The sequence below is a fragment of the Pygocentrus nattereri genome, chromosome 12 (genome assembly GCF_015220715.1).
Source record: "Pygocentrus nattereri isolate fPygNat1 chromosome 12, fPygNat1.pri, whole genome shotgun sequence".
Taxonomy (NCBI): Eukaryota; Metazoa; Chordata; class Actinopteri; order Characiformes; family Serrasalmidae; genus Pygocentrus; species Pygocentrus nattereri.
Window position 1 is genome coordinate 27,628,300 of NC_051222.1, and position 144,179 is coordinate 27,772,478.

Here is a 144,179-nt window from a genome sequence, read left to right on the forward strand (position 1 = left end):
ACAACACTTTGTTTCATGCAACAGAGTAAAGAAACTATATGCTGTTTCCTGATAAATACAATTACAGAAATTCCTGAAATCTGAGCTGGGACACTGCTCTGTCTTGAACTTTACTCCTGGAATGGGGTTTCTGGTGCTTTTCCACTCCCGAGCACCTGCATAAAAGGCACGTGTAGGGTGTTATAAGGCCCTGAAAATAGTCCTTTTTAAGATGGATCATATTGATATTGACACATTTATATATCTTATCAATATCAATATAAACATTAACCGTTCAGAATGACTCTTTACATCTTATCTTCTTATTGCCTTGTAAGATGTTTATTTATTGAATAATTGTTGGCAAGACCAACTTCCTCCAGGATGAATCAGCCTTTAGCTTATCTTATCTTGCCTTCTCAGCGTATACTGGTGACGGATAATTAGTCAGTGCCTCTGATGGAGACTGCAGTAAGATTGCTGCTCTTGAGGAAAGATTTTCTTCTCTTTGATTAGCGTTATGTTGTGGAATCCTGTCTGTGATCTTTCTCTCTCTAATGAGTGTTTAATAAAGACTTCGTATAGATTCTACACTGATAGTTAGTGCTAGTTCCTTAACATACGGTGGAGGCTGAGGTCTGTGTTGATTTGCTTTTATTCAGTTACCCCTACTTCAACCCTGGAGCCGGTTTTTGCAGCTCTGAGTTTAACAGCCATTGTTGACTGTTAAAAGCCGTGTCCCCAGGGCTGAGGACACGGGGACATAGTCCACAAAACAAGCAATACCTCTGCCATTGTTTTTCTACTGTTGGCACATTTATCACTCATGAACTCTTAGAAGTTGCAGTTATCAGCCTCAATAATAATATTTCTCAGTCATCGCTCATTGAAACATGATTTTATCATGGATTGAAGTTGATGTTATTGTTGTATATAGTCTTGTTTTGCCATGGTTGTACATTTGCTGATATACTTAACTTTGAATGTAAGTCAAGGGAACCAGAATTGTATCCAGATAATTTTGGTCCTTTTCTTTTCTTTACATACACTGTAAAGGCCAAAAGACATTTGACAAATAAAAAATATCTTTTATTTATATAAGATAAGATAAGATAAGATAAGATAGTTCTTTATTAGTCCCACAACAGGGTAATTCTCATTGTTATGGCAGCAAAGGAACAGCAATGAAAAAAGAGTAGAATTCACAAGAAAATAACGAACAAGCAAGTAATTAACTTTGTTAAGTACTTAACAAGTTTTTTTTTTACAATTTGTTACTTGTTACTCTATAGACAATATATGTTAAAACTAAACATAAAAATAAGAAAAAAAGATCAACTCTATTCTTCACAAAGAATAACAAAATAAAGAATTATAAATAAATAAAAAAGCTAAGAAATTTACATTGTAAGGATATTTTGCCTGAAATTCACATGGCACATGAGGTACTGTTTTATATCACGCATGGAAATGTGAAAATGAGTCACACATCCTCTACAGAAAACACACCTCTGCATATTTTAATACACACAAAAAAATTGGCACTAAAACTTGTTCACTGTAGAAGATGTTTTAACTTTCAACTAAACATGAACTTTGAAGGGGGGACGGTGGGGGTGGGGAAACTTTTGCATTGGGCTGAGAGCTTCCTGTTGAGGACACGACCGAGCCTGGCTAAATTTGGGTCCCGATTAACCCGTGTAGATAGAAACTAAAATGTGTTGTAAAAAAGTGTAGACCTTTTTCTGATTCTTCTTGCAACAGTAGTGCTCACTAGGGTTATATGGTGGTAATAATAAATAATTCCAGGTAATCTTCAGGAATCGTATATAGACCCTAATCACCTATGATGATGTCAGAGATGAAGAAGCTGAAGAGGTCCTGTGAAGAACGTTCCCAGGATCTCTAAAGGTGACCAGACCTTAGCATAGTTTGTTTTATTGTTTCACATTCTTGTTGGCTTGTGATTCAATCCAGTGGTTTGGATGCAGCATTCCTGGCAGAAACTGTGTCTATTTGGGTGTTTTTTTTTTTTGGGTGGGAGGTGTTTGAGAGAGCTCCCTCAGTTTATCGGCCGCGACTTTGGCATAAACAGCTCCTTTATAGCTGTTTAAGCAATACAGCAGCAGCTGAGCGGTGAGAGTTACAAGGGAGTGAAAATAAGTGAGAGATTGAAAGCAGGTGTGAGTCAACAGACTGCACACAGAGAGAGAGTGGATTCATGCTGCCTTCACGCGCTCATCAGACAGTCTTACTCAACACTTGTGAAATCATAAATATAAAGGCTTTGCATTCAATTAGCGGGCATGACTGCTTGAGCAAGCTTAATAAAGCACATATGCAATACTTAACAGTTGCTAAATGTCTGATAAATCAATGCAAACGCATTTAGTTCAATGGAATGTTATGTTGTCAGATGAGCTTTCAGACCCAAATACTTAAAATACTTCATGAAGTACACCTCCTTGTCTCTACACTCATTTTCTCAGCTCCACTGACCATATAGGTGCACTACAATTACAGACTATAGTCCATCTGTTTCTCTGTATACTAACTCTGTATGTTAGCCCCCCTTTCACCCTGTTCTTCAGTGATCATGACCCCCACAGGACCACCACACAGCAGGCATTACTTGTGGGTGGTGGCTCATTCTCAGCATCGGAGTGACACTGATGTGCTGGTGGTGTGTTACTGTGTGTTGCACTGGTCTGAGCAGATCAGACACAGCAGTGCTGCTGAAGGTTTATAACACTGCTGCACTGAGAATAGTCCACCAACCAAAAATGTCCAGCCAACAGCGTCCTGTGACCACTGATCAGGCATCTCAAACTAGTGACCTTCAAGGCCAAAGTGCTACAGAGATTAGTATTAACATTCACCCTCATCTAATGCTCAGAACTCTGTTCTTGAAGGCCATGCTAATTCGTTGATGAGCTGAATCTGGTGTGTTTAGTGAGGCAGTGTGCTGGAGTCTGCAGTGTTTTGGCCTGCAAGGACTGGAGCCTGACACATGTGGACTAGAAGATGACCAGCTCAAGCTGTGCAGCCACAGGTGAGCTACTGTCTCTGACTTTACATCTGTAAGGTACCAATAAAGTAGGTGAGTCTAATAGAGTGGACAGTGAGTGGACAGAGTGTTTAAAAATTCAGCAGCACTGCTGTGCCTGATCCAGTCATAACAGCACAGCACACACTAAAACACACCACCACCACGTAGGTGTCACTGCAGTGCTGAGAACGATCCACCATGCAAATAATGAACCCAAATAGAAAAACCGTCTGAAAGGGGTACACAGAAAAACAAATTGGCTACTTAGATATGACATTTTTTCTGCCCTTTTTACTGAAGAAATTGTATTTATTCACTGAATTTAAATATAGAATTTGCCATAAATTTGCACAGGCCATATTTTATTTTCCTATTTTCCTCAATAGAGTGTGATCTCTGTTCACCAGATGCCCAAAATTTGAAGGACCCAAGAAATAGTGCAAAAGAAATAGCCCACTTTTTATTGTATTTGACATATTTTAAATATATATATATATATACATTTTGCTTCAATCCTGCCTCCCTTGTTGCCTTGGAAAACTGTGAACCTGGCAACTTGTGCTTGAGTACTAATATCACCCCCTTGTGGACAATTTCCAGCCTGTTAAACAAGACTGAGTGAGTGTGTGAGTGACTGTACCTGTAATACAACTGTTACATCTATGTATTTGTTTTATTGTCAAGTCCCACAGGAATGATGGTAGGTTTGCAGCTGGCTGTGTGAAATTGTCACTGTGTAAAGCCAGACTTACAGAAGATCATCCTACCACAACACTGATCCTTCACTCAGAGATGGACTACATCTCATCACTACAGACTAAATTAGATAACCAACAAAAAAAAAGAACTCTGGAGGATATCCAACGTGCTGTGGTCCAGAAAGACATTGATTTAATTAACGAAGCTCTGTGTAGAGTCGACACAGTGAAATTGGATTTTGTATGTGCGTCAGAGGTTTGCGTGTGTATGAAATTAAAGCCTGAACTTGACACATGCTTATTGTACCTGGCAGAGAACAGCATCCATCCTCCTCTGATCACCTGTTGCCCCGCTGCGCTGAAGTTCCACTGCTTATAAAGAAATTCTTATAGGTGAATTCCACAGATTTTTCAACATTTTTGCAGAATTGAGTTGTGGTTTGATGTAGATAAAGTCATTAAGAGAGTTTAGATGTGAAAAGCTTCGTTCCAGAGAAACAGAATTATTCACAGTGGTGGTGATAGGAACCAGATGTCTGAAGCATGTAATACCTGCAGTGTGTTGTAAGACAAAATATTCCCCAAACAAAAGTTAGATTTTATCTATTTTATTATTATCAACATCACACATACAAACTCAGAAGACACGTGTACACAGGTCGCCAGGCTTGGATTACTCCATGGGTTTTATGGGCACGTGCCCAGGGGCCCAAGCCACTAGATACTAAATTGAAAGCCACTAGATACTAAATTGAAACTTTCTTTGCCACCACTGAAACGCATATTTTCTGCAATTAATTAATGAAAAATATTATGACTGTAATTAGACAGAACTGGCCAGATGCTTGCAGATAAATTCAGGAAAAGAGGCTTTACTAGTGAGAACATGATCAAAACTTGTAGTCAGTCAACAGGCGTAGGTCATATTCAAAGCACAGCAAATACACAAAGGGACAAAGAGAACAAAAATGATCAAAATGACAAGGCAAAAAGTCAGAAGTCCAAAAACACAGTTCAATACGCAAGAAGGCAATAAACACAATAGGAAACGTTCAGCAGCTCAAATGAAAGAAGCAGCACTTCACAAATAACTGAACTGAAGCCTGGGCTTAAATACTAACGACCACAAGCCATATGGCAAACAAGACAGGTGTATCAGATTAGTGCTCAGTCAAAGGCGGGGTATGACTGTGGCATGATGTGTCAGTCACATGTTCTCCAAGGGGTTTCTGGGAAGTAGAGCTCTCCAAAGAGTCGGATCCAGAGGGATGCATGATTAATGTGTGTCAAACTGTTTAAAGCTGTGTTTCCTACTCATGTAGTAGCTAACATTTTTGAGTTATGCTCAAAATAAGCTAAAATTGTGAATACTGAAACCATCACCACTGAACCATTTGGTAACGTTTCTGAAGTGTAATGGTTGCTATGATGGGGACAAAATGGCATGTCAATAAAATAAGCATAATTAAGGTTTACAGTAACTCAAAACAAAAAGATTTAGTCTAAAGTCCAAGTCAGTTAAAAGTCGAGTTAAAATGTATTTTTAACTCGACAGATTTGCTAAAGGTTTATTTAATGACTCATGTCTAACAGCTTTTTTGCACCTTTTTGCACTTTTTCCAACCACCATTCCACAACCTGATTCCACGATTTTCAAAAAGTGGAGGGGGGGGTGGTGTGTTCTGCCCATCCCCCCACAGCCTAAAAAACTTGTCGGACCGTGTCAGGCTTGGGCTGCTGGGTTGAAGGTGCAACTCTTGCAGGTTGAAGTGCTTTTGCATCTACATGCCCTAACAGAGCTGAGACTGCTGGCATGCGCAGCCCGAGGGGGCATCTACTGAGCGAGCAGGCGAATGAGTAAGTGAGTAAGTGATTTCTTTGTTGTCTTGCGAGGTGGGGAAAACCGGTTTGACGATGAAGGAACTTTCAGACATGGGTGGGCCACTTTTCCCCTTAATGCCAAATAACAGGGACAGAGAGAGGAAATCTGGGTGAGTTTACACATGAAAAACACAAAGAAACATAAAAAGAACAATTAGGCTCACATTGTCTCTCCAATCCAGTCTCAGGAAGACTCTACAGCAGGGGTGGAAATGGCCCAGATTCACTGGGGCAGCGCTACTTTTTATTTTATTCGAATTTGGTGGGAAAATTGCTTCATTGAAAAACTCATTATACCAATAAATGCAGGAATGTAGAATGAAAGTGAAATAATATAGGGCAGGATTACTTTTCTAGCTGAACGTTTGATCGCTTTTTCTTAAAATCTTGACTTTTCTTTACATCAGGGATTGTGAATTTTTGCTAAAGCTGAAAGAACAAGAAACGCTTCTGCATGTTGCCTGTTGACAGTGAAATAAATCAGTTTAATTGCGACTCAAATTCCGTGGAAAGCAACAAAAATGGAGGTACAAGCTTTTGTTCAGAAAGCATTTGCAAGCTAAAAGCTAAAGCCATGTTCTAGAGCAGCACCATTGAAAACATCTCCTGAATATTAATTTAACTTTTATTGCAGCTACAAAACAAACCCACCAAACAAGCATGAAGACACAGTAAAAATGTGAAATGCTTATCCAAACAACCACTATTTCCACAAAAACACTGAACTATTGTTCTCATAGATGCTGTGATCTACTTGGCTAGAAGGTCAAATGCTTTTAGTTTTCATATGTATTTACATAACTAACACATGAGCGTCTGACATTAGGAGGCTTGTTAGCTCAGCATCCATCATTCTTTCCCTGTCAGGTTAGGTTGGCTAATATGATAATTTAGTGCGATTTTAAAATTAGATGACAAATTTTTCAACACACATATGATTATCATGTTATATTAACTAATGTGAAAAACTGTGAATAGATTTGAGGAGAGTAGAAAGCAAACATCCATGTTTACTAATGATTATGGAGATTCTTACTTGGTTTTACCACACCTCCTGCTCTGCGTGGCGACTGGATGAGTGGACCCTGCTGTACCGTGACTTTCCATTGGCTGAACTAGTTGTAGGCCGGACTTGACATGTGTCCAGCACCATTTCGATTCGGTCACATGCTTCAGAAACAGGGTAAAACAACTAAATGTGTTTTTTTCCTATAAAAACAATTGCCTAGATTTAGAAATCTGTTCCAGCCCATTTCCATCCCAATGATTTTATTTACTACACATGAATGAAGGTTTATTGGTTATTATTGTCATTCTGATGCGGATCCAGCATCAAGGGGTCATTTCGTGGGGCAACTCCCCACCAACACATTATTTTGTACAGTCACTGCTGAAACATAAAGTTTAGGTAGTGTTATTATTTCTTTGTCAGTGACAAAATGGAATGTTGAATCATTTGTTTTATTAAAATAAACATCAAGTCAAGTAAAAGTTGATTGACAAACAAAGCAACTTTACAGAAAAATCCAGGCCCAAGCCCTCATGAGCGTCGCCAATGACAACAGTGAATAAGGTTTGACTGAACACCAGAGAAGCAATGTCTGTGATTAAATTGTCGGAGTCTGTGCAGCAGCCATGCCATCCGGAGGGTCAGTGGCATGCAGGTGAGGTTTGCACAGCAAACATAATTAAGGATAACTCAAAACGAAAAAAGTGGCAAACATGGCATCCTTAGGGCAGTTTTAGGGGTCTTCTGATCCTGGTGCACCATGCCCCCAAACCCCTCTGTGTGAAGGTTTAGTCACCCCATTCAAAAATCTGTAAGCATGCTGTTTACCATCCACACCCAGTATAAACGGCCACGTCAAATAACCCGGGATGGGATGGATCGCTTTGGCTGCATTTTAGGGATGTGCTGTGTGTTGTGGGGAAGATAAATGAGCAGATGGATTTTCTGAAAGGGTAGAAGAGGGTGTGAGCTCTGGTGCTGGGCCTGTACTGATGTACTATTTAAATGTAATTACATACTAAGTTATGTAGCTAATTATATTTATTCACAAGTTACATTCTGTATGGGGAGGTTTGAGTCTAGGTTTAAGCTTACATTTTAATGCAGCCTGGTTACATGCAATGTTTTTTACAGCATGTATTAAAAACGTTTCTAAAAATGTACATTATTTTTTCCTTTCACAAAACAAGCCAGTTCACAGAACAGTAACATCTCGTCAGACTCAAATTATAATAAATGTTAAATAATAATAATATTAGGACTGAAAGTTTGGGACCTGCACTTTCAGCTGAATTTCATGGCTTGTTTTGAGCTAGAAATTATGCATATAAAATTACAGCATGATTTTATTACCGTCGGCAAGAACTGCAATCTGACCACATAAACTTCTCCCTCTCTCTGTCTCTGTATTTGTCTCTCTCAATCCGTCTCACTGTCTGTCTCTATGTCTCTCTCTCTCTGTCTCTGTATTTGTCTCTCTCAATCCGTCTCACTGTCTGTCTCTATGTCTCTCTCTCTCTGTCTCTGTATTTGTCTCTCTCAATCCGTCTCACTGTCTGTCTCTCTGTTTCTCCCTCTGTCTCTGTATTTGTCTCTCTCAATCCGTCTCACTGTCTGTCTCTATGTCTCTCTCTCTCTGTCTCTGTATTTGTCTCTCTCAATCCGTCTCACTGTCTGTCTCTATGTCTCTCTCTCTCTGTCTCTGTATTTGTCTCTCTCAATCCGTCTCACTGTCTGTCTCTCTGTTTCTCCCTCTGTCTCTCTTTATTTGTCTCTCTCAATCTGTCTCACTGTCTGTCTCTCTATGCCTCTCTCTTTCTCTCTCTCTCTGTATTTGTCTCTTTCAATCTGTCTCACTGTCTGTCTCTCTATGCCTCTCTCTTTCTCTCTCTCTCTGTATTTGTCTCTTTCAATCTGTCTCACTGTCTGTCTCTCTATGCCTCTCTCTTTCTCTCTCTCTCTGTATTTGTTTCTCTCAATCTGTCTCACTGTCTGTCTCTCTATGCCTCTCTCTTTCTCTCTCTCTCTGTATTTGTCTCTCTCAATCTGTCTCACTGTCTGTCTCTCTATGCCTCTCTCTTTCTCTCTCTCTGTATTTGTTTCTCTCAATCTGTCTCACTGTCTGTCTCTCTATGCCTCTCTCTGTCTCTCTCTCTGTATTTGTCTCTTTCAATCTGTCTCACTGTCTGTCTCTCTATGCCTCTCTCTTTCTCTCTCTCTCTGTATTTCTCTCTCTCAATCTGTCTCACTGTCTGTCTCTCTATGCCTCTCTCTTTCTCTCTCTCTTTGTATTTGTCTCTTTCACTCTGTCTCACTGTCTGTCTCTCTATGCCTCTCTCTGTCTCTCTCTCTCTGTATTTGTCTCTTTCAATCTGTCTCACTGTCTCTCTCTATGTCTCTCCCTCTCTCTGTCTCTGAATTTGTCTCTCTCAATCTGTCTCACTGTCTGTCGCTCTATGTTTTTCCCTCTTTATCTTTCTCTCTGTCTGTCTCTCTATTTGTCTCTCTCAATCTGTCTCTCTATGTATCTTCCTCTCTCTGTCTTTGTCTCTTCTTCTGTGTCTGCTTCTCTGTCTGTCTCTCAGTCTCTCTCTCTCTTTCTCTCTCTCTCTCTCTGTCTGTCACACTGTCTATCTCGATCTCTATCTCTCTATTTCTCTCTCTCTTTCTCTCTCTCTGTCAGTGACACGGTCTATCTCACTCTCTATTTTTCTCTCTCTCTCTTTCTCTCTGTCTCTCTCTCTCTGTCAGTGACACTGTCTATCTCGCTCTCTATCTATTTCTCTTTCTCTTTGTCAGTAACACTGTCTATCTCGCTCTCTATCTCTATTTCTCTTTCTCTTTGTCAGTAACACTGTCCATTCTTGCTCTCTGTCTCTATTTCTCTCTCTCTCTGTCTTTCTCTCTCTCTGTCTCAGGTAGGTGTTAAATTGTATGCAGTGTTTGTCTGGAATCAGAAGAGTCAAACAGGATTTATGCTTCTGAGCAGGGAAAGGAAATCAGCTCAGTTTATCATCAACAGAGCAGGTAGAAAGTGCTGATATGATCCCACTTATGATATTGCAGTATCTGTGTCACATGTTTGTGCGTCACCTGGGTGACCATTTGTTTGAAATGAGTCAAACAGGATTTATGACTGAATGATTGAATCATTCATAGAATATAATTATAAAAGGTAAATTATAAAGAAACTACACACACACACACACCCCCATCCATCCATTTTCTAAGCTGCTTCTCCATCAGGGTCGTGGGGGGGTGCTGGAGCCTATCCCAGCAGCCTTCGGGCGGAAGGCAGGATACACCCTGGACAGGTCGCCAGTCCATCGCAGGGCAGACAGGCAGACAGACAGACAGACACAGACAGTCACTCACACCTAGGGGCAATGTAGCATGTCCAATTGGCCTGACTGCATGTCTTTGGACTGTGGGAGGAAACTGGAGGAAACCCACACAGACACAGGGAGAACATGCAAACTCCACACAGAGAGGACCTCAGTCACCCGGCCGGGGAATCGAACCCAGGCCCTCCTTGCTGCGAGGCGACAGCGCTACCCACCACGCCACCGTGCCGCCCCACACACACACACATATATATATACCACCATTTCAACATTATCAACATCATATAAAGACAAAAGAAGTAAACACAAAATGCAGCTTTTAAAAGATCATCATTCCATAAACAATTCCATTCCATTCCACAAACCTATCTGGTTGTGCCACCCTTGGCAGTAACAACTGCAATTAAACATTTCAAATAACTTGCAATGACTCTTTTACTTCACTGTGGAGGAATTTTGGCCCCCTGTTCTTTGAAGAATTATTTTAATTTGGCTACATTGGAGGGTTTTTGTGCATGAACCTTTAACCTAAACCAATTCCTAATTTTGTTTTTCCTTTTTTGTGCTTCAGATTGTCATGATTGGCCCCTCCCAGTCCTGTCCATGTGTTCATGTTGTGTTTTGGTCTAGTCCATGTGCTTTTTCTTTTTCCGTCTAGTCCGGTTTCATGACTCCGCCCCTGATTGTTTCCACCTGTCCCGCATCGTCCCTGTTGTATTTAAGCCCTGTGTTTGCCCCTTGTCTTTGCTGGTCATTGTTGTTTGGGATGTTGTTTGTTGTTCGAGGTTTGATGTATGTTGTTTTTCTTCCGGCCCTGTTGTTTGTGTACCTGTTTATTTACATTATGTCTGTCCCTCCTGCTCTACGTATTGGTCACTTGAACCTGGACTGTCTCGACCATGACCCTGGATTTGCCCTTAATAAAAGTTGCTTATCTCCACATATGCGTCCCCCTCCTCACCCCGTGTTACACAGATCATTTACCTGCTGTATAACCCAATTGTGCTTGAAGTCTAGGTCACAAATTGACAGGCGGACATTGTCCTTCAGGATTTTTTGATTCAGCATTTATGGTTTCATCAGTTATGACAAGTCGTCTGGGTCCTGCAGAAGAAAAGCAGCCCCAGGTCATCACACTACCACCACCATGTTTTACTGTTGGTATGATATTTCTAATGGAGGAAAGTGGTTTTAGCTTTACATCAGATGTAACAGAACCCATGTCTTGGACTCATCAGTCCACAGAATTTAATCCCTAAAGTCTTGGAGGTCATCCTTTGCTGCTGTTTGAGACCTTCTAGCCTGCTTCAGATTGCCAGACAGGTTCTATTTAAGTGTTGTTTAGATTCAGGTCTAGTAGTAATCATATATCAGTGTGGCTAGTGAAATTGGACCCAATAGTCAACAGAATTTGGTTAACTGATTGATTTAGTAGCTAAGGGGGCAATTACTTTTCCACATAGGGTCAGGCAGGGCTGAATAGCATTTTTCCTTTAATAAATGAAATCATCACTTGTTTTTGTTCTTTCTTCAACATTAAAAGAAGTGTGTGTGTGTGTGTGTGTGTGTGTGTGTGTGTGTGTGTGTGTGTGTGTGTGTGTGTACATATACAAAAGTTTAGTGACCATTTTGGACAGTAAATGAAATGGCTGTATTTGTGTTGTGACCCCTGGTTCCTATCACCACCAATGTAAAAGAAACCTGAGTCAGTAAGTTTCTCTATAATAAACCATTTCACATTAACCCACTCGGACTGACTTTAACTGGTGTCACTGCTGAAGGTCTGTCTGTATCTGCCCCGGTGACTAATGCTGCTTCCTTTTTTTTTCAGAGTGACTTTTCGTTATTATTATTTTATTTTTAAACAACAATGGCTCGCTGGCCATTTGCCTCAGACCAAAACAAGTGGAAGGAAGTCTTGTGCTCTGTGTGAAGTAGGGAACATCTGGGAAAGCCTACACAGATACACAAATACTCCATAGGCATGATGGGAGATTCCCTGTTAAGGCCTTTGACAGACAAAGCTGAACTTCTTGTGCAAGTGGGCCAAACAGAACAATCTCGTTTCACATGACCCTGTGATCCACTCTGAAGCAGGATGAAATTTATTTTTCTCTTTGCACATCTTCCACTGTGCTCCCCTGAATCTCACCCACAAAGGCGTTATTTGTCAAGGTTCAGAAGACCTTGGCAAAAAAAAAAATATTGGCAAAAATAACATTTAAGTCAAGTTTGTTTATGAAGTGCTTTTCACAACCAGCGTTGTCACAAAGTCACACAGCTTTACAGAAAATGAAGCCCCAGTGAGCAAACCCCGCACAAGGGCGGCTCGAAATGCTCCCTAAGAGCAAGAGGAAGAAATTTTGAGAGGAAGCAAGACTCAAAAAGGAAACCCATCTTCCTCTGGTCGACAGACAGCAAAGCGATAACACCGTTAAGAGCAACATAAATAGAGGATAAGATTTTACAATTAATTTACAGTACTGAACACTGGGATTGGAGTTTCATGAGAGCTTTCACCTACAGTTTGGATGTCGATAGGGACTTTATTACTGTGCAACAACACCGAATTATTAAATACCTTAATATGTAGATTACTGTCATTATAACACTGCATCAGTAACTGAAACAGTAACCAGTAGCAGATCAGCATTTCTAGACGTTTTTAGCTTTATGTATGTTTAGATCAAGAAAATTCTTTAGTTTTAGTATATAGTATATATATATAGTGTATAGTATATTTAGTATAGTATATATATATATATATATATATATATATATATATATTTAAAAAAAATAAATATATATATTTGTATATATATATATATATATATATATATATATATATATGAGACATAGTATCTTAACAGTATCTTAGAAGTATGATTTGCCATCTTATAATTATGATATCTCATAATATTGAGATCTCATATTGAGGTTTCTCGTGATGTTGACTCATAGTTATTAATTACTATTTCATAATTATGACTTACATCACAATTATGACTTAGCATCCCACTGTCACCCAAAATCTTCTCATTATTATGAGATATTAAGTCAGAATTATTAGAAACCTTCTCATTATTATGACATACTACATGACTTCAACAGGCCTTCATGGTACATTTTCAGACTGTAACAGACTTCATTCTGCTCAAGAGGAGCTGATGAGCAGTTTAGATTTTGAACAAAGCGTGTTGATTGGCTCAGTGACGCCTGTACGACTGACTCATTAGGTACCAGAATTTGGTATTGAATGTCATTTTCGATACCCATAGTATTAAAGTCATTTGGTCAGTACTGTACAATTTCTATGAGTTGCGATACCCAGTCCTGATAGAGTTGATTTCAGACTGTATTTATTTTAGTTGTGAGTAAAATGTTACACATTTACTATCGATCAGGTGTCGCTTTTTCTTCCTTAATTTTACCCAAGTTAGCATAAGTCTGATGATACCTAACAATTCATATGTCAACATTAAGACACAAGAACAAACAGTAATATTACCAGGAGTTACACACACGGACACTTAGATAGATGATAATCACATAATGTTGATTAAAGTAAAAGGTAGTGAAGTTCTCATGTAATTTCAACAAGTAGACAGGACAGGCCCCCCACCCTCTTCCTCCCTGGACTTGCCCCAGATGTGCTGTCTATCTATTTTAAATGCTACATTTGCGAATTGGACTGTAGTGCTTGCTGTAGTGAATCAAATTTAGGCAGGTTAGAAAATGACAATTAATACTTCACCGTGTTAACGTTAGCTCGATACGCAAGACAAAAACCCCGTCTACACCCCATCTATCCTGCAATCATTTGAAACTGAGCTGTGTGCTGCAACTTCTCAATAGGTCTAATTGGATTTTTGCCATCGTTTAGTAAATACTGTTCAAACAGCAGATCAGAAAGAGACACTTACATTTGACATTATTTATACATTTACATTATTTAGATCTGAGGTAAAACCTTTGCGCTTGTCCTTTAGGCAGTCGTGGGCTGGAGGTTAGGGATCCAGCCTTGTGACCGGAAGGTCGCCGGTTCGATCCCCAGAGCCGACAGCACATGACTGAGGTGTCTTTGAGCAAGACACCTAACCCCCAACTGCTCCCCGGGCGCTGCAGATCGGGCTGCCCACCGCTCTGGGCAAGTGTGCTCACTGCCCCCTAGTGTGTGTGTGCTCACTAGAGTGTATGTGGTGTTTCACTTCACAGATGGGTTAAATGCGGAGGTGAAATTTCCCCATTGTGGGAAATACTGTGTACTCATACTCCCTTGATGTGAAAATATTCATATCAGTTAAGTTTTAGGGAGTTTGCTTTGAGGCTATGTGAAAAATGCATCCCACCCACAAAATTATTTTTCTAAACTTCACTTAGAATTCCCTCCACCTTTTTCGATACTGCAACACAGGCGTCCAGATAACAAGCCTGCACCTCCTGACATTTACACTGTTTATGCTCAAGCTCACTGTTAGTAAACTCAAATGTAGTTGGAGAAACGCTGCAGTGCAGTTTCAACAACTCCGACTGGGGCTTTGATTTTGTTCCAGTGCTGTTCTCGATATGGCCTTGCTTTAGTGTCAAAATCAAGAGGTAGAAGAAAAACAGCATATCCCAGAAACCTTTGCACTGGAGCTTGAGTGAAGACTGAAAGGTCTGGTACATCCTATTCTCTCTCTCTCTCTCTCTCTCTCTCTCACCCACAGACGTGAGAATATTATATGTTTATTGTTCCCTTCCTTCAAATGGCCTATGTTCTACTTTTTTGCACCTTTATTTCCTCACCTGAGGTCCACTTGGATGTTTGTTGGTGTTTATGTACATAATTCATTCTACATGATCATATTCCAACATATCCATTAAAATGAAACAGGCATGATTTTATAGTAGCTTTAAGATTGATGTATTAAAACTATACATAGATAGATTCATACAACTCTAAGCATTTTCAGTGACGTCAGTATTACTGTAGCTAAATCTAATGATGCAAGAAGAAATTGTTGCATGCTGTGTCAAATAAATAAATAAATGAATGACCACCATATTGTCCTCATGGGGTCAGACTGTTCTTAATTTCCTTTCATTGTGGGATCTTGTTAAAAAAAGAGAGAGAAACAGCAAACACACATTTCCTTATATCCTGTGTTAGATTAATGTCCCTCTCAGACAGACTGTCCCTTTTTCCATGATTATATGTTAAGTTTCTCACTTTCTCCTATTCACCCTTCTTGATGGTGAAGAAGAACAGTGTGGAAATTTTCACTGACTGGTGAAAGTTTATAAACTTTCATGAAGAAGCCGGTCTTGAACACACTTGAGCGAATGCTCTGCCAAGCGTGCATTCTGGCTGCACATTCTTGCAGTATTGTTTCTTGTTGCCATGGCACTGGCCTTCCGTGTTTCTGACTCTCTCTCACAGTGTGGGTGTGCGTGTGTGTGAGTGTGTGTGTGTTGGTGTGTGTGTGGGTGTGTGTGTGTGTATGGGTGTGTGTGTGGGTGGGTGTGTGTGTGGGTGTGTGTGTGGGTGTGTGTTGAAGATTCAACTTGCTTTTGTTTGCACTCAGCTCTCTCCCTCTCTCTCTCTCTGTCTCTCTCTCCCTCTCTCTCTCTCTCTCTGTCTGTCTCTCTCTCTCTCTCTCTCTCTCTCTCTCTCTCTCACACACACACACACACACACACACACGCACACTTTGCATGTTTTCAAGTAATGTCAGGATGTAGGTTCATGCTTTTGTACATGTGAAATCTGTATGTCATAGTATTATGCCATATAAATGTACATGACACAATTCTGTAGTGGAAATTATGGTTTATTGCTACATCCACAAATTTACAAATTAAATCCCCACCATGCAAAGAAGAAACTGCAGTTAAACAGGAAAGAGAAACACCACCACCTTCTTTGGGCCTGAGCTCCCTTGTCAGAAAATCAAATTTTAAGCCACTGAAAACATTTGCCACGTTATGCAATTAAAAATTTGACAAGGAGACCCCAAATTGTTAAGCAACTGAAATCTCATATCAAGCAAAAATGAAAAAAAAAAATTTATTATATAAACACATATTTTTTCTAATATGTTAAACCCAGCAAATAAATAGAAATTGTGCATTAAAATGTGCAGAAAATCTAAGTTTGTTCCCTGAAAAAGAGGAGAATTTAACAGATTTTTCAAATGTATGCATAATTATATTAAACAAAGCCATTCAGAGTGGTTTGATGAAAATTCTCTGCTCTAGAGAAACTTACTGAGTCAGGATTGTTCACGGTAGTGGTGATAAAAACCCGACATCTGAATAGTTCTGCCTCTAAAAGCTCCATCATATGAATTGGCAATAATAAGCAGCCTGATGGTGAAGCCATTTTTTATCTTATCTTTGAGAAGCTTTTGGCCTAAAAATTATTTTTTATTTAATTTATGGCATCGAGGCAGCGACCCAAATAAAACTCCTTTTTTCTGATTTAACACTATTTCATTATTATTAGCATATGAAAGATCACGTAGGCACATGGTGAGCGTGTGTGTGTGTTTGGGAGGAGCTTGGATGGGATCATTGGAGATGTTCTTCAGATGTGTCTCTGTGTGTGAATGTTGACACCTAATACTGTTGATTTGTGCTGAAAGAGACCCGTCAATAAATCAACAGGAGGACAAGAGGAAAAAATCAATAGGCCTGCTCTCTCTTTAAACACAGGGGAACATGCCTTCACACACACACACACACACACACACACACACACACACACACACACTCGCACACATACAGCACTCCAGTGATTTACCTCAGCTCTAAATAAAACATATAATCAGTAAATTGAACTTCAAATTGAGCTGAGATTAACTGTAATTTGGGGTTGCCTACTTTATGTGCTCACTTCACCACTGAACACTGTAAACTGAATTTTACATCCTCAGGTCATACACTGGAATTGCTTTGGTTTCCATAGCGACAGTGGATCTAATCCTTATGCATTAGTCATACCTGTTTACTGCCTACTGGCTGGATCAATCCTGTCAATACTAACCTCTCTGAGGACAACAGGATAGGACTTTTAACTAGGACTGCCCTGTTTCTTCACTGTTTACAAGTAAGGTAACAGAAGGGGGCAGTGGGGTGAATGACGGTGGGGCTCATGAGGGAGTAAACATGATTGCTGGCTCTGACTGACTGGTCCACACCCAGCCTCACTGTACTGAACAGTCATAGCCTGCAGCACAGAATTTCAACACCTGAGAGAGAGAGAGAGAAAGAGAGAGACGAAGAGAAAGAGAGAGAGAGAGAGAGAGAGAGAGAGAGAGAGAGAGAAAGAGAGAGACGAAGAGAAAGAGAGAGAGAGAGAGAGAGAGAAAGAGAGAGACGAAGAGAAAGAGAGAGAGAGGAAGAGAAAGAGAGAGAGAGAGAGAGAGAGAGAGAGAGAGAGAGAGAGAGAGAGAGAGAGAGAGAGAAAGAGAGAGACGAAGAGAAAGAGAGAGAGAGAGAGAGAGAGAAAGAGAGAGACGAAGAGAAAGAGAGAGAGAGGAAGAGAAAGAGAGAGAAAGAGAGAGAGAGATATATCTCAAACATAAGTTGATATATATATAAGTTTATAAAGAAGTGATGTCAGGTTTACAGGTATGTTTGTGTGTGTGTGTATATATATATATATATTATTTATTACATGTAAATTTTTGTCTGATACTGTGCACTGTGAGCTCTAGTAAGCAAAACCAAATAATAAAAATCAATAAAGCCTGATTCTGATTCTGCAGTAAAATAAACTAATTAAAAACAGGTTTTCAGACCTTTACAGCCGTTTAAAAATATTATGTTATAATCGATTTAAATCTATGGCATTAATTGAGATAGTAAAAGCTAAATATATAAAAACTCATAGATTATACGGTAATTATTTATTGTTTTTAGTTGTATTTTTAAATAAAAAAGCTTTATTCAAAAATGCTGCCCCACATTTTCATGTGACTACCAGAACACAACATTTTAGTCCATAGGTGGAGCCTCATTTTAGCCACACCCCTAAATGTTAGAGCAGGAAGTGAGTCTGCATCCCTCTCCCTCATGGCCACAGAGTGAGCAGTTAGAACCCAGTATTAGGTGCACCTTGCTAGTAAAAGGTTGGACCCCCTTTTGCCTTCAGAACTGCCTTAATTCTTCGTGGCAGACTTTCAACAAGGTGTTGGAAACGTTCCTCAGAGATTCTGGTTGGTTATTTGAGTTCCTGTCGCCTTTCTATCATCTGGAACCAGTCTGCCCATTCTCCTCTGACCTCTCACATCAACAAGGCATTTTCATCCACACAACTGACCGCTCACTGGATATTTCCTCTTTTTTGGACCATTCTCTGTAAACTCTAGAGATGGTTGTGTGTGAAAATCCCAGTAGATCAGCAGTTTCTGAAATACTCAGACCAGCCCGTCCAGCACCAACAACCATGTCACATTCAAAGTCACTTAAATCCCCTTTCTTCCCCCGTTCTGATGCTCGGTCTGCACTTCAGCAAGTTGCCTTGACCACCTCTACATGCCTAAATGCATTGAGTTGCCGCCATGTGATTGGCTGATTAGCTATTTGTGTTAACAAGCAACTGAGCTGTACCTAATAAAGTGGCAGGTGTGTGTGTGTGTGTGTGTGTGTTTGTGTGTGTGTATGTATACACACACATACATACACATATGTGTATATTTACAATGTACACATACATTCTGTAAACACATGATGAGACTAACTGCTAAAATAGAGCTCTTGCCATATCCATATCCTCAAGTTCAAAAACAGGACTATTAATCTACAACATTTTTGGTGATGGCCTATAAAGATGGAGAATAAAAGGAATTATCTGAGTGACCTCTCGCAGGCCAGTGTCATTTCTGTTGTGCTGAGTGGTATTTGTTAAGTTAAATGAGTCTACTTTACTAGCGTAATGCATTCTTTCTGGATTTAATGGGAAGGTAATTTTTTGTTGTTTAATTGTTTGTTTAATCTTAACACTGAAGTGAATGGCTATGATATTTTGATGCAGACTATCTGAGGTGATTCGGGAAAATTCTACACATACTTTATCCTGTACAAATCGGCCACTCGAATGCCAGACACAATAAACTTCTGGATTACTCTCCTCTGGTAAAACTAATCCAGCTCAAATAGGGCTTTAGTTATAACACTGTTAAAACTACCTCTGCCCTGTGGAGGCTGTACTTAAGTCTGTATATCGGTCTGAATTCAGTGACTTCTACATGTGAAATGACTTTGGTAAGGGAATACAGGAAAGTGACCAAAAGCATGCTCTACTTGAAGCTGTTTGACTACCTTAAAAATGTTTATCCCATGTTAGGTTGTGGCCCACTCTCCATTAAACCTCATATTCAATAATGCACTAGTAATGTTATTAGGCCTATATCAGCTTCAATAACACATCAGTTATATTATTACATACCAACTACAAATGACACCATATACTTGCCAAGGTCTTATTATGCAGGCACTGCAATGGTCAAAGGAGATTACATGAATAAAGCTTTAAAATATCTGTTCTGGATGAAGTGCATGTGACCATGTCCACATGCTCTGTTGTATTTCTGCTGATTGAGTTACTATGCAAAAAAAATCCTCCCCAGACATGCAGGCAAAACAGCCTACTGCACTAACTGTCTGTATATGTTAGCTTTAGCTGATACAAGATCCTTTGGCCTTTTCCTTGTTGGACGTGTTAGGTCAGCCATAGCGGCTACAAACAATCTAGGGTTCAGTATGGTCTCCAAAATGGACAATTCCTCAGCCTTTCCTCAGTGCAGATTTTTGTTTTGCTCTTGTGCCAATTTTGAAGGTGCCAACTAAGGGTTCTTCAGAGTGATGAGGCAGAAGAACCATTTTTGGTTCCCTAAAAAACCTTTCAGTTGAAAAGTTTCAGATGAATTCTTTGAAAAAACATCAACTGAGAGTTTCTTTAGGGAACCAAACCAAAAGTTCTTCTATGGGGTCACTCCAAAGAAGCTTTTCAGGCACATTTCTGTTGCTGTGGTGCTATATACTGTAAATGCTCCCCAAACGTCTACTTCTCTTTCTTTCTGTCCCTCATCCCTTTCTCTTTCCCTTTCTCTCTGCATTGCTAGGCTAAAAGGAGTACAGATTTATTCTTGTAGGTGGCCACAAAGCTCTCATTGTTTCACTGCCCCACTTGTTTAAAGCCTTGGACGCTTGAAGCCCACTTTGCTCCAACCCAACGAGCTGCTGTTGCGTTTGAAAAAAAAAAACCTTATTGACGTCTTAATTGAAAAGACGTGCAAACATACAGGCTCACGAGGAGCTAAAGCACGTTGGAGGTTCATGTTTCATTTCATTATGTTCTATATTTGGTTTCAGAGTTATCTAACTGTTAATAATCTTTTAGTCAATAAACAAGCTTTAGCATGTCATGTTGATTGGTAGCTAATACTAGCAATGCCCCACCAATGATTAAATTGCTGTATTTTCTTAATATTGAGACTTTAAAGGAATATTTTAGCACAAAAAAAATCATATTTTAACATATTTCCTCCCCAGATAGTCAAATAGCATGTTTGTTGTTAAGACTAACATTGCTTTAGACCCAGAGTATTCAGCTACACAGTGAGGTTTTATTCATTTTTATAGTTCACAGTAACTCATGCTGTGTCTTAAACCACATCAACAAGTCTGCACTACCTTAATGGAGACCAGGACATGCTTTGAGAGAAGTTTTAAGATGTATTTCACGCTAAACATTTGGGTGTCTATTAATTACAGAAGCTAATTTTGGACACCAAATGTGTCTTAGATAATCAGCCACATCTGGTTTAAGTAGAAAACTGTGTAAATGTGATTTTTCACTACCTTAAATAAAAGATCTGCTTAATATTAACCATTTTATTAAGTGTTTACAAACTTTATGATCCATATCTTCTTTTTCTGGATGTTTATCTGGACAGTTCTTCACCTTAATGACTACATTTTTAAGGGAATTTGCTTATTTCTGATCGAACCCCATTGTGAAGACTGAGGTCCCTGCCCAACAGTTAGATTTCTCTTAAATCTAACAGCAAATTGTTCCTCATGGTGCAAATTTGGCCTTGCCAATCCATGTTTCCAGTGTTGTTATGGTATGAAAGGCTTCTGTTATTACAGTGGAATACCTAGAATCAGGCCTGCCAGTTGCTGAATTCCTGTTTATGTCATTTCTTGTATCCAGTAAAAATGTTTCCTGTTAGTGGGCTAAGCTGATTGTTGTCCTCAGTCAGACTGCAGGCTACAAGTGTCCAGCATACTTTTGCTTATTAACTAAAGGCAAAGCAGTAACTCACTAAAATATACATCAGAACAATTGTTTATCTAACCATTTATTTCATTAGCAATTTGTGAAATTAACTACACAGGTGGTCCCCAGTCCTGTTCGTGTAGGCACTTCCATTTGACACGAGAACCAACGGATGCTGCTACCAAAGCACATCATACAGCACCGAATCTGAGTATAAAAGAGTATAAAAGAAGCAAACCTTGAGTATTAGTGATTAAGAAGAAAGCAAGGGAGTGTTGTTTAAGCTTTTAATTAAAACTAATACTGAATTTAATTGAACTTAAAATATTTGACATTATGGCCATAAAATTCAGTCACCTATATTAAACATGCCTACAAAGCAAAATCAAGCTCTTTCTGCACCAACTGAGACTGAAATGATGTATAATCTGTTTATTTGAATAATATATTTAGGACCTTGCAGCTTATCTAAGAGAGAGGAGTCGGACCTCAGTGCCCTTGCTCGATCTACGCATGTTGTAAGCGGATAGACATAGTGTTTAAGCCATACCAGCTATGTGTTTAATAAAAACTACAAAATTGACATTTTCATGTGTGATGATGCTAATCATGTGTGGGATGAACAGACATTTTGGGCCCATTAAAACACTCTCCTGAGGGACTATGCACGCAGATTCTCGTAGTTGGTGTAGTGGTTAACACCTCTGCCTTCTACACTGTAGACTAGGGTTCAACCCCCCACCTGGGTAAGCACCCTACACTATACCAATAAGAGTCCTTGGGCAAGACTCCTAACACCACCTTCGCCTACTTGTGTATAATGATCAAATTGTAAGTCGCTCTGGATAAGAGCATCAGCCAAATGCCGCAAATGTAAATGTACTTAGCCTTTCTGTCTGTTAAATGGGGAATTTTTCAATGTCTAGTTAAATGGTTAAGATGTAAACAAAGTCATGCAGAGTAGTTTGTGAAGAGTTTAATGCCTCTAAAAGCTCCTTCACTGAAAGTTTTTACATGGTTACGAATACATTTCCTGATGTCGGACGGTCTTACAATAGTTTTGTGTGATACGCTTTTTAGTTGAGAACGTATTTTAATCAGTTTATTTTAATCCGTCCATAGAGGAAGGTTACAAAAAAGGGTGTTCCAAGTTAAATATAGTCCCCAAAGAAAGCTCTTTTCAGATTTACGACTATTTTACCACCATTACTACACATAACAACTCAGACGGCACAGGTAGGTTGACTGGTGGTTTTGGACAGTAAATAAAATAGCTAAGTGTTGCAGACGTGGAGGCCCTGGCTCCTATCACCACCACTGTGAAGAAGCCAGGATTGGTAAGTGTCCCTTCAAATGAGCCATTTCACATTAACCCACTCTCAATGACTTTGTTTACATCCCAACCACTGAATTATGGAGAAACTTGTGGGATATTGGAGGAGTTCCCCATTAACCTCTGACTCCCCCAAATCTCAAAACTATCATAAAACGATGTCTTTGGTCACCAGACAACGCATTAATAACCATTTATATGATACAGCTTTCTGTGAAGGAGCTCTGTGACCCTTGAAACTCTTCAGACGTCTGGTTCCCATCACCACCGCTGTGAACAAGTCTGGCTCTATAGAGGAGCATTTAAACCAACCTGAATGACTTCGTTGACATCTTAACGGTGTAATTACTCAGAAGTGTTGGAAAATGAGCGAAATTCCCCTTTAACACACGCTCGTTTCACGAAAGCGAATAACCCGCCCCAAGACCCAACAGGTAGGCTGAGAGGCGCGGCTAGCCCAGCTGCCGGCTGCGGGGTGGAGTCACTCAGGCGGGTCTTCTCACCAGCAAAAACGTCCAGCCACATCTCAGCCTGCGAGGTCTATCAGCACCACAGATAAGGGACGAAACGGGGGCAAAAAGACCAAAGACGAAGCCGAGCTAGACCGGAGCAGAGCTGCCATGGCGTTTCACTGGACTCTTACCTTACCGCTGCTGTGTCTGATGGACTTCAGTCTAATTTGGGCTTTCAACCTGGACACGGCGAATGTCATCATGAAAAGAGGGGATGCGGACAGCCTGTTCGGCTTCTCCCTCGCCATGCACCGGCAGCTGGTCCCGGCGGATAAGAGAATGTAAGCTTGTGTTTTTTGGCTCAGTTTTCTCCTTGTTTGACCCCATAAATCGCCAAGACACAGGCTGCATCTGCAGGACTGGAAGGAGGGCGACCTTTGGGGCATGCCTTAAAGTTTGTGTGTTAATGTTTAGACCTATTTTGACTCTTTTTCTGATATGCAGTCATTCAGCTTATCCTGTTTTGTAGTGAGCTGACAGGTTAGCCCACAGCAGGAGAGAGAAAAACAAAACACAACATGTGGAGGTGCAGCCAAGTAGGGCCACACTGTTTATGGCTCTATTTAGGGCTGGACAGTAGTCCTAAAATTCAGTATCACAGTATTTTCTGGCTATATGACCGTGTTAGATGGTATTTCGATTTGCCTTAGTAAAGTTAAAAGGCCCATTATTCTTGAAGGTGGTTGTTGTATGCTGAAAAGATGCCTTACACACCGGACAGGACATTGTATGCTAAAAAGCAGATCATATTCATTGTTTTTCGTCAAAGTCTGGTACCACATATGTCTAATTTTGCTGGACAAAGTGCAGCATCACATGTGGGAATGAACCTCTGCTCATTCCATGCAGTTCCATGTCCAATTTTGATTGATTTGTGCTTTTCTGAGCATTTGGGGGAAATATCTAATTGTGATTTTCCTGACTAATGTTGCATCTAAGATTTAAATTGTGATTACTTTCTATAAAATGAGACCTTTTTTGCCAGGAAGACGAGAATAACCGCCTTTTCTGCCTTGAGGCTTGACCCGTGTAATGTAACGGGCCAGACTGCCAGTGAGTTATGGTTGTGATGTCACAAGTCATGGAGGTTTGGTGGCCTCTGATTGGTCTAATGTGTCTACAGGCAGTTCACAAGCAGTGTGTTATTAGGTTAAATTTTCCCACTTAAAACCTAAGATGTTATTTAATCATTGTAAGCTACCATTTTTTAAAAAAGTGCAGCTCTTGCACGCCTTTAAATTGTGATTTCGATATAAACATGATTAATCGTTCAGGCCCACTTTCAAATGATAGCGTGTAACTATGAAGAAAGTCTTCTCTGGTCCACTTTAGGCTTTTGGATTCTCTTTTTGGGGTTAAATTTCATTCTTTTCTGTCGGTTCAGCTCCTGAACTGCTTTGCTGCCGCTCACACTGCTAACGTTGGAGCTTTATTATTTTCTTTTAGACTGAAAGTGAAGAATAGTGCACGACAAGTCTGTGCTGATAGATGCTGGATGTACTAAAGGGTTCCACTGCAGTTCCCAGCACTAGAGGAGATGCTGGCGACTCTTACCTCATTACTTGCAGTCATTATTTCATTGGAAGTAGCAGCCCTGTAACTGCAGGATAGTTTGATGTGTAGCTCTTGCGCTACAGCCTCAGACCTTTATCACTTTAATCAGCATTGCATCACTGAAATCAGTTCATCTGCCTTCACTGTTGAACCCCACCCTGATCAAGTGCATGCACGCCTTCACATGACCATACAGCCTCCTCATTATTCCTGTTATTTCTAGGATTTACTCTTAATTCTTATTATTTAGTATCTACTGTGAAACAAATATTTAAAGGAAAAGTTTATCGAAAAGTCACATTTATACATTTTACCACTCATCTTAGATTTAATCAATCAGCCAAGACACGTTTGGTGTCCAGATCTCTATCTGTTCTTTATTAGTTAAGAACTGGAGCTCTGAGGCTAAAGTTGCCAACAAACACTAGAGCTGAATAGTCACCCAATTAGCCCAAATCATTTCTGTAAAAATGCATCACCAAACCATCTCTTAACCCACTCAAACTGCAGCCAGGTCTTCATTATCATGCATAGACTTCCTGATGTGGTTTAGAGCCCAGCTGACATACTTTGGACTTTAAAAATGAACAAAACTTCACTGCTTCCGCCATTTCAGACAACATCAGGGCTGGTATTCAGAAAGCAGATTCATTCTTAATTTTGACAAATACTGACTGTAGACCAGCACTCCTACTCCTGAGGTGGTTTGTGAATACAGACCCTCTTGTCTAAAATGGGTGCCCACCATGTTATTAATTTTAATAGTTCACTCTAAGTTTTACTGTGTTTTAAACCACAAAGACCGGTTTGCACAGTCTTAATAAAGAACTGGACGCAGTTTATCTGGGTTGAAAGAAAATTCTGTGATGTATTTTCACAGAAATGATCCAGGCTATTTGGGTGGCAATTGAATTCTAGTGTTTGTTAGCACCGTTAGCCTTGCCACTCCAGTTCTAAAGTAAAAAAAATCTAAATTTGGACTCTACGCATATCTTAGCTGAGCAACTACATTTGGGGTAAGTGGAGAAATATGTACATTTTGGGTTTTTTTGCTGAACCACTCCTTTAAGTTGGGTAATTTGAGGTACTGAAACATACAGATCCTTAGGGGTGAAGGTTTAAAGGGTAGTCCAGTTTTATTTCCAGCGATGACAATAGGTTAGGTTTTTAACGGTCTAATGGTTTCAAATGGTGGAATAAACTCAAATAGCCCTGTTTGAGGCACTAGCACCAGGCGCAGTGAAGGAATGTGTGCGCAAGGCTGTGATTCATTCCTGAAGCCTACAAACGGGCAACAGGATAGAGAAGCTGCCAGAGCCAACCTGCTGTTTTCCTGAGAGAAAGAAAGAGAGGGATAGAGAGAAAAACACTGTGTCATGACTAGAGGTGTGCAAAGGAGCTTGAAGGCACACTAAAGTAAACGTGCTGTTATTTCAGTAAAAGAATGAATGCAAGAGGCGTATTTACATCAAAAGAAGTAGCGTTAGTGAGTCCTGGAGTGAGTCGAACTGTAAAACCTAAAATAATCATTTAAAAGTATTTTTAAGGTGAGGTATGGCGGAAGGTTTTCTCACCACGTCATAAATATTTATGCATGAACGTCACACGCACAGGCCCAAAAGACCTGCCCAGCTCGATGTTTAGGTCTGAAATGCAAAAAATTGGATATGATGACAATAGTAGATAGTTCACTTACATCCTCGGATTCACCAAGTTTTGACTTCTTTAAATACTCAAATACTCCTCATGTTATTACAACATTCCACCAGAGAGGTCACCAGATGTGCAAAGTGCAACTTTAAGTAAAGATCACAAGGTCCAAAAAGCACCGAGTTCTCCTTAGAACTTCTTAGTTGGTCCATCGTCTATCAGTATAGGAGCTTAAGTTTGTCAAGCTTTATTCTTTGCATTTTGAGCTCCTTTTGGTCTAAAATAAAATGCTAAAAGTCCAACATGAGATGTGTGAGCTATCACAGTGCAGTACAGGAATAGAACCAGGAGTATTATATGAAATTAAACCCTCTAAAAGCTTTACTTTCCTCACAGCTATGCTCAAAAAGAAGTAAAAGTTTCTCCCTGTTGCCACCACCTCTTGCATGACCTCTTGTGTGTACACAAAGTATTGACGCTTGCTTATCCTTCAAACAGTGTTGTGCCTAAAGTTCATGAGTGTTATTTGAGAACAAGGTGCCCTGTGGCAGAGAGTGTTGTGCTGAAGCTTTTACTGCATGCTGTAAAAAACCTATAATAGAGCTTCTCCTTCTAGACATGAGCTTTGGGTACAAAGCATGGAGACATCAAGCACTTAAGTATGCCTCATTTGTGGGGGATGAATAAGTAAATTGGCTGAAGTTGCATTTCTTAACTCTTAAAAAACAAATGCAGCGTTCATCAACCCGATCTGCATCCATTACTGTACTGTCAGCTTCAACAGACAACAGTTTTGATCCTGTTTTCCTGAAAACAGCAGAAAACCTACCAGAAATAATGGGCAGTTGCATCAACACCTCAGAATACCTTGGTAATAGAGCTCAGTGCTTCAGGAATCCATCAAGAGTTCAGTTATAGTCAGTTAATTAACATAAGATGAGTTCATGTGTGATTAAAAGCTGTACAATTCATGCTGGACTGAAGATTAATTTGCATATATTTCTATAGAAATGTGTTAGAAAAATGTTGAAAGGTATAAAAGTCTGTGCAAAAGTCTGTCACTTAACCACACCATTTATCTTGACAGTGTGTTTGGGCCTGTACAAACACCATATAACATCAGAATAGATGCAAATAAACATAAGTAGAGTAAAGGTGTGGTTCCAGGTTTCTCCTCAGTAGCTCCAGCCATCACATGGGTTTGTTAAATTCCATCACCAGCACTCCTGCTTTAACCGAAGGAAGGACTGTAACATGCATAATATCACTACTTACTGTATTAATGTGTTATTTTATTCTGATATTAGGCTTTTTTCTCAGCACATTGATGCTTATTGACCTGATAAATAACTTTTTTTTAATTCTAATTTACTCAGGTTGCTAAAATTCAAATTCAAATGATTGTTTTCAAGGTATTGAGTGCTCTCAGAATGCATTGCTTTTTGTTGCTACTGTAATTTTTTATGTCACCAAATTCCACCAGTCCTGAACAAGCATTAATGAAACAGGTGCTGTCATCAAAGCAAGGGGACACGTAACCACGCGTTGCAAAAAAACGTGTGCATGCAAGTAATCTTTTGTCCAGAGAGATTATGTAGTAGTTAGCAGTTACTTCATAATAAGCATTAAGTTGAAAAATCGAACAATAAGTCTGCGGTTTAAGGGGTTAATAGCGATGTTAGTGTGTGTAGACTCTTGACTCATATCCTCGACTGCCTCATAAGGGCGAGGCTGAGCTGGCTGGCTGGAGGGCTTACTGAAATGCCCGTCAGTTGCAAAGGTGTGCCCTCCAGGTAAGTAAGTATGTGCGCTGAAGAGAGTGAGTCTTATACCTGCAGGCCAGGGCAGGGCACTCTGGGGTGTGTACGTGTTGCAGGGAGGGGTGGTGTGTGTGTGTGAGCTGGGTGCAGCATTCCTGATCCTGTCACAGCTAGTGAGAGAAAATAGAGAGACTGTCTGTCAGTGAGCAGGAACATATTTGTGTTATTGTGAGTCAGTGTGGAGACAGAGATTCCAACATGTCCACTACAGCATGGGTGTCTCTTTAATAAGCCCATAAACACGGCTAAGGCGCACGGAATTAAAGCCCTCCAGCAGCCACTGTGAGTGCGCACACACCGCCGCGCACTCAGCTGCAGGGCACTGTCACCAAATACCTCTCTTTGATTTTCTCTGCTGCTCTTTAGAGCGAGTGACAAACAAAGCAGCACGAACACTGAAAACCTGTAGCTGCGGGCTTTCTAGGCGTTGACGCGCTCTTAAAGGGCCCATATCCTACATTTTTCTTGTATTTTTATCTTTTTCCCAGAGGGCCACATTTGTGTGGACCAAAAACATTCACAGTTCATTTTACATGACTGTTTTCCAACCATAGCTTTATTCCTTATAATTAAACAGGCTTTTTTATTAGTGTGACTTCAAGACAGTAAGGTGATCAGATGATGTATCATCACAGGAAAACAAGTATCTCCAAAATGGTAATTTTACAGGAGAAGGCAAAAACACTCTTTACTTTTAATGCAAGTCAGTGTAAAAAGAAATAGTTCCAAGCAATTTTGTAGCATTTTTGTTGGTCCATTTATCATAAAACTCTCATGTAATGTAAAAAGCAGCTGTTGTGCTCAAAAATATAGAAAAATAATAAAAAAAAAAATCAGATTGTTCTGATTGGATGCTCTATGTTGTACCTCGAAACAGTCCTTGTAACTTCACTATGAATGGGCGGTGCTACATCACTGTATGCTGAATAGAGGGATATATCACTGCTGTCGGAAGAAAACCTCATCTTTCCATTTTTTGATGTTTTTCAGATTTTGATGTAATGTGGAAACACCCGTTACCCTTTACATGATATGCAAATGTGTTCATCACATTTGTGACATCACAAAAACAATGAATTCAAAACATACTGTTTATGCAGTTTAGTGTCCATATGTGGAGCGAGGAGTGATTGGCATGTTTTAAAACTTTGACATTGTGTTACATCAAACATACTACATCAAACTTCCTTTAAAAAGAAAGGTTCCTAAATGGTTATTGAACCTTATGTGGAGGTTCTTTCTTAAACCCGCACGTTTCACTGGCTCCTTTAGAAGCATCCACTGCAAGGTTCTTTAGCAGGGATGTATGACAAACTTTTTGAGTATGTGGATGCTGTATTTAACCCCTTTTTATATACTAAAGCTTATTATTCAGTAACTCGGGGACTTCGATGCAAACTGGTTGAGCTGTTCGTAGGTTATAGAAGTGTGTAATAGAAGTTTGGGCCTGGCCATTTAAGGGGTTAACAATATGTGACTCACATTGGGGCGTGCCACGACTGGAAATTGACTGTAATTACCTGCAATTGCTTTTGCAGATACCGAAAAAAGAGTTATCAGTATCGACCAATAATATCTGATAACCAAAATATCAGTCAGGCTCTAGTTCAGAGTGTTTTGTTTGCCTTTCATTTGCTTGAGAGTCAGTAATATATGTTTTTGTCTAGGGTGTGTGCTTTACTTTTTTTGGGATTTCCATATGTTATAACCGTACATGACTCAAGAAACAGAGAGAGACTGAACGAGAGCATGGGTCAGACTCAGGAAATGGAAGAGTGAAAGGAAAGGCAGGTGTTATTGCTAGAGGTCATCTATTTCCGTACATATAGGCCTACTGTTTCTGTTCTGTTATTTCCCTTCTACGTTTTTCCTTTGTGCAAGTCGTGCGGCATGCATTGGCACATGTTTATTGAAAGTCAGGGTTGGGTTAAGCACGGCCCGTGCCTGAGAGCTGGAGTGCTGGGCTTTCCCTGGAGCCCCGTTCACTGCAGACTGTTGCCACAGGCCACAAAGTTTGTGTAACGTTTGCTGAAAGTTGTGGCTACATCCAGTCCCGAAAGCTGAAGCAACACGAAAACGGATGACAGGGAAATCTCAGGCATGAAGAATGTTGAGGCTGTAAATCAGGATCAAAACTTGGCACAGAGTTCCCCAGAGAGAAGAGCTTTCATAAGCTTTCATAAAAGCAGATTTTGGCCTCCGTAATCGATTGGTTTTGACTTGCCTGTGCCCTGGCCAGTCTTGGCACAGCTTGTAAGGCGATTATTTTGGGCTGGTGCTTGTCATAATGGGAACTGTCAGAAACGTTTAGCATTGTTGATTCAGCTACACCACAGCAACGGAAATGTAGCTTTTGTTGCTAAGGATCTGGTTTGAATGTGGCTTAAAAAATGTTATGTGAAAAGTCTACCAAGCACAATTTGGGCAGTCTTCTCACAGAAGCCATAGAATGTAATTTTCACCTGTTTTGGAGGAGGTCCATAACGTTAATGGAAGGTATGTGGTACTTTTTTTTAATCCCACAAACGGGGAAATTCCACCTCCACATTTAACCCATCCGTGAAGTGAAACACCACATACACACGCACACACACACACACACACACACACACACACACACACACACTAGGGGGCAGTGAGCACACTTGCCCAGAACGGTGGGCAGCCCTAACCCATACAGCGCCCAGGGAGCAATTGGGGGTTAGGTGTCTTGCTCAAGGACACCTCAGTCATGGACTGTCGACACTGGGGATTGAACCGGTCGCAGGGCCAGTTCCCTAACCTCCAGCCCACGACTGCCCCTACCCACAAAAAACACAGTCGCTACTGAAGAAACGCCCAGTCCGAGGTTCAAACCATTGCTGTTATGGACGACGGTCCGCGGCGTTACCACTGCTCCATGTGAGTGAGGTGGAAGTAAATTGGACTTTTGCCTTTGTAGGTGAGCAAGCATGTAAACATTTACAGAAGTGAATTGTATTTACACCCCTCCCCTTTTACTCTGCATTGCTCACTAGCAGCTCAACACAAACACCAATATTACTGTTATTAATCTCATAACAATGTTACGGGGGGGAAATGTTTATTTGATTATATTGATTAAAAGTGCTCAAGTTAATTTCCATTCAGCCAGTGAGAAAACATATATATATATATATATATATATATATATATATATTTTTTTTTTTTTTTTTTAATTAGAATAAAAAAAACGTGTATTGGTCATTTTTGATAGCAGAGAAGATCATGTGTTATATTGTAAAGTAAAATATGTTGTAAAAAATCTGCATACAGAAAGTTTCTACAGTGCACCATTTCACATCAGACCACTGTGAATGACTTGAGGCTGTAGAACCTTTCAGTGTGTCAGCATAGTGCCTTAACCTCTTCAAGTCCTTGAGACCACCGGTGGTTCCAAAATGCACTTCGGCGTATTCTTCATAACTTTCATATTTCATAAGCTACATTCAGAAGGTGGCTATAAACTTTTGATTTTTCTAAAATGATACAAAGAGCATCTAAGACTTTGGGCTTTCAGCAGTAAATTGCGAGCATATAGCAATATGTGTATAATCATAAAACACATTTTCTGTTCATTTGAGGGGAACTTTTAAAATAAATAAATAAAATAAAAATGTACATTTATTTCATGCAGTTACTGAATAATTTGTCTTATGACTTGGTTATGTAAACTCAAAATATACCCTGGAGGATAAGAGGTTAAAAGACCCATTTACTAAAATGTCCTTAAAGGCCAGAGTGCAACGATGGGACAAACACAGACAGACACGAACATTATAATGTTTGCAGTTGTCGTTAGATAGTTCAGAAAGAGAACGTGCAAGTAAATGAATGAGCGGGATTTGGAAGAGAACTTTCTAGAGACTTTTAGCAATCAAACAGTGGTATAGCACACCAACCAAATGTTTGAATCTGTTCATGTTTGTCGTACCTGTGTACCCAGAAGTACTTCTTTTTGTGGTCTCTCTAAAAAGATCATATAGAAATCATCATATAAGATCATAAAGATCATATAGCTATTATCTTTCATATAGAATACACAGTATGATTGTGTGTGCTTGTGTACGTTTGGCGTATCCACTGGTGTTTCCTTCTCATGTGCTCAAACAATAATAAACAGCCATCATAATCTGCTTTAGCTGTGAACAACAAAGGAACAATACAGTCATAGCAACAAATTCCACCCCAAAACCTCAGCCTCAGCGTGGCCATATGTACACTGGCCCATATCCCAGGGTGCAGTGGGGGCTAGTCAGTGTGGAAACGGGCTCCTCTTCCTTCCTCTGATTCACTCAGCTTCCTGTCCGTCGGCTTCTTTGTAGACTTAAGATATACTCGACTAGTGTGAGGGATAGTAGAACATTCAGTTTTGTGCTGCCGCATTACAGTGGAGATGGTAAGAGGTCCCTCTGGAGAGCCGCTGCTACTGTAACTAGGCTCTAATATATGGCTGCTAAGCTAATGCTAAAGCATTCCAGCATTCCACAGCAAACACAAGCATTCACATGTTGGCTCCTGCCTGAAGGACATTGAGAAAGGTTACTGTTGTATCAAATGAAGCAGACTGAATTAGGAACATTCTCAGTTTTTCCAGCTGTTGTGAGCAGGAAAGTGGTACACGCCCAGTCTTTGGCATTTGCTGGGGGTTTTACATTATTATTTGATTCTGTATGTTAGACTTTAAGTCTAGCTGAGCGATGGTGGAGTTGAACGATACTGTGAAAAGGCACTAATCTAATATTTTATATTTTTGCACTAAATCAAACATTTCAAAGACCTCTTTCCAAATAGGGCTAATTATCACCCTGGAAATAGAAATGATGTGTAGAGGGGGAAGGAAGACAGGAAGATCCTGGTTTAGGCGGCACGACATGGACTAAATACCACATCACTAAGTATAACTTAAAACACTGTCAAACACATTCTCATGTAATTATGGTACAGATAAAGGTTCAACTAAATAAAACGCTGTGGCGATGCTTCCCAGTCGCTGTTCTGCACATTGAGTGCTGCTACCAGTTACCAGGGGCGGAGCTGCTCTATCGTTCAGTTACTAGAGTGCTCAGGTTTAAGTTTAATAGCCTACGGTGGCCCAAGATATATAAAGCTAAAGTGTAAAGTTTTGAGCTTGTTTATACTGATCTTTTACAGGTTGTCCATTGCAAGAAAACTGAAATTCTGACTGCTCTCAGCTTTTCCTACATAACTCTTAGGAGCAGTTCTGGTTCGCTGCTTGTGCCGCGGCACTTGTGTGGCTTAGTGCTGGAGGAGAAGATTAAAACATGTACGCATTTCAAACTGTCATAAAACTGTAAATACATTTGACTCAGAGTTGGTGGCAGGCATGGAGACAGAGAAAATAAATGTTGATAGTAGTCATGCCAGCAATGTGAATTCATTAGCTTAGAGATTTTCCAGGCTGTTCTAGAGTATGCTGTAGGTAAAGACAGGACCATCCTGTCATGTCAAGTGTTGTAATTTGTGTGCAAAAACCAGAATGTGAACAGAATTTGACATATTTCCTACCAGTAACTCTGCATTCAGTATATAGTAAACAAAACAGTAAAAAATGAGTAAACTCTTAATATAGTTAAATATTTCTGAACTGATTTTTAACCAAAATTAGGTTCTTCAAGAGCTCTTTATTAAAGAAAATGGTTCTAAATGGAACCATGAACACTTAAAGAACCCTTTGTATGATTAAAGGATTCTTTGCATTGTGAAAGGGTTCTTCAGGTTGATGGTGTATCTGTTGTATGTGGTTCTGTGTAGAACCTTTTTTGAAAAGGGTTGAAAAGATGAAAGAAACTTTTAATCATGCAAAGGGTTTTTTGAGTGTTCATGGTTTTATACAGAGCTGTTTTCTTTACCAAAGAACCGTCTAGTTTAAGTGTGTACGATACAACAAAAACACATTTGTGACTGTAATCTGAATGCATGTGATTTCTTGGAATGTCACCATCCATCACCCCACATGTACCGGAGAACTAAGGTCAGCAAGGACCTCAGTTCAGTAATCTGATTTATTGAAATGCCTTTTTTGTTAAACATGATTTAATGAAATGCATACTGCAGCCAGTGTTGAAGTCTAACGTAGTAGGAGAAGGAAGCTGAGGGTTTATTGCTTGATTTGAGGTGAAGGCGTTAATAATTCATGCTTGAAACAATTCAGTTTCTCATTGGAGACTGAATTGAAACAGATTTTTTTTAGGTTTTAAAATGTACTGTTCACTCCCAAGTTCGCATATGGAAACTAAGCTGGCAAAACAGCCGTTTTTAAGTGTTGAAATTCAATAATTGTTGTTCTGATGTCATGAAAACCAGCGCGTTAACATAAATCCCCCTACAGAGGTACAGCAGTTTAGCCCCCACCCATTCACATTGAAGTTATAAGGTGTGTTTCACTAACAAAAGTGGACTTTAATGCAAAGTTTGGCGCATGAAATTTATTCGCTTCCAAAGTCTGCGATGCTTATCGCTGCAAATTCCATCAGAATTGCTGTGTTTTCACCTACAATTTGATGACAAAAGTTAGTAGGCCCAAACTAGACTAGGCCATTATTGTAATCTTACTGAGAAGCAGTGTTTAGGTCCCTGTGATATTAAGGTGATAGAGACAGCAGTGTTGCTTTTCATGTTGTAGTGCCTACCTCCATTCCTTCTCAGAGGGTCAGTATGTCCTTCACATTTCTGAATATTTTTCAAAGGGTGGGGGGTTGAGATATCTGAAACTAGGCGGGCGTTACTCTTTGAGTGCTACCTTTACAAGGTTAGCGGACAACAGACCTTAAGATCAGGATATTTTCTCCATTGGCCCTGTGAATCCATTACTACCATTCTGTGTGATATAGTGTTTCCATTGCTTATGGCTATGACTCAAACCGCCATTGTTTAAGGCCTGTGGTTGGGTTATGTTAGCATTCTAGCTAGTACGTTAGCCCTTTATGTCTGTGTGTCTGTGTGTGTGTTTAAGCCTGGAGCTTTTGAAAGGAATGAAGCACATCTGGAGCCGTAAGTCATCCACAGTCAGTCAGTAATGTGAACCATGACACGCTTTCACCTCTCAAAGACCCAGTGCTAGGCTGCTAGTAGCGCCTTAGCGACTGCTGTCTTGGCCGGTTTGCTAGGATGCATCAGTGCTATAGTATTCTGTGGTGCGCGGGTAAGATGCATGCTGTGTGGCAATCATAAATTACTTCTGCATATTTCAAGATAAAAAATAAAATGAATGCTAAGTAGGACCATTCACCATGATTTAGAGATCACTGTGGCCTAATGCTGACTGATGTTGTTTAAAATCAATCATTGTCATTTCATAGGACTTAGATCTGCATCTGTTTGCAACAGCTGCAAGCACTGTGTGAAATGTGTAAGATTATTTTAATGTATTTATTAAACATTTTGTGTTAATATAGCATTTTGTCCATATCGTGCAGTCCTACCTCAACTACTGTACTACACACTTTGAAAAGATGGTTCTTCAAGGGTTCTTTAGTAAAGAAAATGGTTCTGTATAGAACCATGAACTCTTAAAAAATCATTTGCATGATAAAAGACCCAGTTCTAGGCTGCTAGTAGCGCCTTAGTGGCTGCTGTCTTGGCCAGTTTGCTGGGATGCGTCAGTGCTATAGTATTCTGTGGTGCACTAAGATACATGCTGTGTGGCAGTTATAATTTACTCTTCCATGCACCTTCAACAGGCCGCAATTTCAAGACATATAAATAAAATGAATGCTAACTAGGACCCTGTGACCATGATTTAGAGATCACTGTGGCTGATGTTCTTTAAAATCAATCAAGTTTCGACACTTTCAAGAAATCTTTTTCTAAAGCAAGACACAGCATAGAAATGATTTCCCAAAGACTTTCGTAGGACATAAACTGCATCTATTTGCAACAGCTGCGAGGAATGAGTGAAGTCCATCCATATTCCAAGCTGCTTTTCCGTCAGGGTTGCAGGGGGGTGCTGGAGCCTATCCCAGCAGTTATCGGCGGAAGGCAGGATACACCCTGCACAGGTCGCCAGTCCATCGCAGGGCAGACAGACAGACAGACACTCACACCCAGGGGCAATTTAGCACATCCAATTGGCCTGACCACATGTCTTTGGACTGTGGGAGCAAACCGGAGAACCTGGAGGAAACCCATGAAGACACGGGGAGAACATGCAAACTCCACACAGAGAGAACCCCTGTCACCCGGCCGGGGAATCGAACCCAGGCCCTCCTCGCTATGAGGCGACAGCGCTACCCACCACGCCACTGTGTCCTAAGACAAAAATATTCAATAAATATATTCAAATAAATTTTCACACTGCAATGTAGTGAAAAGTACCAACAGATTGAATTTTAATGATCCTTTAACTAACAACGAACTAAATTTCCCTTCATACCAAGCATGATTCATGTTTCATGATTCATAGCAAAATTCATGTTTGATCAGTATTTTATCACTTTTGCCCAACACTAAAACAATACTACCAATCACGTTTCTACCAAAGTTGAACTTATGAAGTTTACAATTTAAATTTATTTACTCTGTGACGTGAAACTGCTGATTGTGGCAAATTACTTTGGAATGAATGCATTTTCACTCAGAATTTGCTGACAGAAGGCCTTTATTATATTTGGGCTGGGAGGCTGTGCAGCATGTTAAGGTGACAGAGCAGTATTGATTTCAGACATTTTTGTGCCCACCCCCCATTCCCTCCCAGAGGGTCAAAGCTGTCCTTCACATTTCCAAACGTTTTAGAAAGTTGAGGAGCCAACTTGGGTTGAAGCGACCCCTCCTGTCACTATGTTTCATTCAGAAATGTGTTATGGTCCAGAGGAAAAATGCTGTATGATTTCTAGAAATGCACCAAAATGAAAATTCTTGGCTGAAACGGAAATTCTGAACAATTCAACTGAAAAACCAAAGCCAAAAATAAAAAAAAGATGATAATTAATAAAACAACATCTTACAAAAGGTTACTAATTATTAATGGGTGTAGTATGTAGGCTACATTATGTGCAAATGAAATCAAATGTCCTTGATAACTGAGAATGTCTGCTCATCCAAGGCAAGGAATTCTTTTTTTGTTTAGTTATACTTCACTCTTCAGCTTCGTTGACATCAGTCATTTTAAATACTGAAGCTACAGATGCCCTTAGTGTTGTTTCAGGGACTTTCCTTTCTGCTTCTGGTGTTATTCTATGAATTGAATGGGATGTCATGTTTTCAACCGGGGTCGGGGTGATAGGATGTTCCTTGGAATTTTAATCACTCTTTGTACTTGCAGGAATAGTGATCACAAATGCCTGAAGTCCCTTGTAGATGAATCCATGAATCAGTTCCACACTTCCAGACATTTTCACTGACCAGTGTGGAAAAGTGAAGCAAACAAACAGAATTTTTTATAACTAATTTTCATATGATGCATTTTCTTATTTCTTATTATTACTTATTTTCTTATTTCTTGTTAATACTTATTACATTTTTGTTGGTTCTCTGTGACTGTTGAGCTGCTAGCGAGCAACGAGGGGTGGGAACCAGCTGCTACGAGAACAATTCACATCTCTCCAGATAGCTGGAGACGGCTGTGCTGAGATGAAATGGACATAACAACTGAAGCTTTTTTCATAATTTCAGCCACAACAGCCACAACAAAAAGGCAGTTTTGCCAAAGATTTTCACCATTTTTGGATGAAAGTTTTTGGTAACTGAGATTTTGGTGCCTCTGTAATGATTTCTAGCTCATGTTAACTTTATAACTGCATAGAAATACATCTCAACTCGCAGTGTTCAAACTGTGGAGCTCTAAAATACACTGAAGTTATGAGATTGTTAAGTTTTTAGCTGGAAACAACTGCAGAACTGCAGGTCTGCCTTAGCAATACAGTAGAGTTTCTTAAAGTAATTTAGAACAGTGTTCTGTACCAGTTGTAAGCCATTTTTGTGCCATTTTTTGTGAAGAAAAAAGTTTGATTGTATAAGTTTGATATAAGTTTTACACCACATTGCTTAACAAACGCAAACATCTTACTTAAAGTGAAATTGTTTACAACCAAAAAGTCAAATGGAACAGCACAGTTGAATGACTTGATGTTTGAGATCAAGCTTGATCCTTTAGGGGCGAAATGGAGCAAGTGTTGCACAGATTTGGCATTGGTCCAGCCTCATTGTGTTTGTCAAGTAGCAGGTGCTTAGACACATGAAAGAGAGAAGATCTTATCGATGTTATGCGATAACATAAAAGATACAAAAACATGGTGGTTAATGCAAGACTGCAATTCCACATGTCCCTGCTGGAATAACTGCTTTGGTGGGATGTAAAAGTGATCCATTAATCTGAAGGTGATTGAGCTGCATGTATTTTGAAATGATAGAATTGATTATAGTCGATGATAATAATAATATTCAGTACAGTGTGTTCCTCTTTTTAAATCAAATTCTCTGGCAATTATCAGATCTAAGAATGCCTTCAGAAAGCTTGGTGGGTCATGTAAATAGTTCCTCTAGTTACGTTTCTGTATTCAGTGCATGGCCATTTTTCACACCAGCCATAAAATGCAGTCTCTGCCTGTTCCGGAGGCTGTGCATGTTTGTACTTCAGTAATGTTGGTGGAGTGTATTTGCATGAAGTGAACGGGATTTTTGTCTTGTCAGATGAGCAAGAAGGTCAACATATAGTGTTTTTAAGTGCCTTTTTGTTGTGGCAGCTATTTTGAAATGATGAAAAAGCTGCAGTTGTTATGTCTGTTTTACTTTGGCACAGCCATCTTTATGGAGAGGTGTGAATTGTTCTCATAGCAGCTGTAACAGCGAATGTAAATATAAAAGTGCCGTTTGTTACTTTCTGATTATTGTTAATGGCTCAGAAATGACATATCAGTGTATATACCGCCCAAATCCACCGCCTTTTTCTCCTTCTCTTCAGCATTATTACCTCTTTCAACTTCTGCTCTTTTATCACTTTATCCTGTCCTCCTTTCCTTTGATCCTCTCTCTGCATTGATCACTCGAAGTGTACTGTACTGTACAGCTTAATCAGCGTCTCGTGATTCTCCGGTCTCAGTGAATACAGCTAAACATAGACACTGAACAGTAGGTGCTTGTTTTGGTCAGATGCCTCCGTGATTGTCTGGACACAGGGTGAATCTGTGGATGAGCTTGAATCTCTTTCTTTGAAAGTAGGCCTGTCTATCAGAACCCCCTGGTCAGCGCACAGAAGCTGCTTCTCAGCTGTCAAAAAGTCCAGCTTCTCTGGGTGAAGCTGTAGATGTTCTCAGTGGTCTGTCCAGTTGTGTGTGACTCAGTTTCCACTCAGAATCAGGGACGTTAGTTGTTGTGCTGGTTCATTTGGAGGCTCTGCATGGTTCACTGATGAGGCAGATTGTTCAGAGTGTCGGGCTGTAATGTGCGTGTGTCTCTGTGGGTGATGGATGACTACTGTCTCCAGCCGCCTCAGGCCCAGCCTTCCACTGAAGAGCACCCTTCTTCTCTTCCTGTCTTCCTGCATTTCTTTCTTTCTTTCTTTTTTTGTTACAATTATTTGTTTTGATTTTAGCAACGGTTACTATTAATTTCATGTTTTTCTAACTTCACAATTTAAGCAATTTCTTTCTTTCTTTCTTTCTTTCTTTCTTTCTTTCTTTCTTTCTTTCTTTCTTTCTTTCTTTCTATCTTTCTTACTTTCTTTCTTTCTTTCTTTCTTTCTTGCAATTTATGTTTATTTCCTTTAGCATCAGATAGTTGTAGCACAATTATTTTCTTTTTCTTTCTACTTTCCCTCACTTTTATTCTTTTTACTTTTAATTAATTTATTCAATTTAATTAATAATTAATCATTTAAATTAGTAAATAATTAATTTTATTTCCTTAACATCAGTTACTTCTAATTTTCATTTCTGACTCCTTTGTTGAAGAGCACACTTATTTTCTTTCTTTCTTTCTTTCTTTCTTTCTTGTACTGATCTGTTTTATGTCCTGTAGTGTAAACGTCTGCCATGTACGTCAGGAAGTGCTTAATAAAAAATGCAATGGACCCACATTATGAAAATGAAATTAGCTTATTTGGTAAAATCCTTTTGTTCGAAACATTGTTAATGTTTTCCAGAGACAAATACATCTCAAACGTCCTTATTTTGGCATGTCACCTGCTACTAAGTGACACATGATCTCTAAGGTCTTTCCTTGTAAATTAGGTTGTCAGAAAAAAGACAGCTAATCCTGCCTCGGGCCTTAACCTGAACAGCAGATCTCTGTGAAATCCTCTGAATCCTCTTGCCTGCGGTGCAGTTAGTAATAGATATGCATAAACTATTAGCTAGAATTCATTATCAGGGTCGTAGCACAGCCTTCTGGGAGAAACATGAAAGACATGGAATGATGCCTTCGGCTGTTGATCAGATCAGTCAGTTTTATGAAATGTCATGAGGAGCAGAAGAGGAAGATTTTAAGGAGACCTAAAGTGACCCCAGATCTGTCATTTGATAGAGGATTATGTCATCAATAGCCAACTGTTATCAGCATTGCATGTGAAGGAGTTGTTTATTGCGAGTATTAATCATAGATATATTAAACTTTGGAGTATTTTATCCTAGTTTAATCAAAGTAATAAGCCACATGTGATATACGCATTGAAGGTGGAGTCAATTGTGGAGTGTTAGAATTGATTATAATCATATTCACTTCTTTTAAACTTAACAGCACTGCCGCTGTTGTGAAGCACATATGAAGCGTCTAAAGCTAATTAAGACCTAATGGCGACCCCTTGTGGATAATCTTCAGCCTGCTAAACATGAGTGAGTTACAAGTAGGCCCATGAGTTGAGTGCATTTTAAAAAATGTTGCAGAAAAAAACTTGATGCATTTATTTTGTTATCTACATTTCACTACTGTGTAAATAGTCATAATCATGATTATTTACTCTGACATTGGAAACATCAAAAAACTTTCAAAGATTGAATTTCAGGTGAGTAAACAAATTTGTCTTAGTGCCTTGTGGTGCAGACACCACCGTGTAACAAATTTGCACAGTATTTGTTGTTGTTGCTCATCGGGCTTCTTGAAACCAAAGTGTTTCCAAACATCGAAATTGGTTTTACCTTTCTTGTTGACCGAAGGCTCTCTTTCCATCATCTTGGCTCGAGCTGACCTAAACATGCCACAGCCTGGCTGAGAGTGAGTTTGGGCTTTTAAGGAGGGGTGAAAGCGCACTGCTGTAAAGGAACAGGATGTGTTGGATTTATAACAGAAGACAAAGCGAGAGCAGTGTTTCGAATCGGGATGCAGCACAATCATCATTTTATCTCGATTGTCATGTTTATCATAATCGATGGAAGTCTAAATCATAATCGTATGTTAGGTTAGAAATGCACCAATGGCTTTGAAGAGAAATAATGCTGCATTCATGAAAACTGGGCACTTAGACTTTTCAATAATGGCACGTCCTACTTCCTGCCTCTAAGCATTCACATCGCTTCACCTGTTTGAGATAAGAACATTTAGCAGTATTAAGATCACATTAAGTAGCACATGTAAGCTCACAGTTTGATCAAAAATTGCACAAAACAACATAAGCTTGCAGTTTTCCAAGAATCCCTGTGTTTAGCTACATCTTACAAACACACAATATCATACACAAACACAAAGGTCTGGCTAAAGAGCTTAAAACATACTATTACTTTTTGGTCTGTGTTGAAATCATGTCATGGAAACAGCAACTCACAACTCATATGAAATTCCAGCTTTCAGAGTGGGAATTATGAGCTGGATGACCATTCAAATGAATTTTTTTTCCTGTTTGGAAGTCAAAACTTTTCCAGGTCTGACTTGGTCCTGAAGGCAGCATAATGCCACATATCACATGAAGTAATGCAAATGATCTTAGCTGTCCTTTTTCCAAGTGGAAAACTCAGAAGTCCAGGTGATACTTGAAGAGTGACGTATAGTGGGACCTTTCACTATTTTCACTTTTTCTGCCTGGTGAAAAAACCTACATTTTGCAGTGAAAGTGGAAAAGATATATGTGATGTGCTTCTCTGTGATCCGTGAGCTTTTTCATGTAGAAAAGAAATAACATCTTACATGTTCTTCAGACCTCTTGGCTCCCTTTTTATTATGTGGTGCTCTTTCAAGAAGCACCCAAAAAAATATGTCCAACATTCCAATGAGCGCGCAAAGGAGAAAATATGACCATGGAAACACCAGGTTACATTGGGATTAATAGTAATGTTGTCATTTACTACCTTGCTCTCAAATTACGTAAGCTTGTCCTACAAAATGAATCATACAAATAGAAATATGTCGTGCTTTTCCTGTACACTTAAATAAATTGCAGTTAAAAGTTCTATGGGTGTCATTACATTTGGTATAAAGCTTCTGAAGTGAAGTGACATTGTAAGTCAGAGGAAGCTCATCGTAGGAAACTGTCGGTGCAAATTGGACCGAAGCAAATGCCAAGTATGTGTTTAACAATACAAAGACATGCTTGTCTCTCTCACTGGGACACATACGGCTTTCTTCACTGTGTATTTTGGAAAATGTGACCAGCAAACATTTCCCTCTGTATTTCTCTCTGAAAGAGAGCGGCCTGCTGAATGTTTCCCCAAAGTGTGGTAGAGATTAGGTTTGTTGCAGATTAAAAGAAAAAATAGTTTATTGTGAACTGGACACAGTAGTTTATAACCTGTGGACCCAGCGCTGATGACCTTTGACCATGTAGTAACATAATGGGCTCTAGTTTAAAGGCAAGTAAAAGAGTTAACTGCCATTAGAAACTGAGACATAAACAGTCTGATTGTTGTTGTTGTTTTTTTTGGTGGACAAAAAATACTGAAAAAATGTGTAATTATATTCCAGTAGTCACTAATGACCATGTATCGGGGACATATACGCATGTTTATTACATGGAATTATTAGGGATCAGCATTATTAACACAAAAAATGTTGTTAAAAGCTGTTAACTGAAGAAAGGCATTGTACTATTAGACATGACGGTGTGACTTATCCTCAGTGACCACACATCTCAAAAACCAAAACCAGTGTAGCCCCATATTTGGATCCTATCAAAGGTCAGTGGAGTCAAAGGGAGCATTGACTTCATATTTGACTTCATGCTCAGGAGTATGGCTGTTTACTGTACATATGTTTATACATAAACAAATGGTGGTCTCTGACTTTTGCACAGTACTGCATGTGAAAATATGTGGTGGAACTCGTCTGTAAAGTTAGTTATTAAGTCATTTTATCCCATAATCACTGCCTCTGTAGCCACACCATTGTGCTTGAGTACCCATCTGTCTGGAATGTATCAATTTCAGAGACTCTAAAACTACAGAGCACTGAAACTGACATGTTTTGTTGCTAATCTCTTTGATGCTGCCCTGAGGCCTCCTGTCTGCTGCATTTTGGGTAATGTAGTCTTCTCCAGTGAGAGCACTTTTTGTTTTTGGCCACAAAGAGAACTTGTGAAGCCAACTCTGAAGTGTTTTGGATGAATGTTATCACCGTAGCAGCCAATCCAAAAAGAAGAAAAGGGCCTTTCAGTCAGACAAATGCGCTGAAACCAGAGCTATGGCCTCTGCCCGGTTTGTGTCTGGGGTCGTCTCTGTCCTACTGCCTTTCTTTTCAGAGCAGAGCTAAAAGGAAGGCTCTGTTGCTTCTCCTCTGAAAAGCATGAGAGAATGGGATGAGTGATGTGTGGCATACTGTAGCTGCAGCTTGCAAGCTGGGCAGCCATGTTATGAGCTTGGGGGCTTTTGGTGGTGTAAACAAAACGTCTGTGACTTGTTTCAGTCGGTGCCTCTTTTAGAAGTATTCCTCTGCAGTCTGTACATCCCAGTTAATCCTAAAGGTGGGGTTGAGGTCAGGACTCTGTGCAGGCCACTGGAGTTTGTCTACACCAAACTCCTCAATCCATGTTTCTGTGGAGCTCGCTTTGTGCACGGGGTGCAGTCATGCTGGAACGGAAAAAGCCTCCCCAAACTGTTGCCACAAAGTTGGAAGCACATAATTATCCAAGTGTCTTCATTAACATTATCCTTCACTGGAGCTAAGGGCTTGAGCTTGTTTCAGTCGGTGCCTCTTTTAGAAGGATTCCTCATGTCCTGCCATCTACCAAACACAGATTGGTTCATCAGACTGCCAGATAGTTAAGCCTGATTCATCACGCTAGAGAACATGTTTACACTGCTCCAGAGTCCAGTGGTGACATGCTTTACAGCATTCCAAACGTTTGGCATTGTGCATAGTGAACTTCGGCTGATGGACAGCTGTTCAGTAATAGGAACCCATTTCACGAAGCTCCCGACACACAGTACTTGTGCTGATGTTGCTTCGAGAGGCAGGTTTGATCTCTGTAGTGAGTGATGCTACAAAAGGATAGTCGATCGCTCTGTGTGCTTGTAAGGTCTACCACTTCGTGGCTGAGCTGCTGTTGCTCCTTGATGCTCCATTTCGCAAAAGTAGCACTTTGAGTTGACAGAGCACGGCAGAAATTTCACAAACTGGCATCCTATGACAGTAGCACATTGTCACTGAGCTCTTCAGTCTGACCCATTCCACTGCCAGTGTTTGTCTGTAGAGATTACATGGCTGTGCGCTTTAATTTAAACACCTGTTAGCAATGAGTGTGACTGAAACACCTGAACTCACTAAGGGGTGTCCGCATACAGTTGTGGCTAACATGGAGCAAGTGAAACAGGATTACAGTGCACCATTGTTGAATGAGTTAGCATTGTGTAGAAGTAGTTTAGTGCAGCATTTAAAGTTACTGATTTCATTAGCTAACAAGTAATGGAAGCTTACACTGCCCTAATTATTTCATCACACTTGCCTCAAACTCTGTTGAGCTGCTCTGTCATCTCAAGTAGACTTTGTTATGTGGTTTCTGACACTGTATGAGGTACTGTTATCTATTTAACAGACTGGCAGTATGTTGCATAGATGAAGAACAGAAGTAGCTTCCATTGTAGTCGTTGTTTTGTCTGTGCCTTTAAGTAACAAATATAGTGTAGATTTAAATCTTTACTAGTAAGCTGTATTTTTGCCCTCAGGCCCACCACAAACATCGTGATTTGGACACTCCAGGCAAAAGTTAGGGTGCCTCTGAATCCAGTCTGTGGGCCAGATTCACGAAAGTGTCTTAACAAAGAAAGTGTGTGTTTTTTTTCTTCACTTAATTAGGAGAAATTGTTATTCTTCAAATAACTTTTTAAGAATGGTTTAATTTTCCTTTCTTAACTATTTTCTTAAGAATAATTGTAAGAAGAGGTGGCATTCTTGAAAACATAATGTTCTTAAATGGTTTCCTAACCTTACAACAGGCTCACACTCGTTGAAAGTTGACAAGGTGAGCATCTAAATTTATCTGCTGCTCCTGCCCTTCCTCGTCTGTCGCCCCACAATTATCGTGTTTTCCAAGGATTTTTTGTCCTGTTGGCTGTTTCTTCCACCATCACCTCCAGTTCTTGTTTTCTAAAATTTAAACCAGATTACCAGTTAATAATACTAATACAAATCTCGCATCATTTATTGTACAGGGTGAAATTCTGCTGCCTACATATGAAAACAATGAAGATCCTAAGCTAATTTTTTCTTGAGAAATCTTTCATGAATCCAGCCCTGATTATTATCCTTAATTGATTTAGGTTCTAGATGTCCTACATTGATTGTTTTCCATTTCTTCTTCCTACACCTTTTGCTTTCAGGCTGTTGGTTGGTGCTCCCAAAGCGAAGAAATTGTCCAGACAGCAGTCTCAGACAACAGGGGGGCTGTACACCTGTGACTTAAACTCTCCCAGCATTGACTGCCAGCGAGTCGACTTCGACAATGACGGTAACGTTCCTGAAATGTTACTGCCTTGAAGTTTGAGCTCCTTTGAAATATATGAAACCTGTTAAAATGGATTAGAATCAGTGCTTATTCTTGCACTGGCATATACAGCGTATTGAGGAGAATCACAAGGAGCTGAACTAATGAAGAATCAGTCACACAACATCACTGCTATAGTAAAAAAGACTGTTTTTAATAAAATATTACAGAATATTTTTGTGAAAATGTCATTTTTCCAAAGTTAGTGTTGCTTCCATACTTTCCTGCTTTGGAACGTATATTTTGCGTATTTGACATTTCTGCTGTTTGTGTGTGTAGAGAACCTGTCGGAGGAGAACAAGCTGAACCAGTGGATGGGAGTGACTGTGCGGAGTCAAGGACCTGGAGGAAAGATTGTGGTCAGTGTTTTAAAAGTGTGAACCCGATTCATACGTTACTCAGATAAACAGCCGCACTGTTAGTCTTTCAGTTTACTTTAGGAAATAATTTGAGTGTTTGACAAACAGTTTACTTTCTTTTTCTCTCTTCGTTCTTTCTTTCTATTTGTTCATTCTTTTTCTTCCTTTGTCTTCTGTTCTTCCTTCTTTTTTCTATTTTTCTCTTTATTTATTTTTGTTCTTTCCACGCTTCTTTCTTTCCTTTCCTTTTTCCTTTCTTTTCCTGTTTCCTCTCTTCATTTCATTCTTTCTTTCTTTCTTGCTTTTTTGCTGTTTTACTACGTCTGAATTCTACTCATTGCTCAGAAATATCGTTTTATGACATTTTCTTGTCTTTCTCTGTTTTTTCTTAAGGAAATGCAAATCTAGTTTTGTTGATTTGATTCATGCAGTGTGTGTAAAACACACTCATTGTGCGTGTTCAAAAAATAGTTTTGTCGTCGTACGTCAATCTGTTTGTAAACACTGGTTGGGGTGTACCATCTACAGACATGCGCTCACCGTTACCAGCGACGCCACTTCGTCAACTCCCCTCAGGAGTCCCGTGACATCACGGGCCGCTGCTATGTGCTGAGTCAGGACCTGAAAATTGACAAAACCACTATGGATGAAGGCGGAGACTGGAAGTTCTGCCAGGGCCGACTTCGAGGCCATGAGCGTTTCGGCTCCTGCCAGCAGGGCATGTCCGTCACCTTCACCAAAGACTACCATTACCTGGTATTTGGAGCACCTGGAGCCTTTAACTGGAAGGGTAAGAGGAGAGGTGTGAGTGAGCTGGTACCAAAGATTTGATGTGGTAAAGTGTTTTAGCGTGGGTCAGTGCTTAAATATAAACTCATGGTCACTCAAGTAAATGCACTACATCATATCTCATTGTTTCACAGGCGAACTTTGTAGCTCTAGCAGGTAGTATTTGCACTGATGTGGTGGCGTCCAGGAGAGATCTGGGGCCAAACTTTGTTTTGCAAGCTATCTCACAAGAGATCAACAGTTTTTTGTGACAAAATACATGCGACGTTCTACTGTATTTATTCCTATTTATTCTAATAATATATGACATTTTTCAAGTGCAAACACACAAGAAAAATGATTTGAAATAATATGCATAGGCACCTGTACCTGGAAAATGAAACAATGAGTGTGGATACATAATAAATGAAATACTAAAGTGGTTGGTGAGTGTATACTTGTTATGAAATTTTAAGTTGCATTAGTCAGTTCCACAGTCACCATTCCAACGCAATGTACCACATCTAGGTTTCATTACCCTGTGGAACAGCCATTAAACAGATAGTGAAAACCCAAATCTACACACTTTTCCATGCCCAGCTCAAGATGTCTTGAAATGTCTTTAGTTTTTCCTTGAAGCTACAAGGCTAAAGTACCTAACAATACAGAAAGTCTTAAAAATCAGCCCCTATCACCCTAATTCTGTCGGTTACACTGGTTACCTGTCCTGCTTCACCTTTTTAAACTCCTCCTGCTAACATACAAATCTCCACATGGCCTAGCACAAGCCTGTTTAAGCTCCTGACCCCTTACTGCTCTACCTGAACACTTCGGTCTTCTATCTAATTTAGACTGGTCACCACTGATCTTTCAGAGTCATGGAGTTTATTTTGATTTAACAGTTCGAGGCAAGTATGTGGTGATTTAGACATGAACGCAGTTTAAACAGAGCTATTCTGATAGACATAAGCTCCTGTTACTTGTTAGCTACATTTGCCTTGTAGCTCCTGCGCGAAACTAGAGAAGACATACTGCAGACACCAAGCATGTTTTGACTGATGGACTACATGTGGGGAAAGGGCGGAGGAACTGTGTAGATTAGGTTTTTTTACCAAACTATCACGGTAAAACTGTTTTTTAATTTGTTTATTTATTTAATTAACGTGTGATTTTCATTTTGGCACATCTGATGTTTTTGTTTATTTTGCCCTTTCTCCACCCTTTCACCTCCGCACTTGCTCCATCCCTCCGTCCATGCATCCTTTTTTTTGCTCACTGCCATGATCCCTTTGCGGGGGCTTGGCCTCAGGCGTGGTAAGGGTGGAGCAGAGGAACAGTACGCTGTTGGAGATGAATATATTTGACGACGGGCCGTATGAAGTCACATACAAAACTGCTGAAGAACTGGACGAAGTTGCCGTCCCAGCCAACAGCTATTTAGGTGGGTCCAGCATTCATCACATCTCGTTCATTTTCGTCAACCCAGCCCCCAAACAAACAAACCCCAGTGTTCTCTTTTGGTTTATTGAAATCCATGGAAAAGCTGACGTTAATGAGCAGGGTGTTCGAGCAGTTCAGTATGTGCGTGTTATGTGGTTTTTTTTTGTTTATTTATTTGTTTATTTATTTATTTTTCAGTTAAAGCAGACCTGGGTTTGGGTTTGAGGTGCTGTTAATATTTACTTCATCCTTTATCATTTGTGTATATATGATTCTAGGTGTACTGTTTATGACTAGCGTGTCTAGCAACGACCTTGATCAGTTCCTCTATGAGTCTCATCCTGTGAGTCTCAGGTCGATGCTGCCGTGGAGGAAGATGTGACGGGCGATAGCTACTTAGGTTTGTGGGACGTTCTGGATGATGACATCATTCATGCCAGTCATATCCCACAGAATCATATACAGTCCCTTCCCCAAATATTGACACTCCTGGTGAACACAAGCACACCATTCTTACCAAAAACAAACTTTAGTTAAAGTTACAATAATTGAAAATATGAAATATGAAAAAAATGACCATGAAATCATGAAATAAATTTCATTTCTACTATCAGGGCAGCAATTTCAGGCCTGTTTTGCGCATTTTTACCAGTAGTACCAATATTTCTGGGGTACTGTACAATATATACAGTGCATAATTTGAGTTATACTGTTTGAACATCTAAGTTCATGTGTGATTATTTTGTGTATTGTTCTAGGCAAGCATTTCATTTAGTGCATGCTGGAAAAATGTATGCAAGCAAAAGTTTGTAAACCCCCAACCACCTCTCTCGCCCTATTTTTACTGTGTCAATTTTGCATGAATCGTCTAATCCCTTCCATCCCATATTTATGTGTTTTATCAGTAGGTGAAGACAGTTTAAATACAGTTATATGCTGTAGAACCAAAAATATATCTACAGGGACTGTACCTAAATGTGTCTTAGTATATAAGTATAGTATAAGAATAGTATATTCTCTGTGTTAACATACTTTCACTTGGAAAACAGACAAAATGTGGTTTGACCAGGAGTGCCTAAGCATTTGATTAAGAAACTCTTATTAGTCCCACAACGGGGAAAATTCACCTCTGCATTTAACCCATCCATGAAGTGAAACACCACATACACTCTAGTGAGCACACAAACACACTAGGGGGGAGTGAACGGTGGGCAGCCCAATCCGCAGCGCCCGGGGAGCAGTTGGGGGTTAGGTGTCTTGCTCAAGGACACCTCAGTCATGGGCTGTCGGCTCTGGGGATCAAACCGGCAACCTTCCGGTCACAAGGCTTGTTCCCTAACCTCCAGCCCACGACTGTAACAGTATTATTAACTTTTACATTTTATTTCTGTTGAGTGCCGGATGTAGACCAGTTGCTGCTGTTGCTACTACTATAATGCTAATTCAGTAATGCTAACACTCCATAGCATTTATGTTAGTGTCAGACCAGCAGTTCTACCTTAAATATGATGAAGATTGTAACATGCTTTCAAGTATGTTTTTACTTCATATCTTTCAGTTTATGATAATGATTTCCTGCTAGCAGTCACTGGTTAGCATTATGGAAATGCTAATTACTAGCATTCGGTCATAGCGTGTTTGATCAAACAAGCATTCTTATATTAGTTTATACACTAGTTGATACAATTTCTGACTAACTTCTGAATGATTCTCTTCAGGATTCTCTCTTGATTCTGGAAAGATGTTAACTAAGAAGGGGCAGCTAACTGTGGTTGCTGGAGCCCCTAGAGCCAATCACAGTGGAGCCGTAGTCTTGCTGAAGAAAGATGCTGAGTTGCCCCAGCTGATCACTGAATATATCCTGGAAGGAGAAGGTCTAGCTTCCTCATTTGGCTACGACCTTGCAGTGCTTGATTTAAACGGAGACGGGTAAGTCCAGTTTTAAAAGATTGTGTGGATGTATTTCGTTTTATAACCAGCGCTTACATTTTGGCCTTGGGTACCAAACTAAACCCCATTAAACGAACTCAGGCTATACTAGCTAGCTTTCTTTTATATCACGAGAACCACATTCAACAATATTCATCCTAAAATAATTACGAGTGTTTGGCTAACAGCGTTAGTCTAGTTTGGATATCGTCAGTAAATCCTGAACACTTAACAACGGCCTGTTTTTTATTAATTTTACAAAATGTGAGATACATTTTATTGTACTTGTTTTCTTCTGTTCCAACTTATTTGCAAACATCAGGAAACTTCAGAAATGTGTTGTAAATACCATGTATTGTGAAAATGTCTTTAAAAGTATTATAAAATGTAAATTTTGGCCCACCCTTAAGGTTGAGTTAGAAAGCTGCTGACTTTATAAGTGAAACAGCCGCAACCTTACCAAGTGCATTCTTACAAGCTGATCTAAAGATAGATAAAAAAATCTAGTTGAGTAGTTTGTTTACTTTCTAATCTGAAGAGGCTGTGGCTGTGCCAGATGTTGGCTGTTGTGATCTAACATTTGTGTCAAATAAAGAACTATATATGTATCTAAGGTCCCATAGCCTTATATAAAGTACCACACATCACGTAATGTAGCTAGAGTTCTGCTTTTGCATTTAATTCAGAGGAATGTTTGAGCAAAAATACAATGTATAATTTTCCACATTTGGCATCCAAATTTTCTTCTTTTGTTCAGTCTTGGATCTGCCAGGCTAATGCTGTTAGCATAGAAGTCAATGATTACCCAGATCTTTTCTGTGAACACATCCCCAAAACTTCTCTCAGCTCACTCAAACCACGTCCAGGGCTTCCTCTAGGTCACACAGATTTGTTGATGTGGTTTCGGACACAGTATACCTCACTGTGAACTATAAAAATGAACAATTTATTTATTAGTTGTAATTTGTTTCTAATTATAAATATATCTCTTCAGTTTGAAAGTTTAAGATTCACAGTTATGTATAATAAGTAAAAACTGAAATCGAGGCTACATCTAGAGTAAGTGATAAATTGCATGCATTTTTTTTTTGTCGGATCATTCCTTTAAGCAAGAGGGCATTCTTGTATTAATTAATACTTGGCAAATTTCTAGTGGTCATCGTGGTCAAATAGTTAAGCACTGGCCCTATGATCACAATGAAATGTCTAGCCTGGTTTTTATTATTGTGACATATTGGGAAGTGTTAACTGCTTTGCTGTACAGCGAAAATGAAGAAGTGAAAATAAATGATCATGTTATGATCGGATTTTTAAGCCACTCTCTCTCTCACTCGTCTATAGATGGCAGGACCTTGTAGTTGGAGCTCCTCAATACTTTGAGAAAAACGGCGACATTGGCGGAGCTGTCTATGTCTACATCAATCAGAACGGAGACTGGAACAAGGCCACACGGACCAGAATAAATGGAGCCAAAGATTCCATGTTTGGGCTGGCTGTAGAAAACCCGGGAGATATCAACCTGGATGGCTTTAACGGTTAGGAAGTCTGACATTTCATTAGGAGCTATAATGATGAATGAATGACTTTCTGTTTAAAAGTTCAGCCTAGTTCTTCGGCTTAAAGGGGCATCCCAGCCAGAGTGAAAAAAATTGTATCCATTACAATATCTGTTCTAAACATGCCTACTCATCTACAGCAGTGCAACAATAGTCCCAAGAGTGAGATTTTCCGATTTAAAGACTAGAAAACTCCTCTTCTGATGATGTATCCTGAAGGTGGAAGGGAATTAATGAATTCTGTCAAATCAAGAGGTTGAAGGGTACAGTGCTGCGCTACAGAATATTACATAATACAACTAGTTTCAGGCCAGGATGCTCCTTTAAAGCTGCACAGTGTAAAGGAAACATGGAAGCTTGTAAAAACTATTTTGTAGTGTTGTGCTGTAGCTGTTGTTGCATGTAACTGCTGTCAGAATAAAACCGTGTCTGACATAGAGACTTCACAGGAGAAGGAACAGTCTTTAATGTACGTTAATGGACTGTGATTTGGAAAAACTTCAGACCATTTCTGTCGTTGCAAGAAAAATGTAAAATGTAAATGTACACAGTGTAAAAAGCCATTGTTAGAATAAAGAAAGGAAAAGATAAAATAGTCATAAATGTTTGATACAACAGCAGTGAAAGGCATGATGGTGATCATAGTGACTGGAGCTGAAATGACTACTGATGGTAACAGAGATGACGGAGTGGTGCTTTTCTATGTGTCTCTATTGCAGACGTTGCTATCGGGGCACCACATGATGAAAATGGAGCCGGAAGCGTGTACATCTATCACGGCTCAGCCAGCGGCCTCATTGACAAACCCGTTCAGGTTACAAGTCTTCTCCCACCTCATCAGTCCAGCACTTATCTCTGTCACTGCATTTGCAAAGTCTGATAGTTGTCTGACAGTTGTATAAACAGACAGCATGGTTTCTGTTGACCTTGTGCATATTCTGCATAAGGTAAAATGCAAATATTTTAAATCAAATTGTGTTGCAGAGATGAAAAGCCTTTTTGTACTGACACCGTTTTTCTTTCTAAAGTTTTCCTTTAGCAGATTTGATGCATAATTACATTATTTTTCCTGTCAAAATATTATACCATTATAGTTTTTCTGAACTTTTCAGATATCAAAAGTATATGTAGTAAATTCAAATGAAAGTTTTGTTAATATTAGTGAGTTACAGGATTGGCAAATTATATCATAATCAAATCAGCAATAGCAGATATTTGATTGACAATATTGTCGGCATTGGACTGATGTTTAGATTTGACCATTAGTATTTACAAGTTGATATTTGCTGATTTATTTACTTATTGTACTATAGAGGAACAGGATGTTTAGATGATGCTGGCTTACTGTGCTAAGATGTCTGTATTTTATCAATTAGTTGTAGCACTCCGGAGAAAAAGGTGTATTTTTCCATAATTCTTATCCAGTCAAATTTTTCTGCCTTTTATAAATGTTTATGTATCTGTATCAGCATCAGCAGATATGAAGAATACCCGATAGTAGCCCACAACCCATAATGGTGCAAATATTACCGATAACTACTGTTTCCTTCACCCATTTTGGCAACTATTAAAAGCATTAGAACATTTTTTCGATAAAATGTTCAACTTTCAATAAAAGTTTAATTGAATTGAATTGAAAGTTCATTAGAAAATGTATTTAGAATAACTTTTAGTCAGTGAAGTGCATGATGTGATGAAATTGTTGAAAACTTTCTAAATTTTACTTGTACTATACTTATTTGCAAATGAAAGAAACAAGTATTGCTATTTTTATTATTATTGAAGCAATATTTCTAATATTTACTTCATACTAAAGTAAAACTGCATCCTCTGCCTTATTTTGCTGACACTTATCTTTGATGTTTTTTGTATTTGTTTAAGGTGCTGAGAGGAAAAGATGTGAACATTAAGCTTTTTGGGTACTCTTTAGCCGGAAACATGGATTTAGATGGTAATCAGTATCCAGACCTGGCTATTGGATCTCTGTCCGACACTGTAGCCGTGTTCAGGTGAGATCTGAAAAGGTGTATGAGTCAAACATTTAAGATACATGAACCACAACACTACATGACATAGAGGAACTTTTTCTTACTCTTTTGGTTTACCTCCTGGTCTTACACATCAGACATGAAGCATGCCCCTAGAACTGACTGTGCCCAATGGCAAAGTATGGATTTATTCTACTGGGTAAATTATGATGACATACGTTTACATTTCACTTATCCAGGGAGGCTTTTGTCTAATCAGCTGTTTAAAAAGCCTATAAACTAATAGCAATACAGTTGAAGTTGGCCTCCTGATTTTCAGCCTGTAATTGAAATTTCCTGTTCCACCTTAAATGCTACAGTAGTTAGCTTTTGGCGCCTGGAGAATAAGAAGTTAACTTCGTCTTTGTCAAGATTCATTTTCTTGATTCATTGTGTAAAGTTGGCCATTCAAACAGTTCAGCCCAGTGTACGCATCCAAATTACATACCTGTCCAGGAGAAATGTTGCTAATTCGGCATCTTTATCCCCTTCGCATGTAATAATTTGCAATGTTGGGAGTTGACTGGACCATGAGTACAATGTTTCGTTCCACCTCATGTACCACATGTGATGTGAATGACAATAAAGCCCTATCTTATCTAATTGTCATTGCAAAGCGCCTCCAATTTCCATTCTAGTTTTAGTAGTTTTGCTGATTTCACCACTAAAATAGATGTTTAGAAGCACATGGTCTAGAACGGTTGAGTATTTAATGTTGATTCATGAGATTCCTTTCTTTGCTTCTTTTGGAGGAATAATTTGCGAGGAGAAGTCACAAATCCCAATAAAATGCAATATATCATTTTACAATATCAACATCACAAATCTTTAAATATCACAGTAGGGCTTGAGTAATGTTGTCATAATACTGTGTGGTGGGATCTAGTTGCCATGGTTCTAGACACAATAATTTTTTAGAGAACTCTTAAGCTGTCACTGTCTGTGGAGGGCAAAACAAAATATGTAGAGGGCCATTTTCACAGGGCGGGACCGACATGCATAAATTAAGCCCGACGGGTTGTGAAAACACAGAAGGGGTGTAACTGGATTGTCTTCTCAGGACACCATTATTCCACTATGCCACTGTATTAATGTTTCAAATGTCTTTAGCCTTATTTTAACCCTGTTCTCCTAACTTTTCCACATATTTCAGGGCCAGGCCTGTTATCAACATAGAAAAGTCTGTAACCATGACACCAAAGGAGTTAGACCTTACTAAGAAGAACTGCGGTGACAGCATATGGTGAGTAAGGCCTATTTAGCTCTACACTGCATTGTTCATATGTGTTTGTACATATTTCTAAATGACAGGAATGTGTTTTTTCTAGTCTTCAGGTACAGGCCTGTTTCAAATTTACATCCAACTCCAAAGATTACAGTCCCATTGTCAGTGAGTACATCAGCTGCTTTTGTTCTGATGCGCTTGCACTCAAAAACTGAAAATGAAGTTGTTTGACTGAAAATAACTGCTTTTGCAATGTTATGTTGTGGTAAGAAAGTCTAACGGATTTAATTGAATGGAAGTGGCTAAATTAAAATTAGGTTCATACAGTTATTTGTTTTTCTAAAGTGGTTCTAAATGGTTCTAAACAAACTTTGTTTTGTTTGTTGTTTCTTCAATTTACTCCTTTCTCTCACTTAGGAATGAAATACTCCATCCAGGTTGAGTCTAAAAGGAAGTCACTGGGTCTTCCCTCTCGAGTCATTTTCAACCCACCCTCCCCGACAGATTCAGATTATGAAAGCACAGGAGTGCTGGAGCTCCGAAAGCCCAACGAGCGACAGTGCATTACAAAAAACCTCAAACTGCAGGTACGGCTCCTCCAGCACTGACCACTGATCAATTTAACCCCGCAGTTGAAGTGCTAGGTAAACTGATTAAATGAAAACAATGTGTTAAAAATGTGACATGACATTTAGCAGTGCATCTCCTTTAGATAACTATTAGAAAATCCCATAATTTACACTGTTATTGGTCAATGACAATAATAGAGAATATAACATAAATATTGTTTCTGATGGTTTGGCAAGCCGATTAAAAATTAAGCCATCTATAAGTTGTCTTGTTTTCCAAACATGCGACAATGATCGTCTTTCACATGTCACGTCAGGATCATTTATCACTGACGATTATTATCCTACTCTTAGAGTCTGAATGTGGCCAGCAACTCCTTCTTCTAGTGTCCCGTGACCTCATTCCCCCATCTCCTGTTTCTTAGACAAAGGACATAAAATACAAAAATATAACAGCTTGTACAGATCTGTGCTTGTTTGTAGATCGAGAATCAGTTTCTTTGTCAATAATGTTTTTTTTTTATTTTTTTTATAAGCTTTCCATTGTAAAGGGAATCTAAGTCATATAAGGCCAGATGTCTAATGTAGAGAAGACAGGTTGAATGCAGCTATATGTAGCTTATATTTACTAGCTGTATAATGAATTAATGCCCTAATGGTGGACCTTTTTTTTCAAACTCAAGTGACCCTGAAGTACCCCATTTTAATATTTCTCTGCTTTAACCCACCTCAGTAGCTTATTATTACTTTCTTGAGCTACAATTAAGATAAACACCAAACTGTGCTGTGCAGTGGACTTTTAGGGTTATAGATAGACGATGTTGTACTAAAGCAAGAACTGGTACATTAACCATGTTCTCTGTAAGTCAGAGCTGCCCCCCCCCCCCTTTACCAATTCATGACTGACTGTTTACAGTATGCTGCCATCTGGTGGCCATACAAAAAAAGAAGAATTTTTGAAAACACATTATGATATATTCTGTTTGTGTTTTGAAATACATTAACAACATGTAACAATGCACTTCATTTTTATAGGTGCCTGGAATTACAGTGCAAATTCCACTAGGGTTATATAGAATTACATTCAGCGAGAAAACTGGCATTTCTCTGTTGAATAACGATGCTTTTCTCAATCCTCTGTTAAGGATAATTTAAAGGATAAGTTGAGAGGCATTCCCATAGAGGTGTCAGTGGAGATGCAGAACCAAGGAGGACGCAGGAAGAGGCAAAGCTCCCTCGGCGAACTCCCCCCCGTGCTTGGCTCCAGTCAGCCAACTGCCAGTGAGGTAACCACCCATGACCAATCAGAAAACCTCTCTTTCATTAGTTTTCTTGTTTTGGTAGTAATAGTCCTCCAAAGGCATGTCATCATTTTGTAATTCATAAGTAGCATTTAGACAAGCTGTGGTCGAAGCTGTGGGGAAAAATGAGCTGTGTTCTAAAACAAATAACTCTAATTGGTAAGCCAAAGTGGTCAAAAGCTTATATAACATTTTTCTTTTATATGGTTCTGCATTCACTGAATTACAAGGTCATTAAGGAGTCGAAATATGAATATTGCTACATGCGAGCTAAGACTGCTGCGCACTGACAGTAGTCTAATTTGAGTGGCTGGTATTTTTATTTACAGTCCTATGCAAATGTTTGTGCACTCCTGGAAAAATTACGTGTTTTTGTTGATTTTCTAAGTGAAAATCAGTAAAGAAAATACGTCCTCTACACACTTTGTGCACATTTTAATACACAGTTACTGTTTGTTGGCTAAAAATATGGCCTGTGCAAAAGTTATTGCACATTTAATAGGTTAGGTTTTATTTTTTTCCTAAAACGTTATCTGTATGATGTGTTAACTTTTAAAACAAGTCATTTGCCCAGGGCTGTTCAAACTTCTGCATATGACCATAATAGTGTTGAAGCTGAATAGAAGCCTTACTTCTGTGCAATGTCAATTCAGTGTTCAAGAGGAGACCGCATGTAGCAATACTTGTATTTTGACTCAATGACGTTGAAATTCAAAGTATCCAGTTTCTTTCAGGGAACAAATGTTTTCATGACAAAGTGTATCAGCTTTGGGCCTATTTAGAAAAATGGCTTATACCAGAAATGTATTATTTGAGCACATCACCGACGACAAACTGGCGCATGACCTCAGAGGTCCTCAGAGGCAAGAAGATGATGGCCTTACAAAACAGTTGAATTGTTATTTAATCAAAGTTTTTTTTTTATCTACTGCTGCAGGTCAGTTTTCTGAAGGAAGGATGTGGCAGTGATAACGTGTGTGACAGTAACCTGATGATGGAGTACAAGTTCTGCTCTCGAGAGCCCGGCGACATCTTTAAACCTCTACCAATGTGAGTTCAGCGAGAGAGGGCAATTACGGCTTTATGTCTTCTCTCACCTTGCTTCATTTCAGCTTACATCATCAGGCGTGATAGAGGCAGCAATTTAGATAATACTGCTACTCAGACTGACTTAGCAGTAGTGCAAATATAGCACATAAAGCCAAGACATGTTTACATGTTGTTAAGTCTCAAATAGACTTGCTTATATGGTTTCTGACACTGCATGACATACGGTTAGCAGTAAGAATGGACAATAGTACGTTGCATAGCTTTAAACAGTAGGACTATCCATCTTGAAGCCTGAAATTTGTCTGTACGTTTATCCATGTTTATAGAACATGTCATACTGTGTCAGAAACCATGTAAGCAAGTCTGTTGGAGATTACAGAACAGCTTAACATGGTTTGATTCAAATATAAAATGATTTAACGTCATTTGTTTGCACAGTGCTAATGTAGTGACTAATGTTAGCTGATTGGCCTCGTAGCTCTAGTGAAGTAATAAAGATTCAAACTTCTCGCTTGGCTGTTCGGCTACATCTGTGGAAAACTGAATGTTCAGGAGTTTCATGCCACCTTATCTCTTTCTCTGTTGTTCTCTTAGTCAAAACGGAGTTCCACTCATTTCACTCACTGGCCAGAAGGAAATCGCCCTGGAGGTCAAAGTGAGAAATAAGGATGGAGATGATGCGTATGAGACGGTTCTGACCGGATCTTTCCCTAGATCCCTCTCGTACTCTGCCATCCGCAGCAAGGACCCTGTGAGTCCTCAACTTAAGTTCATTGTAGGGGTGGGCGCTGTTGTAATATTGTGTCTAGCAAGTTAGAACAGACAAAATGTACCAGCCAAACAGTATTGCCTTGTTTAAAAAAAGGCTATCAAATTCTGAGTACAGTCAGAGAACTTGGAGAGAGAAGAAATTATCACTCTGTAATGTCTTCTGGGTATCTCAAACCCTAGAGGGCGCTTCTGAGCAAGTGCAAAATGAATGGGTTATTATAGAACCTTTGAGCAAAGTCATAGATTATGAATGCTTAAACATTTTCAATGTTAACAAAATCATTTTAGCATAGCTGTTTTTAAGTGCTAAATATTTTTAAGTGCTTTTTAACTCAAGTTCTAGAAGTTTTAAACAGCGCCTCATCTACGTTCACAACATCTGTGAGCACAAACAGTCAAGAAGCTGCTCTGCTCGCCGCCAACCTATTTGCTGTAGGAAACATACTGATGAGTTTTCTTTGCTTCTTTAGTGAAATATGTCCTTCTGCTTTTTAGTGAAATATGTCTCTTAACTTTTTGTTTTCAGCCACTGAGCTCCGTTTACTCCCCTCTATTGAGGACTCGCCTGCAGGCGCTTTCTGGCTGTGTCCAGTTATTTTTTTTTTATAATGGGTGAAATAGGAAGTGGCCAGGCTCTTCAAAAACTGGCTTTGGTACAGTCCAGTTTTTGCAAAAAGTAATTTGTTGAAGAAAGGAAGAATCAAGCAATGAATTGATATAAAAATTATACAATTAATTACGTACGTTACGATCATGTCATAATGGGCTGGTAGCCAGTCATTTACTTGGTAGTATGCAGTGCATACACTGGTTGTTGTTGTTGTTTACAGGCTCTCTGTAATTGTTTGGGCTATTAATTGGTAACATAGATAATTGTAAAGTATTCAATGCATGCCTCACAACAGTTGAATTCTGTATTATTAAAGTGTGTTCTGAATAACTCTGAACATTGCAAAAAACTGGAGGGTAAAAATTGCTTATAAATCAGACGTTTCTGCATTAAATAGTTGTATGTAGTGATGTTCATTATTATATAATAAATCGTTCATGAAAAGGCCGCTGTATGCAATGGTAGGGTGACTGGACATTCTTATCCACTTTCAGCAGTCCTCTGCCGCTTGGTAACAATAACATACTCTAAAGAACTACATCTCTTGGCAGAATAGTTATCTGCTTATTATTAACCAAACGTCTTTACTGAATTTTTGTGTATCTTTCATATTTTGTTTATTGTATGTATCGTCATATTTTATGTTGTCTGCCGTTTCTTAAAAGTAATAAGGCCCTCGGGGCCGCACATTTCAGTGATTTTATCACAATTAAGGCAGTTTTTACTCTTTCACATCATGCCTGAATCACAGGATGATAAAATCAGTAACGCACATCCTCTTGTGCTTTATTGTTTGAAATTGCTGTTCTCGGAAGAAAACCTTGTATCTCCAAAATGGTAACTTTACAGGAGAAGGAAACACCTACTTCACTTTTAATGTAAGTCAGTGGAACCAGACTCTCCCCTCCGAAGTCATTTTGGGTAATTTCTTTTAGTCCATTCATCATGAAATGTACGTACAATGTAAAGGTCGACAGGTATTATCTAATTACCGTATTTTCCGGATTATACGTCGCTCCGGAGTATAAGTCGCACCAGCCAAAAAAATGCACAGTAAAGAAAAAAAACATATATACGTCGCACCGGAGTATAAGTCGCATTTTTGGGGGGTGGATTTAATAAAATCCAAGTTAACGTAACATGAACAGTTATTCAGATAACAATGACAAACTATAACAAAGAACATGCTAACAAGTTTATCAAACCATTTTTATCAAAGTTTATATCACTCCAAATCATCAAATCCATTGAACTCATCCTCAGTGTCACTTATGAACAACTCCGCTAACTCTGGAGGTGGACGAAGCGCCGCTTCCTCTTCTTCGTCGCTTTTGTCAGACTCGTCGTCAGTTACATTTGCAATTATTCCAGCCTTTCTGAATCCCAGCAGGATGCTTTCGGTTTTCACGGAAGCCCATGCTTTGCTGATCCATTCAATGACTTCCGAGAACGTAGCGTGGCGCATTCTCCCGGTTGCCGTGAAGTCCGTATTTTCCGGACTATAAGTCGCTCCGGAGTATAAGTCGCACCCCTGGCCAAACTATGAAAAAAAGTGCGATTTATAATCCGGAAAATACGGTATGTCAAAAACTGAAAAACGTCAAAAATTGAGATACAAGGTTTTCTTGTGACAGCAGCGATGTAGTGTTTCTATACTTTGTTTGCAGTTATCATATGTATTATCTGTCTGCACTGTTTTCTACTGCTGTTCTATGTTAAATGAAGCACTATGTCTTGAGAAACTAACATGTCGTCATGTTGGCCTCCCCTAGTTACTCCTATGCAGGAATACACCCTTTTTGTCCTCTGTAAACATTTGATTGAATGTCTTTCTGTGTGTACAGAGCAAACCGATCATCTGTGTGGCCAATCAGAATGGTTCTAAAGCTGACTGTGAGCTGGGGAATCCGTTCAAGAGAGACTCAGAGGTAAGTCAAGAAGACTGAAAGAAACGAAAATGTTTTTGCAGTTTTGCAGTGGTCACTGTGCAGACATGTCCTGACACTCTGTTCCTAATACTACAGGTAACGTTCTACATCATTTTGGGCACTGGTGGGATTTCATTAGATGTGACCGAAGTGGAAGTTACGCTTCAACTCAAAACGTGAGCGCTTGGTGTCCATGTTTTATTTTAGCACACATTTAATGGAAATCCACATTTACTAGCTTTTTTTGAAAGGGGCCAATACATAACGGCTTTAAAGGAGAGTATCAGAACGCGTTGGTTCTGAGAGATAAAAAGAGGCTGGAAAATGGTCATAAATGAATACAGTTTTTGACACATATAGTTGTATGATAAGGTTTGGGCACACCTAGTCAAATTAACTGTGAAAATGAATTAGTTACTGTTTATTTGGTGAATTTAACATGTTGGAAAAATATAAAATATGAAATGTGGCCTGTGCAACAGTAATGGTACATTTTATAAGCTTGTTTTCCTCCAATATGTCTTTGAGTTGTGCAAAAAAAAAGTGTTCTCAGTAGAGAATTGTTTAGTTTATGTTTCCTTAGAGCATCAGTAACACTTGACAGTGTGCAGTAACTTTGTGCAACTGTGTGTGTGTGTCTGTGTGTGTGTGTGTGTGTGTGTGTGTCTGTGTGTGTGTGTGTGTGTGTGTGTCTGTGTGTGTGTGTGTGTGTCTGTGTGTGTGTGTGTGTGTGTGTGTCTATGCTGCAGGACGAGTAATCAGAAAGCACTGACTATTACAAAAAAGGCTGAAGTTCAAATTGAGCTGCTGTTGTCCCTCTCGGGGTGAGTTACTTGTGTCTTGCATGCCTCAGAAATATTCCTGGATATTACATCATCTCACTGCTTGTAATAGACTGTAAGAGTAGACACTTATCAATGGTAGACGAAGTAGTAAGCAGTTAATAATTTGAACTGCTATTGAATTTGAAGGAAAAGCTGGGTGTCAGAAAGTTAGGCCTGTCAAAATTACTGAACAATGTGAGATGATTACCGTCACATGAGCTGACTGCAGCGATTTTTCACAGTGCTTTGAATGTACAGTCATGTTGTGCAAACCGACAAAATGTGAAGTGGGTGTGTTTGGTTTAGACAAATAAACGTAAGTAAAAGAAAGCAGTAAATGCATTCCTGTAGACGTCATGAGGGTTTATGAGAAGAAAGAAGGTTCTAACTTGGTGCTTTAATGTTTAGAGGGCGGTGTTGAGCGATTTTTGTTAGCTATGTAGCTAATTCTCATGTTTTTAGCACGTATGCTAGAGAGTTTTTTTTTGCTTATATTTTCTCTCTGGTAATGAACATGTAGCTCTGCTCAACTCCACACATAATTCTGTGTAACTGTAGACATTTGTGTGAGTGTATTGAGTCGACAGTACAACCAGTCCTAGCTACTGTGTCAGTAAAGATAGCTAACAAGTAAGGTGGCTACTCAGGCAGTTTGGCCTCTTTAGGCTTGTATTCTAATAGTTGTAAACAGTGAACAAGAAAAGACAAAATCATTAATAAAAATGATTTAAATGACAATCAGTATCTAAAATGTCATGACTGTGACAGCCCTAGCTACAGGCTACCCTCTAGTCTGGCAGGTCATGTGATCACTGGCCCATTTTTGCTGTTTTTAATAAAAATGTACTTAATGAATAAAATGCTGACTGTGGATCTGTTTTCTCACCTCATCCTCAGGGTGGCGAAGCCGTCTCAGCTGGAATTCACTGGTGAGGTCAGAGGAGAGAGTGCCATGGAAACAGAGTCTGATGTGGGCAGCCAGATTGACTACGAGTTTAGGGTGATTACTAATATTATTATGTCCACACAGTTGTATATTTCTTAATATTGTGAGGAAATTAAAGGGGGGGGGGGCTCCCCCCTTCTTTCAAAATGTCTGGTTAGTGGTTAAAATGTAATTCAAAGTCAATCGGGTTGGAGTGATCTAGAGAAACTAGAGGGTCATAATTGTTCACAGTAGTGATGATTGTAGTAGTGAGCCATTGATTTGTCATGGACTCCTGACACAGTGTAAACACAGGCTAAATAAATACTAAATAAATAAAAAAGTAAAAAGAAAAACCGCATAGTTTTGGCCTTCTTGGGTCACATCCTTTATATATGAAAAAATAGACGGTGTTAAGACAATATTATTAACGATACAGGGTTGTTTGTGTTTGGACATGCTACATTGCCCCTAGGTGTGAGTGTGTGGGTGATTGTCTGTGTCTGTCTGTCTGTCTGCCCTGTGATGGACTGGCGACCTGTCCAGGGTGTATCCTGCCTTCCGCCCGAAGACTGCTGGGATAGGCTCCAGCACCCCCCGCGACCCTGATGGAGAAGCGGTTTAGAAAATGGATGGATGGATGGATGGATGGAGGGTTGTTTGTGTTGACCTCTGAATGTTTGATGATATGTTTACCCACTGCACTCTAGTAAACTGCTTTTCAGCAAAACCTTGTTCAGTAACTGACTCTGGTTCTTTTTGTAAAGATTATAAACCTGGGCAAGCCTCTGAAGTCGTTTGGCACGGCATCTCTGAATATCGAGTGGCCCAGGAACACAGTCTCGGATAAATGGCTCCTGTATCTTATGAAGATCACCACTACAGGTGTGGAGAGGATCGGCTGTAGCAGACCGAACGAAGTCAACTTCCTGAAGCTCACTGAGGTATGCAAACATTCAACAGACACACAGATTTCAAATTTATTCTGAGCCTTTTTATTTAAAAAAGCAATGTGTTTTACGTCAAATACCTGAAAGTTAGCATTTGTCGTAATTCTGATTATTAAAACAAATGATTGAACATTCCAGTCTGTCGCTACCAAAACAGTCATGATCCTACCAGCACTACTGTTCCAACTGTTGAGCCAGTGCATGACTAGCAAACACAGCTTTGAATAGTTGGACCCATAAAATCAGAAAATTTTTATTAAAACACAAAAACATTTACAAAAGTGCAGAAAACATGTACATACAGATATTTGGACACATTTACCTCAAAGCAATGGGATTTAGCTGCTCACCGTGTGGCCATGAGGGACAGGGATGCAGTCTTACTCCCTGCTCTTAAATACAGGGACGTGGCTGGAATAAGATTCCACCAGTGGACTGAAACTCTTTGTTTTGGTAGTGAGTTTGAATTTTGAAGTTTTTTTATTATTTAAAAAATAAATTTAATCAAAATTTTCCGACTTTAAGTCAAGATGTTTCTGTTTTTGTTTTTTAAACTCTGAAAAATAAATGCAAAAATAAAGGTGAAAGTTTGTGACAGACGCCTCCCAACAGAAAGCACCTTATAAATGATGATTTTGTATATATTTAACTTTGTTTGTATATATTTAACTTAAATAATAATAGCTTTGGTTTAAATAGATCATAACATGATCCTTGTAAATATCAACGGTCTGATTTTTTTTTTCTTTTTTTACTTATTTGAAATGAAGTATTACACTTTACAGACTAAGAGAATGCAAGAGATGCAGATTATTGACAAGACATTTATCATGTGCTGCTGTAACTCAGTACTCTTTGCCTTATTCTTATGTCAGGAGAAATCACCACTAAGAGCCAAACGTGAAGTCGGGGGAGATAAAAGCTCAGAGGAACCCAAATTCTCCCTTTTTAAAGACCAGAGGAAATTCAAAGTCTTGGTAAAACCTTTCAAAAAATTATTTATTATTTTCAAGTAATACTAGTAAAAGATACAATTCATGGTTTATCACAGGATCAGATGTCATTTGCCTTCATAACAGTAATAAAACCACACTTAAGTTCTGCTACTCTGTGGTAAAAGAGTGTCATAGCTCACTTTACTTGGACCAGTTTGTTGTGTTTTCTTCTCAAAAAAACTGTTATTTATGAATATTTTGATTTTTTTCTCTTTTATTGTGGTTCCTTTGTTTTTAAAAAGTTGTTTATCATGTTGTTTGTAGTCGTGCGACAGTGGAGCAAAGTGTGTGCAGTTTAAGTGTCCTCTTCAGGGACTGGACAGTAACGCTGTTATTTCACTAAAGGCCCGAATCTGGAATGGCACCTTCCTGGAGGTGGGTCTGAGTTTTCAGTGATCGTTTCATTTCATTGAGCTTGAGTTAAAAAAGTCTACAAAAGTTACAAATAGAATTGTGCTTTGTATGACTTTTTTCATTTGTTGTAAGATACTGTATTGCGATTACACCTGAAGGGAGAGAGCAGTTAAGTGTATTATGTGCAAAAAACGTAAAACGTATAAAACATGTGATTGTTCCTTACAGGAGTTCTCCGACCAGAATTACGTTGACATCATCACAAAAGCGCGGCTCAGGCTGGACTCTGCACTTAAAAACATTGTGCTGAAAAACGAAGATGCACAGGTGAGCTGGTGTCGGGATTGGGAGGTATACGTGTAGAAAAGTGAATGATGTGATGATGTTCTGTGATACAGATTTGACCAAATCATGGACACTGACTCAAACAGCTTCAGTAATAATAATAAAAAAAAACATTATAAATGTATAAATTATATATTAATTATCTATAATACACATTATAAACATTTGTAAACTCAACAGAAAGTGTTACACACCATTTTAGCTGTAAAACAACCATGAACCAATAAACGGGATCACTTGAGACAGGATAGGAACAGTACACGACCACATGACACTGATCAATGTGACCACGTGACCACGTGTGGATGTAATTACATGTAACACAAACAGTGTGAATGTGATTACGTGAAACGTGGCATGTGAATTTGGTCACATGTGAAGTGCAAATAATATGATCATGAGAAAATGTGAATAACACGATCAGTCATGACGACATGGATTATGTGTGATTACATATGGCATGAATATTGCATAACGTAATCACGTGTGACTAAATAAAAGGTGATCATGTGAAAAGTGTAAATTAATGAAACGATTTGGGAAAATTACAAAGTCCAAAAACAGGAAAACTTGTGAAAATAAAAAGGGATGTATTAATAATGAAATACTCCTAGTTGGAGTGGCTTTTATAATATATGCATCAATGTATTTCCCCCTTTAATTAACTGTGTTCTGTTGCTGGTATGTGTGCGCACGTGTTTGTTAGGTGCGAGTGACTGTGTTTCCAGGACGCAAGGCAGCTCAGTATGGAGGCTTACCGTGGTGGATCATCCTGGTGGCTATATTACTGGGGCTGCTCCTGCTGGGATTGCTCATCTTCCTGCTCTGGAAGGTAAAAGAAATCAATCTTCAAACACAACAGTGATCCATCTCAGTCTTATCAGCTACCATTCTATCATGACTGCCCTGTTTATGCAAAAAAATTAACCATCACAAATGTAATATGCAAGAAAACCAAACAACTCTACTTCTTCTAGTGTGGTTTCTTCGGCAAAAACGACAAAGACTCCAAAAACGAACCCGAGAAAGAGCGACTGACTTCCAATGCATAGAGAAAGAGTGAGACACAAAGAAAACGAAAGCTGGGTAATAGCCGTTATGGTGCTCAGAGCTAGCATGGGGGAGTAGGTTTAGCCTTGGCTAACTCTCTTACAGCCTGGGACGTCACGCTGTGTTGCATTGCCTAGATCTGAGGGGAAATATGGTGGCAGCTTCCAGTGCACAGTGATGAGCTATTATGCTATTAAGATACGCAAACTGTTCATGTATGGTGTCGCTGCAGGGGTTTAAACGGTTTACATACATGAATATGTAATACTTGCTTATATAAGGCTTTCAGGTATGAGTACATAACTATGTGATCATAAACCAATCAGCTTGATTGGGGGAAATTGCATCTTTTTTTGGCTAGCTTGGACTTTTAAAGGCTTTCTGAGCATGCTACACTTTTTAGTCTTTCTCTGGGGCTGTAGGTTTCTGCCTCGCTGCTCATCCCACTTTTGCTTGGTCAAGCATGCTGTACACATGTTGCTGTGCTGTTCCTACATCTTCAGTTTGTATTGGTCTTGTACAGTGTTTCCGAGTCCAGTCCTGGGGGTTTCCCAAATTATCCAAATTTATTACATAGTACTAAGAATGTTTGGTACTAAGGATGCACCAATACAGAATTTATGGGTCAATATTTGAACCATTGATTAATAACTAGTGCTGCATTTACATTATAACAGTAGACAACAGCAAAAATGATGGCTGTGCTTTAAAGGAAAATTCTGGCAGTATAACATTACACTTAGAGTTCCCATTTCCCAGCATTTGCCATTGACCGCAGATAGGGAGTCCAGGTGAACCTAGTATTATACAGCAAAATATTAAAAGTGTACACAGCGTCCTCGTGACTTTTTCCACCTTAAATAAACAATCGAGACTGCCGAACTCTCCTATGATAATCATCCGGATTAGGCTTGTTTTTTGAGGAAATAGTTTCCGATGGCACCTTTTAAAGACATTAATTTAATGATTATTTTAAGTTTAGTGTAGTGAGCGTTAATGTTTAAACTGTAAAAATGTTTAATGGATACATTTATTATAGCCATGATGACGAGGCTAATTCAGACGCTACGATTGATCTACCTACCCAGCAAACACACAACGTTGTCATAACATTGTCTGCTTTCTTACAACATTGCTACAACATTGTCAAAAGGTGGTGCCGTTTACGTTGTTGGAACAAGGTTCATTGTCACAACCTCATTATTCAGTAGCATTGCCCTACAATATTATGACTGCCTGCAACTTAGCAAAATTACATGTTCCATTCATAATGTAACGGTACGAGAATTCCAGGAGGTTTTGATATCGTACTGACAACGTTGTCACTGTGTTGTCAGGGAATGTTGTCACAACTTTCTGAGGAATTACATTTCACCTTTGTGACAATGTTGTGGGCACCAAAACAATAGGTTGTCACAACGTAACTGTGTTTGCTGGGTAGGTTCAACAAGCTTTGCAGAATGTTAGCAAAAATCGCATTCAGCTGAATTAGAAACGCAGTTACCGCGTTTGTTTAGAGTTGTTAGATAATGCGTCTGTTTAGGGATAAATGCTTTTAGGGATGTGCAAAGTGACTAATTTTGTTAATCGAATAAGCAACAACAAAAAGTAGAAAAACTGACTTCAGCTTAGGGCTGTAGATTTACATTTTAGATGACAGCACTGGTGGATAAAAATGTAGTTTTTTAAAAGTAGCCAAGAGAAGTTTTTAGTTTTTAGTAGCTTTTGTGTTTGAGGGGCGTATGAGCCAACTCTACCCAAAACAGCGTTGTCAAAGAAATATATAGCCACTGTTTATGGATCTATCTAACATTAACTACAGTGGTTAGCCTAGCACTGTCTCTGCCTTCCCTAACAGCTCATTGTAGTCGTTGAAAATTAATTTTTTAAAAAGCTTTACCATCCTAATACCGCTAATGTTAGCTTGATTACACGACATGAACCACACTTGATCTCTTTTAAGAGTGTTACATTTCACACACTTGCTATGAACACACAAATTGCCCAGAAAGTGTCTTTTAGGTTAAATGGGATTTTTGCCAGCTTGACCATCATAGCAACAGTTACTACAAAAGAACATGGGGTGAAGCCCAATTATTATAAAGATTTCTGCTATTTTATTAGTTGTAATTTTGAGATACAATTGCAGTATCACTGGAATTGAAAAAAGCAGTAAAAATTCCTATAAATCCGCAAATAACATCTGGGCTGCAGCTGTATTGTGTACCCTTAATCGAGGCAGTCGTTCTGGGTGCTTGAGTAGACGACCGTTATGAACCGAATTGGTACTGGTTTGGGAAACACTGCTCTAGTAAGAAGTGCCAGTCCTGTTAATGTTAATGGTAATCTTTGTCATTTTTGCCTTCAGTGTGGATTTTTTAAACGTACCAAATATGATGACAGCGTGCCGAGTTACAGTGCCGTGCGGATAAAGAGGGAGGAGCGAGCGTACCCACCTGGCAAAGAGCAGCCATTGGAGAAGAAGCAGTGGATGACTTCCTGGAATGAGAACGAGAGCTACTCCTAGCCTTTTGCTGCGGTGGCTGTTAGCACGCGTTATTAATCTCCTTTAAAGGAAAACAAAACATAAAAACCAGGCCAAAGACATCTTTCCCCAAACCCTGAGTGCTTCATGTTTGCACACCCTGAACTGAGTGTACATATCACAATGACAGAATGAAAGGAACTGTAAAACAAATGTACAAATAGAATTTCTTACACCTTCTCCACTGAGGGACTGGTTTAAAATAGTGAAAGAAATTGAAAAGGAAAAAAAAAACAAATTACTGAATGGAAAAGGGGGAGGAGCATATTTGCCCTAAAAGGGAATTCCACAGATTTTTCCAAGTCATATAGTCAGTAAGAAGTTAACAACGTCATACAGAGTGGAATTGTCCACAGTGGTGGTGATAAGAACCAGATGTCTAGTAAGTAGACAATATTTTATTATAGATTTGTTGTAATATTTTTTATTGCGGAGACGTGCTGCATGTGTTGTGAGGAAAAACAGTTCCCAAAGAAAACTTAATCATCATAAACATTACATATAAAAACTCAGGAGGCACGCGCAGGTGGACTGGTCATTTTAGATAGCAACTAGCATGGCTGTAACTTTGTTTTAGAGATAATGACCCCTGGTTCCTATCACCACCACTGTAAAGACATCAGGTAGTGTCTCTATAATGAACCAGTTCACATCAAACCACTCTGGATGATCCTGTTTACATCTCAACAAAAACAGAAATTATGCAGAAATTCTAACAGAAAAAACGGTGGAATTCCCCTTTAACCCCACATCTATGCTTCAGTGGTCCCACATTCATGAATAGGACATTACATGTGTTCCTATATGTTGTATATATACTTGATCATGCATCAGAAGAATATCTATTTATTCTGAGACTGTTCTGTGGTCACACAAACAGGCCAAAGACTATATGTCGCTGCCTGTCGGAAGAAAACCTTGTGTCTCCGTTTTTGTCGCTTTTCAGTTTTTGACAATTTGAAAATGTCTGATGTCCTTTATATTGTCTGTAAATTTCATGAAGAATGGACCAAAAAAAATTGACCCAAAACTACTTGGAAAAAACTCTGGTTCTATTGACTTACATTAAAAGTAACGTATGTTTTTTCCTTCTCCTGTAAAGTCACTATTTTGAAGATATGAGATTTTCTTCCGACAGTGGAGAGATGCTTTTTTATGCCTACAATGAGGGTCTATGCAAGGAATCTAAAACTCGTCTCCATCCTTTCGACTTTTTTAACTTTTTGAATTTTACTTAAAACTGCTTGGATGAATGTAAATATTTGTGTTTTTTGAATTCTTCCTTGTGTCTAAGTTCTTTGTTTTGTAAGTTAGGTTTTTATTGAATTGTGAAGATTGGTACAGATTCACATTAACTACTGCAATTGGACTTCATTTGTTCTGACGGGATTCCTGGAGGTCATCGTTCATCTACACAGGACATTCTTTGTAGGTTTACTGTAAAAATGACTAGGCTTAAATTTGAAGCAAGTTAGCACCTTTCTATAATGAGTATTATGTATGTATAGTTTCTTATTTTTTACATACATGGATATGATGAGAAGTGGGGGAAAAGGAATTTCAGCCATATTTGCCTACAAACGTGATGAGAGAAATGTTACAGAACATTAGTTTCATTAAAAAATAACTGCTGTGGATTTGGGGGGCAGTGGGAGTGGGATGTATGCACTGCAGAACTCACCAATGCTTTCAAATGAAATAATTTCCATATCTGATGTGCTCTAGCAAACAAACTCGACTGTTCACTAAAAACAATAAAGTGGAGATTTTTTATGTTTGATTTTGTGGGGATCATTCTGAATTTATTATTTTTGGGCATGTGTAGTATTGTGCAAAATTCACTGACCACTCTTCAGTACAGATCATTTTTCAGCATCAAGAAAAGAACAAAACTATTCTGGATATGAGAATAACAGCTGATGTCTAGTAAAACATGTTTTATTCTCTGTTGAAGGTGGTATTAATCATAGCACAGATATTTCTTGTGTTTGTAAAGTCCACTCCTGACAATGTCTATCAGGAGAAAAAAAGAAAAGTCCTTCATATATTTAGCAAAAAATGACCAAATAACCAAATATAACATTTTTTTTTCAGTACTTAGTTCATCTCAGTTCAGTGAGTTCATGCTTTGCCTTTCTTAAAGCTTCCATTCTTTTCAGTTCGCTTGCTTTCAGGTTTTCAAAAAAATCTGCAGGACTGTTTTTCCACAGCTCTAAAGTTCAGTCTTAGAAGTCGGTTGCATTTTCTGCTTTTCACAATCCGAGTATCCTCAATTATACATTTCAGTACCGATAGATTTGATAATGTTTGTGTTGGCAGCTTTTGTGTAACTTTGCTGTAAAAGTTTGGAAAAAAAAAAAAATTTACTTGCCCTTAATGGCAGTTTTGACTGGAAATAAAACAAAATGATGGTCTCGGACTTTTACATGACAAGAATCCCCACTAAAATAGTCAATTTTAGACGTGTACATAATCTACATTCATGACCACACACTACAAATGTTCAAAAAATATATAACAGACATGGTTTTGTTTGTTAAGCCATGTTTATTCACATTCCCTACAGACAAAAGTCCAACATATTCTCAGTCATAAACACTATGTTAGTCATGAATTTAATTACTTGCCAGGTCCAGCTTATCAAAACTCTCAGTGGTGGTTGTGACAGACAAATGGAAGACTACAAAAATCAGAATGTATTTGCTATAAAAAAGAACCAGATTTTGCTGAAGTGTTAAGACATTCATTCATTATATATAATCAATGCACCCTCTTCTTTACGCCCACTGTGTTCGTATTTCCCTTTAACGTAAATCAGAAGCAACACACACACATTGCACAATCTTCTCTGATTAAATGAAAAAAAAAATAGGCAGTTAATGTAAAATACTTTTATTTATTATTACACAAGTAAAACGGTCACTCGTTGCCATTTGCGGCTACAAAAGACAACGAAGACCTCTCTTCCCGTCACATTTACAGCACTCATTTATGAAAGTTATGTACAGCAGGCGATAAAAATACTTTAAAAATTACAGTAGGGGAGGTGAAGTGCACTCTTAAGTGCACACTCCATTTACATAGTGTGCTCGTGTGCTTTATAATGCACTGTATAGATTAAAAGTGATAGACTGTGGTTAGTAGGAGTGTCTAGGCTAAAGTGCAGAGCACTAGCAGCAACGTCAGGTTTAGAAGAGTAGCTCAACAAACACGTTAAGATGGCTAACTACAAATGGAAGCCAACAGCTCGATCAATCGTGCTAACATTGGTAACAATGAATGGGAGATGGTGGCTTCTAATTAGCTTGACCAAACGATCTAACATGGCCAGTAGTGAGTGTAAACTAGTGGCTAGTAATTAGCATGTCCAATCATGCTAACACAGCTAACAGTGAGTGGAAACTAGTAACTGCCTCTTAGCTTGGCCAGTCATGCCAGGCTATTTTTAAAAAACTCAAGGACGTAGCTACAAATATTGGCACGACTGTGTTTGCATAATGCAAAACTGTGGGTATTCAAGTTTATTCATTGTTAGCAACATTAGCTTTTTGACTGATGTATTCCTTTAAAACAGGACTGACAGTTGCAGTGCATCTCTGAATAACACTGCTGATCTAGGATCAGGTGACATCCCCGTTTATGGTCACAAGAGTGGATCCCAGATCTGCATTCTTGCTCTAAATTACTGCCTGAACACCCGCTCTGATGAAAAACAACTGGACAGGGATACACAAGTCAGCTTATTTGCCCTGCTGCCCTCTAGTGTGTACAACTGGTAAGTGCTACTGGTGAGTGCTGAGGGCCTGAGCAAATGCACTGGGTCACTGGAAAAGTTCATTTGCATGGAAACTCAAACTAAAGACTGTCCATTGTAAAACAGCAGGGTGACTGATCTATCCAGGCTCCACCCATAGAGGTGGTCTTTTGTGGTGCAAGATTAGACGAGCTGTACAGAACCTCATTCCTTCTAATCAGACTGATGACACAGGTGACACATGAGATGTCGTTTTTGTTGTTAGTGATGCAAATGTGGTCACATGTTTTTGCCCCTCAGAATGTGGCAAATTTTTATAAAGCCTGTCAGGCATAACAACAGTGACTAAGGATGAACTAACTATGTCCTGAAATATAAAACTAAGGGCAAGCTCATTAAAAAACATCAATAATAATAATAATAATAATAATAATAATAATACCAGAGGCCTTTACAGCAGGTGCCTGATTGTGAGGAACTGCGGGAGCACACCAGAAGAATCCATGTGAAGTGACTTCAAGTGATGGTCAGTCTGTGTATTCTTCCAGTCAACTCCACTCATCTACAACCCACACAGCTTCACCAATGACCACAAATCATGCACTGCTGGAACTGCTCAAATGGTCAGTGTTGTATCCCTGTGTGCACGGCCATCTCCTGAATAGTTGGGTTGTGGGGTACTGAGATGTCTGCTGCCATGGCAACTTCAGCAGGCCGATTCAGGTTTTCCAGGCCTCCCGCCGCTCCGCGCGGCCTCCTTCTCTTTTTTTACTTGCTGTTTCTCCAGCTTTTCCTGAGCCTTCTTCATGTCTCGCAGCTTCCTCTTGATGGTGGAGCGATCTCTGTGACTAGACACTCCAAGCTCCTACAAAGGGAAGCAATACAGAGCTCAATATTTAAAGCAACAGTTCAGTAAAAAGATCCAATTTTCAAACTTTTCAAGAGGCACCAGTGTCCTATGGAGGTGGACAATCAGAGTGAAATCTTAATTCCAGTCATTTTCCAGTGTTTGTTCCTATAATATCACACAAAAGTTGCAATGAATGAAGTTGTAAACATGACTGTGATTCATATATTACAGCTACACTATGTATGTTTTTAGAGACCTCGCTGGTGAAAACGTGTGGAAGAACTTTTTGTACGGTGACTTTCGGACCCCTTTTCTGAGTGAATGAATCTGATGATTGTGCCGGTGTTGAAAGAATACTCAAGACTACTCAAAGAAATCTTCTGAGGATGCAAGTTAGTGGTCTGTCTTCATATTTTCATGATTTTACATTTGAGATCTAAACATCGATCCAGACCTTCTTTTTGATCCTGTACGTACGATGTTAACATTTAACTGATCTGAAGAACTAAACCAACACCTCTGAATTTTAATGTATTATTTCAGGCTTTGCAGAGTCACAAAAACAAATCACACCATATTTTAGCACGATTCTTCTCCTGACTCAGTAATACTACTCCTTTCAATCTGAAAAAAACAAACCTTACACAGTGATGCTTTAAAATGTTGCCACTGCTAACGTACCTTAAGCCTTCTACTGTCCAACTCCATGAGCTTTTTGCCATCCACGCTCTTTGCTGTGAACTCGGCTATGTACTGGTCCATGTTCATGCCCATCAACCAGTGACACACCTGCTGGTTGGTCCACTCTGATAGGGGCCGGTTTTGCCATATGTGTTGCTTCACAACAGGAACAGGCTCATCATCCAGTGTCTGAATAAGAACAGAACCATGAGAACACAAAAACAGATAGCAGGGAAATCTGTATCAGGTAACTGATACCACAACATGTATCCCGCCCAGCTTAATCTAACTGTGAAAGGCTTTAAAGCTATTAATGATTCTCAATAATTCTAACCTCAACTGTTTATCACATAACTCCAAACCTAGTTTAAAAACCCTAAACCCTAGACACATATCCCCTAGACATGAACCTTAAACCCTAGATCAGGACCCTAAGCCTGCCTTCAAGAAACCTAAACCCTCGATGTATATGCCCTAGATCAAGCAACCTAAATCCCAGATGAGGAATCCTAAATCTGAGATAAGGACCCGAACACTGAGATCAAGAACCCTAAATCCAGGATCAAAAACCATACACCTAAAATCAATAACCCTAAAGCCTAGATCAAGAACCCTAAACCCTAGGCCTATAACCCCTTGAACAAAAACTCAACTCTAGACCAGGTCTAAATCAAGAATCCTGAATGCTAGAGGAATCCTAACACCTAAATCAAAAGTCCTTAATCCTAGACCAACAATCCTATATCCTTGATCAATTCCGCTATGGTATGTTGGCAGTTGATTGTTGGCAGTCTGATTTTCTGGATCTCATCAAAAGACAACCTATTCCTGGTTTAATGACTAACCGTATGTGTGATTAACACTTAATATTAATCTTATTTATTATTAATATTAAACATGAGAACACCAGCAAAGGTCTGAAGAATACTTTGAAATGCAAAAGGTGCTCAGAAACGTAAGTCATTCAGAAGACATCTAATATTTTTATAAAAGACAGCAACAAATCAACTACATGACACTCGCATAAATACTGCAATCATGTCACTGAAGTTCCACAAAAATCTTCAGTACAGTTTGAATCTAGATTATATTCAGAAATGAGGCCAGAGAGAGAGAGAGAGAGAGAGAGAGAGAGAGAGAGAGAGAGAGAGAGAGAGAGAGAGAGAGAGAGAGAGAGAGAGAGAGAGAGAGAGAGAGAGAGAGAGAGAGAGAGAGAGAGAGAGAGAGAGAGAGAGACAGACAGACAGACAGACACAGAGAGAGAGAGAGAGAGAGAGAGAGAGAGAGAGAGAGAGAGAGAGAGAGAGAGAGAGAGAGAGAGAGAGACACTCATACAGGGACAGAGAGAGAGACACAGACACACAGAGACACAGAGAGAGAGAGCGCGAGAGAGACACACACAAACACACAGAGAGACAGACACACAGAGAGAGCGCGAGAGAGAGCGCGAGAGAGAGCGCGAGAGAGAGCGCGAGAGAGATAACATTTTCTGTACTTTTCACACCTTTTGTCTTGCTGTCATTGGAATCTTATATAATTTCCTATGTATTTAACTCTATACTGTATGTCTTATATTGTATATAAAATAATACTAATTGCTAATATGGCAATAGATTCCAGACTTCCGTAGAGTAGGTAGTGAAAGAGACACAATAATTCCCTTTCTTTCACACACACACACACACACACACACACACACACACACACACACACACACACACACACACACACACACACACACACACACACACACACACACACACACACACACACACACACACACACACACACCCCTTCAGGTTATAAAACTTTACCAGAAGATCTCGATGCAAATCTCTGACATCTACTTTCAACACTCCAGTGCAGATTCTCAACCCAGTCAAATTTCAAAACAGCAGAACGCTGGAACTGAATCTAAAGTTACCATGAAACTTATTTCATTCTTAATTCTGGATATTATTTTCTTTAGAAATTCATTCTGGATAATCATTTCGTTGCAGCTTCATTTTGGAGGGAAAATTTTACTGGAGCTTCATTCTTGATGTTCTACAGCGTTCATTACAGAATAACCCACAGTTCTGTTCATCATTCGTAATTTTTCTCTCATTTTTACAGCATCCTAAAAAACAGTTGAAAGCTATGAATCCATACAGCACTAGCATCATAATTATTACAAGCATTTTAATCTTTAACTGTAACCAATTTGATTGTATATGATTGAAAACTGATTCCAAGCTTAAACCGTAGTGCACAAGTGGACTGGCTAAAAGGCTGGGACAGCTGGGTGGAGAGTCTATTCTCTACAAAGCAAATGGGCAGATTTTCCACAACTAGTGACCTAAGGTCAAAAGGGTCATGCAGCATCTGACCACTGTGGTAACTCACCTCGCAGGAGGAGAAGGTGAGGTTGCGCGAGCGCCCTCGAACACGAGGGTCACTCAGTAAAGCCGCCAGCGCAGAGCGAGGGCTACTGGTGATCAACTCGTCCGTCACAGATAAACTCTGCAGCGGGCACATATACACAAACACACACCATCTTACAGGATGGCTAGAATCAGAACCAAAGCTGCCCTGACTTCAGATCAGCACCTGATCTTTAGACTCCGCTGTTAAACGAAAAATCACCAAATTTCACAAACCCTGTTCTTAACTCCAGTGCATGTAACTGAATGAGGTCAAGTTCATTACTGTGCTTTGCCACATTTCAACAACCTGAGGTTGGTCTCATCTTGGTATTTGGCTCAAGTATATACAGTACATACTGAGCAAAAGCCAGAACCTGCCTTCATTTCTTTAATTTACAATTAAAACAGGCATGAGGCACAAGCTATTCATTTTTCACCGTCAGGAAAAAAGAAGAAAAGCTTTATTTAGAAAGAAAATATAAAAAAGTAAATATACTAATCATTTTTTTCAGTATGTGGTGTGTCCACTCTGTCGTTATTGTAGCTTCCATTCTTTTCAGGGGACTTTCAGTATTTCAAAGAAATCTGCAGGGATTTTTTTCCCCACACATTCAAAGCTCAGTCTTTTGTTGAATGTTCTGCTTCTTACATTCTGAATAATCCCAAATAATGCTCAGTTCATTATTCAGTGAACAGCAGCAGCTTTTTTTGTCTATTTCCTTTTCTCAGTAAGAGCTTCTTGACAGCTTCACATCCTTTCTGACTCATAGTGCTGAGTGTCTCTCAGTGGAAGGATGGACAGAAACTCCTGTGGATGTTTTCAGATCTGAATCAAGAGCAGAGCTTGATTTTCTCCTCTCTCTCAAAGATGAAACCTTTAAGTGCTGTTTTTATCTGATGGGGACAGTTTTGGTGGTCTATCAGGTCTTGCAGGTGGTTGTTAGGAGTCCCATTTTCTCTGTATATTTTTAATCATTATTTGAACTCCAGTTGTGGAAATTCCTTTGTCACTTGTTCATCTTTGATTTTGATTCTTCATTATTTAAGTGGATTGTCTATCTAATCTGCTCAGATGCATCTCCTCAAAAGTAATAACTTGAACTTAACGTTTATGCTGAAAATAAAAAAAAAGTGAATTCACTTATTAGAATAACTGAATACTTTTGGACATGCAGTGTACTTACGGTATCTCCAAATATGTTTCTGCAATCACGTGAAATATATCCTACAACATTTCTAATTGATGTTAAGTAGAGCTAAACTAAGAAATAATGCTACAGTAAGACATACAAAAAACACATGAATCGAATGGAAATGGTAATGATGAATGAAAGCTGGTGGCTTCTACTTTACTTGTCTATACTTGTCTAAGTGTTCATTCATAATTAGCAACCATAGAATCTGTGCATGAGGTGCTCCTCTAGAATAGTTTACAACAGTGATGGTTGCCACTACATTAGATCTAGAACTGCAATGCATGCACACAGTTCAGACCTCTGTTAGTCGGCCACGTCTGACGATTGTAGTTCTCAAAGTTTGCACTGACACTGAGGGTCAGTCTCCCAGACAGAGATCAAGCTAGAGAATGTACAGTCACAATGCAGTGGACTACACAGCATTTCTATAGAAGATTTTCCATAGAAAGCAACCAGGCATAATAACATTACAGGAAGCAAACCCTACATATGATTACCAACTCATGCTATTGAGAAAAAAAACAAAAAAAAAAAAAAAAAACAGAACCATTACAGAGCACATCAACAAAAATATCTAGTAGAACATCCAGTAGCTACTAAATGGCATGTATGTTAGTTAACTACCATCTACTAAAGCTGAATATTCTACACAGAGAACACGTGCCATACTGTACCAAATCTAAGGAATGTGAGAGCCGAGAAGGCCAGGACAGGTTGGTCTGTTTCAAAGAAGAGTTTTAGGCATAGATCAATCAAACTGATACAGAGGAAATACAGAGGAAATGCCACATCCTGCAGAAGCCATTAGCATGACAAGTTTGCTTGAACTGAACAAATGAATGAACCAATTGTCATTTACTGACAATGCTCTTAAACAAAAGCTGTCCAGTCTGAACAAAGGGACAAAGTTAAAGGACATTTCCAGACGTGTCATGCACCCAGGACCAACTGTTAGCTCATTTTGGGGGGGACAGTCTCATTATCACAAGGTTGTTTTCACACAGGAGAACTTCTTTCAGAGCTGCATAATTACATATGCCACCTTCATTTATGGAGGACCAGAGATTGGTTCTATGGACTGCTCCTTGACTCGAAAACTCTCATGACAAGCGGTCCCAGGCCCGGAAAAAGAAGCTCAAGTGTGAAAACACCCCAAATTAACAGTGCAAGAGGGAATGCCTGAGCAGCTCTGCAAATTCATAGCAAACTCTTTTTCTTTGCAAGAAACTTTCCAGCATCTTTAGGAATCACTTGGAAAGGTTTAAACGTAGCGTAACGTAGATTGAAGACTCCTCTCTTTACACAGCACTTAAATGAGCATTGAATTATAAGCTGCACTTATATTTTATTGTACTGCACTCTGTATTGTAGTTTATTGTATTGTATCTTATTGTTATTGTATTGCATTGAATGGCACAGAGTTCTGCGTTCAACTCTGTTCCTTTTTCTCTTGGTGTCTGCAGTGACATATTTGTTTCTAGCAGTATCTGAGCTCAGGACTGTCTTTTTCTCTAAGCTATTGGTAACTAGCAAAGATACTTTCTCTAGATTGACAAAGCACTTCTTGTAAGTCGCTCTGGATAAGAGTGTCTGCTAAATGCTGTAAATGTAAATGTAAAGGAGACTCCAAATCATCTATACAAGTGCAAAGCAATAATAAATGCTTGACAACTGTCTGAAAATCAGCATCTCTCTCATTCTGAGGGTGGGCAATACGGTAAAAATATGACATCACAACACTTAACAAACAAAAATTTGTGATATTTTTCAAGATGGACAATGCCATGTGACAACGCGATTCCAAAAGTTCATATTTTGCAAAAATAAAGTATTTAAGAAGAACAAAAAGGACTAAAAAAAAAAAATATATTATTACCAATACATGAATGAAATATGATGATGTCATAACCAGCTGACATCCAATCAGCTATTTGTTATTATACAGATACTACAGATACTATGATACTAACAGATACTATTATGCAGATACTACAGATACTATGATACTAACAGATACTATTATGCAGATACTACAGATTGTTACTGTTTACATTACTATAATTGGTCTTAATCTGCCCATCTTATGGTGCATTCAGTAGTTCAGATCTACACTCTTAAACATGATGACTCTTCAAGGGTTCTTCAGTAAAGACAAACAACCCTTAAGGAACCCTATTTTTAGAGAGTGTTCTAGAAGTACTGATCATACCCATGAAAAGTGCACTGTGGCATAATTCTTCGCAATAACAAGATCACATTGTCCACCCATACTCACACTTCTCTCTCTCTTCTCACCTTATTTTGTCGTTCTCCGTCCTCCCTGTGTCCCTCTGAAGGAGTGTGTGGCAGGCTGTAGCTGGACAGCGACTGCTCCTTCTCTCGCTCCCTCTCTCTGTCTCCAAACCAGGAGAAGGGCATGCAGGAGGGAATGGAGGAGACAGAGTCCGAGGGAGAAGCAGTTCTGCTGGATTCGTCCACTAGCTCTGCAGAACCCCTGCACATTACAGGAAAGAAGTGCAAATGAATTTAAAAATGATCCCGTTCACAAAATTCTCCAAATGTACAGAAATATTTAATCCATGGATGCTATCATTGCTACAAACAGTAACAATATATTTGGATAGTACACTTTGACAGTACACTTTATAGATACTTTAACCTCTTAAACTCCTTCACCGGTGGTTCCAAAATGCACTGTGTCATTTTGCGGTGCGGTGCCACTTGCTTTGGGAGTACGGGGTACATGGCTCTTTGCTACGAGCCATCCAGGCCCTGTACAAACAAGGCAGGAGTTTGGTTCACATGGCTGGCAGTAAGTCAGACTCGTTCCCAGTGAGAGTTGGACTCCGTCAGGGCTGCCCTTTGTCACCGATTCTATTCATAATTTTTATGGATAGAATTTTTAGGTGCAGTCAGGGGATGGAGGGTGTCCGGTTTGGTGACCTCAAGGTCACATCGCTGCTGTTTGCAGATGATGTGGTCCTATTGGGGACATCAGGCCGTGAACTTTAGCTTTCACTGGATCGATTTGCAGCAGAGTGTGAAGCGGCCGGGATGAAAATCAGCACCTCCAAATCTGAGACCATGGTTCTCAGGCAGAAAAGACTAGAGCTCTCTCTGGGTCGGGGATAAGCTCTTGCCTCAAGTGGAGGAGTTTAAGTATCTCGGGGTCTTGTTCATGAGTGATGGTACAAGGGAGCGGGAGATTGACAGGCGGATTGGTGCTGGGTCAGCAGTGATGCGGGCTCTTTACCGGTCTGTTGTGGTAAAGAAAGAGCTGAGCCATAAGGCAAAGCTCTCGATTTACCGGTCGATCTACGTTCCCACCCTCACCAATGGTCATGAGCTTCAGGTAATGACCGAAAGAATGAGATCGTGAATGCAAGCGGCCGAAAAGATCTAGCTAGACTAGCATCATGACTGTTAGAAATGTTATTAACTGGCAAGTTAGATTCCATTTGTGGTGAATAACACCAGCATTCTGGGGTTAAAATACTCAGAGTGAGTTTACATGCATTTAATAATTCGACAACTGCAGAAAACCAGATTGGGTCAGTAATCTGATCAACGCATTTATATGCACTTGAGTAATCAGATAATGGGAAACTCCGGGTTTACATGAGTCAGACAGTAATCAGATTTCTGCTTTGCAACAAGCCAATAAACTCACAGAAGACGTGATGTCAACGTAATGTAAAACTCAAACTTCATGCTGCGCCTTTTTAAAACAAACAAAAAAAACCAAACAAACAAAACACAACATTGCGCCACTTTACCTGAAAGTATGAACATGCAGCATCTAGAATATGAAGAATATTTAAATCCTTCATTTTATCAGGCATGAAGTTGGTTTCAGCGTCGCTCCAAAAGCATTTTGTTGCCATTTCGCAGCAATGCTGCTTGTTTATTTCCAGTACAGTAGTCTGTTTCGCACATGCACAGACTGAGAAATCCGAAAGAAATCAGAGTTTACATGCACTGAGAAAACTGAGAACGGAGCTAAAATCCAGCTCTTTTTATCAGATTTCTTAATCGGACTTCTAGACTTTACTCAGATTTAAGAAATCGGAGTATGCTGTTCACATGTGTACAACTTTACCATTTGAATAAGCAGATAACTGTAGAAATCCGTAGATAATGTAGATTATGATCTGATTTTGAGTAAATATAAATGCACTTATACCGTAAAAACAATAGTCATTGTAACCCAACTATTCAGTGCCTCAGCCACAAACTATTTGTGCCCTCCGGTGTTTATCTTGGCATTGAATTCAAGAAAATTTAATTTTGCTTTGCATAGCCTGTTATACAATGTCATATGATAACAATGTAGCTTTATGGAGAAGTGCTAGATATTAATTAGATCCAAAAAGATACTACAGAAAGATCAAAAACTCACAGGACTGTCAATAGCAATAAAAAAAATTAATCTGAAAGCTGTTTAATCACCTGCTCCCGACAGAGCCCCGCAGGGTGTCTTTCTCCTGTTTCCGGCCTTTCCCACCCGACCTGCGCAGACCACTACACAACAACAACAAAGAGAGTGTGCAAATAAATACCACTGAAATGACACAGACATACAGGAGGAGGTGGGACTCACCCAAAATCTGGAAATCTTCTCTTGGATCTTCTTGTGGTTGAACCATCACTCTCCTCATCTGAGAGAAAATATTTGTATTTACATATAAAAAAAAGGTTGAATAAAATACATGAAAAAAACTTCTGGGGCCATATTACAAAAAATATTTAGTCCCAAGTTAAGACCTGAGAAGGTCAAGACAAGCAAGTGTTATGTTAATTTAGGGATTATATCTAGTCTTACATGATCGGTCTCATGATGAAGTCAATAATCAGTTGTTATGTCTGTTCTCAAACAGTGCAACATGTGCAAAGCTGATAAATTAAAACAATCAGGACAACATAAAAAGAAACAAAGTACTAAAAAGAAGTGTAAGTAGTTAAAATGGATCCCACAGTATAAACACAACAATACTGCACCTTTGAGCTTCCTGCTCTGGCTGCTCTCCTTCTTCTTGTACCTCCTGTTGCGGAGGTTGTGAAGCAGGCTGGACGAGGAGTGGCTGGAGGAGGGCGAGTGAGGTGTAGAGGAATCTTTAGGAGGGGAGAGGCTGGACCTGGTGCTGCCTCCTCCTTGAGGGGTGTGGCTCTGAAGTGAAGGAGAGCTGGACACATCACCTCCTCCTCCAGGCCTTTTCTGGCCCTCGGTCTGTGCTGAGGGTACAGGTATAGAGAGGCTCTCCAGGTAGGAGTGTCTTCGGTTACTTTCAATACTGTTATCACTAATACCCTCTTGTTCCTATGGATGAAAAAGTGTCCAAAATTCATACAAATTACTTTATATATTAAAAGACAATGTACATTAATCATCCAAGAAATCACACAGGAATGTATAATGAAATGTACAAACTAATTATAACTGCAAAAGCATGACTATTAATACCGTTAAGCTGTGATGACAGTGTTGTATTTTGCCATTACAGATCCTTTATTTGAAGCACATCTACATAGCATCACTTCTTGTCTCTGAAATGCAGCCACTCGACTCCTCTCCATGTTTTATTTGTAATTTGGCGTAAACATCATACGTTAATGTGAATGTGAATACACTTTTAGTATTCAAGCCCGAGTCAACAGAGAAAGTTGTTAGCCACTGTCATGAAACAAGCTAACCGCAGCTGCATTTGCTAGGCTTCATCAAACTAGACAAAGAATGACTCATGAGACAGATCCCTGATGCCAGAAACAATTCAAATTAATAATACAAAACAATTTTCATATATAAAAAATAAATAAATAAATAAAATAAAATAAAAATTCAACCAAATTCAGAACAAATGAAATCTGGGTAATGCTTAATATACACCCCTGAGGCACACCAAAGTAAACACAAGAAGCACTAAGTGAACAAAAGAAAAAGAAAGTAAAATTATTGTATTTCTTTTAAAATACAATGGGTGCAATCAGATCGTCAGTGCCAGTCCTGGTCCTCACCTGTGGTTGAATGGAGGACTGGGTGCTTTTGGCAGACTCTCTAAGTTTGTTTCGAGATGGTCTCTTGCGCTGGACTCCCTGGGTGAGCCTGGCTTTGGCTCTGTAAGCACTGCAGTCTAGACGATCAGTCTGTGGTACTGCCTCCCCTAAATCTGCATCTGAAGAGTGACACACTAAAGTTACTCCAACATCAAATGAGTCATTACTTTCAGCACAACCACAAAGCTCTCTGGATCAGTTGTGCTTCTCAGCACTGTAAAGAATAAAGACTCTTTCTAAATGGCTAAAAAAGCACATCAGAATCTCCACCTCCTTTCAGTGCTCATGCTGTAGCTCATGCCATAGGAAGAAATGTGATGCAGTCACAATCTAGAACAATACTGGGACATTAAGAGCTCTAAAGCTACATATTACAGGGCAAAGTGGCACACATTTGTTTTTTTTGTTTGTTTGTTTGTTTTTGCATAATTGTAATAGCAATTTAGCAATAAAGAGGTAAAAGAGTAGAGCCAACAATACAGATAGGAAGATGAATATCTTCTTGTAGCTGCTAAATAGCAGTGGGATTGGAGGACACCACAGGGATTCCCAATGGCTGTACTTGCAGCATGCATGCCGGCTATTGTACAAAACACTGATGAATAATGAATGATGAATGACCTGATGAGACAGAGGAATATAATTCTGCACTATGTAACAGCATGTGAAATACTAGTTTTATACTAGAATGTTTGTTTAACTTGATAATAAAATGTACACACTTCAGAACTGAATAAAAATACTGAGAGCAAGATCTCATCTGACCAACAAACAGGAACTGCGCAATGTGAATGAAGCCAAACCATGCCGAGCAGCAAGGCCCCACAGTTATAAAAGACAGTGCAGTCCATCATCAAAACAGCATTCACAGGACTTTCAGATGAATCTTTGGACAAGACAGTGTAACAGGCGCTTGATAATGGTACCATCGTGATGGTCATCTGAAGTCTGACCGTTCCTGTCTGAGGATCCTGAGGGGCTACTGTGCTGGCTTTCTCCTGCAGGGCTGCAGGAGTCCTCGGGGTGGCCTAAACTTGCTCGACCCTCTAGACAAGCAATCTGAGAAGACACAGACAGAGGCAAAGTCATTTAAGAGCAAGTTCAGTGCAAATTCCTTCTCAGGCTCCACAAAATACAAGAGACAAACAACCTCAAATCATTACATTGTTATTGGTGGTCCCTTAGTTCAACCTTGAATTTTAATATTTTTAAAATAAATCTGATTTTTGAAAGTATCTTAACTGCATTTTAATTCAATTTGAACTAAACCATTTTATTTGATTATTTTAATCAAATATGTAACAAGTTGACTGCCATTCTACCAGTTAATTGGCCACTAAGAAGCCTGCAGGAAGGGGTTAATATTCTGCAGTGAAATCATTTTTGATTGCTGTTACAAGTGAAAAGGAGCAGGTTAAAGACTAAGCCTATAGCATTTACCCCAAATTACACTGTCAAGTGAGTATTCTCATATGAAATGTCCCAATTTGTCCCTGTAACTCTGTACCACAACTGCGGTTCATGATTATCCATCAGCATTATCCCCAACACTTCAGCTTACCATCTCCACACTGTAATCCCAGATTTACCTGTTCCTGTAGCTTCCTCACACTCTTCCTGTAATCTCTCTCCCTCTCCTCCAGTCGTCTCTTCAAATCCTCCTCTCTCTTCGCAAACTCTGCCTCCCTAAAAAGAGAGCATTGTTAAATACAGCACTCTCAAATCCACCACTCAATTCCAATCAATTATTCAAACCTTGCACTCTGTTTTAGATTTACATTACCCACAGGCCTCTTTGGATCAAAGAGCATATGAGGTAAAATGAGAATAAGCAGTTTAATAGTAAGCATAGGGGTGAGGGAAGGGCTTTAGAGCTGCAGACCACTGTGATTTTTCACAGTTCTGCCAGACAAATTTCAAAAATATTATTCATCACATCAGGATTTTACAACCGATGAAAGGATAAAGCTAAAAAACACAAAACATGACAACAATGAATGAATGTGAATAAACCACCTGTGTGCATTACACAACAACCATGCATTTCCAAGTGGGCAGCAATTAGCATTTAGTTCTACAATGGGAAATGTGATTTTTTTGATTAATAGACTAATCTTAATAGCAGGATGATGTGCAACACGTTTGCTCTGGTTTTAGAGCAGGACAGTACTGCGATATTTATTTAAGACTGGTCTTGACTGGATGGTGATATTTTCAGCCACTCCTACCTGATTGTTCATACCTCGCTGATGAGCTGAGGGGGAGAGAAAGAAAGAAAAAAAAAAAAAAAAAAACACCTCTCTGCTTTGCATATGCAGTTTTTATTCTGAATAAGAAGCAATTTCTTCTATCATGGTGTGGTAAAACAACAGACGCACTGCAATTACTGCAGCATACGGCAGCAGATTCAGATCACAAGAACAGAATGGATCTGATTATTGATATAGCAGTGTATATGACATGTGACAGAGGCAAGCTGGGTTGTGCCGAATGAACAGCGTCTGAACTGTAGAGTTCTAGTGTCTAAATTACTCACAAAATGTCCAGGTCCTTAAAGAAACAAAGTCAAACTGCAATACTAATCTGTGTTGTTTCATTGAAACATGATGTTCAACAATTGGTAATAAAAGATCTATGAGTAATACTAGAAAGAGCTCCCCCTTCTTCTGGAAGTCTGCCGACATAAGAAAATGTGGCATTCCTCAAGCTCTAATCATCAAATGTAGATCTTTTTGGACTTTCTTTCAGACTTGGCAGTACAAACAGTATTTAGCACTGGTTTAAAGAGCTATTAGCACAACTGTTTTGTCCCTGTGAGAACTGTAAAGAGTCAATCACAACTGCAGTACTAAAAAAAAAAAAAAAAAAAAAAAAAAAAGTAAATAGAATGTAAAACAATTTGTGAATTCACTGTACAAAAATAATTCTGTGTTTATACTTCACTACACTTGCATTAAAACACTTGTAGTAGGACCAGGCAACATAATATTTATCAGGATAAATTATGTCACAACATGACACAATATGATTATGCTTATTCTAAGCATATCCTGTATAACGTCAGTACTTCCTTCAACTGCATGTTTAGTTATAAAGCACTTTTTTTTAGTTTTTTTAATAGATTTAGTGCAGTAAAGTGTGTAAAATCATTGTATTTATAGTACTTTGAATGAATCTGTTCAAATTTGTCAGATGTCATAAAAAAGCATATATTTTTTATGTACTGTGAAAATTACCTTAATTCCTGTTATTCTGAATTTTTGCCAACTTGCCCACCCCTACCTGGGGGCTTTATAGGGTCTATCACTCAGACTGGAAAAATCTAAGTAAAATACTTGCTTCTTGATGTAAACATTAATGAAGACATTATTTCATAACCAACAGCATAATCAATCAACTGGATTGAGTCTTGCCCACTTCCAGTGCCATTACACTCACTATGTAACAGCGTGAAGCCCTCAGTGGTCCTACCTCTGCTTGTGTTCCTGCAGTAGCGCATTAGTCTTGTCGTATTTGACCTGTAGCGCCTCGTGCTGGCTCTGAGCTTCATTCAGCCGTTGGTTGATGGCCTTGCAGAGTGCCTGAGCGTCCAGCCAGTACTTCTCCAGCTTTTCCACTCTGTCTCTGCTTTCGTCCACACTCTTCTCCAGAGCGGCTCCTCGAGCCTCCCAGGCCAAACGGTCCGCCTCACACACTCGCAGCTTAGAAAACACAGACAGATGCATCGTCTTGATCTTGCACACACTAACAGTGATCATGACCGTAAACATGGGGAGGTTTTGGAGTCTACCTTTTCCTTCATCAGCTTCACCTCAGATATAGTCGCATTGTGCTTCATTTGTAGCTGTAAGACAGAAACCTCAAGGTTAAATCTATACTTTTGTTCATCGTTACAGACAACAGAGTTGGCCCGAACAGCATGATACAAGCTTCGATTAGTCCTTGGTGTTTCAGAACGAGTACCTGAATACTCGTTAATACCACTCTAAAAACAACAGCATATTACAATTAAGTATTAGTTCATTAAACATAGTGTTTGATCTTAAATCTCGCCGACTTTCCAGCCACACCTGGCTCAGCAGCAAAAAATCTCGGCGTTATAATAGATTCAGATTTATCATTCGATCAACACATAGGCAGCATCACTAGGACAGCTTTTCTACATCTTCGCAACATCGCCAAGATCAGAAATGCCCTGTCCCTGCGTGATGCAGAAACACTAGTACACGCCTTTATTACTTCTAGGCTAGACTACTGTAACGCACTACTGTCAGGATGCACGAGCAGGAATTTAAACAAACTCCAACTAGTCCAAAACGCCGCAGCCAGGGTCCTCACTACAACTAGAAAATTTGAGCATATTAGTCCAGCGCTATCATCACTTCATTGGCTACCTATTAAATTCCGTATTGATTATAAAATGCTTTTACTGACTTATAAAGCCCTACATGGTCTTGCTCCTGAATACCTGCAAGACCTTATTTCTCATTATGAGCCATCATGACCACTCAGATCCCAGAGCGCTGGCTTATTAATAGTTCCTAGAATTCAGAAGGTTTCAGCTGGGGGAAGAGCTTTTTCTTATAAAGCCCCCAAACTCTGGAATGATCTTCCAGAAACTGTTCGGGACTCAGACACAGTCTCAATCTTTAAGACTAGGCTGAAAACTCACTTGTTCAGTTTAGCTTTTGGTAGGTAATGTTCCCCCCTAGATAAAGGCAGCAGATCCAGGGGTCCATGGACACAGGGAATTATAGTAAACTGAGACGCTGGTGCTGTCGTCCCGCTGCTCGCACGCGGTCACTCAAGTTTGTGGACGGTGGAGTGGAGGGATGCCGAACTGTTTCAGAGTGCTGCCGTGTCTGTGTGTCCTTCCGGTTCTCTCCTTTTAGTTAAGCTGTCATAGTCAGATCTGCCGGAGTCGTTAGCCACACTCTGTAAATGTTTACATTCCCTGTTTATGTACAAACGGATAGAACAAAACTAATCCCATTTACCTGCTTTTTTTTCCGAGTATACAACTGCCCACATGTCCGGCTGGACACTGAAGGACGACTGACTGCCGAGCCCCCCTGCTACCCACTTCAGACCAGCTGCCCACGCCTACCACCATCCACCTTGGATGAGCTGCCCACCCTACCCTGATGTTCTCATAGACTCCTAGATATTCCTAATATCAATATTACTGCTGTTAATATTAGTAGTATAATCACTTGTAGGTAGTTTGACCAGAGGAGGATGGGTCCCCCCTGGTGAGCCTGGTTCCTCCCAAGGTTTCTTCCTCAGTTCTGAGGGAGTTTTTCCTTGCCACTGTTGCCCCTGGCTTGCCCACTGGGGGGTTTCTGAACATTCTGTACATTCTTTCAGTCCTGTGGAAACTTTGTCTTTTCTGAAATCCTGTAAAGCTGCTTTGTGATAACATCCGTTGTAAAAAGCGCTATACAAATAAATTTGATTTGATTTGATTTGTTTGTTCATTTACAGCTTTTTTATTTTATACATTTTATTTAATCCTTTTATACATTTGCACATCCCCTTTTATGATAGAAGACGTATGACACTGCAAAAGTGTAAAGGAGAGAGCTGCATTCAGCTTTTTGCAAACATTACATGGGTAGACCTTTTTTATAGCCTAAAATCACGTGTTGTTAAATAACTGCTGTTTTCCCCTAGTTTTATGACCAAATGTTTTGCTTAAAATGGTGATAAATGAGCTTCCAACTCTAAATACTGTCAGGAATCCAGAAGAGCGTACCTGTGGAGTCATGTTCATCAAAGATTAGGTTTCTGAATACTAAACAAGGAAACAAACACCACCATGACGACCGAATACTCAAGTACTTAAATTGGCTGTAGACCACATGATGTCATACAGCATCAGAAATGACATAAGCAGGTATATTTAAAGATAACTGAACAACTCTGCAGATGTTGAGATGTTAAATGTCCACTACTTGATAGACTCTGCTGCAAAATGAAAAACACACAAACATCAAATGCGTCTTAGCTGATTACGTAAACTTGAAAAAAAAAGGGGACTGTACTCTCAGACATGTTCACAGGTTAATGTGTTTACTTCAGCGGTGGACAGTAAATGTAATTCGTTACTGTACTTAAGTAGTTTTTAGTGTTTCTGTACTTTACTGAAGTTTTTCCATTTTGGGTGACTTTTTACTTTTAAAGTCAAATATCTTATTCTTTTCCTCCACTACATTTTGAGAAACCTGTCGTTCCTTTTGGTTTCTGTGTGTATAAAAACGTAACATGTCAAAATGAAAGAAGCGCAAAGCAAGAGCACCAATCAGGGCCCAGCGGTCACTTTGTGTCACCCAGTGCAGCACACGGTTCAACGTCAGTGCAGCAGCGTAAAATTTTGGAGTGTCTATTCAACATAAATGATGAACTAACCTAACTTTATATAAATAGAGCATGATGTAGAAATATGTCCACATATGCAGTCGTGACTGACGCGGCTTTTTTTCTGAATTTATACAAACACCATTTCAATTTATAGCAACCAACAACAATAATAATAAAATGAATAAACACACCAAAAGAAAGAAAGAAAGAAAGAAAGAAAGAAAAGAAAGAAAAGAAAGAAAAGAAAGAAAAGAAAGAAAGAAAGAAAGAAAGAAAGAAAGAAAACAGACATAATGAAAAAGAAAGAAAGAAAGAAAAAGAAAACAGACATAATGAAAAAGAAAGAAAGAAAGAAAAAGAAAACAGACATAATGAAAAAGAAAGAAAGAAAGAAAAAGAAAACAGACATAATGAAAAAGAAAGAAAGAGAGAACAGACATAATGAAAAAGAAAGAAAGAAAGAAAAAGAAAACAGACATAATGAAAAAGAAAGAAAGAAAAAGAAAACAGACATAATGAAAAAGAAAGAAAGAGAGAACAGACATAATGAAAAAGAAAGAAAGAAAGAAAAAGAAAACAGACATAATGAAAAAGAAAGAAAGAAAGAAAAAGAAAACAGACATAATGAAAAAGAAAGAAAGAGAGAACAGACATAATGAAAAAGAAAGAAAGAAAGAAAAAGAAAACAGACATAATGAAAAAGAAAGAAAGAAAGAAAAAGAAAACAGACATAATGAAAAAGAAAGAAAGAGAGAACAGACATAATGAAAAAGAAAGAAAGAAAGAAAGAAAGAAAGAATGAAAAAGAAAGAAAGAAAGAAAAAGAAAACAGACATAATGAAAAAGAAAGAAAGAGAGAACAGACATAATGAAAAAGAAAGAAAGAAAGAAAGAAAGAAAGAATGAAAAAGAAAGAAAGAAAGAAAAAGAAAACAGACATAATGAAAAAGAAAGAAAGAGAGAACAGACATAATGAAAAAGAAAGAAAGAAAGAAAGAAAGAAAGAAAGAAAGAAAGAAAGAAAAAGAAAGAAAGAAAAAGAAAACAGACATAATGAAAAAGAAAGAAAGAGAGAACAGACATAATGAAAAAGAAAGAAAGAAAGAAAGAAAGAAAGAAAGAAAGAAAGAAAGAAAGAAAGAAAAAGAAAGAAAGAAAGAAAAAGAAAACAGACATAAGAAAAAAGAAAGAAAGAAAGAAAGAAAGAAAGAAAGAAAGAAAGAAAGAAAAGAAAGAAAAGAAAGAAAGAAAAACTCCAAAAGCTAACTGCTCAGCTGTAGGAAAACTACTAGAGAACCTTTTACATTTGTGGTTGTCACACTTGTCCTCAGGGAACCCCAGACGGCCTACATATTTGATCCATCCCAATTATCAATTCAAAGGGATAGAGCAAAAATGTGGACCATTTGGAAGTCCCTGCGGATCGGTTTGAGAATCACTGATGTAAAAGGATCTATACCAGTACAGCCGAGCAGTCGGGGCATTTTTAAAATCATAAGGAGGTGCATGCATCGTAAACTGTACAAAAATCAAACCTTCCATTCCATTATCCCATTCATATAAAAACTCAGACAGCTGCAGGTTCACTGGTTATTTTGAATAGTAAATAAAATGGATATTGTATTACTTTGTTAACTGCTCTGAATGGTCATTTGTTATCTCCACAATCACAGAAAATCATGGAGAAGTGTTTGGAAAAAATGGTGGAATTCCCCTTAAAGACAATAACAATAACAAAAACAAAAGCATTTTGCCAAAACCATTTCTGAGTCATACCTCTTTAAATCTTTGGTCCAGCTCGGTATGATTCACGTCCTCCGGAAGGACGATGCCTTGATTTTTCAGGTGCTCAAACACCTCCTGGGTCAGATCAAAGGTCATATCCTCCTCTTTCTCCTGCTCCTTCTCTTCTGTCCGTGTTGTAATATCCTGTATTACAGCCCCAGGGAGGTAACAGAGGACAAATCAGACAATCATTTACAGATCAAACCTGACTGACTAATCCATCATTGAACACATTCACCATGAAAATCCATATTTCATTGTACTACCTCTCTTCTCCAACTCTACTTCTCTTTCTCTGGTCTTTTCGCTGACGTTCCCTCCTGAACTTAACACATGCAGCACAAGCGCTCACTTGCTGACGGAAGTGTGGAGCGCAGGATGTTTAAAAATGGAACGGCCTCACCCCATTTAACACTCGCAAATATGGACTGGTATTCACAAAGCAGTCCTGAGTAGGGCTGGTACTGAAATTTAATACTTTTAAGGCTTCGACCGTATTACTTCAGTACTACAAGCATTCCGAATTTCAATATCTCAGTAGTCAGTTTTATCAGCATTGGTGAGCCAATAAGGAAGCTTTTCCACCTCTAGACCACCGACTGGATGGCTAAATTACATGGTGTAATGATGTCATTAAAGGGGATTTCAACTTTTACCTTCCTTTTTCTTCATTTCTGTATAATTAAATGGTTAATTAATTAAATGGTTCAGACTCTCCTCTAAAATCTACATCATATCCATTCAACTTCAACATTTTTTTTCAGATTTTCCATTATTTTAACTCTGGTAATATTAACACTTCACATAAAGACACAGGTGTTTTGACAAGAAGTAAAAAGGCTATATTTGCATTGCATTGGGACCTCTGGTTCCCATCACCTCCATGTTAAAGAAATCTGAATCAGGAAGTTTCTCTAAAACTGAACCCCTCCAATAATAATAAAAAAAAAAAAACACATTAACCATCCACCATCTATCCATCCACCTAATTAACATAACAATCCATTTTTTTAAATTCTGTTATTTTGTTTATAACCTTTTGCATTAAAAAGCCATTAAAATGCTTTATTTGTGTGTTAGGGACACCTTTGTTTTAAACACAGGGAATCAAATAATGCTATAGTATTTTATAAGATTTTTACAGAAAGTGTCAAATTGCAAGGGCTCAATTAATCATTTTACATCAAACAACTCTGAATTACTCAAAGATTGAATTGTGCATAACTTTTAGAAAATTACTGAAATTATCTTTTTCCACCAGGTTTTCTTGATAAGTCTGCAGTCTGCTGTGGTCAGTAGATACACCCAATTTCATCAATTTCACTTTTAGCCAAACCCTCTTCTGGTGTGGCATTTAAAAGTAGGTATAAAAAGTACCACTTAGAAACAAGTATTAAAGTCAAGATATCAGTATCAGTATCGGTATAGAAACATTTTGAACCTAATCCTGAGAAACCACACAATCACAGTAGTGGGCATCCAGTAATTTCCTACTGGATTACCAGAGTTGCAGCCATGATTTAGCAACAAGTGGCAAGTGACACAACGACAAGCAACAAGCGACAAGTCAAGCTGAAATTCTCAACTCTATGCAAATGAACTACGATGCGTCAAAGTGACCAATTGTAGACATGGGGCAGGGGCAAGGTCCCCAGACTGTGCTCTCCAACCTTGTTACTACTGGCATTTCATTCCTATAACCAACACTACTACACAAAAAATGGAATAGAAGAAAAAAAAGAAAACTTCTAACAGCAGTTCATGTTTAAAATAAAACGGTACATTTTTCGTGAAGCTTTAATGAGAAATACCAGCAGGGATGCCACTCTGTTTCCTGTGTGTTCATCTTTTTGAAAATCCCTTGCCTGTGTACATCACACAAAACAACTGCATGTGATTGGTTACTCTGCATGTGGCAACAAAGGATCACCTAATCAACTGCACCATCACAGCAAAGACGAAAGCAGGGGTTTCTTTTTCATCATCTCACATTTGTTTATAAGCTGTGTTAGCAATCCATGAACTTCAAACATTACATGTACACGAACAAATCCTCATGGGACATTTTTGTCCGTCAACATACGCAGCAAAGAGTCTGATGTAGTAAATGTGTGCAGTACTCTTCCACCAGTCACAGAACCCGATCATACGCGGTCCCCAGAGACACATTCCAGACATATTAAAACACCAGGTATAATCCGTTACACGTCTCACTGTCCATTTATGATCAGATCACATGAGACAGATGTTAATACAAAGTATGAACAGGCCCTGAATACTTTCTCTATTCCACCTTTTCCTCTCACCTCTTTCACAGTGCTCTTGTTAGTTTCTCCAGACAGTAGCTGTTGATGTTCCTCCTGCTCCAACTGTTCTCTATGAGTGTGCTGTTGCATCTGCTCTTCAGCCTGAGCATCCTGAGGCTGGAGGGTCTTCTCTTCATGCTCTTCTTCCTCATTCTGAGGTACATCTTCTTCTTGGTCGGCCTGTTTTTGAGGGCTCTTTTCTTGCTCCAGAGTTTCACTGATCAGTCGAGCCACTTCGCTCTCCACCCCTGGCTTTTCCCGGCCAATCAGAAACCTGAGTTTAGACATGATGGGCGGTTAGGGTCATTAAGAAACTTTTAGACCCTCATATAGACATACTGACTCTTATTCTGCATTTTCCTTGTGTTTGGCTTTATGTACTAGTAATTGTCTGAATTGAAATCATTTTTACATGACTAATTTACACTAAACTACTTTAGACTGTACATTAACAGGCATGTGGCTGTCACTTCACAGCAACCATAAGCTGACATAACAGAACTGGTAGTGGGCACTTTCCTCCAATCTGCAGTTCAAAAAGATGCGAAGAACTAATTATTTATTAAGAACTAATTATTTAGGAACTAAATATGAGTAAATTGAGGAGAAAACTGGAGGAAAAAAAAAAAACACCTCTAAGCTTAAGCTATTCACATTTTGGCATCAGGGAAAAAAACAAAAAACATGTATTTAACAGAAAAATACATTGAAGCCTCAACAGCTAAAGAGAATATCAGTATTTTTAATATTTAGTGCTTTTATCACAGCTTCCACTTATTTCAGTCTCAGAAGCTGGTTGCATTTTTTGCTTCTCATGAACCAAATAATCCCAAACACATTCAGTGATGTTGAGGTCTGGACTCTGGGGTGGTCAGTCCATTGTTCTGAGAAACACCAGCAGCTTCTTTGTTTGATTGGTAAATGTTCTTTTTTGTCTATTTCTGTTCCTCAGTTACAGCTTTCTAACAGGCACACAACCTTTCAGACTCAGTGCCGAGTGTCTTCTCACAGTGGAAAGATGGACAGAAACATCTGTGGATTTTTTGACATCAGAATCAAGAGTGTAGCTTTAATATCTCTCTCCCTCAAAGGTGACTGTTTATCTGATATCCCTTTCCAGTTTTGGTGGTCTACCAGGTCTTGCACAGTTATTAGAAGCCTCTGTAAGTCATTTTAAGTCTTTTTTTTTTAAGTCATTCTTTGACTTCCAGTTAACTCCATTTTTCCCTATTTAATGTTCCTCTTCCTTATGTAGGTAAATTATCTTGCATCCAATCTCCTCAAAAATATCTACTGAAAAATAAACGGCATGTACTTAATGAATGAATGAATGAATGAATACTTTCGCACAGTACTGTATATGAGTGGTTTTTATTATTATTTATTTTCTACAATACACATATAACATTAGGTGTGTTACGCTATAAAATATACACAGGCTGAGTGGAACTGGTTCTCTTCCACAAGCTCAGACAGTTGTTATAGCTGAAGAGAAACTCTGCCCTTTACCTGAAAATCAGACACTGCACGAGTGAATCATTAACTGATCCTCAAGTACCAGTGTGCAATATCTTTGTGCAAACAAAAACACACCCTATGATCTATGACCACTAAGACTGGACACTAGAGTTAGTGGGTTTATACTAGAAAGCTATTGCTTAATAGTGGACTTCTGTATTTCACTGTCTGAAATATTTCAGTTCATAACAATAAAGAAACCTCACCCAGAATTCCATGTGGGTAAATAATTGACATGTTTGAACTGAGCTGATTGTGTGTGTGTGTGTGTGTGTGTGTGTGTGTGTGTGTGTGTGTGTGTGTGCGTTTTCCTACTTCACAAGTCCTCTGGTGTTCTTCAGTACAGTAGCAGCAAACACCTGAGTGACTCCAACCAGACTGACTCCATCCACCTCCACTATCTGATCATTTACCTTAATGCTGGAAAACAGTATACCAAAGCAGAAAAGACAATACATTACTTATTTTACATTATCACATAACATCTCTTCTATGTCTTTGTCTCATGTAAACTGGAATTAGGTCCTAGACTGGCCTTATTCTGTGTCCAGACAGCTGACCTTACGTTTTCAATGAAGCTGAATAATACAAGTAGGTCAGAATTAAAAAGAATTTAATGAAAGCTGGTAAGACTGAGCTAGCATGCCTTTGAGTTGATTAAAAGCAAAGCCCACAGTAAAATAAACAAAACTTGTTCAAACAGATTTTTTGGCTCAGGCCTTCTTTAGAACTTTTTTAGGAATTTCACCAGCTTCATTTCATTACTAGTGGCTTCAGCATTACTGAGTAAAGTACTCCTTTAAGGAATAATTGAGTGTTGCGCTTGTACCGGCCATCACGCTGGGCTGCTCCATTGTCTGTGATGGTTTTGACAAAGATGCCGAGTTTTTCCAAGCCTTGGTCAGCCCCAACGCCCATTCCTATAATGCTGATCCCCAGCCCCTCTTGTCCTGTACAAACATGCATATGTTCTCTCAAATATGTTCTAGAGGCCCAAACAAAACAAATACATACAGAAGAGTTCACTAAACAAATTCATTCTAAATTAAAGACAACAAATACAGCAGGATGGAAATATAGTGCATACAATAAACCAATGCCTAGTGGAAAACTCACAGGATACTCATCTGTCATCCAGCCATCCATTCTTCGCCTTTTCATCCATCAAGTCATTCATCCATTAAACTGCTTATCCATCTATTCATCCATCAATCTATAATTCCATCCAGCCACTTATTAATTAATTCACCCACTTATCCGTCCATTCATTAATTCATTCATCCACACATTTACCCACCCATTCAATTATCCACTAATCCATGTATTAATTCATCAGACCATTCATTCACACATCCATCCATCTACACATTTGTTCACCCATTCATCTGTCCATTCATTCAGTCCGTTCGTAGGTTTGCTCACCCATTCATCCATCCAATGATCAATCTACTCATCCATCTGTTAGTTCTCTAATAATTCATTCAACCACTCATCCATCATTAAACTATTCATCATTCATGTATTCATTCATTCAAATGCACCTTCACTGTCTCTTCCATTCATCCCCTTGTCTATTAATTCATTTATCTATTCATTCACCCATGAATTAATTAATCCATCTATTTATTCACCCATTCATTCACTCATCCATCCTTTTGTCAGAATTTTCTAAATTTATCCAAACCATTAATCCAGGAATTCCTTCATCATCCATGCACTCCATCCATGCACTCCATCCATGCACTCCATCCATGCACTCCATCCATGCACTCCATCCATGCACTCCATCCATAACTGGTGCTGGGAAAGTCAGACTCTTACATGTAGCTCAGATTAGGATAAAAGTGCCATCAACACTCTGCCTAGAAGACACAGTGGCTCTGTAAAGCGCCTGGCTGTGATACAAAAAGGGAACAACTACAAGCAGTGCATGAACACATACACTACACACTAACCATGCCACACATTAGTACATCACCTTAACTGGCCTTTGTGATCAAATCATTTAGACATTACCTTTCTGGATTTCCACAGGGAAGACGTTCATCTTCTCCACTCTCTTCTCCAGCTCATACTCAGCCGAGGCAGACACAGGGTCCACCTCTTCATTCCTGCGATCATACTCATCGTTAGAGTACGTACAGAACACCTGCAGACAGAGAACACACACACACACACACTCATCTGAATCATATTCCCATCACACATCACAAATATAATGACAGTCAAATGTGATACACCTTAGTAAGTTGAACATTACAAACAATACCAGGTTATTCTATCACATATTTTAGAATGCAACCAACTACTGGTGGTTCAACGACAAATCAATTCCTTTGTATCATCTTTGTAACAGTGCATCGGCTGCATTTTAGAATTACTATAATAATACTGGACAGAGATGCGTGATGTGGGGTTGCTGAGGGGCCATGGCATTTAGAGAATGTTAACTGCAACTGCTTAAAAAAAAAAAAAATAGAAGATGAGCACAGCAAAGACCCATGTCTGCTTTTTTCAGGGCAGAGTTAGTATTTTTATTTTATTTATATAACTTCAAAATCTGCACTAGTCATGCACTGCAAGTTAATGCTGTATTTTCATTGCGGTGAAAATCTCTTTCCTCACTGACTACTGGCCGCTTTGGGGCATGTGCTGACACAAACAAACAAGCGAGAGTCTTTGTACACTTGTATATTTCTTTGCTCAAAAAAACAAAAAACAACCAACATAATAATGGTCCATGCTCTTCAATACAGTTTTTCCAACCTTTATACAGTATACGGCCACTTGGACACTTGACCATGAACACTATATGAGGTTGCTGGACATCCACTTCTGAAACCATGACCATTTATATCGAGTTGACCTCCCTTCACAGCTGTAACAACCTCCAATCTTCTGGGAAGAGACAGGCCAAAGGAAAAAGTTAACCCTTGCAGCTTTTCTATGACAAGGCCAAGCTTAAAGTCACTGAGCTGTTCAGTACGACCCATTCCACTGCCAGTGCTCGTCTTTGGAGGTTGCATGGCTATGTGCCTGATTTTATACACCTGTTAGCAATGGATGTGGGCGAAACATACTTATACTTATACACATACTTTTGGCCATGTAGTGTCTCTCTCTGTAGGATATGTATGACTAGTTTAAAACACCTTTAGAGGGCTGTAGTGTTGTTTATTTGAGCTCAAACTTTAGTACCTACCGCGTATGATGTGTACAGTACTGTACAAATGTTTTAGGCACCTGAGAAGATTACATTTAAAAGGCTATTTAAATGAACTGTTTATTTGCTCAGAAAAACACTAATATTAAAATAAATACAAAATATTAAAATAAAATCACGTTTGTCACATCACATTTACACAGATGGAAAGTGAGCGGAAATCTTAGGTGATCGTAAATACAGAATTTAAATACAAAAAAATATATAAATATCTAAGTAGAAAAAGAAACACACACACACACACACACACACACACACACACACACACACACACACACAAAATGACTCTGAATATACACATATACACAATATACACTAGTATTGCACTATTCCAATGTACAGTTGTAGAGTAATAAGTTAGGAAATAAAGCTATGAAATGTGCCGTTGTACACATTCCGTATGTGCAGCTAGTCTGAGGTAGATGATAAATGAGATGTAGGTACACAGGGATAGAAAGCTGATATAGAATATTAACATGCGACGTAGGAATTTTATGTCTGGCAGCGCGTTTGCTAAATAATTTCCAAATTTGTCCTTGAGGACGCTCAGCATCATTTGTGGTTGACATTCAACACCTGGTTTGTTTAATCAGCACTTTATTAAGTTAATCTGTTGTGATGAAATCTATTCGATGTCTGGAAGCATAAAAGAGAAATCTTGGGTCTTCAAACCAGCTCACAAGATGTCAGCACTTCTCTGAAAAAAATACTGTATTTATATTCTTTTACACATGTTCTAATGATAAACTGTGGTTTAACAAGCACTTGTTGCCAAGATGGTTTTAAGTAATGCGCTTAGGTGCCCAAGACTTCTGCACAATACTGTACACGCTGCTCAAAATGTCAGCAGCTCAAAGACCTTCCTGCGTCCCTGTGATTAAGTGAATAGTTTGAATACACACAAACCTAGCTATGCCCAAGTATGCAGTGGTTGGAGTATGCTCAGTAGACAAAAGCAGGTCAGACTGTGTTCTTCACGCAGGCAGCAGACTTGGCCTGCAGCACACATTAGCAGAATTAAACAAAAGAAACACACTGGCTGGAAATCAGTCAGTCTGACAACAACACCCCACTATAAAGTGGCACAACCAGGCCACCGTAATCTCTCTCTCTCTCTCTCTCTCGTTGTCATGGAGTAACTGCACACCTCTGAACAATGCTCTTTTTACCAGTCAAACTTAAAGGGGGATTTCACAGATTTTTCAAAATTCAAGCACAATTCAATGGGTAGTAGAAGTAAACCCTTTCAATCGGAGTGGTTTGACGAGAACTGCTCAATTCTAGAAAACTTAAGAGTCAGACCTGTTCACAGTGATAGTGATAGGAACCGGACGTCCAAAGAATTTAACGTCTTTAAAAGCTCCCTCACACAAAGTTGTAAATACGCTTCCTGATGCCGGGAACATTGTTTTAAGACCATTTGGCCCAAATTGTATGGTTGAAATCCATACATGGCAGAGGGGTACATACAGGGTGTTATAAGGCAAAACAGTCCCTAAGAAAACGTATTTTTCCGTTTTTGTTTTTTTACCGTTATTAACATCGCATATAAAAACACAGGACATACATGTACGTTCACTGACCGTTCTGATTAGCAGTTAAAATGATTAGACTTGTGTTCGTGGCATCCCCTCGCTCTTATTACCACCCTTGTGAAATATTCTGAGGTTAGGGGTGTTATGTCAAAAATATTATATCACAAAACTTCAAGACATTTTAACAATATATGATATCCATCCTGATATCTAATTTTGCTTTTTTAAATAAAAATAATGTAATAAGTTAAAATAATTGGTATAACATAGAACCTGTCATGCAATATAAAAAACTATAACAACAACAACATTATTATTATTATTATTATTATTATTATTATTATTATTATTATTATTATTATTATTATTATACAACCTAAACTAGCAGTGATTTTATTACAAACTGTTACACTGAATTTAGTTAAACTAATTCTGCTATAAGGAAACGTTAAACCGCATTCTTTAGGTACTGCCGGTGTCAATGATATGCTCAGAAAAGTGTATTGCAACATTATTTATCACAATAACAATAAATCATTGTCATATTGCCGACCTCTATCTGAGGTTACATCTAAAACACTGAAATACACAGAATTTGAAAAATGTCTTGGAGTCTCTTTCTTCATCTTCGTCTCTCACTGTGAATCTACACAGGAGAGTTTATTTTTAGCGATTATCAAGTAATAAATTCTGAACACTGTGTGCTCTGAGTGAGTGACATGGAGAGAGTGGAAAAACTACAGGAATTAACACACTAATCATGCTAATCAGGTCACACACCAGACTCCACATTACAATTCCAGGGTTTTTTGACGGAGCTTCCAGGGCTCCACATTCTAATACGGCTCGAGGTGGAACTAGTCAAGAGTGAAATCCCCCCTTACACGCACAGAAAGCAGCCTGTTTCAGCCCCTCCTGCTAGCGCCAAACATCTCAACTTCTCACTACAGCAACCGAGAGACACTGTGGGTGTGTGTGTGTGTGTGTGTTTAGCTATTTTAAGGGGTATTTCTACCAATTTTTCAAAATATCTGCAACATCCACTCACTGAGATATGTAGAGTTGTTCAGAGTAGTTTGACAATCACTGTAAAGAAACTTCCTGACCCAGATATCTTTACAGTGGTGGTTATAGGAACCAGGGGTCATCAGGTCTACAACATTTTATTTACTATGTTAAATGGACAGTGAACTTAAATGTGTGTTAAAATTGTTTATATGTAATGTTGATAAACAGTAAAACAGCAGAAAAACTGGGAAAATGTAGAGGAAAAAATGTAGACATTTAAGTTTCACGCAAAACTATCAAACAATGTCTGACAGAATATTCATGATTTCCTGTAATAGCTCTCAGCTACTGAGGGATCTTTTAGAGACATTAAACTCTTAAGATGTCTGGTTCCCATCACCACCACTGGGAACAATTCTGACTTCGTAGTTTCTCTAAAATGAAACATTTCAATCAAATCACTTGGAATGACTGTCTACATCAGGGGTGCCCAATGGCATGGTGGCACGGTGGGTAGCGCTGTCACCTCACAGTGAGGAGGGCCTGGGTTCGATTCCCTGGCCGGGTGACTGGGGTCCTTTCTGTGTGGAGTTTGCATGTTCTCCCCGTCTTTGCGTGGGTCTCCTCCGGGTTTTCCGGTTTCCTCCCACAGTCCAAAGACATGCAGTCAGGCCAATTGGACATGCTACATTGCCCCTAGGAGCTCCAGGACCAGCATTGAGCACCCATTTAAGTATGCACAGACATAGAGAATTAGGAGAAATTCTCCTTCAGCTGCTTTTTGAATATCTTAATAAACAATTAAAAATGAGGTTGGTAATATTTTACATAACAGGACTTGGAGAGTAAATAGTGGTGACAGTGAGGCTAATCAAAACAAGATGTTGTGTATATAAACAGTAGTTGAGAGCACTGGGTGAACAGGTTTCCTACTAAAGATTTTCATCTTAAGAAAGCCTCAGCCTAGTCATTCATGAGAACTGGTTCAACAAATGAAATCGTAGCCATGCTCTAGCTTGTCATGTGCCAATACCTGACAGCTAATGTAGGATCCAGGTCCAGAGAGGAACAAGAAGTGCAAAGCCCGAAGAACAGAATTTAGAGAAAGAACCTAAACAGGGCACGCCTACTTATTAACTGCATCAAAACAAGCAAGGAGATTTCCGCTTCATCACTATATCCCTAACTGTGCCGTGTATCTGCCATGTATCTGAACCAGATGTCTGGTTCCAATCACCACGAAATGGTTCTAAATACACCATATGCATGAGAAACCAGTTTTAGGGATTTGGCTTAAAATCTCATTTTTCAAATATATTCATGACTGAAAGGGTCAAAAGAAGACTTTTCACCATCTTTAACCTTGCGTATAAAAATTCAGACGTTATGTGTAGGTTCACTGGTGGTACTGGACAGTAAATAAAATGACCATATTTGTGTTGTTATCAACACTGCAATCCCTAGTTCCCTTCACCAGCAATGTGAAGAAACCAGAGTCTGTAAGTTCCTCTGCAAATGAACCATTTCACATCAAACCATCTGGAATGACTTTGCTTACACCTCAACGATTGAATTACGCAGACATTTTGAAAAAAAATACTGAAACTGCCCTTTAACAATAGCAAAAAGGCTTTGACACACAAACACGTTTTCACACACACCTGTCATCAGGCTTGAGCAACACTGCCGTCTGGAATTCAAAGCTAGACTTGGACAAGAAAAATGGCAGACTTTGTTCTGCACAGCTGACACACTTAACATACTCACATGCCTACTGTAGTGGATTTGCATTGCCAATTCCACTCTAAATCACTCCCTCAGGACACAGACAGACTAACATTCAGGCCCTGTGTCACTAGCCACACACACAGGCATGGACAGAGGGGCTTTTCTTTGCTAAACAGGATCTGCCCCTTTCAAGTATTCCACTTTCTAGGAGTCCAGGATTCAGTCATGTGGCCTTGGGCACAATGCACTTCCTGTGTGATGCCAACCAATCCCCGTTTCAGGAAATGTTGTGAGATTAACCCTGTGCACTAGTCGTTGAATGAAGCTTCCTTTCCCCATCTTCTTCCCTTGATTATGTCTGATCTGTAGGCACTGGACTCACTAGACACATTGGCAGAGCAGACTGGCATGTGGATCCCTATGGCTGCCAGATCAGGTGAAATCAAGCAAAGGATGCTTCATTCAACTATTCGGAAGCAGCCCTAGACGAGCTCTGAATTAGCTCAGACATCCATGCAAACGCACTCAGGGCTAAACAACATGTGATGCTAGGCCAAAACCAGAACTGCTCCACTAGCCTTCCATTGAAATGCTATGTAATATACAAAACAAACACTGTGCACTGAAGGACATATAATGATGTGCTTATACAGTTGTGAAAATTCTTCAAGAGCCACAACCATCATTAGCAGGATAACTTCTTCCATAATGAGCAATTAGTATCTAATATGAGGGCCTTGATACACGTGGCATTTCTGCAGGGCTACAAAGAGCATATACAATTTAGAGGTGGGTAATACAGCAAAAATATATCACAGAACTTCAAGGCGTTTTTTCTCAACACACAATACATTTCACAATATTTTGATTTTCAGATGTTTGATAACAGGCAATTTGCGCAGAAAAGTATAGTGACAAATTTATTACGATAACAAGAAAAGCCCACCCTCAGTGTAAGGTAACACAAAACTTGGCTAAGATGTTCAACACCCTATATATTTATTTGTAGATATAAGATCTGTTTTGCCATCCGTGCCATAAGGATAAGCAGATTATTAGACCATAAACTGGTACTGCTATTGACAAAGCATTTCAGAGAAGAAGTGGGACTATGTTTTCTGAATAATATTACCATAACCTGCAAAGGAAACACTGATCTGATATTATACATGACATTCAAAGGGAGGAAACTAGATCAGCACGTCTGCTCTGAAACCCTATAAAACCAACTTGGTCTATTGCTAACTTGAGCATTATCGTTCACTGGCATTTTACAAATGAATAGTCTTGCAAGGACAGAACTGATTTATTAAAAAGAACCTTTGCAGACAACCATGAGAAATTTTCAGCTAAATGTGAGTGGGAATGTAGATTTAATAGAGTGGGAACAAACTTTTAAATTAATCCAATAATTTGTAACAGAACTCAAAGTCAATGGTGCAAAATAGGCATTTAGATATGTGCCCAAGGTCCAAATAGATATGTAGATATGTAACACACGTATGAAGAACATTACATGGAGTAAAATTAAACATTATCTCTTGCAATGAAAAACAGTGCCCTTAGCTAACAACAGCATTTAACTAGCTAGCTTGTTTTGTTTTATTACAATTACTCTGGAAGTTAAAGAAGCACAGCGTAGAAGAATTGTGGTGTTTTTGAGAGGGAGGAAACCTCATTAGTGATATAATCCAGCACCAAAAGTTAAAAATATAAAGTTGTCCCTACACATTTATTCTTGGTTCAAAATCATGACTGGCCCTACAAGATTGACAAACGAACAGAACTTTGATGGGACATTAGAAGTGGACATTATGACTATAATTGAATTATTGAATTTTTTTTCTCAGCATGCCACAGAAATCATCATTATTTTTTTTTTGGTTCCAACAGATCAATTTTTTTTTTTTTTTAAATCCTGAAATATTCCAAAACGTATGTCATGAAAAGGTCTTGAAATTACATGATACTATATTTTTGCCAATTGACAAATGTACATGTTAGTCACCCAACTGGAGGTCAAGCTAAAGATCTCAGAACATGGAAATAAAACATTGCCCAAGGCTCTTTCCCTCCCTCCCGCCTTTTTCTTTCCACATGATGGCTGTCACAGGCAGAAAAAGGAAATTACATGCCCGAATTGATGCAAGCTCAGACAAGACTGTAGCTGCTTGCTTGGCTGCACTTTTCAATGATCTAGAATCAGCTCTTTGTACCCACCCCATACCTATGATTGTAATATGAAGAACAGCAAAACTAGTCTCAGGACAGTGAAAAGGGGAACATCAGCACCGTCACCTATATGAACCCTTTAGTTGGTGTAGTTGCACAACAGATAGGTACTCAAAAAGCAAAATACCTTCACGAGCATGTGAGATCTTGTAAGAGGACTCTTTTACTTATCCCAGTACCAGCATAAACACACAGGCTTGAAGACAAGTTTCCAAAAAATGAGGGATATTAGACTCACCAGTTCAGACAAGCAGGTCAAGCGAAGGTGCTGACAAAGGGATTTGGGTCAATGCTGGTAGACTAACACCACTTGGGTTGAGACACATGATCTTGCTATTCCAGAAACAATACGGTATATTTACACATGGATAAGTTTAAATCCCAACCAGAAAGAAGACCCTTAGGCATAAAAGGAATACAGCATATTTGCGCATGGATCATGGCTAAAATCTCAGGCAGAAAATATAAGTAACATTTAGCATACCTTAATAGGAGAGGTAGAGAACCTGACCTTCCTCCATGGGCTGGTAACTTCCTCATCAGAGAGGCCTGGAAGCTCCTCATATTCCTGGAACAGCTCTTGCCCAGGGTGCTCTCTCTTTTCCTCGTATTCCATATCCGGTTTACTCTCTCGGTCGTCCACGAAAGCGGCATTTTCAATGCCACATATCAAAGATCTTTTCCCAGCCTGATTTACTTGCTGTTGCCTCTCTTCATGTTCATCCTCCTCATCCTCTAAAGCTTCAACAGCCTCTTCCACAACGTCATCTTCTTCCTCATCCTCCTCTTTTTCCCTCCGTTCGTCCTCCATGTTGCTCTCCTCCACTTCCCTCACATTCTGTTCACACTCTTTCATCTCAATCTGTAGATCTGGCTGTTGCTGCACTTGCTCTTCCTCATTCCTGTCTTCTACTACTTGCCCCGTGTTGTCTTCCTCCTCCTCCTCCTCCTCCTCCTCTTCTTCTTCTTCTTCTCCCTTCTTTTTCTGCATACCTTCCTCCTCAGCTAACTTTTCTTTGCTTTGCTGATCCTCGCCTCCTACGTCCTGAGTGGGTTCCTCCCTCCTTTTCTCCTCCCCTTGACCAAAGCTCCTCCCTGATTCCTTCTCCTGGAACGTATCTTGGAACTCTTTGCTACTAATCAGGTTCTTTTCTGAAAGGTGATTGCTGGTGACATCCTCAAAAACATCATCCTCAATGCGATCCTCCTCATTGGCTTCACTTTCTGAGGATTCGTTCTGGACCACCACCAGCTCAGCTCTGACCGTGGCCAGACCTGGGGCTCCAGGTTTATCTTGCTTCCCTCTTGAGATCTCTGAACACTCCTCGGCTCCATGTCCAGTAGGACTGGCAGGAGCACTGCCCAAAGACAATCGATGGCTCTTTTCACTCTTAAACAGAACAGTTGGTTCTGTTGCAAGAATGGACACAGAGGATTCGTTAGCATGGTCAGCACTACGGGCACTCCAATCAGGGGACCCCTCCACACAAACTCCATTCACTGGAGTGATCAGCTGCTGAGGGTCACTGTGTGATGTTAAGCTGCTTAACTGATGTGAACATGCAACTGCCTGGCTCGAAGGGCTTTCAGGCCAGAGCGAGTAAGCCGAAGGAGAACTGGCACTATCTGGGGATGAAGGAGGGTCTGAATGTTCACCCCTCGGGGAGGATGGTGGTTGGGAATGACTGCTTGGACTCTGTGAACGAGTTGAGACAGATGGACCAGACAGGGACTCGCTGTCGCTGTCCAACATGAAGCTTTCCAGTCTCCGGGATATGGGTCCTGCATTCTTCACCATCTCCCCAGGCTTGCGAAGGGGAGTCTCACTGTCACTCCCCCATCTCTCCGGCTGTTCTTTTGTTATCAGAGCATCGTCTTTTTTCTCTGATAACTTACTTACACATCTCCCCTCTTCCGAAACACTGCACACAGAAGATCGGCTGATGATCCTGACGGGTGCAGCTCTCTCTGTGGGAAACTGATCTTTAAGGCCACTCTCAAAAAGCTTTCTGGTCACAGAGAACTTCTCAGCCAATGCCACTTTGTCAAACGAGATGTCCTCCACCTTTCGGGTTGTCTCCAAGGTGGCAGATTCCATGCTGGAGACGCTGCTCATACTAGATCTGCCCGATGTGGAGCCTCGCTGGAATTTGGCTGGCCCAGGTTTGGTGACAACTGAGGCTTCTTGAGGCTGCTGGCCATCCATTTGAAGGAAGATGTTTTTGATTTTGTTCACCCGGCTCCCCGAGGGTCTGCCTCTCGTCTCACTGCTTCCATTGGAGTAAGGGACAGATGGGCCCTCAAAGGAGCATTTGATTGAGTGGAAGTCTGACTTGTACGCATTTCTGTGAGGTGAGGCGCTTCGTAGCACCCGCTCACTTTTAGGTTCACTCTTGATCATTTTTAGGGGTGAATCAACTCATGAAAATCATCCAAGAGCACAAAGAGATTAAAAAAAGAATGTTTTAGTTTAAAATAAGCCCATTACTGCTGCCCGTTGCTGCTGTGTAGTGTACAGTCCTGAATCACGCTGGTTTGTTTCCTAGCTGCAGGGAAGCTCTTGAAGAATGCCACACTGCACTGTGCTGCGTTTACCTAAAGAGAAGGAAACAGCCCTCTGTTATTTGACAGATAAGATCAGCTCAGTCTAACCTAACCTGCTTAAAGGACTCATCTCTCCTTTTATCTTATTACTTTCAGTTTTTACAGGCAACACTTACCAAACTGTCTCACAACAAGATTTACTCTGTCTGCTCTGGTAGTGGGGATAGCCTAAATTGTTCTGCATTTATTTCTGCATTACTCAATTGATGGCATGTGAACAAAGTAATTGAGAGCAGTTTGATGTGAAATAGTACATTGTAGAGGTCCTTTTTTACAGTGGTGGTGACAGAAAACAAAGGTCTACAATGCAAATACAGACATTTTATGTACTATCCCAGAGTTTGTGATCCTGAAGTCCCACTCTGCTGCACATTTTAGTGCTTTTCCTGCTGTAACACATCCTCTTTAACTCAATATCGGGCTGCTAATGAGCTGATTAGTTGGATCAGGTGTTTTGGGAGCAGAGAAAAACTAAGTGTAGGGCAGGGGGGCCTCTAGGACCACCACCAATGTATACACCTACCCATGTATGCCTCATGCATCGGACAGTATATTCATCAGCATAGCATCAGAGTGCTTCCTCACACAGCCCCTAACAGCAAAACCACTGTGAACAACTGTCCACAGACTTCAAATCGGAATGATATAATCCTGCAGGAAATTAGGAAACTGGGTGGAATTCCCCTTCGAGCAGCCCATCACTGTTACCAAGTGCAAACGAAGAAACAGGTGAGCTTTCAGACGTTCTGCAAGAAACGGGCCGAAATTAACAGGCCGTCTCCAAACTATCTAGAACATGCTTACGAACTTGTGCCACCGTGAAGGCAGCAAAGACACGTCTGTATGGAAACCACTGTGACTTCGTGGTTAACTAGGACGCTGCTGCCACCGAGCCGTCCTTCAACGAGGCTCGACTACAAATGGGAGAACTTTGTCTCGATCACTGACAGCGACCCGAGAGAGGCTTCAAACTCGCACAGAACGACACACAACTCACCGTGACCGCAGGCACAGCGCCATAGCACGTCCACGTCCAGAACCAACAGATTACAAACTTGTCACACCCTTCCTCCCCCGCCGTGTGCTCGCTGCCCGCCTGCCCGCCTGCTCCGTGCGCGTCCTCTCAGACCAGCCTTATCCTAGGCTGCGCGCCTGCGCGCAGGGAGAGGGCGCTGGAGGAGCTGCGGGGAAAGCCGTGGGGAAAAAGCCCAGCTTGGGCGCTCGAGTCCCACATATTTGAGAGACGGGGCTTCCAGTGAGAGGATGAAGCCCGGCACTCTGTCCGCTGATGAAAACATCTCCAGGTTGTAGCTGACCGCGGTGTGTTTGCTGGCGCTATGATGGGACGCGAAGTTAAAGGGGAATTCCACCAAATTTTCAAAATTTCCGAATAACTCTTCTTCCCGTCCTTGATATGCAAACAGATTGGCTTGGCATTGATGATTCACTGTAAAGAAACTTACAGACTCATTGTTTGTTCACAGTGCTGGTGATACGAACCAGCGGTTGCCAGGTATGCGACATAAAACTAGCCATTTTATTCATCTATCCAGACCACCCCTGAACCTACACGTGTCTTCTGAGTGTTTATATGTTGATGGTGAAATAGTCCTGAAGCTGAAGAAAAGGGACTGCTGTGCCTTTACAAAACCCTACCTGTATCCCTCCGCCATAAAATAAATGCATGGAAAGACAAAGTTTTATGACAAAGCTATCATTAAACGATGTCTCAGACATGTAATACAGGGAACTTTCAGACACAGTTTAAAACATTTAAGACGTCTGGTTCCTGTCACCACCCCTGTAAACCACCCCTGTAAGTAACCCTAGAACAGAGCATTCACACCCAATCACTGTGAAGGGCTTTGTGTGGCTTAATCATGCCAATTGAAAATCCACAGCTGTGAGGTGCTCAGTGATGTGTCATCTATACAGCTGTTCTAGTCGTTTGTTCTACCCAGCGAATGGTCCTACTGCGCATGCACACATCACCTTTTAGTAGTAATGTTTCTTAACGTTTGATTGTGTTTTTGATGTTAATCTAGTCTTACATTAAGTGTATAATACAGACTACTCAGGGCTGGGTGATATGGCAAAAATATCACATCACAACACTTACAGGACATTTTCACAATACACAATATGTATCACGATATTTTGACACAGACACTGCTATCAAAAACTGCTAGCAGGACTAACTATGCTGTCTATGGAATGAAACATGCAGTATTTTTAGTATTCCTTAAGTAAGGATGTTATCCATGATTTGCCCAGAAAGGCATGCTGTTGATCACAATACCAATATTTGTTGCGATAATGATCAAATATCCTCATATTGACCACCTCTAGCATTACCCTATAATAAGGTGATTTAAGCTATCAAAATATCCTAAATATCCTACTTATAGTTTTAAAGCAGGTAGCATATTCTGATTCAGTGATTTGGAGTATTAAAATATCCCACCTGTAGTTTTAATACCGGCTGTATTTACTTATAGTTTGTTTTAGGCTATTAAAATGTCCCACCTGTAGTTTTAATACCTGCTGTATTTACTTATAGTTTGTTTTAGGCTATTAAAATGTCCCACCTGTAGTTTTAATACCGGATGTATTTACTTATAGTTTGATTTAGGCTATTAAAATGTCCCACCTGTAGTTTTAATACCAGCTGTATTTACTTATAGTTTGATTTAGGCTATTAAAATGTCCCACCTGTAGTTTTAATACCGGCTGTATTTACTTATAGTTTGATTTAGGCTATTAAAATATCATTAGGAACAGTTAGTTTTGTTTTTTTAGATTTTAAGCAATATATTGGGCAATTGAGCATTACCGTTAATGTGGAATCAATATCGACCTTTTTATCTTGTTAGTTGAATTTGGTCACATTAAGCACAACTTATCATACTACTGAAAAGACTAAATTGTTATTTTCCTGTAATCAACCATCGAGATGTGATGAATTTTACAATGCTGTTTATAAGGTTTCATCTGGGGCAGTTTTAGTAGAATAAAACAGAACAAAACTGTCTGATCAAAACAAGTTATATCAAGTTACTGAGACTTTCTTTTAGCACAGAGTAGCAGCGATCAGGATGGAATTGGCTCATTAACTATTAATGCTAACTTGATTAAGGCATATTTTAAAAATACTGTGGTTTTGAATTTTATCAGTACTGCCCAGAACTACAACTGTCCAGTGTTCACACTTTCCCTTTAATCACCCTCCACTCTTTCCAGAAGACTCACTTTCAGTTACTTAAAGAAATCTGCAGGGATGTTTTTCACCCCTCCCAAGTTCAGTCTTAGAAGTTGGTTGCATTTTATGCTTCTCACAACCCAATAACCCCAAACACATTCAGTGATGTTGAGGTCTGGACTCTGGGGTGGTCAGTCCATTGCTCTAAGAACACCAGCAGCTTCTTTGCTTCATTCCATTCCTTTTCTCAGTAAGAGCTACCTGAACAGCTACACATCCTTTCAGACTCATAGTATTGAGTGTCTTCTCACAGTGGAAAGATGGACAGAAACTCCTGTGAGGCATCGTTTAGTGATTCAAATGTTCTGATGCAGCATTTTGCCAGGAGCATTCACTGGAACCGACCTGTTTACAAGTGAAGGATGTCTTGCTGTGTGTATAAAGCAACCTGTTTATTCTCTAAGTGAGGCCTGCTCACCATGCTGCTATTTTTGCATGTGTGAAGCGAGTTGACAGTCCAGTGGCAAGACGTGCTCATTCTGAGGACTGCAGTGTCTGAGGAGACTGTTTTGGTATCCCGTGGGTTACTTGGGTAACATTTAAAGGCTGTGTTTTATTTGGGAAACGTTTAAAGCCTAATTTAACTGGCACTGTCAGGTGAAACTAGTCCAGACTCTCAGCTTGCTATCATTCTAATCCACTGCCAGTCTTCCAAAGCAGAACGGACGCTCAGGAGCTTTTGTCTTTCCCTCACACACATTTAGGTCACCATCTGAGTGCCTCTGATGAGAGGAGACGAGAGGGGAGGAGAGAAGTGGTGGGAAGAGGAGGACAGGAGAGAAGCAGAGTGAACAGAGTGAGAGTAAAGATAGAAGGAGAGGGTGGACGTTTAGAGAGAAATCACAGAACTAACCACAAACCATGGCATGTTCCTATTCCTTATTTTTAACACGGCATGCAAATTAGAGGTGGTAGATGACGGTATTGACAGTATTGGTGGGTATTTGATCCGATCCTGTAACAAATCTGTCAAATCAATATTGACAAAACTCAACTTTTTCACTGGGATTGGAAAAAAGTGTCTAGTATAGTATAGTATCTTTCCATCTTGAAATCTGCAATGAAGACACATTATTCTTACTTTCCTATTTATTTATCTAAATTATTATTTTTTTTTATATTATTTTTTATACATAAAAAATAACAATATTTTAGAATAATAATATTTTTCCAAATACTTCCAAATAAGCATTTATTAGTTTGTTCACCACAAAATGTATATATATATATATATATATATATATATATATATATATATATATGTGTGTGTGTGTGTGTGTGTGTGTGTGTGTGTGTGTGTACATATATGTGTACATATTGCAGCTGTTGGAACAAAAACTCTTTTTTTGCCATTTTTTGTTTTTGGCATAATATGAAAATGCCTGTTGCCCTTTTTCATTGTGTGTAAATTTCATGAAGAATGGACCAAAAGAAATGGCCCAAAATCACTTGGAAAAACGTCTGGTTCCATTGACTTACACTGAAAGTAAAGTAGGCTTTTTTCCTTCTCCTGTAAATTTGTCATTTTCGAGATACAAGGTTTTGTTCCGACAGCAGTGAAATATATATAGCCCAAAATTAGCACAGTAAAGTTTGGGTAGTGCTATGATTGTTTTGGTAGTGACTGAAAATGTTCCATTTTTTTATTTTACTACAATAAACATAACATGTGAAGAATAGAAGCACTCAAATCCAAAGGTTTCAGTTTAAAGTCCAAGTGATTTAAAAGTGCATAATGTGTACATTGCTGTGAAAACGTATTTGCCCCATTCAATTTCTTCACATTTCTGCATATTTGTCACACTTGGTCCAGATCATCAAACTGCTTTTAATATTAGACAAATAGCACCCAAGTAAACACGAATGATGATTTCATTTACTGCAGGAAAAATGCTATGGTGTGATGGTCTGAGGCTGCTTTGCTTCTGCAGGACCTTGATAATTTGTCATAATTGGTGGAACCATAAACTCTGCTCTCTATCTGAAAGTCCACCTGTCAGTTTGTGACCTAATCCACCTCTGAATGGCCCCAAAGAAACAAAATGAAGGTCTTGGAGCAGCTGAGTCCAGGTCCTGACTTGAACGCCATTGACATGCTGTGGCAAGACTTCAAACAGGCAGGTCATGCTCGAGAACCCTCCAGTGCAGCCGAATTAAAACAATTCTGCAAATAAGAGTGGGTCAAAATTCTTCACAGCGACTTAAAAAAGACTCATTGCAAGATGTAGGGAGGCAATTTCTTTTTCACATGGGTGATATAGGTTTTGAATAAGTCTTTGTCTTCAATAAATGGAGTGTTCATTAAAAGCTTGCCTTGTTCTTGTATTAAAATTAGTTTAATTATATGTAACATTTAATTTTTATAAATGAACAAAAATAGAATAAGTCAGGTGGGGCAAATACTTTTTCACATGTTTAGATATGTTTGCTATATAGTTGTACTACCAAAAGCATAGAAATATAATTAATTACTTATAGTTCCTGCTAATAGTCCTACGTCCCACTGTGGGTCATAATGTGCAGTAAACCTTGTGCATGTATATGTGTGGGTGAGAGAGATAGAGAGAGAGGGAGAGAGAGAGAGAGAGAGAGAGAGAGAGGATCCTCTAACAGATGGCATTTTACAGCCTCTACATATTGAGAGTAGATTATCTGTGCTGATCCGCTGTACACTGTGTCAATCAGCACTTCACTGGAGCAGACGTTTACTACAACAGCTATCAGTACAGAACAGGCAGATAACACTCTCTTTTATGATGACCTGAGACCAGTTTTACAGCTCCGGCTGTGTTATTTAAGAGGTAAGCGGTTGCAAAGTCGACACAAACACGGCATCATCACATTCTACATCAAACTTTGGCATAAACTAATATACCTGCATGACGGCATGAGCCTGTAAATCTGCTGCTGTTGTTAGAAAAGCTTGTAACTTTCATTTTATTTTATTTTATTTTTGATATCATTTGAAAACACTAGCCGTCCTTTACATTCTGAGCGCTCATTATGAATGGACCAGAAGAAATAGTCCAGAATTCCTGTCAATAAGCAGTATTTTTACTCTCATCCTATTAAGTCCCATTTTGGACTTTATATGCAATATGCATATTTTTTCTGCTTCTATACACTTTATTTTACCATTTAATTTATAGCGGCTGTATGTGTGTGTATATATATATATATATATATCCATCCATCCATCCATCCATCCATCCATCCATTATCTTAGGCTTCTCCGGGGTTCGGGTCGCGGGGGCAGCATCCTAAGCAATGAGGCCCAGACCTCCCTTTCCCCAGCCACTTCCACCAGCTCTCCAAGGGGGATTCCGAGGCGCTCCCAGGCCAGCTGGGCGATATAGTCACGCCAGCTATATATATATATATATAGTATATATATTCTAGTCAAACTCTGCTAATGAGGCACTCAGGTCAGAATCTGTTGTAAACATGCTTCCCTCCTACAGGGGCACCACAACAGTTTCACGAGAGAGATTTTTCAGTTTAAAGAGTTGGAAAATCCCCTCCTGATGAGGTATCTTGAAGGTGGGAGGAACTTTTGAAAAGCAAGAAGCACTTTATGGCAGGTAGATGAGCTCAGATAGTAATGTTACTACATCAGTGACTAATGCAAGCTGTCAGGGTCTCCTTTTTACAGCTGGGGGGATTCTAAACAGTTTTATGACATATGACTGCATCCCTGACCCTCATGGCAACATGGTGAGCAGTTAGATCCAATTGTTCTAAAGTAAATGTGTCCCAAAGTCTGAAAGTCAGTGTATAGCATTAAGAATTATCACTACTGAAACACCAAAAAACTTATAATAACTTAAAATAAAAATATGATGGTTTTATGTGTGTACAGCTGCTCAGTGCTGTGTTGCTAGTCATGTAGTGGCCAGCTTTTTTGTTTTTAGTGTTTAAATTCAGCTAAAATTGTTACCAAGCAACAATATTGAGTATTTCTTCATAGGTTTTATAGTGTTATTATTGTTTTGTTAGTGTCAAAATGGAATGTTCAGTTATTTGTTTTAATGAAATAGACATAATTAAGTGCATTAATGTAAAGGTATTAGGATCAGGGTCACTCAGTGTGCTAACGTTTAGTAAGATACAGGGTCATTCAGTATATTAAGGTTAATTAAAATAAAGGGTCACTCAAAGCAAAAGGACTTGAGCCCAACTGACCACCTAGGTGGATGCAACTGTTGCATAATTAGAATGGCAAATAAAACTTGAACTGCAAACTAGCACTAAAACAGTAAAACATTACGTTTGGTTTAAGTTATCTCGGCTCTCTTTTTACTACAGTCTTCACTGAAGAACCCTTTTTTTAAGAGTGTAGTTAGTCCACTCCAAGTTTGCGCTGCCCCTTTTACACTGACCTAGAATCAGTCGCCTCAGTTTAAACCATTATAGCAGATACAGCCGAGCAGAACTCAGATCAGGATACAGACGACATTGCAGCTAATATCTGATAGATTTGTAGCGGAGGTGTTAACAAATCTTAGATCATGTGTTTCCATTGGCTCCAGCATTACCACGATGCCCAAAGTGTTCCTAAGAACACAAAGTACACTTTCCAAAAAGCAGTCACTTTGGGTTACATAAGCGCAAGACGCATTCCACATTAAAAATAGAACCATGCCAGAAAAAATCAAAGTACATTAGACAAGCAAAAATAAGCAAATGTGCCTCTTACCATGCCTCAGATGTGTCTTGCGAGAAGAATGTAGTGTTTAATGTCTGTTAGACTGCGCTGATGTCGTTCAACTTGACTATATCGCTACAACTAATGTATCTATAGTGCTTCTCCAGTGAGTAATGGCCTCTTCCTAGTTATTCACTGGTGGGAAAGCTATGGTATGGTAATATATTACTGACGTCCTTTCTTCTTGGCCTGGGTTTGTTTCATGGCCTGAATTTGGTGCTGTTTTCCCCAGGTGGCCTCCGGACCTAGATTTTATAAAAATATCACCCAATCAAAGAGGCACAGAGAGAGAGAGAGAGAGAGAGAGAGAGAGGGAGGGAAAAGACTATAGGGATATATTTAGTAGTGTCTGATCTTTCACCACTGACAAACTGACTAAAGATGTAACTTTTCTCACTCCCTACCTGCTGTTTTACATTTAGCCATCTAAAAATGCCAATAGGCAGGTTTAACGTCCAGGAAAGTGCTGAACCATGCAAGACACGCAATGCCAAAGGCCTGGGCTTGATTGATAGGTCTCTGTACCAAGCATATACCCTCATAAACCACATAAATTATTAAGCTATGCAGCATACTTTAACAAGGGGTTGCCATATTAAGCCTGCAAACCACAGGCGTCTGGTGGAACTGGTGAAACTGCTTTTAATGACTGTTAACCCCCAAAAAATGAGGAAAAGCTCACATGAAAATGAACGTGGGAATCTTTAACCCATTGTGTCTTCATTCAACCGTTCGCTACCAACAACTACATTTAGCATGATGCCACAGCTCCTGCTCTGATTGGTCTAAATTGATGAAATTTTGTGTAGTTTGTATCTTTGATGAGCAACTAACGACACATTTGATCGTTCATACTTTTTATCAAATCAGTTATTTTGTTAAAGGTCAGTAGTCCAGTGTGGCCCAAAACTATATTTAATGTGATAAACTGAGTGATCAAACTGACTCCTCTTGGCTATGTGGTTTGACCAATTTGAAACTTTTCTTCAAATTGGTTGGTTAGTGTAGTGGTTAACACCTCTGCCTTCTACACTGTAGACTGGGGTTCAATCCCCACCTGGGTAAACACCCTACACTATACTAATAAGGGTCCTTGGGCAAGACTCCTAACACCACCTTGCCTGTGTAAAATGATCAAGTTGTAAGTCGCTCTGGATAAGAGTGTCAGCCAAATGCCGTAAATGTAAAATTTGTGCCCAGGGAACAGCTCCCACCTACCACTGAGAGAAAACACCCAGCTAGTTAAAAGACCCTCCCTGATATTTCAAATATGCCTGTAAGGAAAATGTGTTAGGATTACCCATTCCTGCTGACTTTTTAAGCCAAGTTAATGTCAGCTAGCTCTGAAGCTATAATGCTATTGCCTTGCTAGAAAAAAACAATGCTCTAGTGCTGCTCGAGTGCTAGACTGGCGGTGGTTTAGCTTGTTACCCAACATGGTCGTGATGGTTGAGCCTAACTTCTTGGGACTTTGTGTGGTAATACATAATACTTTAAACAACTGATTAGCAAATACACCCTATATATACTGCATAAATACCTGCAGTTCAGTTCAGAACTCTAGCACTTTAGCTAAATTCAGCTAATTCCTAGACACTTAATCAGTGGCTGGATTTTTTACTAAATTCAGTGTTAAGTAGTTGTTTTGGTAGTAGTTATTACTGAAGTAATTACAGTAGTTATTCTCTAAGATAGATAGATGTCATATAAGCTACAGAACCTCACCTTCTCAGTTATTATATTTTAGTGCTACCTAGTACCTAAACACGTCACCAGCAGTGCACCAATCCCAAATTACTGTCTATGCTGAGAGTAATCTGAATCAGTTGAACCTATTCTTTATATTTAGTTTAATAAAGGATTGATTAGCCAAACAAGATAATGGTCGATAGGTTTGGACCGGTTTGGAGAGGGTTAAATGAATACATTAACACACATATAAGATCACTATCTTCCTAAATTCACTCACGTCACCCCACTGCTGCGCTCCCTTCACTGGCTTCCTGTAGCTGCATACATCAGATTTAAAACCCTGATGCTTGCCTACAAAGCCAAACACAGACCAGCCCCTTTCTACCTGATGGCAATGGTGAAATCTCAAACTGTACCACGAGCCCTTCGAGTACGGCTGGGCTTGACCCGCCATCCTTCAAGATGTGGGGAAGACAAGCATCAAGACCGTTCTCTGCACTGGCACCCAGGTGGTGGAACAAACTCCCACTGGCTGTCCGTACAGCAGAACCTCTCCCTGTCTTCAAACGCAGACTGTAGACTCATCTCTTTACACAGCACTTAAATGAGCACTGAGTTAAGTGTTCATTGTAATGTATTGTACTTCACTTATTGAAATGCATTGCACTCCACTGTGTTTCTATTCTCTAGGTATGAACATGTTTCTGGCAGTATCTGAGCTCGGGACTGGCTTTCTCTCTAACCTGTTGGTACCTAACAAAGATACTTTCTCTAGATTTATTTCTCAGGAGTGGAATTTCAGAAACAGGAGAAAATGGCTTAAGTCTTAACTCTGATTTCAAACTGGACTTAACCACGTTTAGGTGTAGCACTTCTTTGGGAAACCACTGACAAAACGGTGACTTATTTCTAGAAGAATAATGATTTTGGGTCAGGTAGTGCGCAAGTTGCAGTGCGTTTGAAATGATGTATGTCAAGTGTCAAATCACCAAATTCTTTATGCTTGGCTGGGTAATCAGCAGTGAGGAAATTTGTCAGATAAATAGTAAGTATATCAGCTGAGAGGGACAATTAACACCATTAACATAAAAGGACACCGCCTGGTGGTTTTGCTGGTGATCAACATACTAATTTCCATTGCTGCTGACCAACATAGCAGCATATGCTGGTTTTTGCTGGTCTGGTGGTAGTTCAGCTAGTCACCCAGCACCGTCATGCTTGTTATATTAACTTGGTTTGCCAAGTTAACATCAGCTAACTCTGAAGCTTTCGTTCTATTGCTGTTAGCCCTGCTGGAAATCCTGTGGTCTAGTGCTGGTCAAGTGCTAGTCTGGTGCTGGTTTACTTTGTCAGCCAGTCTCCAAAACACAACACATACTGGTTTTCCTAGTAACCTGGTCTATGCTGTTGTTTCCAGAGGGGCTAATAGCATTATCATTGTAGCTTCACAGCTAACCGATAATAACTTGTACTGTTTACATGTGATTCACACAAATGACTTCAGTTATTCAGAATCATGTGTTAATAAGTGAAAAATAAGGGAAAAAAAACATGAAACATAAAAATAACTCAAATAAAAGTACTGGTTGTTATTATTATCCTAAAAGCCGTGATGCGTTCCAATGAAAGCGTTTGCTTTCTTCCATGATTTGTTAGCTTGTAACTGGTAGCATTGGGAACCTTTTTTGGTACTATACAGAACCATTTTTGCTAAGACTGTAGCAAATGGCTCAGTCCCCAGCTCATGTACTACATACAGAACAGGTGGCTGATTTGAGACGAATCCTTGACAGTAGAACTGCTGCGAATCATGATGTCACTGATGAACTCTCTGCGGTTAGATTTGTGGAGACTACGACTTTTTAAGTGTGGTGGGAAGTTCTCCTGGCAGGGTGTTCTCAGACAGATGGTGATCTATTTTCTCCCCATATTCACCCGTTTCCCACGCGCTTTGGGCCACAGCGATACAGATTTAATCATGAAGACCTCCTTTACCACAAAGCACAGATAACAAAGAGACTCCCACAGCCAGACTAATTTAAGACGGTGTGAACAGCTTCCATAAAACATTGTCCTGTAAAATGCTGTATCAGCTGAATGGATCATCTTAAGGGGGAAAGTGAACCAAGGAGCGCATAGTGTGACTCCCTGTTCTTTTAAAGGGGGAATCCCACCTATTTAACTAGGCTTCTGTAAAATTAAGTGGCTAAGATGTAAACAAAGTCATTCATAGTGATTTGCTGTGAAACGTTCTGTTCTAGAGAAATTTACAGAGGTAGAGTTGTTCACAGTGGTGAGGATAGGAACCAGATGTCTGAGTTTAACATCTCTGAAAGCTCTCACAGAAAGTTATTACATGAAATGAAATGATTATGAATACGTTGCTTGATGCCTGAGACATGGTTTTAGTATAGTTTTTCAGAGCTTTGTCTTGTCAAAGGTTCTTCTAGGCAGAATAGTCCCTAAAGAAAGCACATTTAGATTAACCACTATTTTGCCATCATCAGCGTTACATATAAAAACCTCAGAAAACGCATTGGTTCACTGATGGTTTTGGACAATAAATAAACTGGCTATGTCTGTGTTGTAGACAGTTTGACTCATGACCAAAGCATCTAAGCATGTTGACACAAGATCTGTAATATAAAGGCCTTCATGAACAGACACAGAATCAGTTCTCGTCTCCACTACTGATCTCTCTCTTTTTAACATATGAGCTTCCAAGCTTTTACCATAGGCTACTTAAAAGGCCCAGACATCAGCTTAGCTCACACGCCAGTGCCTGAACAAGTGATAGTTTTCCATCCTAAAGAGTCTTCTTGGCTCTGTAAGGAGTTGCTGGCTGGTATATTAGAATTCCTTTAACAAACCGTGTTCCTGTTTATCGTCTCAAGTCGCCTGAGTCACTTCAGAGGCATTTAGCAAAGCTCTGCAGTAGCCTGTGGGTAGTTAGTTAGGCTAGCGCTTCATGTAAAAGTTATATGAGTCTATATATAAAGGCGTCTCAGAACGTATGTGAACTATTAAAGACAGTGCCTTGTATGTCAAAGGTGGAAGGTAACTAGCTCCTTTACTCATAGTTCCACGGTTCCACATAGCTCTGAAAATTCTACTTCTACTTCTAATACTTTGACAATTAATATTTGTGAGGGAAGGGCTCTTTTTCCTCAGTTCTATTTTAGGTTTTCATATCTGGCCCTTTTATTTATTTATTCTGTGTGTGTGTGTGTGTGTGTGTGTGTGTGTGTGTGTGTGTGTGTGTGTGTGTGTGTGTGTCTAGTTTCATTCTTATCTGTTGGTTCAACACCAAGTCTTTGCTGGTCACACCTCTTACTTTAGTGTTTTATTTTAGACCAAAAGCATCTAAAAAGAGAAGAAAAGAGCATAACAAACTTCAGTTCTTCCTCTTATAGAGGCAGTAGTTAGGGTAAGCTGAGTACTGTACACACACACACACACACACACACACACACATATATATATATATATATATATATATACTACTCACAAAAAGGGATATTTGGCTTTTGGGTGAAATTTCAGGATGAACCTAAAATGCACTGTAACCTTTACAGGTGAACTTGTTGTGACCTTCTCTAAACTTTTGAACGCACATGTCCAACTGTTCAATGTTTCAGTACTTTTTGCACTACTTGCTGTTCTCTAACAAGGAGCTTAACGGCAAGGTGGTGGTGGTGGTGGTTACAGTGTGGGCAGGAGTGTCTAGTCAATACAAAACTGCCCTACACTTTGTGAGTGGTACAGTGACGAGCCCATACCACTGAATAACATCATTAATCCAGTCATTGTGCCTCTGCATGAACAACGCAGGCGTAATTTCATCTCCATGGATGACGATGCTCCAGCTCACTGAGGTCACATCATTAGGGCACGGCTGCTGGAGACTGGGGTACCTCAAATGGAGTGGCCTGCAGTTTCTCCAGACCAGAATCCCATAAAAACCTATGGAAGCAGCTGAGTCACCGTGTAGAGGCTCGTAACTCTGTACCCCAGAACTTCAATGACCTGAAGGCCGCCCTTCAAGAAGAATGGGATACTGTGCCTCAGCAGACAATGAGTCGACTTGTGAACAGCATGAGATGTCGTTGTCAAGCTGTAACTGATGCTCAAGGGCACATGAGAAGTTATTGAGACAAGTTATTTTTGTTGGGGTATACCCACCACTGTTGTTGGCTTTTGTTTCAATAAATTGTTTGAGATGAAATCACCACTGCATGCTTCTACTTAAATGCTCTACTTTCATGATATAATATCACTGTAGCATGAACTTTTTACATTTTCCATAAATTTCACCCGTAATACATTATATAATTATATATATATAATGTATATAACACCGACTCTCATTCTCACAGTAACAGTAAATAATGACAACATTCTGAAATAATTACTCGATTTCTTGAATGCTTTCATATTGTATGTTGGAATTTCATCTTAATAGCTCAAAATGTCAAGTAAATATTTTCAGATTTTAGTTGAATATCTGAAGAAAAGAAGTCATTATACTGAGATATATTTTGAGTCAGTGTTTAGAGACTATAAGGCCATTATTTCAAGATACTATATCATCAACATTTAGAGACAAAAGTTATTTTGAGATAGTATGTCTGTATTTAGAGAAAGTAAGTTATTATCCTGCATCATACATCCAATCATCCATGTGCCTTTCACAGTCTTGGTCCTGCAGCGCCCCCTGCTCTGCACACTGTAGTGCATTTCCTGCATTAGCACACAGTCTTTCAGCTCAGTGAGGGCTGAGATACTTAGTCAGACCAGGCATGGTGGGGGCCAGGATAGCGCTGTAAAGGGCAGGCTAGCGGTGAGCCTCCAGCAGAGCTGGGAAAGACTGTAGATGATGGCTGAATCACTAACAGGCATGTATTATTGTGTGACACCGCCACCTGCTGGACGACTTCGGTACAGCAGATGCTCTGGCCGTTCTGACGACATCAGCGGCATCCAAGCCAACAGTATCCGAGACAACTGCACAGCGCTCCGGCTGCTTCAGGCCTTCAGCAGCTCTTCTCAAGGTGAGACATGAGAAACCTGTGATTATAGCGTCTCTGTGTCCCGCCTGTGCTTTATGCGGCTAAAAGACACGGATGTCTCTGTGAACGTGTGCGTGTTTGTGGGGGTAACGGATGGTTAATGGATGCTGTGCGATGCTTCGATGCTGCTCATATTCCTGTCTGGCTCAAATAAGGAGAAATGGCGAACGATCTGTTTTTATTGTCATTATTATTATTTACATGTGTCTGCGCGCCAGGCTCGGAGCGCGAGGCGTGCTCTCCGTCATGTGGCACGCGCTCTATACATCAAAGCAGCCTATTGCATAATTGCCTTTCCACGTTAGTGAAGGACATGGAGGCCGTCGTGGGTGAATTAGGCGGTCTGGCTTTCCAGAAAAACGCCTGAAGGGGCTCGCAGTGTTAGTTGAGGGGTGTTGCCGCAGAGGGCAGGAGGCCTGTGCTGCTGTTCTGATACTCGGACCCATTTTTTGTTCAACAGTATGAACATTTCTGTGGTGCCTGTTGGACAATATGCAGTTCAGTACCTGAGCACGACGCTTAGCCGACGACTGGCCGATGGTTGGCCGACGGTTAACCTGGTCTGACCAGCTGTACAGCTTTGCTTTATCCCTCCTAAATTTGTGGCTGATAATAGGAATGACTGACCTTTCTAAAATTCAGTATCATGATTAGGTGGGCGAGATGGCGAAGATTAATATTTAATTAATTCATTCATTAATATTCATTAAATTAATGAAATTATGATATTTGGTAACATTGCGATCACTTTTACTATAACGTTACACAATGTCACGATATTTGCTTTGTCAGACATCAAGGGCCATATTACTGAAATGACTGTATCTTCTTTGCTCAGTCACCATGGCAACTTCAGTTAGGACTGAGTTTAGGACAGAAGCTATTACAGAACAACCGCTCTTAAGTTCACAGTCTTATCCATTAACTCCAGATGAGAAAACAGTATTACAGAAACATAGACTGGACTAAATTTCCTAAATTCTGTCCTAACTTTAAGACAACAGCAGAGCTGTCAGTGGCAAGCAGCACAGTCCACTATAACTGGCATAACGTTACATTTATCTACACTGGAAAAGCTTTGACTTACGATGGTTTTCTAGCTAACCGTGTTTTAAAAGCCCCAGACGCTGCACACACGATCTCCACCGTCCCGCTTATTACCTTCGTGTATTAATGTTGATGGGAAATCACCAGTTGCATTATTACAGTGATGGTGGTGAATAATGAAGAGACGGAGCTGAACGTGTGTCTGTTTATTAGGAGGAACAGCGTTAGCGCTCTCGGCTAAAGCGTTTGGGAAACTGAAACTGAAACTGGAGATCAGCGAAGCTCTGATAAACAGCAACGTTGCTGAAACAATGTTATTAACTTCAAATTTATCGCGCTTAAATTTCACTTGACTTTTTTTTTTTACCTCAGAAACAGTAGCTAAAGTTAGCCGTCTGGCTAACCAGCTTGATTGTTTTGATTACGTACCTATGTTTCAGCTGTGCTATGGTTGGTTGCTAGGTAACAGACGTGGCAGTTGATTATCGGCTTTATTTCCTAACTTGGGAGAAGATGCTGTAAGATAAGATTCCTAGATTATGGTAAGATTTCATCCTGTAATATGAATTTGTACAAAAAAAGTCTTATCTTGACATGTCAGATCTTAAATTAAGACAAAAAGAAGGAAATTTCTATCATACAGTCTCAGAAGTGTTACATTAAAAATACTATCAAACTTGATTTTTATTCAACATTTTGCACTGTTTCGCTAAACCAAGTTAAATGGGACTGACTTTGCAGTCTTTATAAAGAATCATGCTGTTGGTCAGCGCTTTACAGTTACTGACAATAGCCACAATATGTTCAGAAGAGTGTATTGTATTGTAACATAATTTATCCCGTTAACGATATAACAGTATATATTGTTATACAGCCTAACCCTCATCATGAAGGTTTCCAAACATATCACAGTACTGGATGATATTTATTGATTTAATTCTTAATGCTTTGTAACTAATGTCTTATAAACCTGACGTCTCCTTTTGTCTCTTAAAATGACACAGAAGGGAACCACACACTATTATTGATGTTAACCAGACAGAAAGAAAACCTACTATTTATTTACTTTTTGCACAGTTCTCTTAGAACAATATGAAGCACCCATTAAAGGAGATACAGCATATATACTGTATACAGACTGAATATGTCTGATACAGTCAGATCCAAAAGACGTGGCACCTCCGGTCGAATTAAAACGTTGATTTTCTAAGTGAAAATAACACATCCTCTACAGAGAACATACATTTTAATACATGGGTACTGTTTATATGCTGAATTTAACTTATTGAGGGAAAAAATATAAAAGGTCACCTGTATTTTATAACTGAGGCCTTATTTTATACTCAGCGAAAAAATTAAAAGAAATTGCATACCTACGTTTGTTCCCTTTAGACAATGTGTTATTTACTTAGAAAATATGACATGTATTTTTGTAAGTTAATGAAAAAGAAGTAACTGTGCCTTACCATTTACAGAAATATATAAAACTCTCTTTATATTAAACTCTCTCTGGCCATGTGCCAGAATATATTACTCCAGTGATGTCTGTAAATGATGGTGTTTATCAGACGCGCTCCAGTGGTTGGATCATATGCCAGGTACTGAGGGTTTTCACTGAACTGGGAAAATCTGCTATTAGTTACAGAGAACAAGCGAACTGGTTTCATTTGAACCAGCGAACTGTCATTTGAAACTTTTACTCTAATTATATCATATTATCAATCCCTTGCTCTGTATCAGCTCGGCAACATTGCAAGTGAGGGTCACCTTCAATGTTCTGCTTCTTTACACTTTAAAAAAATCAGCAAAATGTGTTGTTTGGTGAGGGGTGCCTAAACTTTTCCACACAGCTGTTACATTACAGTTAGCTGTCAGGTCCTGGATACAATAAGTGGCTAAAATTAGAATAAAAAAAGCTAAAAACAAACTGCTTAGTAACCGGAACACGTGTATTTTTGGGGAGTTACATCATAGACTCAATGCCCGTTATCATCAAATATGTGGCCTAAAATAGAGCTAAAGCTGGAAAGCGTGTATGGCCCAGCCTTAACTAATAACTCTTCATTTCAATTTCAGCATTATTCTTGATATAAACCACAGTTCCTACTGAGGTGCGTGTTGCTTTGTTCTATGTAGGCCCACATGGAACGGCTCAATGTAGAATGTTTCAGGCTTACAGCCCATTTCTGATGGACCTCACGCTGCTGTATTATTTTCACTCTGTGCTGGTGTCAGGATGCAAGGTTAGCTAGAGCTACAACTCCACCATTTCACAGTAGTTTTATAGGGATCGTTGGATACTGGCAGAGCAATCTAGAGATTAAGCTCAGCTGACAGACAAACTGTTAGCAGGTAATTTATGTGTGTATGTTTGGTACAGTGTCTCTAAGTAACTGTAGTCAGTGCTCTACGAAGCCCTAGTGTAACAATTAGAGGGCTACACCAAGCCTCTCTATTGAATTGAATGTGTTCTTTATTTTTAATATAACATGTGGTTTAGAATAGTCTAGAAATCATGATATATTTTGAAATAGGATAATATTTGCTTATGGGGTACTAAAAAATGGACTTGGAATCTACATGGATAAAATACATGATATCAACACATTTGCTTTTTTTCACTTTTTAGTTTTTAGTTGACACGTTTGAATCAGGATCCTAAAATGTATAGTGCTGTGCGAAAGTCACAGACCAACCTTCATCAAAATGGCCTTTTAAATCAAAGTTGTTCATTTTTCAATATCAGATCAGATTGGATATAAGATAAGATATAGTGAAATTGGGACTCGTAACAACCATGCAAAACCTGGTAGACCACCAAACTCCATATAAACAGTGTTTAAAGCTTTCACCTGTGAGAGAGAGGAGAAAATCAAGTCCCACTCATGATTCAGATCTAAAAAACCCAGAGGAGTTTCTGTTCATTCTTCCACTGTGAGAAGACTCTCAACACTATGAGTCTGAAAGGATGCATAGCTGTTAAGAAGCTCTTACTGAGAAAAGGAGATTAAAAAGGACATTTACAAATCAAACGAAGAAGCTGCTGCTGTTCTCAGAACAATGAACTGACCCATCCAAAGTCCAGACTTCAACATCACTGAAAGTGTTTGGGATGTTTTGGATAATGAGAAGCAGAAAATGCAACAGACTTCTAAGACTGAACTTTGAAGTCTGCTGAAAAGAATGGAAGCTGTAATAAAGTTCTGACACACTAAATACTGAAAAACTCATATTTTGTTATTGAGACTTCTGTGTAATTTTCTGTTGGATATGTTTTCTACTTTTTTTCTGAAGCTGAAAAATGTATAATTTGTACTTAATGGCCATTTTGACTGGAAATACATGAACGGGGGTCTTATGATATTATTATGAAATGGTTAACCATATATTGACGGCTGTGAGAAGCACATTGCCTTTTTATTCATTAACTATCAGCTCCTGAATAAGTGATATGTGTAATTAATTATTCACTTTCCTGCTGTAGGCTTCATTACACTGCTGTAATCCAATAAACCCAGAGCCATGGGAAAGGAGAAACTGCATATTAACATAGTGGTCATTGGCCATGTGGACTCAGGAAAGTCCACCACCACTGGGCACCTCATCTACAAGTGTGGTGGAATAGACAAGAGGACCATTGAGAAGTTTGAGAAGGAGGCTGCTGAGGTGAGACAGTTCAAAACACAGAAATGACTCAGACAAAATGGTGCACAAAAAAAGCCAACAATCATTTTTTAATAATGTTTGTGTACTGAATTTATATATATATATATATATATATATATATATATATATATATATATATATATACAAAACCCCAATTCCAAAAAAAGTTGGAATGCTGTGTAAAATGTAAATAAAAACAGAATGCAATGACTTGCAAATCCTATAGACCCATATTTCATTCACAATAGAACATAAAACACATGCACTATATTGCCAAAAGTAGTTGCTCGTCTGCCTTCACATGCATATGGACTTGAGTGACATCCCATACTCAATCCATAGGGTTTAATATGATGTTGGCCCACCCTTTGCAGCTATAACAGCTTCAACTCTTCTGGGAAGGCTTTCCACAAGGGTTAGGAGTGTGTTTATGAGCCCAACCCCACATCATAATCCCCCCTCCACCAAACTTTTCATTTGGCACAACACAGTCAGACAAGTACCTCCTGACAACTGCCAAACCCAGATGGAGAAGTGTAATTCGTCGCTCCAGAGAACACGCCCCCACTGCTCTAGAGTCCAGTGGTGGCGCTTTACACCACTACATTCAACGCTTTGCATTCTGCTTGGTGATGTAAGGCTTGGATGCAGCTGCTCGGCCATGGAAACCCATTCCATGAAGCTCTCTACGCTGTTCTTGAGCTAATCTGAAGGCCACATGAAGTTTGGAGGTCTGTAGTGATTGACTCTGCAGAAAGTTGGTGACCTCTGCACACTATGCTTCTCAGTATCCACTGACCCCGTGCTGTCATTTTACATGGCCGACCACTTCGTGGCTGAGTTGCTGTCGTTCCCAATCTCTAATACCGCTGACAGATGACCATGGAATATTTAGCAGCAAGGAAATTTCACGACTGGACTTGTTGCACAGGTGGCATCCTATCATGGTACCACGCTGGAATTTACTGAGCTCCAAAAGCAACCCATTCTTTCACTAATGTTAGTAGAAGCAGTCTGCAGGCCTACGTGCTTGGTCTTATATACCTGTGGCCATGGAAGTGAATGGAACACCTGAATTCAATGATTTGGATGGGTGAGTGAATACTTTTGGAAATATATACTGTATGTTGAAAATGAGATATTTTACCATTTCATGAAAAATATTACCTGATTTAGAACTTGATGGCAGCAACGCATCTCAAAAAAGTTGGGACGGGGCACAAAAGGCTGGAAAAGTAAGTGGTACTAATAAAAAAAACAGCTGGAGGAGTAATTTGCAACTAAGTCTCATGACCGAGCATAAATAATAAAAACAGCATTTTAGAGAGGCAGAGTCTGTCAGAAGCAAAGATGGAAGAAGTTCACCAAAAAACTGCATCTAAAATTGTGGAACAATTTCTGAAAAATGTTCCTCAATGTAGAATTGCAAAGATTTTGGATATCCCACCATCTGCAGTACATAATATCATTCAGAGAATCTGGAGAAATCCCACACAAGGGATGAGGCCGATGGTTAATATTGGATGCTCATAATCTTTGGCCCTCAGCCAGCACTGCATTGAAAACAGGCATTATTATATATAGGAAATCACTGCATAGGCTTAGGAACACTTCCAGAAACCATTTTCTGTGGATTTCACCGTGCAATCCATAAATGCAAGTGAAAGCTGTATCATGCAAAGAAGAAACCATAAATAAACGGGATCCAGAAACTCCACCAACTTCTCTGGGCTCATTTAAAATGGACATATTTCAGCAAGACAATAATAAAGACAATAATAAACCACACTCATGAAATGAGAAATCTGACAAAGAATACCCAGGACTGTTGATCATCTAGAATCCTACATCAGACAAGAATGGGACAACATTCCTCTCCCAAACCTGCAGCAGTTTGTCTCCTCACTTCCCAGACGTTTACAGACTGTTGTTAAAAAAAGAGGGTATGCTACACAATGGTAGACACAGCTTTGTCCCAACTTTTCTGAGACACATTGCTGCCATCATTTTCTTAGAGTTCATGTTTTTCATGAAATGGTAAAACATCTCACTTTCAACATCAGATATGTGTTCTCTGCTCTATTGTGAATAAAATATGGCATTTGCAAATCATTGCATTCTGTTTGTATTTACATTTATTTACATTTTCCACAGGGTCCCAACTTTTTTTTTTTGGAGTTGTGCATATACTTTTGAACATGTGTTATTCTGAAAGACCAACAGTGATAAGAGTTTAATAATGCAATGTTCCAATTTTCTAAAACATTAGAAAATTATCCAATTATTAATTTATTTAAGCTTCTAAAAATGCTGTTTTCTCTTTAATATATTTGAAATATTAGCATTTATAGGTTTGTAATCTAGAAGAAATAGTTTTACTGTCATTTACTTTTTCTATTTCCTTTTTAAAAGTGAGTTAATATTTTCTCTTTTAAAATGATTTTTAAGCAAAAAGGCTAGCATAGCTAACAATGACTGAAAACTAGTGGTGCAGATTGCCATGTAGGTTTCATGCGAACTAAAACTTCTAGTTTCCATTTACTGATATACGCTTTAACTTTGTGACAGTTAAAATTCTCTTTTAAGAGGAAATTTAATCAAAAATGCTAAAATAGCTAACAGTGACTGAAAACTAGCAGTTAAATCTCATGCTAGCGGTTTTAATCTCATGCTAACAAGAATCGCTAATTCATTTATTGCCACATAAACTTCTGGCTAAAACAAAATGTTGTTATCATTTCTGTTGTCATGAACATTAGCGTTTGAATTGTAGCGTTCTTGTTCTTCATCTCAGATGGGCAAAGGTTCCTTTAAGTACGCGTGGGTTCTGGATAAGCTGAAAGCTGAGCGCGAGAGGGGCATCACGATTGATATCTCCCTCTGGAAGTTTGAAACCAGCAAGTACTACGTCACAATCATCGATGCACCTGGACACAGAGACTTTATCAAGAACATGATTACTGGCACCTCCCAGGTCAGTCTCACAACCTACCAGCAGAGTGTCCTCACTAAAGACTTGACTAAATAGCTGTAAGTTAACATTTAGCTTTGTAGTCAAATGACTTCACCTATCCTGTGAGCACAGGTTGACTGTGCTGTGCTAACCGTGATGCCCAAGCTTTTAACACAGCTTTGTATGTGTAATCTCAGTGATGTGAAACGGTTAGCTAATAGCATTAAGCTAGCATGTAGCATTAATCACATAACTTTTCCTATTCTATTTGTGAGCACAGGTACACTGCCCTGTTGAAGTCCATGCTGGTCTAAGCTGGCTAGCTAAATAGCTGTAAATTTGCAGATGTAATTTCAGAGATGTGAAATTTCAAATTGACTACATAAATAATGTACTAAGCTTCAGCGCTAATCTCATAATCTCCCGCTCTATCTATGAACACAGGCGGACTGTGCCGTGCTCATTGTGGCAGCAGGCGTGGGTGAGTTTGAAGCTGGAATCTCGAAGAATGGGCAGACTCGAGAACACGCACTGCTGGCTTACACCCTGGGTGTCAAACAGCTGATCGTGGGCGTGAACAAGATGGACTCCACAGAACCCAACTACAGCCAGAAACGCTACGAGGAGATCGTGAAGGAAGTCAGCACCTATATCAAGAAGATTGGCTACAACCCTGAGACCGTGGCCTTCGTGCCCATCTCTGGCTGGAACGGGGATAACATGCTGGAGGCTAGCCCAAATGTTAGTGCAGCTCTGCTCTGCATATATTTCAGAATCCTAATTTTGTGAATATGGGTCCATGCAAATCATTGATTTGTCAGACATGCATCATCACTGACTTATCACCAGTTACCTCATGACTGTGATAGCGCTCTCCATCTCAGGTTCTGTTGCTGTTATACAACAGTTTTGCAAGAAAAACGTAAAGTAGAAAGTCCCAAGTGTTGTTTTTAAGTATGTTTTTAATATTCTGACAGAAAAGCAGTTCTAGTAATACAGCATTAACAACCAGTGTTCAGTGGAATGATGGAGAGATAAAAAAAAATGCTGTTAGATACTATAGCTACTAAAAACTAAACTGTTAATTACTTCTTATTTTTCTTCAGGTCACTTAAGGTTTTTGTGTTATAATGTATTACTGTGAAATAGTTAAATAGGCAGTGCCTCATTTTGGGTAATCCAGTTTCTGGTCCTGTATTTTGTAATCAGTCACTAGTAAGTACAGCACTAAGTGGCCAATCAGTTCAGTTAACTGGTAGCAATAGCAAAACCAGGACCATGAACTAGTTTAAGGATCCGGCTCTGAACACTTCTTGCGTAAGTTTTTGCTGTGTTATCACTGAGATGAAAAAGTTGTTAATTATCAGCATATTTTTGAGGATTTTTTAGCTGATGCTGATAAAGTGGGTGTCAGATTTTGCCCTTTTGGCTGATATTATTGACCAACCGATATATCAGTCAAGCCCTAATAATAACACAGGCTGAACCCTTTTTGTTGCATAATGTGGGAACTACAACTAGCCACAATTTACCATAATGAACATGAATCTACACATGAAATAGTGTCATATATTGCATCTGAATTACATCAGTTGCATGACAGCTGATTATTTATGGGTTGTAATGATATGACTGTGTGTTTCCCTCAGATGACCTGGTTTAAGGGCTGGAAGATAACTCGTAAAGATGGAAGTGTCTCTGGGACGACACTGCTGGAAGCTCTCGATGCCATTCAGCCTCCGACTCGTCCTACTGACAAACCACTGCGCCTGCCTCTGCAGGATGTTTACAAGATTGGAGGTGAGGAGACGGACAGACAGAGAGACAGACAGGCAGTAAACCTTTTCAAAGCTGACCACTGTGAGGAGCTTGGCCATCAGTCAGAACTAACGACTAGCATGCTTAGTCATCCGCATAAAAATCTTTGTTGTTTACCACTGAATGTGGTATTTTCACTGCAACGGTGGTGCTGGTAACTTAAGTTCTTTGAAATGCTTTGTTAGAAGGTGGCACTTGGCACTGATGGTGCAGCATTGCTAAATCCAGAGGTGGCTCTTCCCTTTACAGCTGCTCAGAAATGCTTAAATGCATTAGCTGATCCGTTTACTTGTAGCCTAGTGATGTTATGTCATGTGATATGTAAAGAAAGGTTTGAGGCTGGGCCATCTGTTTTTAAACATAACAATATTCTGCTACGTAAATTAAAAGGCATTTTTCTTTCGTACTCAGGTATCGGAACTGTTCCAGTTGGCCGTGTTGAGACTGGCATCCTGAAACCTGGCCTGGTTGTGACTTTTGCCCCTGTGAACGTGACCACTGAGGTGAAATCTGTAGAGATGCATCACGAGGCCCTGTCTGAGGCATTGCCTGGTGACAACGTGGGATTTAACGTAAAAAACGTCTCAGTTAAAGATATCCGCCGCGGGAATGTTGCGGGAGACAGCAAGAATGACCCTCCTCAGGAGGCAGCTAGCTTTACTGCACAGGTGAGGAGAACCTTCAGTATTACAAACGTAGGAACACATTACATTACACATGCACTTCACCAGAGTGACATAATTAGATTGGCGAGACTGGTGTGGATCCCTAGGAGGGGTTTAAGTCCCAGTTTCCCAGGTGCAGAGCGGTTACTACTAAAAATGCTTCTAAATGATTTTATACACAACCCTGAAATATTATTGTCACAACAAACATCATCATAATCAGCTTTTTTATGGAATTACATATACATTTATTTGTTTTTGTAGACCTATGTATAAAAAGCTGTTTTGGAAATGCTTTTTTTTCTAATAGCCTTAGAGTGCAATACAGTCTGCCTGCGGTTGATTTAAGGTGTCATTTATTTCATTTGTTTTAATTTTCTCTTTATGTTTTATTTCTATATAATATATGTAATTTATTGCTTCTCTTATTGTTATTACAATATCCAAAGACTTTATTTAAAAATGAAGAGAATACTTTTGTACCTGCATAGGAGAAGGAAAAAACATCCTCACCTTAAGAAACTCAAAAGGTTTGCTTTTCAAAATTTCTGTCAGTCTATTCTTTTGAAAATGCTCAGAGTAAAGAGCACAATTTTGAAGTAGTGTTAAAAAAAAGTTAGAAAATTAAATTGGCTTAACAAAGCTGTAGCTATTTAATCCCACATGATTGCCAACGTGTTTTTAGGCTGTTGTTACGGTGTCCCAGGTGGTTGCTAAGATGGTGCTAGGCTGTTGTGCTATCCTAGGATGTTGCTAAGGTGTTGCTAGGCCATTGCTAAGGTATCACAGGTGGTTGCTAAGATGGTGCTAGCGTACTTGTATGATGGTGACATAAGAAGTGTGTCTTAAAACATTTGACTTGAGAGTTTGAGGCAGAGGCAGAGGTGTAAGAATTGTATAAGAGAAATGACTTGTGTTGTGTTTGAACAACTGATGTATGACGGTCATTTGTTGAATTGGTTAAAAAGTGGTAACACTTTACTGTAGGGTACAGTTCATAAGGCTACATGACACCTACATAAGCTTGTCATGACAGCTGATATAACCCTGCATAAATGTTTATAAATGCCATTCCATTTGCTAATTTTGATCAAAGTTAGGTAATGTAGCCTTTATGACAGATGATGCCTATTTGAATAAGCATTAATAAACATGTAGGTCTAGGTCAGTTGTCACGACAAGCTTATGTGGGTGTCATGTAGCCTTATGAGCCCTGTTCAGGTGTGGGTTCTACCCTTCAGCAAAGCTTTGTGGTTGTAGATAAAAAAGCTGTAGGAGTAGCACTGCAGCATTTCTGACCTAAGAATAATAATAAGAAAACAGTACAGAAGAAGTTTTTCAAGCCAATTTAACAAGATATTTTCTTATATTGGAGCCAAAATTTTAAATCAACCATCTTTGTCAAACATTTTACTCTTTCTTCTCCTCTGTATATGTTTTATCCGTATGCAGGTCATCATCCTGAACCACCCTGGACAGATCAGTGCCGGCTACGCTCCTGTTCTGGACTGCCACACGGCCCACATTGCCTGCAAGTTTGCTGAGCTAAAGGAGAAGATTGACCGTCGTTCGGGTAAGAAGCTAGAGGACAACCCCAAATCGCTCAAGTCTGGTGATGCTGCCATCGTGGACATGATCCCAGGCAAGCCCATGTGTGTGGAGAGCTTCTCTGAGTACCCTCCGCTTGGTAAGCACTATATTTTCTGAAGGATTAGTTCTTTTTTTCAATGCTTCCTTACACTCTTCCTCAGTGCTGCTGAACGCTTTCTGGCTTGGTTGTACTGTTCAAGCAAAAACTTGAACTAGTATAGACCCTTTACGTTATTGTAGAGTTTCTTGAGACTTTATTGAGGTTCTCCATGAGCCTAAAGTGGTTATTCTATGGCATTGCTCCAAAGAACCCTTTCTGGAACCTTTATTTTTAAGAATGTACGAGTAGAAATTAATCATTTTCACCACACGTTCCACTAATTCCATCAACTATTTTTTCTCGCAAGCCACAACTGCAACCACAATACACTGATTATAATACAATTGTTTGATTGTTTACTTTACCAGTGTTTTTTTCTCCTGAAATTATTTACATTGATTGCCTGTCAAAATTATCTCATTTATTACTGACTTTTAAAATTGGCTCATTTTATACAAGAATATTTAACAGAAGACACTGCAGGTTTGAAAAGCCCAGCTCCACACACTTATTCAGCACAGATTCACACCTTGCTGTCACTCAGCCATCCATTCAGCCTGCTCTGAAGATCTGCAAAAAGGACATGCAACGACCCTTCAGGAGACAAAAAGTGAGGAAAGCACCAAGACCAGATGGTGTTTCACCCTCCCGTCTGAGGGTCTGCGCTGACCAGCTTGCACCAGTCTTTACAGCACTCTTTAATAAATCACTGGAGCTATGTGTCGTACCTTCCTGCTTCAAACGTTCCACCATAGTACCAGTTCCCTAGAAAGCAACCATCAAAGGATTGAATGATTATAGACCCACTGCATTGACCTCTGTAGTAATGAAATCCTTTGAGAGACTGGTGCTCTCCCATCTGAAGAACATCACAGATCCTCTGCTAGACCCCCTGCAATTTGCATACCGGGCAAACAGGTCAGTGGACGACACAGTGAACATGGGACTCCAGTTTATTCTTCAACAGCTTGAACACTCAGGAACATATGCAAGAATCTTATTCTTGGACTTCAGCTCAGCCTTTAGTACAATCACCCCAGGACAGCTACACAATAAAAAACTACTCCAACTCAGCGTGCCAAGCCCCACCTGCCAGTGGATCACAAACTTCCTCACTGGCAGAGAGCAGCAGGTGAGGTTGGGAAAGTTCACCTCAAACACCCAGATCATCAATACAGGCGCTCCACAGGGTTGTGTCCTCTCACCATTGCTCTTCTCTCTGTACACGAATGACTGTACCTCCACGGACCCTTTGTCACCATCCTGGACACAACTGTGGTGGCAGTGCAGTCCTGCAAGTTCCTGGGCACAACAATTACAAGGGACCTGAAGTAGGACAGCAACATCAGCTCCATCATCAGGAGAGCCCAGCAGAGGATGTACTTCCTCCGTCAGCTGAGGACGTTCAACCTGCCTCAGGAGCTGATGGTGTGGTTCTACACAGCCATCATAGAGTCTGTCATCATCACATCCATCACATTGTGAGGCAGCTCAACTACCAAACATGACCTCCACAGACTGCAGCATATCAGGTCTGTAGAGAGGACAACTGGGGTTAAGTTGCCTACACTGCTGGAACTGCATGCCTCCAGAACCAGGAAGCATGCAGAGAAGATCTCCACAGACCCCTCTCACCCCAGACACCACCTGTTCCAGCTCCTTCCCTTACGCTTCAGCCAGATGAGGATCAGGACATCCAGGCTACAAAGGAGCTTCTTCCCACAAGCCATCACTCTCTTGAACAGTTCAAATATCACACAAAACAATTCCAGCTTCAAACTGCACTTCTACATATGCTGGTATATAGCATCAAGTTCAACTCCATCCTCTGGACCTCCCGCTCAAACCAGTGTTCTAGCATCTTACTCACCTGCCATGTTAACCACCTATCTGACTGTCACCTCATTGACCCCTTTCTCTGCCACTATACACCCTAAACTGCTGCTGCACTCAGCACTTTAACTTTAGACCCATACTTTGCACATTATAAGGTTTACAGGTATGTGTGTGTGTGTGTGTGTGTGTGTGTGTGTGTGTGTGTGTGTGTCTGTCTGTCTGTCTGAGTGAGTGATGGTAGGAATGCAGGTTTTATTTTATTTTGTTATATTTTATATTTATTTGATCTTATTCTCTGCATGTGAATGTCTGTCTGATACTGAGCTCTGTGAGCTCCTGTAACCAAAACCAAATTCCTTGTATGCGTAGCACACCTGGCCAATAAAGCTTGATTCTGATTCTGACATCAGTTCTGCTTTGTTTACAATATTATGTTAGTCAATGCTTTTTGCACATGAAGGACAGTTTTAAGCTTGGGATCTGTTATACATTCTTGAAAACTAGGTGCTTCTAGGGGTTCTTTGGGCGATGTTGTTGATCAGCCAAATCATGTTTGGTGTCCAAATTTTGCTTCTTTACTTTAGCACTAAGCCTCATGTCATGTAATGTATAAGTTCTAGGAAGATCTCTTAAATTGGCATACAGACTTTAAATTATGTGACAGTTCACAAAACGTTAAAAAAGTTATTTAGCAATTAGTCTAATATTGCTAATAAACATTAGAAGTCAGCAGTCACCCAAATCCTTTTCTGTGAATACATCCTCAAAGCTTCTCTCAACTCATTTGAATCACATCCAGCTCTTCTTTAAGGTCACGCAGACTGGTCGATGTGGTTTAGGACACATTATGACTTACTATGAACTCGAAAAATGAACACTCATTTTAGACAGCAGTGCTGTGCCTCTACCGTGCAGGCATGAAGACAGATTACACTCACAATGTGAACTTTTTACATTTGTCTTCAGTTCAAAATGAAATTTGACAGTAAATCATGAATAGAAATATCGTCCATACGCCTGCATTATGTGTGCACACGACAGGCAGTTGAATTTCAGCACCACATGCATTATGTAAAATGGCTGCCTGCAGTTTCAGCTACACAGTAAAGTTTCGCTCGTTTTCATGTTCACAGAAAGTCATACTGTCTTAATCCACATCAACTAATTTGCAAGACCTTAATGAATTGTCCTGGGCGTGGTTTGAGGAGGTTGAGAGAAATTTGGGGTTGTGTTTACATTAAAGATTTGGCTGATTACTGCTCCTTGGGACCACCAGTGGTTCCAAAACACACGTCATAGCTTTCATATTTGATAAGCTACGTTCAAAAGGTGGATGTCATATGAGAGCTGTAATTGTCTTCGCCCTAGTCAAATCGATGGGTCATGTCATTTTAAACCCCTATATGACCCATTTTCCCACAAATCTGGGCTAAAAACTGTAAACAGATGGTGCTGATTCAATGATCTGCTCTGTATAAATTATTTTTATAAAAAAATACCAAGAGCGTCAAAGATTTTTGGCTTTCAGCAGTAAATTGTGAGTATATAGCAAAGGTGTGTAGATCATAAAGCACATTATCTGTTAAGTTGAGCTTATTTTTATTTTTATTATTTTTTATCATTATTACATTTATTTAATGTAGTTACTGCATAATTTGTCTTTCGATTTGGTCAAGTACATTTAGCTGGAACAACCAAAATATACCCTGGTTTCTGTGCCAGTGTAAGGGACCTTTCTAGATTCTATACTTTATGTGTAGGTTCTTTCAAGGGCAAACTGAGTTTATTGAAATGATGTTGTATCTCTAAGGGCGCTTCGCGGTACGCGACATGCGTCAGACGGTGGCCGTGGGTGTCATTAAAGGTGTCGAGAAGAAGACGCCCACCTCAGGCAAGATCACCAAGTCTGCCCAGAAGGCCCAGAAGAACAAATGAATGTTGTGCAGGGCTGCGACCTCTCAAGCCAGCCATAGCCGAATCCACATCACCCATCCGCTCCTTAGCTCCATAGTAAAAGCCTGGCTAATTATCACAATGCATCGCAAAAGTAGACGGAGGAAAAAAATCTAACCCATGACTGCTCTGACAATGATATCTAACATGTACCGTTGTATTCATGTTTGCTTTGTAGTTTGGAGTTTCCATTCTAAACTTGTGTGTGTTCCATATATGGATTGATGTCAGCACCTTATACTAGACGCAGGAGACTCTTCCTGTCTTTTCAGCTTAATGTGCAATAGTCCTAGACCCTCCCCTACAGTCCCAATTAGCCATGTAGCTAACGTTAACGTGATGAACCTGCAGCAGCTGTGAAACCTCTCTACTTGTTGTCGTAGATATGAGTTTTTACCTTGGTGTGTATTGAAATGACGTGTTGTGATGTAGCTTCAAACCTGAACCTGGTGTCTTTTTCTGGCTGCATGCATGAAGCTAAGCTAGCTAGCGCACTTTACTGAGGCTCAGTACCTTCCCTCCTTTAGCACTTTGAGTAAGCATGAGCTAAATATTTTGCACTCGCACTCATGTACCTTAACATATGGGCGTAATCCTCATGTAACGTGGGATCAAATCAAACAATAAAGACATTTTATCACTCTTTTTTGGGTGCTCATAGCTGTTGTCATTTTTACCTATATTTAAATATTCATATAAGCCAACAGACTATAGTATATTAAATAATATTATAAAGAAATATTAGGTGAAGCCTGGATGTAAGTAACTGCATATACATGAAAAAATACTCAAATCTAGCTAAGAAAAATAGATAGTTCAGCAAAAACAGTGAAGTGGCTAACATAGGGGTCAGCAACATGTGGCTCTTTTACTGACCTGTTGCAGACGCACAGCAGAATTAAATTTTTAGAGAAAAGTAAAATAATCCTCCTTTGCAGTAAAATAAAGCTGATCAGTCTAACGGTTTTAACAACAAATGGTCTGAAACATTGAAGTTAATGTAAAACTGCTTATTCACCCTTTAACCCTGAAGATCGATGCACAGACTGTTGGTTACATAGCAATGCAGATAACAGTCTATCATAGCTAGTATCTAACGAAAAGGCAAAGAGGAAGATTCAAGACGAACATCAACAATTTGGAGACGAACAAACTTACTCCGACTGGTTTCCTGATGCGTTTAACCTGCAATGAGAAGCTGTCAAACACCAAAAAGTCGCAAAGCTGAAGTGAGATTCTCGCTCACCAGCTTCTTGTCTGAATTTTCCTGTTCAACCTTAAACGGTGCAATAGTTAGATACATAATTAGCCATTTAAGGTGGAATGGAAAAACTCGACCAAGAAGCTGGCAAATGAGAAGCTGATTTCAGCCTTGTCAATAATCAAATGTTGAGAGACATTTTACAAGAAACTGTATGTACACTCACTGGCCACTTTATTAGATACACCTTGCTAGTAAAAGGTTGGACCCACTTTTGCCTTCAGAGCTGCCTTAATTTTTTGTGGCATACTTTCAACAAGGTGTTGGAAACATTCCTCAGAGATTTAGATCCATATTGACATGATAGCATCTTTGCATAGTTGCTGCAGATTTGTCGCATCTATGATGTGAATCTCCCGTTCCACTACATCCCAAAGATGCTCTATTGGATTGAGATCTGGTGACTGTGGAGGCAGTGAACTCACTGTCATGTTCAAGAAACCAGTTTGAGATGATATGAGCTTTGTGACATGGTGCATTATCCTGCTGGAAGTAGCCATCAGAAGATGGGTACACTGTGATGGATATGGTCAGCAACAATACTCAGGTAGGCTGCGGCATTTAAACGATGCTCAATTGATACTAAGGGGCCCAAAGTGTACCAAGAAAATACCCCCCATACCATCAGACCACCACCACCAGCCTGAAACGCTGATACAACGCAGGATGGATCCATGCTTTCATGTTGTTTACACCAAATTCAAAAACTTAAATCACCTTTCTTCTCCATTCTGATGCTCGGTTAGTTACATTTAGGGCATTATATGCTTTCAAAGAGGGGATATAAGACAATTATTTATTATCAAACCCTGCTAATTCTTTGGTGATACAAAGCTGAATTCAGCTATTCACAAGCTTCTTGTTCAAATTTCCCCATTCCACCTTAAATGATGCAGCCATTACAATTTGCAGGAATATTTAAGGTGGAATGGGAAAGTTAGCTAGCTAGCTTTTCAGACATTAGCATATTATTAGGGATTTTTTTAATACTTGTCATGAAGAAAATTATCATAATACATTGAAATGACATTACACTAAGAAAATACAGTGGTTTTCATCATTTTTAACTGAAAATTCTCACTTGTGGGTTTCTTTGGTCATTCCTGCAGCCATCTTGCCGGTTTTTCTTTTTTTCTCATAACACTGTTTGTAGTGAGCCTCTGAAAAAGCTCCATTTAGAGGGTTTAAGTAGTCCAAACACTTCGCCCCACCCCTCTACCTCAACAAGAATTGGCACACCCAACCCTAGACGTGAACGTGAAACATAGGGCTAAGTGGTAGGGGCGAGGGGAGAAATGGAACTGGGCCTTGGTTAAGTTTCAGTATTATTATGGCATTAGTGGTGACAAAATGTTATGTTGCATGATATGTTTTAATAAAATCAACATATTTATGGTATAGGGTCACTCAGAGCAAAAAGATATTAGTGTAAAGTCCAAGTAAGTTCAAAATCAGCTCTGACTTTGAACCAATATTGTAGAATGATCGATAAGTGATGTGGGTCCATTAAGATTCTTGTAGGGATTCTGCAAAAATCCCGTAGTAGTCCTTTGTCATAAGCGTATTGGAGAATATTAGCAATGCATGTCTTTGGTCATCCGTAAGAAAACAATGTCACCCTGTACATCAACTAGGATCTTCAACTAGTTAGAGAAGAGAAGATGAAATAAGACAAAATGAAGCAGTTCAAACTGGAATTCTATGCTCTACTCAGTATTTAATTGAAGTTATCAAAACTGTACAATGTTCAGCAGCAAAGGCGTCCATCGATGTGTCCGGCACTTATTGTATCTGAAGAAAAATAAACACGTTTTTGATGCAATGTAACAGTTGGAAAGTGTAAAAACATTTCTGTAGGACCGTTCAGTTACAGAACAAAATAAGATAGAATTAAGTTGGCTTGACTTAATTTGGCTTGAAACTTTATATTGCCAGCTTGAAACTCAATTATATATTTGAATTGCTATTATTATTGTTGTTATTGTTATTATTATTATTATTATTACTACAGACCTCTTTGTATCTCTCCCTTTTTCATCCATCCTTTAATACTGTATTCCTTTTGGCTTTATCCAAAACTTTAAAAGTTTTGTCTACAGCTTTATTTGTCATCATTCTGTTTCAGATAAAGAACAAAAGTGTAAAAACAAAGTCCTTCAAGTTCGAGTAGTACATGTTTTCAGATAGACCTCATAGAGGCTAGATATTCTATTCTAGTTAAATATTAATAGCACTATCGGCCAATTAAAACCTACTTTTGTCAAGCCAACTTGCTTACAAACTTTCCTTCCTAGTTTAATATCAGTTATCTGGGGGCAGGACTCAGTGAGTAAAACGGTCACTAATTGATGTACTTGTGCTGGAATCATGCAATGCTCATGCAGTTCTGTTTTAACCATGTCTTACTGACTTTAACAGCTGTCGTTAGATTACGAATCTCTCCTTGTTGATCTGTGCTTCCAGTCTGGTTCAGCTGGAAAAAGAATGTTGCATGCAATGTCATCATGTATGGTCAACATATGAAACACTTTTCTTTCTTTTAAATTAATCACTACTAAACAGTTAGTTATAAAAAAAGAAATAAAAATAACTGAAATAATAAAAAAGAAAACTAAAACTACAGCCCCCTCCCCATTCCAGCCCGCTAACCCACCCTCTACTAACCTCCCTTCACTGTATTTTTTTCCAGAATAAAATACTTCAAAATAAGACAAAGCTTTCAGATCAAGCTTTGCGTCATTCATTAAAAGGAGCAGCTCAAGCAAATATGCTAACCAAGCTAACAATGAAAGAAAGGTAGTAACAATTATCATGAAGCTACACTGAATAAAAAGTGATGCGCTGGATTTATTTGATTCAAATGTGTGCATCATTTCCACATGAATAAAAAGTTTCACACTGCAGCTGCACAACGGCTGACAATAGTGCATAAACGGTGTTGATGTAATAAACTTATGTGGAAATAATGCAAACATTTAAATCAAGCTAATTCAATCAGGGATGTAATAGTGCAATATATCATATTGTATTGTTCTGTATCATTGTAACATGATTACCATGTTAGCTTCTGGCTACAGCATTAATCTTAGTTAGAAATGTTGCATTTTTATAATGTTGAATTATCTAACAAATTTTAAACAGTAACATACAGTCATATGCAAACGTTTGATGCACATTTTAGTGCACAGTTTTTATGTATTTGCAGATTTTATTAGAAAAAAATAAGATCAATAAAGTGCCATTACTTTTACACATGCCACATTTTATATTATTTTACTTCAAATTTGTTACATTTGGCAAATAAATAGTAATTCTGCATTAAAAGATGCAGAAATGTGTTCTCTGTAGATGATGTGTTATTTACTTGCTTCCATTTAGAAAATCAACAAAATGCGTAATTTCACCTAAACTTTTGCACATGACTGTATTAATGCAAGCCATTTTCAGCCACCCCTTTTTTTGATGTATCCAAAAATATAAGGAATTGAGACACCACTGTATCATACTGTGGCATGCACCGTCCCCCGGGCCTCGCTGCAGAACAGGATGCAATGTCTGGGCGGTGGAGTTCGGGACTCACGTAACCATTCCCATTACCACTCTCTCACAAAGCTCTTCAGTGCTTCGTTCTTCTCCCTGCTGTCCTCACAGTGCTTCGTCTTCTCCCTGCCGTCCTCGCAGTGCTTCGTTCTTCTCCCTGCCATCCTCGCAGTGCTTCGATCTTCTCCCTGCCGTCCTCGTAGTGCTTCGTCTTCTCCCTGCCGTCCTCGCAGTGCTTTGTTCTTCTCCCTGCTGTCCTCGTGGTGCTTCGTTCTTCTCCCTGCTGTCCTCG

At 39.4% G+C, this 144,179-nt stretch overlaps 4 protein-coding genes across 12 annotated transcripts in view; 2 read left to right on the forward strand and 2 right to left on the reverse strand.

Annotated features, from left to right (window-relative positions):
- The first annotated feature begins 23,047 nt into the window (after positions 1 to 23,047).
- On the forward strand, positions 23,048 to 71,277 carry itga6b (integrin, alpha 6b). 4 transcript variants are annotated; one of them, XM_017721793.2, is made up of 26 exons: positions 23,048 to 23,355; positions 45,813 to 45,940; positions 46,256 to 46,335; positions 46,864 to 47,125; positions 48,413 to 48,544; positions 50,262 to 50,472; positions 51,814 to 52,007; positions 52,748 to 52,842; positions 53,910 to 54,037; positions 55,209 to 55,298; positions 55,384 to 55,445; positions 55,698 to 55,867; positions 56,995 to 57,135; positions 58,088 to 58,200; positions 58,795 to 58,951; positions 61,426 to 61,509; positions 61,606 to 61,685; positions 62,259 to 62,333; positions 63,231 to 63,333; positions 64,026 to 64,202; positions 65,084 to 65,185; positions 65,468 to 65,578; positions 65,786 to 65,884; positions 66,609 to 66,734; positions 66,880 to 66,961; positions 69,321 to 69,392. In XM_017721793.2, exons 1-25 carry the CDS (start codon positions 23,183 to 23,185, stop codon positions 66,952 to 66,954), a joined length of 3,168 nt encoding a protein of 1,055 aa, XP_017577282.2. In that variant the 5' UTR covers positions 23,048 to 23,182; the 3' UTR covers positions 66,955 to 66,961; positions 69,321 to 69,392. The 4 variants fall into 4 exon arrangements, with proteins under 4 accessions (XP_017577282.2, XP_017577279.2, XP_017577281.2 ...); XM_017721792.2 differs by having other exon boundaries at positions 23,049 to 23,355; positions 66,880 to 66,988; positions 69,321 to 69,452; XM_017721794.2 differs by lacking the exons at positions 23,048 to 23,355; positions 66,880 to 66,961 and adding exons at positions 31,812 to 31,817; positions 33,616 to 33,618 and having other exon boundaries at positions 69,321 to 69,479.
- A 747-nt stretch (positions 71,278 to 72,024) lies between these two features.
- ppp1r9alb (protein phosphatase 1 regulatory subunit 9A-like B) lies at positions 72,025 to 116,844 on the reverse strand. 5 transcript variants are annotated; one of them, XM_017721795.2, is made up of 20 exons: positions 109,731 to 109,984; positions 106,614 to 108,724; positions 98,420 to 98,552; positions 97,233 to 97,353; positions 96,719 to 96,823; positions 94,886 to 95,159; positions 92,571 to 92,723; positions 88,225 to 88,278; positions 87,906 to 88,135; positions 86,024 to 86,120; positions 85,361 to 85,493; positions 84,396 to 84,553; positions 83,382 to 83,700; positions 82,984 to 83,041; positions 82,833 to 82,904; positions 80,679 to 80,877; positions 79,058 to 79,102; positions 77,168 to 77,284; positions 74,783 to 74,971; positions 72,025 to 74,116 (listed from the first exon to the last, which is right to left on the reverse strand). In XM_017721795.2, exons 2-20 carry the CDS (start codon positions 108,528 to 108,530, stop codon positions 73,958 to 73,960), a joined length of 4,533 nt encoding a protein of 1,510 aa, XP_017577284.2. In that variant the 5' UTR covers positions 108,531 to 108,724; positions 109,731 to 109,984; the 3' UTR covers positions 72,025 to 73,957. The 5 variants fall into 5 exon arrangements, with proteins under 5 accessions (XP_017577284.2, XP_017577287.2, XP_017577288.2 ...); XM_017721796.2 differs by lacking the exon at positions 109,731 to 109,984 and adding an exon at positions 116,689 to 116,844 and having other exon boundaries at positions 73,958 to 74,116; XM_017721797.2 differs by having other exon boundaries at positions 73,958 to 74,116; positions 85,388 to 85,493; positions 109,731 to 109,987.
- Positions 116,845 to 123,319: 6,475 nt separating this feature from the next.
- eef1a1b (eukaryotic translation elongation factor 1 alpha 1b) lies at positions 123,320 to 139,732 on the forward strand. 2 transcript variants are annotated; one of them, XM_017721800.2, is made up of 8 exons: positions 123,320 to 123,440; positions 127,990 to 128,171; positions 130,966 to 131,145; positions 131,569 to 131,865; positions 132,774 to 132,924; positions 133,354 to 133,610; positions 135,060 to 135,294; positions 138,944 to 139,732. In XM_017721800.2, the coding sequence occupies exons 2-8, from the start codon at positions 128,028 to 128,030 to the stop codon at positions 139,066 to 139,068; spliced, it is 1,389 nt and encodes a 462-aa protein (XP_017577289.1). In that variant the 5' UTR covers positions 123,320 to 123,440; positions 127,990 to 128,027; the 3' UTR covers positions 139,069 to 139,732. The 2 variants fall into 2 exon arrangements, with proteins under 2 accessions (XP_017577289.1, XP_017577291.1); XM_017721802.2 differs by lacking the exon at positions 123,320 to 123,440 and adding an exon at positions 124,968 to 125,047.
- A 4,334-nt stretch (positions 139,733 to 144,066) lies between these two features.
- Positions 144,067 to 144,179, reverse strand: part of kcnq5b (potassium voltage-gated channel, KQT-like subfamily, member 5b) — a 167,773-nt gene continuing 167,660 nt past the window's right edge. The window contains exon 14 of the mRNA XM_017721803.2: positions 144,067 to 144,179. This exon is cut by the window's right edge and continues 1,281 nt beyond it. The gene's annotated coding sequence lies outside the window, so the exon portion shown is untranslated.

Coding starts and splice junctions, on each gene's coding strand:
- itga6b (XM_017721790.2), top strand. CDS start 23,183: ATGGCGTTTCACTGGACTCTTACCTTACCGCTGCTGTGTCTGATGGAC. Junction 46,336..46,863: donor GACCTGGAGGAAAGATTGTG/GTCAGTGTTTTA, acceptor TACCATCTACAG/ACATGCGCTCACCGTTACCA. Junction 55,299..55,383: donor AACTGCGGTGACAGCATATG/GTGAGTAAGGCC, acceptor TGTTTTTTCTAG/TCTTCAGGTACAGGCCTGTT.
- ppp1r9alb (XM_017721795.2), bottom strand. CDS start 108,530: ATGATCAAGAGTGAACCTAAAAGTGAGCGGGTGCTACGAAGCGCCTCA. Junction 82,905..82,983: donor AGAAGATTTCCAGATTTTGG/GTGAGTCCCACC, acceptor GTTGTTGTGTAG/TGGTCTGCGCAGGTCGGGTG. Junction 77,285..79,057: donor TCTCACATTCCTTAGATTTG/GTACAGTATGGC, acceptor TGCCCGCTGCAG/AGTTTATCTGTGACGGACGA.
- eef1a1b (XM_017721800.2), top strand. CDS start 128,028: ATGGGAAAGGAGAAACTGCATATTAACATAGTGGTCATTGGCCATGTG. Junction 132,925..133,353: donor GGATGTTTACAAGATTGGAG/GTGAGGAGACGG, acceptor TTTCGTACTCAG/GTATCGGAACTGTTCCAGTT. Junction 135,295..138,943: donor CTCTGAGTACCCTCCGCTTG/GTAAGCACTATA, acceptor TGTATCTCTAAG/GGCGCTTCGCGGTACGCGAC.